Source organism: Cololabis saira, chromosome 9, assembly GCF_033807715.1.
Source record: "Cololabis saira isolate AMF1-May2022 chromosome 9, fColSai1.1, whole genome shotgun sequence".
Taxonomy (NCBI): Eukaryota; Metazoa; Chordata; class Actinopteri; order Beloniformes; family Belonidae; genus Cololabis; species Cololabis saira.
The window spans coordinates 28,474,269-28,596,164 of NC_084595.1; the positions used below are offsets into that span (position 1 = coordinate 28,474,269).

The 121,896-nt window shown below is 40.1% G+C and overlaps 4 protein-coding genes across 6 annotated transcripts; 1 reads left to right on the forward strand and 3 right to left on the reverse strand.

Moving 5' to 3' along the window:
- The first annotated feature begins 32,231 nt into the window (after positions 1-32,231).
- slc14a2 (solute carrier family 14 member 2) lies at positions 32,232-37,352 on the forward strand. The gene is made up of 10 exons (XM_061729068.1): positions 32,232-32,321; positions 33,394-33,459; positions 33,550-33,724; positions 34,073-34,262; positions 34,528-34,656; positions 34,908-35,100; positions 35,489-35,636; positions 35,957-36,091; positions 36,259-36,308; positions 36,406-37,352. Exons 1-10 carry the CDS (start codon positions 32,271-32,273, stop codon positions 36,832-36,834), a joined length of 1,566 nt encoding a protein of 521 aa, XP_061585052.1. The 5' UTR covers positions 32,232-32,270; the 3' UTR covers positions 36,835-37,352.
- An 18,551-nt stretch (positions 37,353-55,903) lies between these two features.
- lnpep (leucyl/cystinyl aminopeptidase) lies at positions 55,904-77,785 on the reverse strand. Its single transcript, XM_061729062.1, has 22 exons — positions 77,376-77,785; positions 74,348-74,442; positions 73,200-73,402; positions 70,155-70,266; positions 69,785-70,042; positions 69,491-69,681; positions 69,142-69,280; positions 67,594-67,728; positions 67,319-67,439; positions 67,044-67,195; positions 66,841-66,954; positions 66,623-66,754; positions 66,383-66,517; positions 65,554-65,714; positions 65,395-65,483; positions 65,121-65,304; positions 64,841-64,997; positions 62,190-62,374; positions 60,012-60,173; positions 58,975-59,115; positions 58,767-58,848; positions 55,904-58,656 (listed from the first exon to the last, which is right to left on the reverse strand). Exons 1-22 carry the CDS (start codon positions 77,401-77,403, stop codon positions 58,525-58,527), a joined length of 3,108 nt encoding a protein of 1,035 aa, XP_061585046.1. The 5' UTR covers positions 77,404-77,785; the 3' UTR covers positions 55,904-58,524.
- A 1,471-nt stretch (positions 77,786-79,256) lies between these two features.
- erap2 (endoplasmic reticulum aminopeptidase 2) lies at positions 79,257-87,756 on the reverse strand. 3 transcript variants are annotated; one of them, XM_061729066.1, is made up of 21 exons: positions 87,036-87,152; positions 85,688-86,040; positions 85,391-85,577; positions 85,133-85,302; positions 84,892-85,030; positions 84,668-84,802; positions 84,435-84,555; positions 84,193-84,347; positions 83,952-84,065; positions 83,740-83,871; positions 83,304-83,435; positions 82,442-82,510; positions 82,174-82,349; positions 81,983-82,062; positions 81,694-81,877; positions 81,394-81,550; positions 81,110-81,294; positions 80,793-80,954; positions 80,448-80,588; positions 80,073-80,154; positions 79,257-79,785 (listed from the first exon to the last, which is right to left on the reverse strand). In XM_061729066.1, the coding sequence occupies exons 2-21, from the start codon at positions 85,861-85,863 to the stop codon at positions 79,639-79,641; spliced, it is 2,844 nt and encodes a 947-aa protein (XP_061585050.1). In that variant the 5' UTR covers positions 85,864-86,040; positions 87,036-87,152; the 3' UTR covers positions 79,257-79,638. The 3 variants fall into 3 exon arrangements, with proteins under 3 accessions (XP_061585050.1, XP_061585049.1, XP_061585047.1); XM_061729065.1 differs by lacking the exon at positions 87,036-87,152 and adding an exon at positions 87,558-87,756 and having other exon boundaries at positions 84,193-84,555; XM_061729063.1 differs by having other exon boundaries at positions 84,193-84,555; positions 87,036-87,153.
- Positions 87,757-90,131: 2,375 nt separating this feature from the next.
- Positions 90,132-98,822, reverse strand: rgmb (repulsive guidance molecule BMP co-receptor b). Its single transcript, XM_061729067.1, has 3 exons — positions 98,344-98,822; positions 93,793-94,340; positions 90,132-92,437 (listed from the first exon to the last, which is right to left on the reverse strand). The coding sequence occupies exons 1-3, from the start codon at positions 98,459-98,461 to the stop codon at positions 91,688-91,690; spliced, it is 1,416 nt and encodes a 471-aa protein (XP_061585051.1). The 5' UTR covers positions 98,462-98,822; the 3' UTR covers positions 90,132-91,687.
- Positions 98,823-121,896: the final 23,074 nt, after the last annotated feature.

The following is a 121,896-nucleotide window of genomic DNA, read 5'->3' on the forward strand; positions in this document are numbered from 1 at the left end:
GCAAAATACTGGATACCTTCCCCTGCCTCATCATCATCTGGGCTTGCTTCGACGCGGGGCCCCACGGCTGCTTGAGACCCGGTTGGATCGGTGATTTTTGTAACAAATTTATCAAACGAGCCTTTCAGAGAGGCATTAAACTCTTCCATTATCTTTAGTTTTTTTTCTTTTTTCCTCCCCTGATGGAAATTTCCTGAATCTGTCTCGTTCTCTCGACATTGTGTGACAGTTTGTTCCAACTCCACCCGTCTGGATCAGAGCACCTTGTGTCTGCGCTTGGTCTGACGCAGTTGTATTGAACAACAGACATCAATCAGCAAGCACATCATTGCACATATATTTATTGATATGCACAGACTAATACACATTTAGGTCTGTAATGGAACGTGACTGTTGATATTTATAAGGGAAAAAAGGAAAAAAAAAAAAAAAGAATTCAATTTTTTTTTCTTTTTTTTTTTTTTAAACGGCCCATAGCGCGAGGCCCCGTGCGGTCGCACGGTTCGCACACCCCTTGCGGCGGCCCTGAGTCCATATATGTGTATAGCAGCATCACTATATCAATAACATCAACAATATGAGTGTCCCCACACTGCTGGTTGACAATACTTTGAGGCAAAAAGCAGACTCTGCCTCCAGCTAGATCTAGGCTCCAGAATTGACACTGATGTCCTGCTATCACCGTCGTACACTGCACATACAAAGAAAATAACCAAAAGTGGATGAGTTCACGAACAAGAAAAGTTAGGAAAATCTGCTCCTCTGTTACAAGAGCTGTCATCTTTGAAGATAAATTCTTTTATATTTTCGCGTCAATCAATATGAGTTTGACGATATTGTTTAAGAGGACAGTAGATAGCAAGCAAACTGTAGAGAGTCAGCACTTGGCAGCATATCTGAAGGAAGTAACTGCTATTTTAAGTATGCTTTTTTTCTTAGCTAAGTTTTGCTTGGGTGTGTATGTCTAACAGTTTATAAAATCACTCTGAAATAAATCCCAGTTGTGTTATTTGTGTTTAGCGTTATTGCTTTGGTTTGTACTCTGCCATTTGCTTAAATTCAAACGATATTTACAGCTGTCTATTTATTGTTGTAGTTTTCAGCTATAATGACACTTCAGATAATGCTGGTTGTTTCAGTGAGTGGCAGTAATGGTTATAAGATTTTAATGTTTTCCTCTTTAATAAGAATATCAGAACTTAACTTCCAGATTGACAGCCTCAGTAACAAACCCTATGGTTACATATTCAATACAATAACATTTAGAGCTGTGTCCTTGTCAGGGTTTTGTACACCCTGAAGAAGACAGCTCAGCAGTTAACAAGCATGAGGAAGATGGCTCGTCTACCATCATCATGGCAGCTTTACAATCAGCTTTCAGCCTCACACGTTTCTGGCTTCTACGTCCCATCTGCGACTTCATCAAATAAACCCCTGGGTATATTCACTGGACGGCTGCTTTACTAAGTACACCTGGTATACCTAATAAAGTGGTGAGCGCATGTATATGCAAACACTCACCGCCATATCAAGTATCCCAGATGTACTTAATCAAGTGGCGAGTGAGTGTACATTTTACTGTCTAAACACATGGTCTCCTTTATTCATACCAAAGTGTCAGTGAACCTAAACAAGGTGCAGACCATTTACAATAATTCACCGGGATGAATATTAGAGCAGTAAGATGAAATAACATGATCAAGTCAACAAAATGTCAATATAATTTACTCTATACTGTACAGAGCATTGAGGCACTACCACTCGCCCATGAAGGCAATGTGCCACTTTCCACACTTATTATGTGGCTTTGTAGTCGTTATTTTAGAAAAATACTTGTTAATAGTGTTTGTAACGTGTGTATCTGCCAGTGTGATGGGCTGTTATTCTCCCCAGAATTATACATTATATTTCCACCATTTAAAGTTCATGACAGCTCTCCTAATGATTGTGCGGCTGTTATATCCTGTGCGACACAAACACGAAGTGTGTGTGTGTTTATGAGCAATATGTTTGAGTGACAGTCCTTTCTCGTAGGCACTCACGCTAATTTATTGTCTTTCAAGCAGATGTTGCCTTTTGCCTCAAACATTCACAAACTTACATCACATCAAAGTCTGTTCACATCTACCCGTATGTGCAGCTATTAAGGAATCTTTGTTACTGGCAGCTGAAATCTCCAGCTGATATGAAGCTGTAGACTGGGAACTCAAGAAGAACTCATCAAGACTTAATCCCATTAAGACGTACAGTATAGATAACATTTTCCTGTCTATATATCAAGGGTCATGAGGGATGAAGGCAACCCCTGCTCATTTGGGCTGAGAGGTGGTAATGCGCCTCAGCAGGTGACAGACAGACAAATCTTTGGAGCTCTTTGTCCATCTCTTTGGACTGTGAGGAAAGAAACCAGAGCTTCAGGAGAAAACTCATGCGAGCACAAGATGAGCACCAGGAAAGTACTAAACCCAAGATCACGGTGGCCTATGATTCATTTTGTAATAAAGTGCTTTCCTTTGGTACGCTCCCAAGCCTTACACACCCCCGTGGTAGAGGAAAAAAAGTTATTTTCGCTTCTAAATGGTGCAAACAGCATCAACAAATATTTATATTTGTGTCATGCATTTGTATTTTTAGTCTCCGAAAAGCAAGAATAAATATACGTACAGTATTTCAATGAATAGTTTAAGTCCGTCATTTCAATGAAACTGATTTTTTCACATTTAGCAACCAAGCATGTCACATTTGTTCACAATTGCAAAGGTCTTGTGTGTGTGTGTGTGTGTGTGTGTGTGTGTGTGTGTGTGTGTGTGTGTGTGTGTGTGTGTGTGTGTGTGTGTGTGTGTGTGTGTGTGTGTGTGTGTGTAAGAAAACTTGGTTTGGCCATGTGCCACACAGCTGGAAATCATCATAGAACCAATTATGTTCTGTCTTCTGCTCTCCTTTGCTTTTTTTCCTTCTCTCACTTTGTTGTTCACTCCATCTTTCTTCCCTCTGCTCTCATTTACTCTGTTTGCCTGAAATTAATTCTTTAGTCTTTTGTCTTTGAGAATCAGGAGTTTGTTCATCACTTGGACCATCATTTAAACCTCCCTCATATAGGAATCACCCCCATCAAACCCAGGCCACACATCCAACTCCAACATCATCTTCACCTTCTTCCTCCTGTAAAATATTGTGTTTTTAAGCATTCATCTCTCCTCGTCTTACATTATCAAAGCCTCCTTTGCTGATTCATGTGAAATGTTTTACAAAAATTTCACATGAATCATTGTCACCATCACAGGCAAATTCACGGTAATGCATTAGAGCCGCAAATCATGAAATGAAAGAAAGGCGGAAAGAGTGAAAACACTGATTACAGATTGTGTACTCAATGAATGTGTCACCACAGTGACGGATGGAGGAAGTGAGAGAGTTAACAGTGTAAACAAATGAGGAGCATAATGAGGATGAAGTGCTGCTGTGAACAAGTGAGCCTTTGTTGTTCCCTCTACCTGGTGTTCCCATGCTCCCATACATGCAGACACACATGCTTGTGCATACAAGTTTCTTGAAAGTTCTGTTTAATAATAAAAATGTAGAACAGGATCTTGTCAACATTTTTTTTCTTTAAATAGCACTATCACAACACATTTGTGTAAACAGCATCATAAACCTCTCAGTTAGAATTAGTCTTATTTTTTCACATCACATGTCAAACAGCCTCAAAATGATTAGTTTTGTAGATATGAGTGCAGACACTACAAGAATAGAAATGCCTCAGAAATGTCAGCGTTGCATATTTATGTTTGGATTGAAAATCGGTTGCAGATTCAGATATTCCAAAACAATCATCTAGAATTTTAACATTCTCAGAGAATGTTATGCTCATTATTTCCTCAAGCAGCTCGATGCCAAATGACTGCCAAATGTTTAACCCTCTGTTATTGTTTTTCCCCCTCCTTTCATAATCAGAACAAGCCATATCAAATGGCTGTGTGGATGGTGAGTGAGCCACTAACTAGGAAAACTATGACCTCGTACTGTAGCTCAGTCTTTTTGGGGGCATGTAATGCCATTGCCAGTGATGTGTGTCACAAAAAGAGACATTTCTGGCCCTAAAATATGATATGAGAGCTTGTATTTTATTTTCCTGCACAGAACCACAGACCACCAGTTTAGCCAAATGGCAAATCAAACCATTTATTTAAAATTGACATTTTTGTACATGATTGAACTGAGCTGAGCTGAGTTGAGTTAAATGGAAATTGAACTGAGTTAAATCAAATTGAATTGAGCAATACTTTAGTAATCCAAGAAATTAAATTGTTGCAGTACAAACAAAATAAAAAATATGAGAAAAAAATTTAAATCAATTTTGTGAAAAACTATCAGATAACAGATAAAGAGAGACATATTTGAAATCACAAGACCTCCATCAGTGCGTTAAAGTGTTTGTAGCTTGTTAGCAGCTGAGCTGATGATATCACATGCAGCCCTGGAAAGTAAAACAAGAAGGAAGCGCTTGTATGACTTGCATGTAGATTCTTCAGGCCTGGACATTTAGCGGATGATACCAGCCACGACTCTCTATATCAAACCATTCAAAAGTTATAGCAGAAAGTAGGAACTATCAAATATCGACCAATCAGATGAAGGGGCGGGGCTAATTTGCACCAATTATGTTCAAGGACTCAAAACCATGTCCGATGACACCACCCACGAGTTTTTATGTCAAACCATTCAAAAGTTCCATCCATCCATCGTCCGCCGCTTTATCCGTTCCCGGGTCGCGGGGGCAGCAGCCTCAGCAGAGATGCCCAGACTTCCTTCACCCCAGACACTTCCTCCAGCTCCTCCGGGGGGAGTCCGAGGCGTTCCCAGGCCAGCCGAGAGACATAGTCTCTCCAGAGTGTTCTGGGTCTTCCCCGGGGTCTCCTCCCGGTGGGACATGCCTGGAACACCTCCCTAGGGAGGCGTCCAGGAGGCATCCGGTACAGATGCCCAAGCCACCTCAGCTGACTCCTCTCAATGTGAAGGAGTAGCGGCTCGACTCCGAGCTCCTCCCAGGTGACCGAACTCCTCACCCTATCTCTAAGGGAAGGTCCAGCCACCCTGCGGAGGAAACTCATCTCGGCCGCTTGTATCCGCGATCTTGTCCTTTCGGTCACTACCCAAAGTTAATGACGATAGGTGAGGGTAGGGGCGTAGATTGACCGGTAAATCGAGAGCTTCGCCTTTCGACTCAGCTCCCTCTTCACCACGACGGTCCGGTACACCGACCGCATAACTGCGGACGCTGCACCGATCCGTCTGTCAATCTCCCGCTCCATCGTTCCCCCACTCGTGAACAAGATCCCGAGATACTTGAACTCCTCCACCTGAGGCAGGACTTCTCCACCCACCCGGAGAAGGCACGCCACCCTTTCCCGATGGAGAACCATGGCCTCGGTCTTGGAGGTGCTGATTCTCATCCCTGCCGCGTCGCACTCGGCCGCAAAGCGCCCCAGCGCATGCTGAAGGTCCCGGTCCGATGAAGCCAACAGGACAACATCAGGTTCCCAAACCGGATCCCCTCCGGCCCCTGGCTGCGCCTAGAAATCCTGTCCATAAAAATTATGAACAGGACCGGTGACAAAGGGCAGCCCTGCCGGAGTCCAACATGCACCGGGAACAAGTCTGACTTACTCACGACTCTTTATGTCAAACCATTCAAAAGTTATGGCAGAGAAAAGTATTCTAGGGGGCGCTGTTGAGCCGTTAGGCCACGCCCATTAATGCAAGCCATGAAATATCAAATTTATCACCAGGCCTGGCTTACATGCAAAATTTGGTGACTTTTGGGGAACTATCAAATATGGACCAATCAGATGAAGGGGGGGTGTGCGTTTTGGCGTCTAGCGTCGCCACGGCAACACTTTTGAAAGAGAAAAGTAATGCACGTAGTAACAGGATGGAGACGCATATTTTGATGTATAACACACCTGGGTGCACGTTACGGTTCGGGCCGTATTAACTGTCGAAGGTATGGCATAAATTGCTCCAAAATTACGTGATTAATTCAGAATGTTCAAAATGGCCGACTTCCTGTTCGGTTTCGGCCATGGCGCCAAGAGACTTTACTTTAAGTTGCGACATGATACAGGTGTGTACTGATTTTCGTTCATGTACGTCAAGCCGTATTGTGCGGCTTGAGGCACAAAGTTTTTTCTGTCTGAACCAATCAGATGAAGGGTGGGCGCGCTTTTTGGCGTCTAGCGTCGCCATGGTAACGCTTTTGAAAGAGAAAAGTAATGCGTGGTGTCGCAGGATGGAGACGCACATTTTGATGTATAACACACCTGGGTGCACGTTACAGTTCGGGCCGTATTAATTGCCGAAGTAATGGCATAAATTGCGCCAAAATTACACAATTAATTCAAAATAGCTGACTTCCTGTTCGGTTTCGGCCATGGCGTCAAGAGACTTTTCTTTAAGTTGTGCCATGATACAGGTGTGTACCGATTTTCGTGCATGTATGTCAAACCGTATTGTGGGGCTTAAGGCACAAAGTTTTCCGGGGGGCGCTGTTGAGCCATTTTGCCACTCCCATTAATGCAAACCATTAAATATAAAAATTTTCGCCAGGCCTGGCTTGCATGCAAAATTTGGTGACTTTTTGGGCGCGTTTAGGGGGTCAAAACGGCCCTCCTTTCGTCAGAAGAAAAAGAAAGAAAGAAAGAAAGAAAGAAACATTCCTACAGATACAATAGGGCCTGCGCACTGTAAGTGCTCGGGCCCTAATAAAAACTTTTAATCTATAATGAATAAGGTTTTTGAATTACAAAATGAACAACTGGTTCATCCTTGTCACAGCACAGGATATCAGTCTGAATTAAAAAAAATGCCAGCTTAACAGATTTTTATACTGACACTGCTGAAGAATTAAAAGGTCCCACATATTTGACCATTTTTGTCCATTTGTGTCTATTTAACAAAGTGAAAATATGTAAAGAATGCAGAGTGTGCTTGGAAAAGGTGCTCTCTCTCTATCACACGCGCACACACAAAGCAGAACTACTCTATCATGGAGTTTCACATATTTGCATCAGTATGACTTAGAATCCACTTTTGCACGTTTAAGTTTGTAAATGCATGTTAAGCCTCATCTGCATTGTTGTTTTGTTTTTTTACACTAGATAGAGTGTAATCAATTTGAAACTTGATTTCATCCAACAGTTTGTGAACCATTATTTTGAAGCCTCATGTTTGGCATTTGTCAGTGGCCCTCTTTGTTTTTAGGAGCCAGATGCGAACACATCTGGATGAGAGAGAGGAGGGCTAAGATATCAGGTAATGCTACAATCAACTAGTCAGCTTCAATGGCAATTCACTTTATTGTGATAATAACTTAGACGATAATTGTCTCCCCTTCCTGTCAAACTATGCCCCAGAAATAGAGGTGTACAGGTTACATTCCCTTGAAGTTTTAATTGTTCATGTAAGTGCATTAAAATAGATGTTAATAACAAAATTAAGTGGCAGTTTGGTGTCCTGGTGTTATCACTGTTGCCTTAAGTTTATGGGCCGAATCGCAGTTGAGAGACTTTTTGATGTGACGTTTAAATGTTCTCCTTTGTGGGATTGCTGCACGTACGCTGACTTTGTTCAGTGATCCAAACACAAGCATTTAAGCTGCCTCCACCAAATTACAAGAAAAAGAGCTGAAATTCCTTGTTTGTCTCTCACTAAAAGCAAACAATCTTAATATTTACAAGCACACTGATCTGAAAAAATTAAAGCAGCTAATGACATAATAATAATTTGAATATTTAAAAAAATATACTGTAGTTTATTTGAAAAAAAAAAACAAACAAACAAAACTTTTAAATAGGAAAAGCAGGAAAAGACATTTTGGAGCCATCTGGCCATGAATGGTATCGTAATTGAAGACACTGCCAAACTGGCCTCACTTCAGTTCCAGTGAGAATAACCAGTTTTTTTTTAATAATGCATTGTTGACAAACAATACAGAGTATAAACACACAATACACTGACTTGTTAAAAAAGTCTAAGTGAAACTGATTTCAGAGATGATAGGTGACCATTTCTGCTGCAGGTATGATAGAGCAAATCATGTAAAAACATTACACACATGGTTTCTTGTGGACAGAAAATGACTATATAATTAGAACATGAATCAGATAAATGCCCTTTACATATTCTGGATTTTGGGGATGTGTTTAATCTAAGCAAAGGATGAATTAACAATCTCGACCAGATGTGGTCAGATGAGTTATCTGTTGCATTTACACACTGGCAGAGATGTGCATGTGTACCTGAGGATACACTTTTGTCACTCATGGAAACCACTGAAGATCAGTGAAGGCTTCATTTTCAGCTTTGCTTTGCTACTGCGCCGTGTATTTAGAAATCTTATAAATGTGTTTGTTTGTGCAGAAAGTGACAGCATGTTAGCAAATGATCAGACAAACATCATGCAAAGACTGTGTCTCTGTCCTGAAAGAGGCCACTCATGAAAAGGGGGCAAATTGTAACACTCTCAAACTCTCATACACACACAAACACACACAGATGGAGATGTGGCCGGGCATCTGGCCAGATGCACCAAGAGAAGGAAACTCACATTCTTGTGATGGGGAGTCATCAAGTATCAGGTTCCATAGACTCTGGCAGGAGCTGGAGCCCCTCACCACACACACACACACACACACACACACACACACACACACACACACACACACACACACACGCACTCACACGGCCATAGTTTGCAATTAGTTCCTTTTTTCACGAAACAAGAAACAATTGTGAACTTCTGTTCTCAAGACATTTTCTGCGGTGAATTAAGACCAGAATCATCCGATCAGGAGTGCAGTTATCAACCACAGGTTTTTATTTTGGAATTGTGCAATATAGAAAATGAAATATAGAAAAAAAAACATTAGATAAATAATTTTGAAACATTACTTAATATAAAAAAGGGTTTACCGATGAACGGAGCCAAAGCAACATGTTAGTTTGTTTTAGTATGAACACGACTGAAGACAGAAATGATATGTAATTTCATCTTTGTTCACTAGATGTCAGCTTCTACCTACCTTTCCTCAGCTGACTAACCGCCCCCCTCTCCAACCCCCCCCCCCGCCATGTTGTTGTTGCGTCTTTTACATTATAAGCATTCATGTTCCATCGTTTCAGAACCAAATGCTTCTCCTTTTTCAAAACATTTCCATGACTCCCTTTGCCAACCTCTTCATCAAAGTCACTTATGCCTAATCACATGTTTGTGACTGACTGTTATTATGATTTGTACTGAAGATAATTGGACTGAGGCTGACTAAAAATCATGTTCCATAGTCTCTACAAATTATTTCCACACCTGAGTTTTTGCATTTGCAACTGCCTGGACAGCAATTGCTTGTCAGCTGCCGCAGGCCACCCTTCACATCAGGAGTCTGCCACTGGGCTCAGAGGTTGTAGCCGCGCCTCACACCAACTACCTTATCTAGCGCTGCTTATCAGTTTCATATTATTCCTGGTCTCATCTTTGTCCTTGATCCAGACAGTTCTCAAACCAGCAGAGCATCACCTGGACATGGATGGCTTGAAGTTGGGAGAAATAAAGGATGTACCATGAAGCAAAGAATCGCTTGTATTGATAATTACAGATTACAGATTTTACTCCTTCAATTAAGTGCAAAGAGTCTCCTTGCAAAAGAGTGATCATTGAATTAACCGCGGAGAAGAAAAGACACATATTGTATGTGTTCAAGAGTCTTCGGTAAAGCATAGCTGTTATTGTTTAAATTTGTATTTCTTTTGGCTGGATATGTGTTTATCAGATGGGCTCAAAAAGATTGTGGAAGTGCTGGATGTGCCACTCTTGCGAGGGAAGTGAATGATTACAGGGTAGTGGGCAGAGGGAAAGAACAGAAAATCTGACACGAGAAGTGTGGAAAGAAAGGGGGAGGGGTTGACCATAAATTGTCATAATTCCCATAAAAATGTAGACATTGTGGGAGGATATTGTGTGTGGGGATTTCAATGCACATGACACTGGGAGCGTGAGAGTAGACTACAGTGGTCGAGTAATGGAAGAGAATTTGAATGGGAAATATTTGGCCTGTTTAAACCATGCATGGAAAAAAGGAAAGACGTTAACAGATCACAAAATGTGGAGTAATTGGGGAGAAAGGTGAGCACAGGTGACGAGGAAAATGTTTCTTTGTGAGGGAGAGCTGAGCAGGACGCTCACTAAAACTGGAGAACCAGGAGAGGACGAAAAATGGTGTGTCATGCAGAGACATTTAAGTCTAGAGGAACTGAAGAAATTACTACTTTCACATAATAAAGTATGGAAAGATGGGAGAATCCCACTGAGCTGGAAAGAAGCAGTAATAGTTCCAATAAGGATGCCAGAAGACTAACAAATCACAGACCTATTGCTCTGACATCCCATATTTATAAACTGATGTAAAGGATGGTTAATGGGAGCCTTATGTATTTGTTAGAGTAAAAGTGACTGGTAGCTTACTCATCAAAGCATTTTATGGAAATAAAGGGGTGGAGTGGATCCAGTGTTGTGCTGGGAAGGTCAGAAAAGTTTAACTAAACAGTCAGTCAGTGGTAGCAGCACTTCTTGATTGATGAAAGTATAGGACATGTTGTATAAATAGGGATTAAGGATAAAACTGTACACTAGTCATGGGACTTAACTTATTTCCTTAGTGGGAGAGGTCTTCAGGTGTAAAATAGAATCGGTCATGTTAAGAAAACATTTTGTTAACAACGAAGCACCTCAAGTTGGAGTTGAGTCCATTGTTTTTCTCGGTAATGATCAATATTGACATATTTGAAAATATATTGGCAGACAATGGAAGATCTGTTTGCACTTGATTGAGGTATTAGGAAGAGGGAGAAACATAGATTATATGGCTAAGCAAATACAAAGTGGCATTCAATAGGTTGAATTTGGGGAAACAAAACAGGGATAAACTGTGGAGAAGAAAACATGTTTTATTACAACAATGAAAATTGAAGATGGACTCATTGAAATCATTTGGAAAACGTTTGGAAAATTTGGATAGCTTTAGATGTAAAGTGTTAAGTATAGAAAAGTAATACAAACTATAGTGCCCTACAGGACTGAAAGCGGGACAGACACTGCATATATGGGCCTGATAGGATCCAGATTAAAATCTGGAGGTGTATGGATCAGCAGCTGGATACAGTATAAACTCAATCTTTAATAGTATGGATATCCAGGAACGAGTAAGACATCCTCAATGAGTACACTTCAAGTAGAGGCAGGAGAAATGCCACTATGGCCCTTGATAGAGGTATTTCATAGTGAACTATTTAATACATTTGAGAGGGCAACAAGACAACCAAGATGCAATAGTATGAGAAATGGGAGTATATTAAATAGATTCTTTATTATTATTATTAGTTGATAAACCCGCCAAGCTTGCCAAGCAAGCAGAAAAACACAAAAATGCTTACACTTGATATGCAAATTCAGAAGAATATATGTTTAAATGGAGGAAAATTATGCAAGAGTGGAAGCAGCATTTGGAGCAGGAGACATCAGAGAGAGACTTCCATTCAGTTCAAAAAAGAATAGGGGATACAAGGAGAAGAAAACGAAAGACCAGGCTAAGACCAGTAATCTCAATGTGCACTATATATCATATGGTATTGTGAATACTGTCAGGTGGCAGAAATGGGGGTGCATATTATTATTTACAGCTAAATACATGAGAGAGAGAAGTCAAAATTGATGAAAGAAATTAAAAAGCGAGGTCTGAACGGTGGAGAGTTGGCTTAACTGTGGTTGGAGTGGACTAGGCAGAAAGTATTGTAGGATATAAATACCTCCAAAAGATGGCGGCAATGCACCTGTTTGGAACACAAGCTCTTGTTGAAATCAGCAGCCAATAATTGGAGTGGCAAGGCCTCCTTCTCAGACTGCTGTCCAGTCCACATGGTACTGGACAATTGGCGTGCGTCGAGCAGATGGGGTTCTGACAGGTGGACGGTCAGATGGAGCTCATTCATATGCAGGGTGGTTAAAAAATCGAAACATTGTTTGCAGCTCAAAGTTTCCATTTATCATTTCTAGAAAGAAACCTCGAAAGTGAAAAAAAATAAAGATAATTAGAAAAAAATGAAAGTGATAAAAATGCTTGTGTATTAGGAAATAAGAGATGGAAATACAAATGAACTGAAAACTAGATGGATAAGCTGTTGACTTACAATTAGTTCACTGACGTTTCAGTTGCAAGTGTCCTATTATGATAATTATCTCCCATTCATCGTTTACAACATCTACTGCTCACTTTATTTCATCTTTCACAAAATTCACAGTTTATCTCATATCTTTACAGCAAGTGATTTTTATTTCTCCCAGCTAAACCCACAAAGCTTAAAAAACTCAGCAACTTCCCAAAACATCTCCCAAAACTCTGGGGTTGTTGTTCATGGCTATGTCCACTGTGCAGCCAAACACATGCACAAGAGAGATCATGCCACTCTGTAGACAGAAACAGAATGGTGGGCCATGTCAATGCGCATATCCTTGGGAGGTAGTACCAGAGATGAAACGGAGGGAAAATAACTGTGTGTCAGTGCGAGTTGGCATCGTCCAACACACCATTCTGTGTGTAATTAAGGGGAAGCACGGTGGCTTAGTGGTTAGCACTGTTGTCGCACAGCAAGAAAGTTCCTGGTTGAATTCCTTGGTCCGGCAGGAGTCTTTCTGTGCGGAGTTCACATGTCCTCCCCATGCGTCTATGGGTTTCCTTCTACAGTCCAAAAAGCATGTGTGTGTGTGTGTGTGTGTGTGTGTGTCTCCCCAGCACACACACACTGTGTAAACTCTGTGTGAAAAGGGGCATGGCTTCACTGAGTGGACAAGCTTTTTGTTTCTTTTTTTTCATGCTAGATGTAACAAAAAGTTTGTGTTGTAAATGATCATATGAAAACAATCAGTGATTATCAAAACAGTACTGTTTCCAATAAAAGAAAATGTCAGTGAAGTTCACCTTTTCAAATCGTCATGTTATCATTGTAGAGGGGTTTGTGGGCCCACATTAACCTAGCAGCTATGTTGTCTGGGGAAATTCAATTCACTTGCATGGGCGGAGGAGCATTGTTGGGCCACAGTCCTGTGTCGAACATGGAAAGACTTGAATTAAATTTTGATGCCTAGTTCTGAGGCCTAACTCTGAGGCTAGCCTTGATTTCTTACAGCCGACCGCATGATTCGAAACAAAGGAACCTCCATAATGACTCAAAGCCCCGGCAGGTTTTGCATTTACGGCCTTTCGGTGTTAAGGAATAGCCCCCTCATTGGGCATGGACCCCAAATCGCAGGAGGGGCCGCAGTCGATTTATGGCAGCCTGGGCCATCTGGCGCCCCGGCTGGCCAGAGGGGGCATCACAGTGCGACATATTTTGATGAAATCACTTCACAATAATCAAATCTCTTGACAGTTTTTCAGTTCTGGGGCGTCATGGAACACATGACTATAAACTCCATTTTATATGCTCTATTTTTCACTTCACATGCAACTTATCACCTCTAACTTTATCATTTAATCTTTGTCACTTCCAACCCTCATACATTCAGGCTTTGGCCCAACATAGGGAAAAATTGTATTTTATCTCAGGGCTGAAAACTTTGTAATATAACAATATTAAACTTCTTAATGTAAACAATTAACCAGAGAATCCAGCTCTACTGGACAGAGAGCACAACAGCTATCAGCAAAAAGGCCCAGCAAAGATTACATTTCCTGAGGGTCCTCAGGAAGTATAACCTGGACACCAGCCTGCTGTTAATATTCTACCTTGCATCCATTGAGTGCCTGCTGACATACTGTATCACAGTATGGTACGGTAGCTGCACCAAATCAGACAGGGAAAGACTCCAGAGGGTGGTCAAGACGGCACAGAAGATCATTGGCTCCCCTCTTCCTTCCCTGATGGACATCTACATATCCCACTGCATCAGCAGAGCCAAGAGTATCACCAAGGACAGCTCCTAGCCTGGATTGGAACTGTTTGACCACTCAGGGAGACGCTACATGTGTGCCAGGACCAGGACAAATAGATTCAGAAACAGTTTCTTCCCGAAAGCCATCACCATCCTAAACTCTAACATGCCGTAATTACAGTCCGACCTCAACCACCCTCCAACTGGACAACTCCTGCTGTTGTACATCATCTACATACCCATTACTCATATTTGTGCACATTTAGTATTTATTATTTATACTTTTTTGTACTCAAATGTACATATTCACTGACATATTATGTGTTGCACTGACAAGTGAGATGCTCCAGTTTCATTCTATGTACGGTAGGTATAGTACACTGTACATGTGTAAATGACAATGAAAGGCATTCTATTCCATTTTTTTTTTCTATGTGTAAAACTAATGAATGATAAATAATAACCTACTGCTTACCAGGAACAACTTTCTAACAATCAACACTTAAACCACAAGTTTATCCTGTAGCACAGCTATGATGTAATAATACCACATTCTTACTCACTCTGCCTCTCTCTCTCTCTCTCTCTCTGCAGATGATCCAGAATGCAGCACCATGTCTGGTCTTCAACCAACCCTAGAGAGCTCATGTCACTCCGCTGCTAATCTCTCTGCACTGGCTTCCAGTTGCAGCGTGCATCAAGTTCAAAGCTCTGCTTTTGGCTTACCAAACCCACATCACCCAATCACCCAAACGGCTCCTGCCTACCTTCACTCCTTCATCCAGAGCTACACTCCATCTCGACAGCTCCGCTCAGCAAGTGAAAGACGCCTGGTGCTTCCACCCCAATGTGGTGTTGGACCACCGCCCATGTGATTATGAATTCATGTGTGATTATGGACTCATGGGGTGATTATGAACTCATACAAAAATGTGAACAAGTCAGGCTTTGACCAGGCTACCAGGCCGGATTTCGACCGAAGCCAGCCCAAAAGTTTTATGACACCTCCAGCGTGGTCTGGGGACAAAGGGAGCAATGGAAATTTCCACAGCCCAACTGTGGTCTGTGGTCCCCTGAGTGGCGGACTGTAATTTGACAGTAGAGCCGCCTACGAGGACTGTGGGACGTCAGAGAACCCTTAAATACTGTTGGCTTCCCAAAAGAACCCTTTTTGCCCTCCGTGCAACGAGCCGTATTGAGTGGTCTCCAGTCCCGACTTTGGCCCGTCACAATTCCGCTCAGTGACTCTTTTGCCTCCAATCAGCGCCGCATCTGCCCCGGAGCGCCTTGTCCAGCTTGATCCGGCCCGTGCCCTCATCGCGGTAAAGGATTCCCCCGGAGCATGCCGACGAAGGGGTTCGGCCACCGGCCGCAAAGAGGAGCCGTTAGGGTTCACCAGCACTGGTAAACAGGTTCGCCCCGGTCCTGCAACGCCGCTTGTGTTCCTTTTTCCAGAGTCGGACGGAGTGAACCAGGAGCAGCCCGGTCCGCTCAGGAAATCAGACCGCGCTACAGATTGACGTGCCTGAGAGCTTTAAAACCCCCTTCCGACGACGCTGCCACTTCCACCGGTCCTATTCCAAGTAAGAGGCAATTAGCGTCTGGGCAGACTTAGTTTAAGGTATTTTGCGTTGTTTTTCTTTCTGTTTATTGGGTTTCATAAATTGTGTGACGCGTTGATTGTACTGTTTACGCCAGTCACGTGAGCCCTCACCGCCGAGTGATCGGGCCGCGGCTCCCGGTTGAATCTCAGGGCGGGCAGGTGATCTCAACCACCTGACCCGACTCCCGAGTGGGACCCGTGGAACGATCCATCTAATCGGCCGTTAGAGCCCACACCCGTTAGATTTCCACGGCCGCGGATGTGATCATCTGCAGCTGCGCATTTGTGTGACGCGTCGAGGATCTCGCAGGCAGGCCGGCGGTCGCCAGAGCGAGATCCGCTGATCCGCTGATCCGCTCCTCCTTCTCTCCTCTGATTAACACAGTAACGCATCAGGCTCACGTGGCGGTTCGCCATTTTTACTTGTGGTCTGAGTTGCGTTGTCCGCCACTTTCCTTTCAGGCAGTAACGTGGTGTGGCTCGCCCTCTGGCGTGTTCGCGTGGCGTGACGTGGCCCGCCCCGTTGGCTACGTGCTCACGTAACGCAGCGTGACCTGCCCCCAGATTGCGTGCCCGCGCGACGTAACGCTGCTCTGACACACACACACACACACACACACACACACACACACACACACACACACACACACACACCTTCTTCTTATGGCAGTCCATCGTTGTCGATGATGACTTCATATCTCCCAGGAGGGGGGGGGGGGGGGGGGGGGGATTCAGCGCTTGGTGCGCTCATGCCACCTCTTGTGGCTGTGAAGACCAATTGCTGATCCGCACACTTTTCCACACAAGGGGCAGGTGTGTGTTGAACCCGGTTGAGCAGTCCTTGCAGCGCGCTCATGCCGCTGCCTGCGTTTTTCCGCACGTGTTCGGGATGACTTCTCCTCCAGGTGGGAGACACCTGAGAGGCAGGAGGATCGCCAGATGTCTCGGTCTGCTGCTGTCTTTTCCAGGTTGGTTGGTGCTATGTTGCAGTTCTTGAGCAGTGCCTTCATGTGGTCCTTGTAGCGCTTTTGTTGCCCTCCTGCAGACCTCAGGCCGGATTGAAGTTGACCATAGAGGACCTGTCGAGGTAGGCGGGCTGCAGGCATGCGGATCACATGACCTAGCCAGCGTAGCTGTCTGCGAGCCAGAATTACCTCTATGCTGGATGAGTTGGTGCGCTCGTAAATCTCTGCAAAGGTCATGTGATGTTCCCATGTGATGCCCAGGATCCTTCGCAGACAACGGATGTGAAAGGCCTCCATAGACCTTATGTGTCGTCTGTATGGTGTCCAAGCTTCAGAGCCATACAGTAGTGTGGACACACATACTGCCTGGTACACTGCTGCCTTGGTTGATGCCTTCAGGTTCTTGTTGGTGAAGACCCGTGATCGTAGGCGACCAAACGCGGCAGAGGCAAGGTTGATGCGAGCTTGGATGTCGGCATCAACATTACAACTGTCTGAGAGGATGCTGCCGAGATACTTGAAGTGTGGTACCTTTTCCAGAGGGGTGTTGTCAATGTAGAAGACCGGTGTGGGAGTGTGGGTGGAACTTGGTTGGTGGACTATTTGCGTCTTCTTGATGTTGACCTGAAGACCAACAGCTCTGTAGGTGGCAGCTACCACATTGAGGGCATGCTGAAGGGACTCGGGGGAGTGAGCAACCAGTGTGCAGTCATCAGCATACTGGAGTTCACAGACTTGGAGGGCAGTAGTCCTGGTGGATGCCTGGAGGCGCCGGATATTAAATAGGTTTCCATCCAGGCGGTAACTAATGCTGACTCCATCCGTGTTCCTCAGATGTTTATGTGAGATGAGTGTGACTGCTGTGAGGAATATATTGAAGATAACGGGGGCTAAGACCTGCCCCCAGATTGCGTGCCCGCGCGACGTAACGCTGCTCTGACACACACACACACACACACACACACACACACACACACACACACACACACACACACACACACACACACACACACACACACACACACACACACACACACACACACACACACACACACACACACACACACACACACACACACACACACACACACACACAGATGATCGGAAGACCTGCATTATCTCATTTTCTGTCTCTGTTACGTAATGTAGTGAACCATCAGAGTTTACCCGGAATGCTGTTTTACCATCTGCTTGACACTGATGTGAATAAATTTCTGATTGAAAGAAGTCGTCTTTGTTTATTATATGCGCATTTGCCACGGATGTTGGGTGCCGAAGCCAGAGTTCGGATTTCATCCTTCAATTGTACTCTGTATAATAATTAATCTTGAGACTGATTTTGTTGTTAAGTTATCATTTTCCTAGTTGAATCCAAGGTGGTGCCCCGGAAATAATTAAGTCATTTTGAATAATTCAATTTGATAAGTAATCTACTTTATTACTGTAATTATTACAGTTTTTGCCCGTTGCTTGAACACTATAGACCCATGCTTAAACTAAAGTAACACAACTAGAAATGGGTGCCATTTGGAAAACACATGTTTCCATTCAAATACACACCTGAAGGCACCTGCTTGCTAAACGTAACACCAATCAGCCAGCTACAAAAAGGCCTCAGTTTAGCCATTTCAAGAACTTTGCAAGCATGGATGGAGGGAGAGCAAGAGGCAGAGGGAAAGCAAGAGCACGAGGAAGAGGACGACAAGGAGGGCAAGGACAAGGTCGAAGAGGCAATGCACGGACCTCCATATCTGATGATAAGGGCAACTTTGGTGGATCATGTTATAAATCATGGCCTGACAATGAGGGAAGCTGGGCAGAGAGTCCACCCGCACCTCAGCCGCTTCACAGTGGCATCTATAATAAGAACATTCAGACTGGAAAACAGGTATGTCTTCCCCTCTCTACCTTCTACTCAGATGGTATTTACGGCACTCTACAGTATATCACATTACCACATCACATGTACAGGGTATTGCAGGGTTCAGTACAGGGGATGATACAGTATATACAGTGAAGTACTGTAAGAAAAAGAATAAAACTGATGACAATTTGTGTTTGTATTTCTCTAGAATGACTAGAAAACCTTCTGGGGGAGGATGCCAACGCCTGTTCACACAACAGCAGGAACTTGCCGTTGTGGACCTAGTGAAGGCAGACAATGCCATCCGTCTCCACCAGCTACGACAGAAAATACTTGCTTTTTTTTTTTTTTTTAGTTCACGTTACAGTACTATGTACAACATTGAGTAGGCCTATTTGGTTTGGTTTTTTTGGTTGCTTGAAAATGTGCCTGCTGAATAAACAAAAATGAAAAACCAAAATCAAAGACTGCAGTGTTTTATATAAAGTAGACTAGTGTGTTCTCCCTGATCTGAAAGTGTATGCATATGATACAAGTGTGTGTCATTTTGTCATCAGAGTTACATTTTGACCAAGTATTTTTAGGTTTTGATAGCAGAGTTTAGGCAGTGATAGTAGAGTTTCAATTTGACACAGATGTGAATGGTATATTTCCCAGTGTTGTGTCATGCTTACTTGTGTGTAGAGTTTTGGCACATTGAGCGAAATTTTGCAAAATGTGTTCAAGCAACGGGCAAAAACTGTGATAGATAGATAGATAGATAGATAGATAGATAGATAGATAGATAGATAGATAGATAGATAGATAGATAGATAGATAGATAGATAGATAGATAGATCTTTATTCATCCCCGAAGGGAAATTCAACTGTCCAGCAGCTCATAAAAATCAACCACACTTCCACTCAGACAATAAAAGCACATTAATTAATATTAAAATAAACATGAAATATAAGGTTTGAAAAATATCATGTAAAGTGCAAACTAAAAATATAGTCCAGTTGTGGCAGAAGTGAGTGTGTGAGACTGAGTTCAGGAGGCGTTAAACAGTCTTATGGCTGTGGGGACGAAGGATCTCCTGAATCGCTCCGTTCTGCAGCGCAGTAAGAGGAGCCGACCGCTGCAGCTGCTCCTGCTCCTCTAAATTATTAATAACTTTTGATAACTGAACATCACTACTTGTTGCACAACAGTGGCGTGAAAGCAGTAACTAGACTCTTCTCCTCCATTGTTCCCCGATGGTGGAACGAGTTACCAAAATCTGTCCGATCTGCAGGGTCTGTACCTACTTTTAAGAGCAAGATAAAGACTCCGCTTTTTAAGGAGCACTTCGGCATCTAGTGAACTTCTCTGCTCATCAGAATTAGTTAGAAAATTCATCCAGCTCTTTGCAGGACTCAGCACTGAGTAAGCTGCATGCACTTATGACAAGATGATCGCATGATGGTGTTTTTTTAGACGTAGCTTTCTTGTATAAAGGGACTGTTGGGTTGGGTGAAAAAAAAAAAAACTGGCACTGGCATGGCAGCACCTCACAGCAGTCTCACCAGCACGTATCCAGCTGTACCCTGCTAAATGATTTCTTGTTTGTGTTGTTCTCTCAGATGTAAGTTGCTTTGGATAAAAGTGTCCGCTAAATGGTAGTAGTATTGTGGTTCGGTTTGCTAGGACCCAAAAGCAGGAGAGAGAGGGAGGCCAGAGGCAGGAGTTCTCAAAAAACAAAGGATTTATTCCAACAAAAGGTAAAAACAAGGCACTGCAGAGCAGGATCAAAAACACAAGGAACAGGGATCAAAAACTTGGAGCACATGGAGGAGGGAACAGTACGGACCGACCGGGAACCAAGGAATGACAAGACAAGATATACTGAAGGGATAACGAGACATGACGAGACACAGGTGCGGACACAATCAGGGTAGATGGGACACAGGCGGGGCAAAACAGAAACTGAAAGTCACAAACTGGGGGGAAGTGTCAAACCCTGACAAGTAGTAGTAGTAGTAGTAGTAGTAGTAGTAGTAGTAGTAGTAGTAGTAGTAGTAGTAGTGCTTCATCGCAGGTCCTTATATAAGGTGCAAGATAAGAAAATAGAAGAAAAAAAATATATTTAAAGTGTGATATAAGTAAAAAAAAAAAAAAAAAAGAAGTATTTAATGCCCAGAAGATTTCTGTATGATGGTGATGACTTGGGGGAAGAAACTATTTTTGAGTCTATTTGACTGGTGCACGTACCGTCTGCCAGAGGGGAACAGGTCGAACAGGATGGGTGTTGTCTCTGGTGATGGATTGCGCTCTCCTGAGGCAGTGGGAAGGTGAATGTGTGGGCTCTCTCTACCGACACTGCATTGATGTAGAGAGGAGAAGGCACAGCCTTCATTGATGACACTCTGGAGCTTGGTCTTCCTGAGAAACCTCAGGAAATCGAGTTTCTGCGGTGCCTTCTTCAGGATCTCTTGAATCAGAGGTTCAAGTGCAGCATGTTTGTCTTAATGCAACATTGCATCTTTAAATGACTCTTCTTCCCAACTTTCTTCTTCTCACACACACACACACACACACACACACACACACACACACACACACACACACACACACACACACACACACACACACACACACACACACACACACACACACGTAAGACAAAAAAAAGGACCAGAACAGATGGTCCCTAACAAAAGTTAATGCTCCTTATCATCTAATAATAGACCTGGGGTTGCTTTAATTACAGGATGTTCTTTTGATTTGCATTGAAGCAAAGAATTACCTTGGATTTAACCCAACCACTACTGAAAGCAGCACAAGCACATGTCTTTAACCTCCAGCTCCTTGTGACCAGAGAGACTTAAATGTACAAATCTTTAAAACATTTGGTGCATCAGTTAATCCTGTGCAGCTCTTGTTTTTAAGAGAATGATCAGCTGGTTCATTGTCAGTATAGGTTGCACTCTTTTTTTACTTTTTTATTTTTACTGTGATAATGAACGACACAGTTAAAATTTGTACAATGATATGAAGCCATATAGTGATAATTATCAAAATCTCCCATATTATATCTTTCTAACAATTCATTTAGTAACTTACAGCTACTTGAGGTCATAGTTTGAATACAGCAGCAGCAGCATAGAAAAATGCCAAATCAAACAGCAGCTGACTCAAACGTGAACCTCTAAGCTCTCAAATATCTGGAGGGCCATCAGGAGATTTTCATGTCCACATTATCAGCATAAAATTTACATTTAACAAATTATCATTATAAATCCCCTATTCATTTTATGTTTATATATAAAATTAATCAACAAAAACTCCAGAGTAAAGTTTATTCATTTGAGACTTTATATTTAAAATGATGGTTTTACAATGAAATGTAGTTTCACTGATAAATTTGATTACGTGCTTCAGATTAAAATACAAAAAATATTTTGATAACACAAGAGCTTTGAAAGTTAGTGACATTAATTAGTAGTCAAAGAAGAGATGATATACTGGGGTTATGTGGCACTTTGTTCCAGTTAGGAGCTTCGCTGCAGTGATATGTACAAACTCAAGATGATTTATTAACGTCAAGCAATGAAAGGCAACGCAATTAACAAATTTCACGTCGCCTGATAAAAAAGACCCACATCTAGAAAGATGTTAGGGTCAGAAAATGATCCAACAGTTGCTGATCAAACTGCCTTTGCATGCAGTTGGTTAGTGCCATGACCAATCAGAGCAACGAACAAGATGATGTATTCAGAGCAAGGAAAAATAGTCAACGGGACAGTAAATTGTGCAGAAGAGTAAATTAAACATTTGCCGAATCCAGTTGGCAAAACAGCAAATACATTCACCTTGCAAATGAATAATTTGATTGCCGTCTTCTGTTCAATTTTTGAAGAAAAAGTTAAAATCTTTAACTGTCGATGGCAAATTGCTGGATTGAAGAATGGATACAGAATGTATGGATATACTGGAGCATGGATGATTATACAAACTTAGATGCAGATTTAGAGAGTAAAATATATGATGTAGATAAGGGTACAAACAAAAACATATTAATTCCTGTTCACAACAAATGTGAGTATTACACAGAGGAGCAATTTAATGATAAAATAGTCATGAATGAAACACTGTCTATCATCCATTTCAACAGTAGAAGTATAAATTGTAACTTATCAAAAATAAAAGATTACTTAAAGCAGTTCAGAAATAGTTTTAGTATAATTGCAGTATCAGAAACATGGTTGAAGGATGGGGATATGGATGAATTTCAGATAGATGGATATGAGTTATATTATGTAAATAGAATGATTAAAAAAGGTGGAGGAGTAGCTTTGTACATCAACACTAGTTTGAAATGTAATGTCATTAGCAATATGACAACTGTTGTTGACAGTATTATGGAAATTATCACAGTGGAAATTATCAATGAAAAAGCTAAAAATGCTATAATCAGTTGTGTCTATAGATCACCAGGTTCCTGCGTAGAGACATTTACAGACAAAATAATGGAGCTGTTTGACAGAAGCCAAAATAAGATTGTGTTTTTATGTGGAGACTTTAATATTGATCTTGAAAATCCAAATTCAATGAACACAACAAGTGAATTTATAAATTCAATGTATACCTTGAGTCTGTTTCCAGTGATAACTAAACCAACGAGAATTACATCACAGAGTGCAACTGTTATTGACAATATTTTTACAAACGCAGTTGATGGAAAAGTAGAGAGTGGGATCTTGATAACTGATGTAAGTGATCATTTACCTGTTTTTACAGTTTATAAAAATTATCAATGTAATACAACGGGAATCACCTCAGAAAAATTAATAAGAAACAGATCTAACGAAGCATTGGAGGCGCTGAAAGAAGACCTAAAAAAACAGAATTGGGATGGAGTGTATGTAAATGATGTAAATATAGCTTATGATTCATTCATGACGCTATTGATAGACTTGTATGAAAAACACTGTAGACTCAGGAGTATTACCAAGAAAAATGCTATTGACAAACCATGGATGACCAAAGGACTACGAAATGCCTGCAAGAAGAAAAACTATTTATATAGATGTTTCTTAAAACTAAGGTCAAAAGAAGCAGAAGAAAGGTATAAGAAATATAAAAATAAATTAGTATGGATAATAAGAAGACATAAAAAGGAATACTATGGTGATTTACTAAATAAAAATAGAAACAATATAAAGGCTACATGGGGAATAATAAATGGTGTAATAAAAAATGATCAAATAAAATCAGCTCTTCCAAATTATTTTGTGAAAGATAACTATGACATTAATGACAAAACTGAAATAGTAAGCGAGTTTAATGATTTTTTTGTAAACATAGGCCCTAGTCTTGCAGCAAACATACCAACAATAAAAGACAATACAAATGAAAACACAATAATGGATAATGTGAATAGCATTTTTCTTGGGAAGGTAGAAAAAGAAGAAATACTGAATATTGTAAAAAGTTGTGCAAGTAAAGGATCTACTGACTGTGCAGATATGGACATGATATTAGTAAAGAATATAATTGAATTGGTTATTGAACCATTTACATATATATGCAATCTATCATTTTCAACGGGGATATTTCCTGATAATATGAAAACAGCAAAAGTAATTCCACTCTATAAAAATGGAGATAAACATGTTTTTTCCAACTACAGACCAGTATCCTTGCTTCCACAATTTTCAAAAATATTAGAGAAATTATTTGTAGTTAGGTTAGATACATTTATAGACAGATACAATATTTTAAACAATGGTCAGTATGGATTTAGAACCAATCACTCCACATCAATGGCACTTATGGAATTAACTGAAGAAATTTGCACTGCAATTGATAAGAGACATTTTTTTGTAAGTATTTTTGTTGACCTCAAAAAAGCCTTTGATACCATAAATCATACCATACTTCTAAAAAAATTGAGCAAATACGGTATCAGAGGGGTGGCACATCAATGGGTCTCAAGCTACTTAGAGAATAGAAAGCAGTATGTGCAGATAAATAATGTCAAATCTGAATCACAATTTATTAAGTGTGGCGTACCTCAGGGGTCGGTTCTTGGGCCAAAACTGTTTATTTTGTATATTAATGATTTTGTTTATGTTTCTAAACTGCTCAAATGTATTTTGTTTGCAGACGACACTACTTTATGTTATTCTGGGGAAGATTTAACATATGTGTTGAATGTGGTTAAAAAGGAATTTAAAAAAATAAAAACATGGTTTGAGGTAAATAAATTATCAGTGAATCTTGAAAAAACAAACTTCATGATATTTAGTAACAGAAAGAGAGAAACGGACTCTTCAATTAATATAGATGGTATTGAAATTAATAGAGTAAGAGAAACCAAGTTTTTGGGTGTCATGCTGGATGAGAATTTGAATTGGAAATCACACATCAATTATACAAAGATAAAAATATCAAAAACAATTGCTCTGTTACACAAAGTTAAGGATTTATTGGACAACAAAGCAATGTACATTTTATATAACACTCTGATTGTTCCATATCTGACCTACTGTGTTGAAGTTTGGGGAAATGCCTGTAAAACATATATTCAATCAATTTTCATTCTGCAAAAAAGAGCCATAAGGATAATTAGTAGAAAACGATATAGAGATCCAACAAATCCATTATTCCTTCAGTTAAATTTGTTGAAATTTCATGAATTAGTAGACTATAGTATTCTGCAAATTATGTTTAAAGCTCATAAAAAAACTTTACCAATCAACATTCAGAAAAGATTTGAAAAAAGAAAAAGCAAGTATAACTTAAAAGGAACAGAGATTTTTATAAAACCAAGATGCAGGACAAAATTGATGGAACGTTGTGTTTCTGTGAAAGGAATCAATTTATGGAACAATCTGAATAAAGAAAATAAAGAAAACAAAGAATCCAAATCAAACATTACATTTAAAAGAACAATTAAAACCTGTATGTTAAGGAAATATAACGAAAAATGTTGAGTTTGATTGACATACCCGTAGGCGGTGGTAATTTTATTTTAATGTTATTTTAATTTTGTTTTAGTTGTTTTTATTCACTTAGTTTTTTGTTTTTTTTAATTATTGTTAATTTATGTTATTTGTGAAAGGGGCAGATCAGATAAGATTCTTCTTCTTTCTGCTCCTTTTCATTCATAAGTTAGGAACATTTGTATTTGTGTTTGTATTAAATTGTATTGTTTTTTTTGAATGAAATAAAGAATAAAATGAAAATGAAATGAAAGTCGATTCAAATGGCCATTAATCCTCATCTGCAGTCATCTACACTGTTTGCATCCAGGTTTCGTCGATGCTCTGTTGTCATTGGCAGGGACTCTCTTTACAAGGATAGACTGAATTGATTGGCTTCCCAAGACTTTTGGGCATATTTAATGAGCAGCTGGTAACTAGCGGATGGTAACTAGATGTACTTGCAAAGACTATTTTAAATTTGCTAATGGTATGTCCAAATTCCTTTTCGCTGCATTACACCACCAAATACCTCCTTCAAGCAACTTTACTTGAAGGCATCAAGAGAATATCCTGTGCTGATCTCACAAAAGTGCCTCAAGGAAACACCTAGTAAATGCCCTCCATGAGTCCTGAACATATCTCTCAAAATAACCTTGACAGGCTGCACGTAAAATGTTGCATGGTTTAAATTCCTGGACTGTTTTATGTAACACTTCATAGATTTGATCACTTCCCTATTCATGCAGACAGACTCACACCCATTGGAAAATGTCTCTTAAAATTGTGATCTTTGAAGAAATTAGGCTTTCTGGCATTTAAATACAATAAACCAACACATGGGACAAAGTATTTACACCGAGTCAACATTTCTCATAGCATTCATCGTAAGTCTGGATCTGCCATTCCTCCTGGTAACCTTACAAAGCTGTCTGATCTATCGCAATGAGGAACATATCTGAGGCAATGTGGGATTTATCATCTCACTGAAGTGCGTTGTGACACAGAGTGGAGCTGATACTCAACTCATGCGGATACTCATCTCGGTTCAATGACCTGCCACCTCATGTAGCCGTTTTTGGTAAACGCACTAGTTTGACTAATCATCAGATCTCCCATTGTTCTGGTTTCAGTTATTATGAAAGCCAAATGTCTGTCTTACATAACAGCTTTTGACAAGGAAGCTGGGTAAAACTCCCTCAGGATTTGATGACCTTTGTTTTAAGGATACAAATACTGCACAGTTTATGTAAGGACACAAAGCTGTTGTTCTGTTCTGCACCAAGGTTCAGGCTAACTAGTGAGGTCCTTGTTGCATGTTGGACTTATAAACCATTGCACAAAATGGATTACTGTGGGTATGGGCCCTGATTTGAAAATTCCCAAGCATGTCTTATAGGAACGCTGAAAAAAATAATTAAACTTTGATATTGTTTGGTAGAACAGGCATTTAAGAAGTAGCCACGTACTGGCAGGCCTGACTGTCTCAGTACAAATTGTGGATCAATTTTTAGTCATACTTTAATCCAACTGTCCATTCATTCACCACTTACAATGCAATAAAATACCCCGAGATAACCTTCAGAAGCATGAGAATAACATTCAAACTCTAACAGAAAGGCCCCACCTAACTTTTGACCCAGAAAATTCAATGTTGTGACGCAGCAGAGCTAAGCAGTGTACCTAAGTTATCTAATCTCTAAAACTCATCTACCTTTTGAATCTCATGTGACTTCATGAGGGAAACGCAAGAAGCGTCCAGAAAAAGTTGTCGTACATACCATGGTTTACATACTCAAGATAAAGAAAAACCTCCAAGCTGTTCATTTTGCATTCATGGTAGGAGCCCCGACGGACTGATACCACTGTGACGCAGCTCTCCCGCAAGACGGTGCATGAGTCAACATGGCAGCCTCCCGCTGCTAGAAAGCAACAAACTTTTTCCCCTTTTTTCATATTCTCTTTTGTTTATTCCATTTGCATTTTCTTTCCTTTCCAGTCAATGAAATTGGATTACAATGGATCACCTGGAGGATTTCATATACAACAAACTTAGCACCATGGGTCCTGTTCAGAGGTTAACAACACACTTCTTTCCATAGATCAAAAACTCAGCTCACTAGATGCCAGAGTGGCACTCATTGAAGTTTTAACAAAGAGTTTCAACAACTTCGCCACAGTCTGGAATACAGCCAACAACAAATAGATGCTCTTTCTAAGAAAAACAAATCTCATCAACTTTCAGTAAATGACCTAACCACCCAGCTCTCCGTTAACAATCAGCTAGTCTCCGTTACTGCTGAAAACAAAATCATAAAAGAAACAATTCTGGATTTCCAGTCGTTCAATATGAGCGATAGTGTGATTTTCTCTGGATTTAAAGAAGCATCCACAGAAGATCCCAAAAAAACAAAAAGGATTTTATTACAAATCACCTCGAACTCCCTGCTGAAACTGTCAACAACATCACTTTCCACTGTGTTCACCATTTGGGACTTCCTGTGCCAGTTAAAGGTAATGTGGAGCCCTAGGCAAACCTCAACTGTGGCGGCTCAAAAACAAAATATGTAAAAAATACATATATATTTCCCACCTTAAAGGATTTTTAATAATCAGATTGCACTGAATTGCAGCAGGAAAACATATCATATGTCAAGTGTTAACAGATGGCAATTAGTAACACTGAAGAGAACATCAAATTATAAATAATTATATACATCTTGGGTACATACAAAATCAGTGAATAAACAGGAAGCATTTCTCAAGTCACAGTTTCACTTTCCAGGCCTTTAGTGCTGCAAAGTCTTCAATGACATCGTCATATGAATTATGACTGCCCACCTCCTGATAAATGCTGATTACAGCCAGACCACTGAGACGTTCCTGAGACATAGTTGACCTGAGATAGGTTTTGATTAACTTGAGTTTGGAAAAGCTGCCTTCTGCTGAAGAAACTGTGACTGGTAAAGTCACAGTAATACGAGGAGAAACCCATAAATGTGGGTACATTTATGAGAGCTGCTTTTCCTGTATGAATGTCAGCAACTCTAGGACAGTCAACCTGGTTGATGGCCTGTCTGGCAGGGTTGTCAGCTCTCGAGCAAGTTCTTTCCCATTAAAATCCGGCTGTCCATCACAAGTTAAGGTGTGCTCAAGAACCCCTGCTTTGACTATAATATCTTGATGAGAAACAGTTTGGATATCGGTCAGAAAACTAAACTTGTTTTCCACACCCCCCAAGGCTCTGGAATCTCTCTTTCTATCCACTATCACATTAAAAAAAGTCACCTACAACTAATTAACAACAGTCCAGTAATAACTTTCAATATTTACAGTCCCAACATAGATGATCCGTTGTTTTTTCACAATTTCTTTTAAGCCATTTTAGATATTTCCAACTGTCCAGTGATAATAGTAGGTGGTTTTAATACAGTACTCAACTTATCAATGGACCGGTCCAGTAAAGGAGCAATAAACGTAATTGGCAATGAGTTTGATCCTGCCGATTGTTGGCGTTTACAACATCCAACAGCCAGAGAGTATACATTTTTCTCATGAATCCATCGCACCCATTCACACATGGATCCTTTTCTTATTAGTATCTCGAGTATGTCAGCGATGTCTGATACAAAAATTCTTTCCATCATAATAAGTGATCATGTGCAAGTTATTTTCAATTGGAGCCAAACAGGTTTATAATCATACCACTAGATGCCCCTTTATATAGCTATTCTTAAATATCTTGAGTTAAACAATTATTTTAAAAATGAGTGGGTATCCATCCTATAATTCCCCAGTCATTATTCACACTACAATGGTAAACAGGTAAGGGAGTACTACACTCACGTCATACACTGTTCATAAGAAGAAAAAAGAAAAAGAAGAGGAACTTAGACCCCGTCCACACGTAGCCGGATATCTGCGGATATCTGCTAAACCGGAGATATTTTCCTCCGTTTTGACCTGTCATCCACACGAAAACGCAAATAAACGAAGGTTTAAAAAAACTCCGGGCAAAGTGAAGATTTTTGAAAACTCCGTTTATGTAGATGCGTGTGGACACACATAACCGGAGATTTGCGTTTTCGAACGTCACATTATGCGCCAAAACAACAACAAATCTGCTCTGACGTGCGCCTTTTGTTTACTACAGATGATCCAGCATCTGTTCTCCAAGCTATTTATTAAATAAATGGTCTCTGCTCTTGACCACCACTTACTGCGTTACACCGACACAGAGGCTCCGCCGTACCCTACACCGTAGGGTACGCGGCGACGCGCACCCTAGGTGTAGGGCCCGCGGCTCCGCAGAGCCCGCAGAGCCCGCAGAGCCGCGGAGGTGCAGCTTCCCCGGGAGCTGCAGATGATCTACAGGTTAGAATGCTTATGAAGTGGTCGAAAACGCAGATCTTCGGTTACGTGTGGATGCAAATTTTTTTATAAACGGAGGAGGGAAATATTCGTTTTTAAAAATACCCGGCTACGTGTGGACGGGGTCTTAAACTCAAACAAAAGATTAAGACACTTGAAACATTGAACGCAAATAAACAGAACAAATCCAGAAAGAATTAAGAAAACATCAAGTTAACTCAGTGCAGTTCCTAACTCAGTTCCTAAATCAGAGACTCCGATAAGAAACATTTCAACATGCCAATAAATCAGGCAAATATTTGACTATTCAAATTAAACAAAATAAAGAAAAAAGAAAAGGTCTCCACCATTGAGGACTCAGCAGGAAATCTTACCAACACATTGCAAGGAATTGATAAAACATACAGTGATGCTATGCTAAATTATACTCATCTGAGAATGACCCAGGACAGAAATCAATCGCCTTATTTTTCAAAAGTATTGAGCTCCCTCAACTTGACAAAGAACAACTTGGATGCACCTTTAACAGAAAATGAACTGGTAGCTGCTCTTGGTTGTATGTTCGCCAAGGATCTCCTCTCTCACCTTCTTTGTTTATTGAACCCTTAGCATCCGTCAAAACCTCCACATCACATGAACCCAGACTTCTCAAGCACACTATAAGATCATCTTATATGCTGATGATAGTTTACTCTTTTGACCAAACCCTCAATCACCCTCACTACAAGTAGTTAAACTCATTCATTTTTACTCTACAATTGTTGATTAGTCAATAAGTTGGAATAAGTCATCCATTCTTCTATTGCACAAAACTGATAGGAATGAGGCACCCCACACATAAGCCATCCCTTTTTGCAAAAATCACATCACGTATTTAGGCATCAAAGTTTCCTCCAGGCTGCCAGAGCTGATTGGATTCAACTTGTGGTGATCTTCAGTGCTGGAGTAAATATACCTCTGTCTATCGTGTGTAGAATATTAACAATTAAAATGGAAATTCTCCCTTGTATTTATTCTCAATGACCCCAATGCAGCCTTGTTGCACCTGGTTTAAATCTTTACATTAAATTATTACAATAGTCTACTGGAAGAATAGAATGCCAAGGATTAAACTAGCTACTTTACAAAAACCTAAATCTCAGGGAGGCTAAGAACCTCCAAATTCCTACTATTATTCTGTCACTAACCAACTTCAATATATATGTACAAATGGACTCACTCCGGTCAGTCAGATGATACCTTGCTGGACATCGAATAAGTGTGCAAAGAATTCCAGATTGCAAATAGTCCATTATTCAGTCAATGCATCAAGCATTACCCATGTTTTAAACCAATAACAATAGCTTTTACTCTGAATGCGTGGTGGAAATTTTATAAAACCATATTCACCTATTGCAATTTCTAATTTCACTCTAATCTGGAATAACCCTGAGTTATAAGCAACAAAAACCAATCAACCTTTGCACATGGGTTGGTAAGGGTATCACTCATCTTAAACACATCTTTCACTCCAATAGTCTGGCATAGTTTTCTTATCTGGTCCAGGAATATGGGATCAGGAAAAATCAGTTTCTGGAATATCTACAACTGAAATAATCGGTTGAAGCTAAAATCGCCATTAGATGGACAAACCTAGATGCCTTCAGCAACAGATCTAATAAATATCTTCATTAAAGAAAATCCTCTTAAGAAGGATGAATGAAGGAAAGATAACATTAACCAACTAGCAAACTGACAGAAAACCTATAACCTGAAGAAAATAAGTATTGGTAGCTCATATGAAATAGGAGGTACAGTGAAGATGTTTTGCCAAGATATTTTTTCATTCAAAAAACAAACAACAAACAAAACAGTTTCTCAAAGCTCATTATAACATGCTGAACAATGCGACTTCCTGATGGCTTTTCCAGAAAGAAGCGCTCTCTGCCAGAACTTTTCAGCTTGAAAAAAGTACTAAATGCACATCCAATCCACATGTATTCCTCAGCGCTGTAGATCTTTGATTTGTTCTGAATCTCAGAAATGTAATTCTTAAGATTGTTCCTTTGTGATTAATCTAGCCAATGCTTTACTTCATTCATTTTTATTTTATTGCATTTTTTATTGCATATAAAGTCTAGAATGCAGATAGAGGACGATTGGATAATGTATTGAATGAAACTGGTTAGATACGTGGCCAAGACATGTATGGATTGGTAAGACAGACACCTTGAGAAAGATCTTCAGAGAGTTGGCAAGGTTAAAGAAGCTGTTTCAACTCCTTGAATCAGGGCCATACACTCCCCTGAAACCTTTTCCTAAAAGGCATGCCCAAATTCAACCAGAAAGTCACTGTCAATGAAAAAAAAAAAGAGAAAGGGAAGTTATGTGTGTTCAGAATGATTTACGTGTGACTGAGCATATCTTTGCTGAGTGCTTATGATATGACTTATGATTCCTTTCATGGAGGGGTGTGAGGAGAGGTGGAGTTTTCTTTGTCCTCTGTTACTATAAAAGCCTTCTTTGAAAGTATCAGTTATGCAGCTCCGGAGAGGCTGAAAGCTCATGCAGCGTGTGTTCATTCAGGGACATATGACTGAATCACACAGCGCAAAGGTAAGGTCCAAGTTCCTTAATTCCAGCAGAATGGTAAAACATGATTAAGTCTAAGGTAATGCATTACATCGAATGAGAAAATATTTAAAGATGATTAGAGGAGTAATGATAAGGTTATTAGTCCTTTCATAAGAGCTCTTATGTTCATGTATGATTGATTAAAATGTAAAAGTTGAACAAAAGTAGTGAAAATATAAAAGTAGATCGTAAGGAAGTTTGTGTAGTGCACAATGTGGACACAATCTGGAAAGCTTCAGAGTTCACAAGCATCCAGGCTTTTCTCTCCTCCCTTTAAGGATATTTTTCATGCCAAAGAGCATTGTTTTAATTCTTACCGAGTACATAGATCCTCAAGTTAACCACAGAAAAGATGTAATATATACAGTACAGACCAAAAGTTTGGACACACCTTCTCATTCCAACAAACGGGGAATTGTGTCCAAACTTTTGGTCTGTACTGCAGATATCTTCATATGCATTTCTGTGCAGCTTGTGTCATAGTTTTGGTATTTAGTTCATGTTTTATTTTGAAACCCTGTCGTTGTATTTAAATTGTGTCTTGATCTCCCTGGTTCCCATCTGCCCTGATAGCGTGCACCTGTGTCTCGTCAAGATTTCTGTGTTTATCTGGGTCTTATGTTTCCCTTGCTCCCTGGTCGATCTGTTTTCGCCCTCCTTGTGTCATGTCAGGTTTTTGGTACACGCTAGTGGTTTTTTGGGTTAATCCTGCTCTGTAGCGCTTTTGGTTTGTTTTTGCCCTAATAAATCACCTTTTTTGGAACTCCTGCCTCCTTGGATTCCTGCATAAACCATTCCGTGACAACCTGAAAGTCTTTAATGCAAAATTGCACAACTTTAAGAAGTGCATAATTTGTTAAATTTCCCTTTGAGTCCTATTATGACTTCTTGAAGCAGTAAATAAAACTTCGATAAACAAAACATTTTTATGGAGAGTATCTTTTTTTTTTGACTGATCATAAGTGTAAATATGTACATATTTAAGCATTTCTTGCAGGCAATGGGAAAGATTAAATGTGTTGCTAAAAGAGACTATTTTTTTTCTGTTTCTCAGGATATTCCCAAGAATATCAGATACTACACTGCTCTGTCCAGCGGCTCCCCTGCCACCACACTTACTGTACGATGCTGTTCACTATCACACATAATATAGATTATCCTAGCTAGCTGTTCTTTTAATTATGAAAATAATTTTCAATTATGATTTCAGGATCTCAAACCCCTGATGGACATCCCATCTGAGTATGACCACTCCAGTGATGGCAAGAAGGAAGGTCAAAAACAACATGCAAAATCCGCTGCCCTGCGGACAGCTAGGGCCCGCCTCCTCAAGGGAGTTTCCTACTTCTCAGGAGACATGGAAGTGTTTGGGAAATGGATGGAAAGTAAGTAAACATTAACACATGCAGACATTACATTAGTGCTCCACTGGAAATCACATAAACAGACTTCATTCTGTATGTAAGTTAAATGACTTATTCATTAATTATTGTTTTAAAGAAAGACTCAAGAAGACATTTGAATGACACACAAGTATTGCAACACAATCTGAAACATGATATCTGTTTATATTCTGCATTTTAATTTTTCAATTGAGGCATCTATAACCCACATGTATAAGCATTGTGGGTCATTTAAGGAAACCTTTGCAATTGATTACTGTTGTATTTGTCTCACTGTGTCTTTTTAGAGCTTTTACTTGCAGTCCAATAACTTTCTGCTCCGTCTTTCAGAACAGTTCCTGCCTCTGCAGCTGCTAGACTGGGTTCTGCGTGGAGCAGCCCAGGTGATGTTCGTCAACAACCCTCTGAGTGGCCTTATCATTTTTGCAGGCCTCATCCTGCAAAATTACTGGTGGGCCCTCAATGGATTTGTGGGCACCCTTTTTGCAACAATCTCTGCTCTCATTCTGCAGCAAAGCAGGTACACAGACAGTGCTTAACTAAATTATTTTCTAATATAATAGCTTAAAATCTCAATGCAGTGAGCGAGCATTACTTTGACAGAGGTGATAAAACAAAAACTGGATTTTTGGATGATCATTTCCTCACAATACACGGAATAAGCTGAAAGCACCCATGTCTTGATTCAAGCCTTCGATATTTTTCTCATTACCAGAAGATTAAATACGTGCGTTGTTGTAATCCAGAAAGATATGAATTGATAAATGTAACTGCTTTTTCTTCAGGGGTGCAATAGCTGCTGGGCTCTACGGTTACAACGGCATCCTGGTCGGTCTGCTGATGGCTGTGTTCTCTAATGCCGGGGACTGGTACTGGTGGCTCCTACTGCCCAACATCTTCATGTCTATGATGTGGTATGCAACTGTTAAACATGATATCAATATACATGAGAATCAGACAAAGCAAGATGATAAACAACAGCACTTTGTCACCAGATTGGTTTCTGTGATATGATCACATTCATTTTCTTTTTGTCTGATTTAATCACTGCTGATCCAGTCAAAATCAATAATAAAAGAGGAACATGCATGAGCTACTGCGACAGATGCATGGACAACGTGGGATAAATTTAACTCAAATATTGTACTGCATCACTGTGTTTCAGCCCGATTGTTTCCAGTGCCCTGGCCTCTATCAACAGTCGCTGGGATCTGCCAGTGTTCACCCTCCCCTTCAACATCCTCGTCTGTCTCCACATGGTTGCCACTGGCCATTTCAACCATCACTTCCCTCAAGTTCGGATTCAGCCACGTTCTGAATTCCCCAACATCACCTGGGCGGAAATAGATGTAGCCAAGGTCAGTGACAGGCCACTGCCTGTGCATGTAATCTCACTTCACATATCTCACAGCTTGTTAAATATGCCTTAATCTCGCTCCACACAAATGTTTTCATGTTTTCTAATCCCGAGCACCGTCATAAGAGTACTTAAAACCAAACCCTAACCAGTTTCGCATGCTGTAGCTGCTAAGCAGCTGTGATGTTGTGTCAGATTCTACTTTGTTCTTGCATGTTGAAGTGTTGTATTAGGGTTTAAAGGGACATTATTGCCAGTTCTATTGTTAATACCCACTCTCTTAACTCTTAGTTTTCCAAAAGATGTAATTTGGCAAGTTAACACTTGTGTGTGTCAATTATTGTTTGCATCTTCATTTATGTTTGACCTTTTTGTTTGTACCTTTTCAGCTATTCATGTCAGTTCCTGTTGGAGTAGGGCAGGTGTATGGCTGCGATAACCCTTGGACGGGAGGAATCTTCATCATCTCCCTGTTCATCTCTTCCCCCATCACCTGCGCCCATGCTGTCATGGGATCTGCAGTGGGCATGGTTTCAGGTGAGACAGCTACACATTGCCTCGGCATGCAGCTGATACAGGGTAGGAGTGAAATGATCAACATCAGATGTACAATTTTGTCTTTAACCGGTTAACTGCACCTTATTTTCTGATTTGTGACATGATTATATAGTAGATTGAATTCACGATAGATATGTTCCAACTCAAAACTAAATACACCCACTAAAGATTCAAAATAACGAGTAGGTTTATGATTCATTAAGGTAATCCAACCTAAAATACAGTAGAAGATGATACTAGTCTGTTTACTATGATTCACAATTCCAGGGTCTTGTGTCATTTGACATTTTTCTTTGCAGGTTTGGCTCTATCAGCTCCTTTTGGAGACATTTACTTTGGCCTCTGGGGATACAACTGCGTGCTAGCCTGCATTGCAATAGGAGGAATGTTTTACGCTCTTACCTGGCAGGTGCACCTGCTTGCCATCACATGTGGTGAGTTGACACAAGGGGTGTTAAAAAAGTATCTGAAATGCATCTATTCTGTACAAGATTGTTGTATGGCTTGTGACTTTATGCACTTTGGAAAACACTAAGAAAGTACTTGTACTCTGTGATCATACTTTCCACCTGAAGACAATTCCCTCTCCTCTCGTCTGCAGCTTTTTTCTGCGCATACCTCGGCTCAGCCATAGCCGGTGTCATGTCCACGGTACATGCACATATTTCTTTACTCCACTTCACAAATGTTTATACACATCACCCCATAGAAATGATTTACTAACTGCAGCATTTTTTTTCTTTTACAGTTTGGTCTGCCAGCCTGCACCTGGCCTTTCTGCCTCTCAGCTCTCACCTTCCTCCTTTTAACCACTGGGACCAAAAGGATATTCAAGTTGCCGCTGGCCAAAGTCACGTACCCTGAGAAAAATCTGGCCTTCTACTGGAAGCTGAAGAAGCAGGAGAAAGCAGAGAAGGCTGACAAAGAGAGGAAAGAGAAAGAAGAACAGCAGAAAGCTATTCGAGAGGAAGTGATCTTAAATGAAAAGGAGCAGATGAGACTGGAGTTTGAAAGAATGGAGGAAGGAAGAGTTGAAAGTAGGACATCAGAAGAGGAATTTGTAAAAACATATGTTGGAGACCAAGACTATGAGGTGGATGAGGTATATGAAGAGAAAAAGGAAGATAATGCCACTGAAATTGTTGTTTCTGGTGTAGATTACATCTACACCCTGTGAATGCAAATAAAGACAAACTTAACACTACTGGGACTAAAATGCATGAAGCTGAAAAAATGCACTGCGGTTTAAATTTTATACTGTCAAGAAGGAGAATAACCAGAAGGGAAGTGTGTTTAAATTTAGTATATTTTGTCTTGTTGTTTTGTTTTGTTTTTTCTTTCAAAGTGCAGCTCATTTTGTACTACTGTGTAAAAAGGAATTTGTTAATTGTTTTTGTAATAAATTAATGTACATATTTAAGAAATGTAAAGCAATTATAAACCACACAAGCTCTGTCAAAAAAGAAATGCAAAGAAGTATATAGTTCTGCCAGATCTTTGTAAAAGGTGTTCTGTGAAGACGTTCTTTAGAAAGACTTTCCAGTTATACAAACAATTATGTCATACTATGTACAGCAGTGCAATGTGTCCTTTAAGAATGGAATACCTCCTTAAAGGACCTTGCTCTGTGTAATGAGTTTTGTAAAACCTCTCTTTTTTGACATTGAGATTTAATAAATACCTCATGCTACACAACCAAGTATCCTGAGTCTTTGTCTATATAAATTAACTTTCTTACCAGAGTTCCATTAAAATACATCTAAATCCAGTTTGAGCTCTAATAAGTTGCTTTGGCAAACATATTATCACATCTGTCTTGTCTTGAACACTATGTTTCCCTTTTCCTTCCTGTCATTGTTACAACTGTTTAATATTTACTCAAAACTAATGTTTCTATTTATTTATCAGCCTAGTTATTAAGGCAATGACAATGTTTCATAATCACAGTTAGTAGCGCTGTATATTCTGGTAGGCGAATCAGTAACCTACAAGGTTATTGTTAAAACAGTAACAATATTTTGGTCATGCTCTAAACAATAACCTTCAGCGAACCTTCATGACAGATTCCTGAGGGTTACAGGGTATTCATGTGCGCACGAGGTAAAATAAGAAGCAGTCCATGGACCGTAAAACAGGTCTGTGAGCACACCTTTTTGGAACTTCTTTGGAAACCATCACAGCAAGGGGATGTGGATGCATGAACACAAAGTGATTGAATCAAAGTTTGAACTATTGTGGTAAGACAAAAACAAAAATATCTAACATTCTATACTGACAATGAATACATTGATTCATTCACTTTGTTAAATGGACTGCGTTATTGAATGTGACCCTCAACAAGTGCATTTACAGTAATACACGATAAGACTAAGTGTTTGGGAGATTCGTGCTTCTCCTAGAGCTTAAAGATGTGTGCTCGCTGCTTTAGTTGGTTGTACATATATATTATACATAGGCTGCTATCTATTAGATATGAAATAACCATTATTAACTTTTTGAGAGCGAGGAAGTGCATGGTTGGACAATAGAAATAAAGAATTCATAAAAGGGGTGAGGGGTGGTTTTTGGTGTGTGTGTGTGTGTGTGTGTGTGTGTGTGTGTGTGTGTGTGTGTGTGTGCGTGTGTGCGTGTGTGTGCGTGCGTGTGTGTGTGTGTGTGCGTGTGTGTGTGTGTGTGTGTGCGTGGATGTGCGTGTGTGTGTGCGTGGATGTGCGTGTGTGTGTGCGTGGATGTGCGTGTGTGTGTGCGTGGATGTGTGTGTGGGTGCTAGCGAACTTGTACCCTGATGATGTTGTACTGAGAGAGAGCTGCATGCCGGCTAATGCTTTTTTCTATTGAAAGTAAGTAACACTAACCTTTTCAGAAACTTTTTGTGTCATCTTCATAAAGCTACGTGAGATACAGTTAAAAGATAAGCTTCAGAGAAGATTACATAACAGCATGACAAACGGAGGGGTCCATCAACACTCCAGAGTAACCAACTGTGAAAATGCAGTTTTTCAAGACTCATCAAACCAGAGTTTATGAAGAAAGTACGATCTTTACATGGTGATTGACTATTGTCTGAAGAGTTTTCTGTTGAATACGTATGATTTTGATCTGACTTGATCAAATGCAGCACTGAACTGAATTAAAATGGAATTTAATAATACTTAATTAAACCCTAAAAAGAAATTGCACATATGAATGGTGGGCAGAGACTTTGGAGTAGAAAATAGGTTCCTATAGCCATGGCTTAAGAAAGCACGTTATATCTCATTCCCAGTGGTCCTACTTTGTCTTCATCTGTGCTCCAAATTCTTCCATTTTATGTGCTGGTGCTCTCACTGTCCATGATGGCTAAGAGAAGAAACTATGTACTTTCTTGCTCTTGATCTCTGTCTTATCCCTTATCTACTTTCTCGGAATTTCCTCTTTAAACCATCTGGGATATAACTTTTTATTTTATTTTATTTTATTTTATTTTATTTTATTTTATTTTATTTTATTTTATTTTATCCTTTAAGCAACACAGCATTGGAGTCAGCATTAGAAACATGTTTCAAAAATTGGTGTTAAGTTGGAAAAGTTCCACCAGATAAAATCAAGAAAAAACAAAGAAAGTCAGTATGTGACCAGTGATACCAGCATCAGACCAGCATCACACATCAGTGCACCACTATTAAACTGATGCCAAGACATTTGCTGGTGTGTCCTTACATAATCCAAGAATTGTCACAGAATAATTCAGTTTTTATTAGTTGTCAAAAAAGATTAAATACATGAATTGAGACACACTGACTGGCAAAAATAAAACTGCGTCAGCATTGCTTATTTGAGGGACATTCCTTTGGTGCACTGTTTAACTCTGTTGCTTCCCAACATGAAAGATTCTACGTCTGAAACCCCTGGTCAGCTGTGCTTTTCCTGTTTGGAGTTGGAAATAAGTGGGTGGATTAAAGTGTGATTTTATACGGATGGTCTGTTCATTAAATGTCTGCCAAGATCTACAGAATACTATTAAAATTCAATGCTCCCTCTGTCCCAGTATATCTCTCTCTCTCAATCTGTCCCTCATACCTTACTAGACTGGAAAGTTCGGTTGAACTTTGGTGCAGAACAAAACAGCAGCTTTGTGATGTTACATAAAGTGTGCCAAATTTTATCCTAACATCTCTGTAAAACAAAGGTTATCAACATCTGAGAGAATTTTGTCCAACTTCCTGATGAAAGGCCATTATGTAAGACTAAGATTTGTCTTTCATCATGACTAAAAGCACAAAGCTGGGAGATCTGATTTGTCAAATGTGTTTATCAAAACAGATCCATGGGTTGGCGGTGAATCAGCGGGTTCAATAATTGTCATCGAACAGCTGTCCATGTCACAGTACCCTTCACTTAGATGATAAACCCCACACTATCTCAGGCATGCTCATCTGAGTGATAGATCAAACTAAAATACTTTAAATATAAGAAAGGTTGACTCAGCATATATACATTTTTTGAAGTCATTTTTAAGTTAAATACTGTATGTCATGATAAATGAACTGAAGTTGGGTTTAATATGGAACTTGTAATATCTGTCAGAAATATCCCAATTAGATATTTTTAGATACTTTCCCCAAATTGTTTAATTCTAGTCCCACCTCACTTATGGAATGGTTTTCCTATGTTGTCACGCTGCATTCATTATTGATTGAAAGTGCTTTCAAGAATTTTTTTTTTTTAATTTAGCATTTTGGCCAAAATTCAGCCATTAAACCATGCAACTGGCCCCTACTAGGGCTGCACGATTAATCGTTAAAAAATCCCGATCTCGATTCATGCTTGAACGCGATCTCATTTCCAAATGACGACGATTTAAAAAAAAAAAAAAAAAAAAAATTTTTTTTTTTTTTTTTTAAAGATGGCTACATAAAAAAAGGACTAGGCCTATGTTCTAGGTTGTTGTAGTCCTGTCATGGTCAACTATCATGTTGTCATGTTTGTTATATTTTGTTAATGATTGTGGATTACATTTGGAGAAACATCTACCTTTCTCATCACCTGACACATATTGCACATAAATATTGTTAAAATTGTTATTGTTAAAATTATTTAAACACAAGAGAGATGTTTATTGTTTTTATGTTCAATGTCAGCTGTTACAGCAAAAAGCAGCCAGAGGAATAATTTGTTGCCTCAGAACTACAGGATCTGTTACAAGTCCCCTTTCTGAAAGGGTGTTCAACTCAGGGAGGAACAAATATTGTTCAAAATTGTTATTATTGTTTAAATTATTCAAAGGTTTGTGTAAAGAAGACAAGAGATGTTTATTGTTATTATATTTTTGTTCAGCTGTTGCAAAGTTAAAGTAATAAGTGCAATAAATTTTATATTGGAAAAAAATCGTGAGAGAATCGTGATCTCAATTCTAAGCAAAAAAATCGTGATTCTCATTTTGTCCAGAATCGTGCAGCCCTAGCCCCTACCATTATTTTATCTTTTTTTTAATTAAAAAACAAAACAAACAAACACAAAAAATGTCTGCAAATATATATCAATGGTTAGTACTAAGATTTAGTAAAACATATATTGATTAGATATATATGTATTTTGGTCATGCAGCAAATGTTTTCTTATGAGTGGGTGTGTGAAGTGTGTTTTTCACCAGCCCTCTTTGACAGGTCTTTGAGCTCATTGGCAAGATGGAGAAGACCTTGGAGAAGTTGGAAGCTCGGCTTGGCGGGAATTGATCACAAATTTGTCTGTTTGGAGTCGCCATTGATGAACCAGAGACTAAAGGCAGACGGAAAATTACTGAGTCTGTCTGTTCTTTGCAATATAATTGTCGATTCTATAATCTGGCCTTGACAGAGCGGTTTGGCCGATCGCTCCAGTCACAATCTCCCTGTTGGAATGTAAACAAGGCACTCTGCCCCCACTAACCCTCCCCTCTCCCAGGAACATCTGTGGACCTGTTTCAGAACTGTACCGAGCCGCCTGACAACATCAAGGACATTGGCTGAGGAGCAGCTCTGAGCGAAGTTCACGGACTTACCGCTCACACACACACTTGCTGATAACCACACCTACCTCATCTCAACGCCTTCCAGCCCCCCCCCCCAACGCAGTCTCCGGATTTCGAGCGCCACAAAGCCGCGGCGATCACTTGGATGTATTGTGCTGGGAACCTTGACACTGCGTATTATACTCAGTGTGAAGATGTGTCCCCCCCCTCCATCGTTTTCTAAACTGCCAATAATAAACCTGATTCTGATCATTAAATGGCAGTTTGTCAACCTATCCTGTGACCACCACAGAGTAGGTTGTGATAGATACATACTGTTGTGTAGTGGAATTTTACTGCCAGGGATGCAACTGAACAGATGGATAACCAACAAGAAGGGCTTCAGCTGCTGTTTCAATTAGTAATTCTGACTCAAAATGTTTGGTTTCATTAAATTGCCCACCTTCACCCGTCTCTCCTCCACAGGTCCAGCCTTCAGCTATTACCTACTTGGCTGGTGAATCATACGTACTTAATATTGATCATTCTCTGATGAGCTGGAAATGTTTTTTAGTTTCCTTTAGAAGTGATCGTTATTATTTTTTCAAAAGTAATGCATCTGATGAATCTAAGATTGATGCTGTGATGAGATTTTTTCAGGAAGCAGGCCTACTGAGCACACACTGCCATCGACTTCCAAGCTTTGTCTACTTTTGAGCGGTCTTCTTTTCTAAATTAGTTTAAGAAACCGGTAAGTAACTGTTCAGATTTAAGTAGTATTAAAGAAACTCTTAGATCTATGCAATAGTCTTGTATCCATGTAATATTGTCAATTTTTCTTTCAAGTTTTGTATTCCGACTGCTGAAGAAAGTTGGGAAGACAAGGCCCTCCAAGTAGTGTTTCTATAATGGACAAACTGAGTCATTTAAAGATGCAATGTTGCATTAAGACAAACATGCCGCACTTGAACCTCTGATTCAAGAGATCCTGAAGAAGGCACCGTAGAAACTCGACTTCCTGAGGTTTCTCAGGAAGACCAAGCTCCAGAGTGTCATCAATGAAGGCTGTGCCTTCTCCTCTCTACATCAATGTCTCGGTAGAGAGAGCCCACACATTCACCTTCCTGGGTACCACCATCTCTTGTCCTGGTCTGCAAACACCAAAGCCAGTCAAACAGACTGAAAAACAGTTTCTTCCCCCAAGCCATCACCATCACACAGAAATCTTCTGGGCATTAAATACTTCTTTTTTTTTATTGCACTTTATATATATTTTTTTTTCTATTTACTTATCTTGCACTTCATATAAGGACCAGCACCTGCGATGAAGCACTACTACTACTGCTACTACTACTACTGTCATTCGGACGTTTTTGTCCAAAGCAACTTAAATTTGAGAGAACAACACAAACAAGAAATTATATAGGAGGGTACAGCTGGGTAAGTGCTGGTCAGACTGCTGTGAGTCCAGGTGGACACAGGTGCTCCATGCCAGTGCTAACAATTATCTGTCCCCTATACTGTGGGGTGAGCATGTGAGTGAGTTGTATGTGTGTGTGTGTGTGTGTGTGTGTGTGTGTGTGTGTGTGTGTGTGTGTGTGTGTAAGGTGAAAACAAGGCTTTACCTGAACTGTAACAAGAATGGAGGAGGTAGGGCACAACCACACCACCCAAGAGACCAGACGTTGACAAGGAAGAGACCCGAGCCCAGGCCACCAGCAGCCCCACGGAGGACCAGCAGAGGGACAGGAGGAACCCCCTCACCCAGCAGGCGACAGGGGGAAGCCCCGGGCAGAACCCCTATGACCACGGGAGAAGGCAGCTAGGAAACCCACGGCGACGGACCAGGACCCGGCTGAGCACCAGCCACCCAGCTCCAGGCCCATAACTCAGCCCTCACCCAAATAGTCTGGCTAAATAGTCGAGGCAAGTGGACCACCATAGACCACCAGAGTCCCTACCAGGCCAGATACTTCGGCATGCAATTATGCACTTAATTGCTCTAAAAAGCATGCTGAAGGTGGTTAAACTTACTATAGGAGAAGTCTGAAACTTACTGAGAAGTTTGACCATGCAGAGCCTTGAAAGTTAGAACGATTTTTTTAAAGAGGAATTCTAAAATGAAGTGTCTAAAAATCAGTAAAGAGACAATAAAAGAAAACAGCCTTCAGGAAACATTTAGGCAATGTTATCAAATGGAGTCTACAAATATCAAAAAATAAGGCCAAAAACCGAGGCTAAAAGGTTAAAGTATGTGCAGCCTGATCTGACGATTGACATTAAAAAATACAGTGGGGCAAAAGTATTTACTCAATCACTGATTGTGCAAGTTCTCCTACTTAGAAATATGAGAGATCTTCATCATAGGTACACTTCAACTAAGACAAAATGAGATGGGTTTAATGCTGGCATGCAAGTTTAATGCTCAATGTTGTAGCAACTATTAAAGACTTTAGAGACACTCAAATCATAGATAGTGATAACATCTCCAAGTGTCTATTTAGAAACAAGAGGCAAAAGAAGTCTCTTCTTGATTTAGTAGTTCACTGAGCCTCTACTGACCTGCTTTGATGAAAACATATTAGGACAAATCCAATTCCAGTAATTACTCCACTGTTAGCTGTTGTTTCACTTGGAGGATTATACGTTTTTGGTAGGATTTCTAAAATCACATGGTTTTCAAATTGTGGCGCTAGTCTCTAATTCTGTAAAAAGAGCAGCATGAAGGTGCAGGCTTTTCTTCAATGAAAGTATGTAAACCTAACCTTTCTAGAAGCTTCTTATGTCTCTTTCATCAAGTCACGTGAGATACAGAAATAAGATAAGTTTTAGAGAAGATTAGATAGCTCACAAAATATCATCATCACAAAAGTGTCTATTAATAGTTTTCTGTTGAAAGTGTATGATTTTGGAGCCATGTTGGACCAAATGCAACATCTGGGTATTTCCTGGTTTCCTCAGAGAAACCAGGACCTGTCAAAGTATAAATCAGTTTCAAGACAATTTGGTATTTATTAAAATACATCTTTTATTGCTTTTATCACTCTTAAAAAAAAGGGTTTATTGCATTCACAGATACTGGCAGGATTAACATGTAACAAAACAGCTCATTTAGAGGGGCAGCACTTTGATAAACTGATTAGCTCAATTGTCTAACATCATAAAGCCTCTGAGTTTGAAACAGCAAGTTTCTTCTAGCTAAGGTGTTTCTGTTTGGAGTTTTAATGTTATCCTTTTACCTGTCCAGGTACTCCCTTCAGTTTCTTTACGTGGTGCTATATTGATGCGCCCTTTGAGCTGAGACAGCCCTCAGATCTGTTGTCAGCTTTTTAAATCCCTGTTCTGATCTATTGATTCATTATCTAGACCCAATTCAGGGTCACAAGGGTCTGCTGGTGTCTATCTCAGCAGTGTTGAGGCAAAACAAAAGGTCCACACTTGTTGATTTAGGACCTATAACAACTAGTAATCCAGATTACTGAGTTGTTTGTAAATCCAGAATGCATCAAGGACTTTTCTCGACAGTGAAGTAAGGCTGAATCTCAGTGCAGAAAAGCTCAGCAGTTTTGTGTCGTTTTTGTCCCCTAAAAATATATTTAAAAGACAGGTTATCAAAATCTGAGGCAGTTGTATCTAACTTACTATTGAAAACTGTTATGTAGTTATGACATTTGTCAATCTAAAACCATATAGAACGTTTATTCAAATGTGCAGCAGAACAGCGGTTTGATCCCCAGCTGCCTCCAATATCAAAGCACCCTTCAGTGAGAAGCTGAACCCCGTCTCTGATATACTCATGTATGTGTGATTGCACATGTAGATCAGACAAAAAAAAGCCTTAGTGTCTCTGCCCGTGTCAGCTTGGTAAGGTCAGCGGACATGATAAAACATACGAACTAGAATCAAGGCTTCATGCTTCAATTAAAAGAATGATTGACTAAATGTGGTCATTTAAAAACCAGTTGGCATCTCAATATTTGTCCACAGTGTCCATGTCAAAGCTAGCATGTTTAAACTGCTTAAAAGTATCATTATTTTCATGGTATGCGCCATCAAGGGAACATCCATGTGTGAATCGGGAAATGTTGTAAAACGTGTTCTGTAAAACTGCTAAACACTCCATGAATGCAGACTACCGGTATGCAGCATGATATTTGCAAACTCTAAAGGTTACTTTTGAGATATGTTGACAATTGTTTGAAAACAGTCAGTAAATGTTCCCTGGAGGTTTCTCTGTGAGACTTTCAGAGCTTGTTTTCACACAGAGTTGTGTAATGTCCCCTCTGGGACTCAAATTGCCCCGAATTGAATGAGGCATTTGGTGCTGAAAGGTGATAATTGGGTTGCCGCTCCTTGTTTCATGTTAATAGATTAATTGATAAGAACAGAATTAGATGAACAGGAGATTTGTAATGGGCTTCATCTATAGATCCATCTACTCAACCACCTTTGATCATTTTCACTCCTATTTACCCTGACGAGGTTCTGCTGGAACCGATCATAGCTTTTTGCTTGTTTGTGTTTTAATTATTATTAATTAAAACACAAACTAAAAAAAATAATTATTATTAAATATTAAATGAATTAAGTTTGGAGCTGTGTGTAAGGGGATTTATCTTAAATGCCCTCTGATGTGGGAGACTGAGTTGATTTTCATTTTTTTTAGAAGAGGCATGATGGTTGCATAATTTTTATAACTACTGGACTGTCTTCCAGTTCATCTTTATTACTACTGGACTGTACTCCCTCTGACCAGCAAGGATAAAAAGTCACAATCACATATTTTACAGCAAAACCAGATTAACACCCTGATTAACTGTGTCACCCTTGGCGACTCCTGCTCCTCTCTCGTGTGGGGTTCCGCAAGGCTCAGTCCTGGGCCCCTCTCTTATTCTCTCTGTATTTGCTCTCGCTTAGCTCCATACTTAGAAAGCATCTGATTTTTTAAAAACCATTTCTATGCAGATGACAGTCACATTTATATACCTCTTAAAAAGAAAAACGCTTATTTACGTACTTGACGACATAAAGGCCTGGATGTCTCTGAACTTTTTAAACCTCAATAGAAAAAAGCCTGAAGTGATGGTTTTTGGTGGCACCACCGGAACAGATCTGGGCTCTTTGTCCCAGCATATCAAACCAACCATCACTAAACTGGGGATAAAAGTGGATGCAGATCTCAAGTTTGACATCAAGATCAGTGCAGTTGTGAAATCCAGTTTTTATCATTTGAGGCAGCTAGCCAAAATAAAACTAATTATTTCAAGGCTGTACTGTTTGAAACAGTAATCCACACCTTTGTCACCACTCGGCTGGATTATTGCGATGCCCTGTATCTGGGGGTTAGTGCCTCCTCCATCTCCTGTCTCCAGATGGTTCAGAAAGCTTCAGCACGGCTTTTAATCGGCACACGCAAACATGGGCACATTTCCTCCCATTTTAGCCTCATTCCACTGGCCGCCCACATATTTCAGGATTCATTTTTAAATGATTTTATTTGCTTTTAATCCCTGAATTATCTTGCCCTGCCGAACGTCTCTGAGCTTCTACACCAATATACACCTACTCGCTGTCTCAGGTCAGCTGGTCAGCTGCTCCTGAGCGAGCCTAAAGCTAAGTGGAAGCTCAGAGGGGAGTTGCAGGTCCCAAGTTCTGGAGCGACCTGCCTCAGCACATCAGACAGGCCTCCTCTAAATCCCTTGTCAAAACCCACCTATTCTCTTTTCCTTTTGACACCTAGCAAGACAGTGGGGTTTACTTTATTGTGTCTTTTTTATTCTCTATTTTATTATTTTATCTTTCATGCTATTTTGTTGCTTTGATTGTATGAATGTTACTTTTACCTACTGTATGTTTTACGTGTTTTAACTTATTTTATTTAACATTTTATGTTTTTATTTATTCTTCTGTACAGCACTTTGGTCAGCTGGGGTTGTTTTATAAGTGCTTAACAAATAAAATTGGATTGGATTGGATAAACCGAAAAAGTTCTTTCATCATTATTTAATGTGGCTTAATAAAATGCTCTTTACTGGCACTATTTCTGTGTTGGACAGGGACAGATGTGGACAATGTACCGGTTTGTGGATAGATTGGTATAGCAAAGCAGCCCAAGTATTAAAATATCAACCTGTCAGTTTAACACATATTATATTGAGTCCATCCTCACATCTTCCATCACCATCTGGTAAGTTGCTGCTGAGAAGGTGATCGGCTGCAATCTGCCGTCGCTCCAGGACATGTACGAATCCAGGACTTTGAAGTGTGCAGGAAAGATTCTGTCCGACCCCTCCCACCCCAGTCACAAACTCTTTGAGACTCTTCCCTTTGGCATGAGACTGCAGTCCACCAGGACCAAAACCTCACGCCACAAGAACATTTTTTTCCCCATCTGCCACTAGCCTTATTAACCAGGCCCAGAACCCAACCTGACACTCTTCCTGTCCCCCACACCCACCTCTGACATGACACTTCACCTGCACTCTATGCGTTACATCAACGCTCAGCTCACACTTTGGAATACTTGCACTGTGATCAGCTGCACATTGTTGGACCGCTCTTTCATGCTACTTACTGAATCAATTACCGTGTATATATATTTATAGTAACTAATATACTGCTAATCCCATTACTTGTTTTTATATATTGTATATACTGCTAAATATATTACTGTTTCATATCTCCATATTTAGAAAAATCTGTTGCACCAGCTACGCCAAAACAAATTCCTTGTACAGTATGTCCAGTAACGTACTTGGCTATAAACCTTTTTCTAATTCTATTAACTAAATATTTAATTTCACCCAGGTTATACCAGGAAGCCCCAAATATGACCTACTGTATATCATTCATTGGAATATTCAATTAACAATATAGCAACCACTGCAACATTTAAACTATAATTAAGTTTTGACAGGTGTTAGTACAAAGGACATTATTAGAGAATTACATAAAAAGGCTCATAGAGACTCTCAACAGTGATCATCATATTGTCTTCAAATAAAGGTTTACAGCTTGTAACACACACTGTCACACCTGTCTCCCCTGTATCTGCCATTTATTAAAAATTAACTTACGTGATGTCGCAGTTGACTGAACGCACGCTGCTGGTGGAGGCTTTTAAAATGTTTGGCATTTTCCAGCCTCCTCTTCTACTGCCTTCATTTTCTCCCTCGGGCCCACTTCCTCTTTTTTTCAACACCATTACGACCAATGCCACCACATTCCTCTGTCTTTCTGTCTTGCCTCGGTGCTCTTTCATGTTGGTCGTTTTGAAAATAAAACTTGACTTTGCCTTGACTTTCTGATTGGTCCCTGACTGACCAATCAGAAAAATCATTCTCCGTTGCTACATCTGGGTCAGAATATCCGGTTGGACAAAATAGCCGTCTCTCTCACATCATTAGAAAAAGCGTAGTTTTGATTTGCCTTGTATCAAAATTTAAAGCTTTTGTATTAGTAAAAAGGAACACTTGGGAACACACTGCACACACTGCATGTGCAGTGTATTTTTTTATCAAAAACCGGCAGAAATCCAATCCGTACTATCAAAACAAAGTCGGCTCAGCAGCTACAACCAGCCCCCCAGTCTCGCACTCAGAAGGCACGCCGATTTTTTCCAGTGGCCAGCCGCGGTACTGCAACAAAAAATCCCATGGGGCCCAGAAAGCTTTTTTTCCATAGACCGCAATAGTAAAAGAGAAGCCTCTAAAACTGTTCACAGGACACCTCCAGCTGTAATCACCGGCAATTACTAATCTTTGTATTCTATATTTTTAAGTCATGGACTTTATATCCGTCAAAAATGTTTTATAACGGCCAGAAAAGTCAAAGAAAAGTCTCTTTCTGGGCGTGACGTCACGGCTGTGTCCGTGCACTCCATGGATGTATTATATTAATATATATTATATAATTATATTATATTAATACATTAATAATATATGTAATACTATACATGTAATAATATACATTAATTAATATATTATATTAATACATATTATATTAATACTCGCGTCATTGCCCCGGGGCATGATGGGAGACCCCAGAGCATCATGGGAGGTGACTCAACTGCGCATGCTCTAAGGCCGCGTTCAGACTGCAGGCAAATATCCGATTTTTAGCCCATCCAGATTGAAACTGGATGACTCTTTTGAAGTCTGAACAGTCCCAAACCGCATGATATCCGATTTTTGCAAACCAGATCGAAACCACCTCCAGGAGGTAGTTTCATATCCGATCCATATCTCATTTGGGCAGATGTGTGTCAGTCTGAACAGTCCAAACACTCATATCGGATATGACTGTCCCAGACGCTCCAAACCACCCGCCCATTTCCAGTTGTGGAGCTACTCATCCTTTCACAGAGAGCATGTACAATCTCTGATGCCACGTCAAAAACTATTATTTGTAGTTTGAGTGTTGCAAATTCACATTACAAATCATGTTTTAATAGCAGAAAAAAAGACAGCATTTCCACGTAGGTGCGGGTCGCCGCGTACCCTACGCCGTAGGCGCTGCGTCGGTGTAACGCGGATAAATCAGCCTTCAGTCGCGCTGTGACTGAGCCTGAACCTGCAGCTCGTCTCGTCAGCCCCTCTCCTCCTAGGAGGACAGGTTATGGAGCGGGGCTGCCAGTTATTAATTGCTGGTTCGTTTTGTTAACTCTGAGCTTTGTTGGTTGGTTTGTTAGTTTGCTGGTGGTTTTGTTCTGAACACTTTTCTCTGTTTCTCATTTTGCTGGGACGCCGGGTCCCTCCACCGATCACACAACTTTTGCTGTATGCGTTCATTTTTATGTCTAAAAATGATGCGCAGTGCCGACCCAATCAGAAACGGTAGGCTACAGATATTTTGGGATTTTTTATATATATAAAAGAAATACATGACTTCACACAATACACGCGCTGGGTGACACCTCCGCTCCGACGTCGTTGCTACGGCAACCCGTCAGATCAGTCAATGATGTGGCGCAGTCTGAACAGAGCCATATCCGATATGGACACTTGCTAAAAACAGTGTGGACAGTCAGCCCTGAAAATCGGATATGAGAAGGAATCAGATATATATCAGATTTGCCTGCAGTCTGAACGCGGCCTAAGGGCCCCTTAACGCGGAAGTAAACCCGGAAGTCAGGACATTTTTCGGCGTATGCGCTAGGTGAGCAATTTACATTGAAATGAATGGGCGGCCATTTTCCTACCTCCTATCCAGTTATTTAATACATCCATGGCTACAACCCATAGCTACAACCACGAAAGTGTTTTATTTATTTATCTTAAAATGATTAAGCGGTGTGCTTGAGGCACTTGTAAAAGTGACACCCACTACCCAGAGAGAATCACAGGAATACATTGCCTCCCTTTATCAAAACCAACGGTAAATTACGAAAAATGTCTGCTTTGGATAAAGCTATGTGGACGGACATCAGATTTTTAAACTCACTACGGTACCCGAAGTGTTCCTTTTTATTTATATCTAGTTGCTGTTGATTTTCTTTGGTACATTAATTGGAAATTAAGTGATGTAAAACCCAGTTTTTACAATGGGAGTGGACAGGAGACATGGCAGTTTTGTCCGACCTAACAAGAGGGGCGGGGCTTGACAAAGGGTCAATTACTGACATCTAACAAACACAAATGACTTTATTTGTTGGCGGTGCAAGTGTCTGCAGGCCAATCAGCTGCAGTAATGTATTTCGCTGTGTGTGTGTGTTTTGTTTTTCGTTTTGACAAGCGTGCCCTCAAGAGCCCAGGCCACCAGGAATTGTCCCTCTGCCCCTCATGGCCAGTGCAGACCTGATTGAAAACATGTTTACCTAACCTTTCTAGAAACTTTTTGTACTTCTTTCTCTCATCAAGTCACATGAAATACTGAATGAAGATAAGCAGGGCTCTCAAGTTTGAAGTTTGAGGTCTCCCTCCCAGTGTCCCATTCACCCAACTTTTTTATAAGGAACAAATTTGACTATATGAAATACATTTTATTTATTCTATAATAAAGGAAAACACTGTAGTGGGCATTTGTCTCTTCACAATATTCATGCTATAATAAATAATTTTTCTTAGTGGTGTTTAATAATAATAATTGAACAGCAGTGGTCTCGCAGGTGTTTGACTTTTAATTACTATTAATGTACAGTTCAAGGAGATGCAATACAAGTGAAGGAAGCCATCATTAGACAACCATCACATGGTGATGCAACAGTGTGAATTAAGTGTTTTCTAATGATAATATACATTTTGAAGTCATGCTTGACCTAATGCAGCATCAGGGACTTCCACGTGTCCTCAGATCAGATCAGCTACTGAACCCACACAATGTCTCAGATGTGATCATTGGAGAGCTTTTGTTGTGAAAGACACTGCTACTGTGTATTTAGTGAATGTATACGTTTTGCACACAGCCTGAACAATCAGCAGCATTGTTTTGATTTCTAACCAGTTTTAAAACTAGGCCAAGTTGCTCACGTCAGTAGGTGTATTCAGCACAAGTGAAGAGGTTGATGATTATTATCTGCAGGATATATGGTGCACAAAAGCTCCTGTAAAGCTACGCTTGAGCTATAAGCATGTGAAGCATTTGCCATTTTGTTTCATGTGCTACTGTGTTCCCCAGACATCAATAATATCCATCACTGTATCCGTTAAGAAATTAAATATGACGGACAACCAAATATGTGATGTCCACATATGTGTACGCCAGGTCTTAGGAGGTTAATGCTGAGCTCAGAGCTAAACTTAAGGGATCCTCAATGCTCTCTGACGTGAGAGACTGAGTTGATTTTCACTTTTTAGAAGAGGCATGATGCGTGCGTCATTACCGGTAAGGTCGTAAAATGTAAGACTACTTTGATATTTGAAAGGATACATCCATAATGCTCAGCCTGTTCTTCCAGACCTGCATGTCTCCAGAACATGTGAATGCTCACCACCTGTTCAGAAGTGTCAAGTATTTCGCTCAAAGCTACACAAACAGTTCAACTTAAATCAGAGGTGGGGAAGTTGTCATTTGCAACATTTCCAGTAAAAAGATGAAAGGGCAAGTGATGCTGCTCCTTCATTTTGCATTTCATGCTTACTTGTATTAATTAAAATGTATTTAATTACCACTATAACTTAACTGTGGGCTGCGCTTTTAGCTCAGCTTGGAGACTTACATGCATTTTCACTAAGATTTCTAAAATCACCTGGCTGTTAAACACAGTAGCTCACCTCCATAGTTACAGAAAGTCAACAGCTTAGAGGTGCACGCTTCTCCCCATTGAAAGTACGAGTTACTAACCTTTTTAGAAGCTTCTTGCAGTTCTTTCGTCAAGTTACATGAAATACTGAATAAAGACACGCTTTAGAGAAGATTAGATAAACGTCGGTATGGCAGACAGAAACTTCTATCAACTTCTCAAACTTCTGTTAAACACAGACAGTGCATTGCAAAACTGCAGTGTCCCGAGTGTCATGGATGATGCTCGAGTTTGTGAAGAAAGTACAACCATAAATGATCATTTAAGAGGAAATTACAACCATCACATGGTGATGCAACAGTGTGAATTAAGTGTTTTCTAATGAAAATATACATTTTGAAGTCATGCTTGACCTAAAACAACATCAGGGACTTCCACGTGTCCTCAGATCAGATCAGCTACTGAACCCACACAATGTCTCAGATGTGATCATTGGAGAGCTTTTGTTGTGAAAGACACTGCTACTGTGTATTTAGTTTAGTGAATGAATATGTTTTGCACACAGCCTGAACAATCAGCAGCAGTGTTTTGATTTCTAACCAGTGTTAAAACTAGGCCAAGTTGCTCACGTCAGTAGGTGTATTCAGCACAAGTGAAGAGTTTGGTGATTATTATCTGCAGGATATATGGTGCACAAAAGCTTTATTTTCAGAATGGAAAACCTATGAAAAATGCTTCTTGACCTGAATACTTACTCAACCTGGAAACAAATGACACATGTTTTTAAACAAAGACGCCTTTCTCCTAAAATAAACATCTAGATTGTTAAACCTTTCACCTCCTTTAAGGACGTTTGTAAGAAGCTTCATGACAATTTTGACAGAGAGTAAGTACATGATCCATGTCAGAAGTGTCAAGTATTTTGCTCAAAGCTACACAACTGTTCAACTTAAGTTCAGCTCTGAGCTCAGCATTAACCTTCTAAGACCTGGTGTACACATATTTGGACATCACATATTTGGTTGTCCGTCATATTTAATTTCTTAACGGATACAGGGATGGATATTATTGATGTCTGGGGAACACAGTAGCATGTGAAACAAGATGGCAAATGCTTCACATGCTTATAGCTCAAGCGTAGCTTTGCAGGAGCTTTTGTGCACCATATATCCTGCAGATAATAATCATCAACCTCTTCACTGTGCTGAATACACCTACTGACGTGAGCAACTTGGCCTAGTTTTAAAACTGGTTAGAAATCAAAACACTGCTGCTGATTGTTCAGGCTGTGTGCAAAACGTATACATTCACTAAATACACAGTAGCAGTGTCTTTCACAACAAAAGCTCTCCAATGATCACATCTGAGACATTGTGTGGGTTCAGTAGCTGATCTGATCTGAGGACACGTGGAAGTCCCTGATGCTGTTTTAGGTCAAGCATGACTTCAAAATGTATATTTTCATTACAAAAAACACTTCATTCACACTGTTGCATCACCATGTGATGGTTGTAATTTCCTATTAAATGATCATTTATGGTTGTACTTTCTTCACAAACTCGAGCATCATCCATGACACTCGGGAGACTGCAGTTTTGCAATGCATTGTCTGTGTTTAACAGGCAGAGTTGATAGAAGTTTCTGTCTGCCATACCAACGTTTATCTAATCTTCTCTAAAGCTTGTCTTTATTCAGTATTTCATGTAACTTGACGAAAGAACTGCAAGAAGCTTCTAAAAAGGTTAGTAACTCGTACTTTCAATGGGGAGAAGCGTGCACCTCTAAGCTGTTGACTTTCTGTAACTATGGAGGCGAGCTACTGTGTTTGACAGCCAGGTGATTTTAGAAATCTTAGTGAAAATGCATGTAAGTCTCCAAGCTGAGCTAAAAGCACAGCCCACAGTTAAGTTATAGTGGTAATTAAATACATTTTAATTAATGCAAGTAAGCATGAAATGCAAAATGAAGGAGCAGCATCACTTGCCCTTTCATCTTTTTACTGGAGATGTTGCAAATGACAACTTCCCCACCTCTGATTTAAGTTGAACAGTTGTGTAGCTTTGAGCAAAATACTTGACACTTCCGACATGGATCATGTACTTACTCTCTGTCAAAATTGTCATGAAGCTTCTTACAAATCTCCTTAAAGGAGGTGAAAGGTTTAACAATCTCTAGATGTTTATTTTAGGAGAAAGGCGTCTTTGTTAAAAAACATGTGTCATTTGTTTCCAGGTTGAGTAAGTATTCAGGTCAAGAAGCATTTTTCATAAGTTTTCCCTTCTGAAAATAAATAATTAAGTGCTCTTATATTAGATATTAATATGAGAAACATTTGTATTCAGTGGAGGCTGGGATGCTACATAAAAAGAAAAAGAAATACTCTTGGAGAACTGTTGCTTTTTCTGTCAGTCAAAATGACTTTCTGCATCTTTTGCTGGAGATGCTGCAAATGACAACTTTACCACCTCTGATTTAAGGGATCCTCATGCTCTCTGATGTGAGAGACTGAGTTGACTTTCATTATTTAGAAGACGCATGATGCGTGCATCATTACCGGTAAGGTCATAAAATGTACAACTACTTTGATATTGAAGAATGAATGTGTGAGATTATATATATATATATATATATATATATATATATATATATATATATATATATATATATATATATATATATATATATATATAAAAAACTGTTTGGTACTTTCTTAAAAGGTACCAAACTGTGCCAAACATCAAAATGTAAAGAAGACCACTGAAAATAGCTGCAGTGGGCGATAAAAGAATAATTTCCTCGGTAAAGAAAACCCCCGTATCAGCATCAACTGAAGTTGATCATACTCTGAAAAAATAGCATTGTATCGTTGTCTTAAGCTACAGTACCATCAAGAGTAGATTGATGGCTTACAAGGTGCAATGGTGAATGGGACTATACTTTATTCATATTCATCCTAATACTAATGCAGGAGCATGATTCCTTTATTTCAAATCAATTGTAATTAATATAAAAGGAAAATAATAAAAACTCTGCCCAAATACATTTGGATCTAAATGTATGTCAACAAGCTGTGGCTGATTTCAACAGACAGTCAATCGGTAATGATGAGTTGCTTCATTTATTTAGTACAATAGACACAGAAGAGCATGACCTGAAAACATCAAGAACATAAATGAAAGGTCACAAGTTTCCAGAGGAGCAAGAATGCCCTCTGCTGGGAGAGGGCAGCTGAGAAGCAGAGAGGAACTGCAGTTGCTGTGTTCACACAGCGTCCTCTCAGTTATTGTTTGGTATTGAGTCTGGGCACATGCAGTTCAAGTGATCTCTTTAACCCTCCACGGATAAAACTGTTTACAAATGAAATTACTGAAAAGCAGCAATGCAGTTGAAATATAAAAGTTGTGCCTTCTGATACAAAAGTCTCTCCTAGGTGCTCTTTTTAAAATGACATTCTTTCTTACTTCTGACACAACATTGTGTCTTTTACATTATAAATAAATTACATTTAACTTAGTTTTGACAGTCTTCAAAGATACATAAAAAGCAAAAGTCAACCATTTTAAAGCCAATGCCACTGTGAACAGTTTGGATGCAGCTTAACTTTATTTGGAGTGTAAATATCTGAAGTCTCAACAGTTTTGTTTCAGCAAACTAAGCTGGTAAAGCTCTTCCGTCTATAAGTGATAGAAAACCAAACAAACTTTAAAGTAAATGGTTAATGTAAGAAAATCTGATCAGAGGTTCTATCACGATGAAATTAAAAAAAAAATTCCTGAAAAAAAAGCTTATTTATGTTTTGTTCACATGAAAATCATTAGAATTTTAGAAGAATCTACAGCATTTCCTCCAAGTGCAAACATGAGTTTACAAATGCTCTACTAGAGTCCTGTCATGAGACGAGTTGGTTACAGGAGGAAAAGAATCTAGACAGACAACAGTCCCCAAAGATGAAACTACATTAACAAAGATTGACTGTAAGAACCACAGTCTGTAACACAACTATGACTGAGTGAGAGACAACATTGTTGATAATCTGTTAATAGAAAGTAGTTATGGTTTGCGTGTTACTACCAAGTACACTAACCCGCTGTACTGTGGTTAGTCTGTCCCTGACCAACACAGCCATCACAAGCAACCACTAGAGGTCACACATGCTCAGATCAAACATGAATCGTATTCTCTGAGGTACCTGTTACAGACATTTGACATTGATTTCATGAGCCACCTGTGAAAGAATTGGTGTAACAATGAATAGCTTTTACATACACAAGAAAAAATAACAACCAAGGAAAATGCAAGCTTGAAGAACGTAATGGCGAAGTCGAACTACATTAGTACCAATTTGGGTATGCATCTGTTTATAAACATCTCAAAAGGAGGAAAAAAAATAAAATTGGTAAAACATGAAGAATCAGATAAAAACATAAGAGTTGTCATGGCTGGTTTACACTGCAGTAACTTCTGCCTTTTTGTTTCAAATTATAATCACATATACAGAATATCTTCAATATGTATTCTAGCCCTTATAAAACAACACTGCTCTGCAAAGGACCCACTTTGTGGCTGTCTAAATCAAGAAATACCGAGAAAAAAAACAAAACATTCTTACTTCGACTCTTGATCACTTTCTCTCACACACACACACACACACACACACACACACACACACACACACACACACACACACACACACACACACACACACACACACACACACACACACACACACACACACACACACACACACACACACACACACACACACACACCAGTAAATCCAAAAGCGCAGGGTTGACTCTATTTACATTATAATTACAAGTTTACAACCATGTGGAGTAAATTCCGAGTTTGTACAGTTGCTGCACTGCAGGCAAAAAATAAAATAAAAAACATGTAGCAAGTTGATCAGAACTAAAATAGCTTTATGGCTGAAGGAGGAAAAAAAGGAAATGATCATTTGGCTCCAGTGTGCACTGCCTGCTCTCACCTAAGACACAATGGTTGTTGATTTAAACCTGCACTGGTTTTCAGCTCATACTTTACTGTACACAGTGGGAAGGTTTTTTTTTTTTTTAGTACATTCAATTGATGCAAACACAAGTTTGGCATTTTAAGAAATCAATCAATTTACTGATATAGCCCAACCATGACTACCGTAATATGGCAAAAGCTTCAGCTTGCATAAATCATTTAAGAGTACAAGCAGTTATTTTACCTGCACAATTAGTTAAACACAAGTGATGGCTGAATGTCTCAAGTAGCAGTAATTTCACTTTAATCATTGCTGACACTTGCATCTTTATAAATGACTGAAAGTGCACAAATACACAGTAACGTTGACACTGTACTATAGTAGTCTGAAGTGGCCATTTTACAGCTCAGAAGGTCAGGTGCCTGTGATCAGGCTGAGCTAAAGGAGTTCATTTGAAGCATGATTGTCTGCTCAGGCATGGGGATTGGATGAGAACTGCAGAGGAGGTTTGGTCAACAGGATAAAGCATGAGGAGCGTGTGTACCATCTGACAACACACTGTCAGAAACACAATCAGATCCACCCTGAGCTATCAAGTACAACTGAAACGGCCAATCTCACAAACTCTAACACCATGTCCACGCAGCTAGTGGGAGTTACGAGACAGAGTCCTACAATAGTGCAAACACTGTTGCTGTCTTGAAGACACCCAAGTTGCTTGTTATTGGGACAGAAACTGGATGCTCTCTTACAGCCATTTTTGAAGTGTAGAAAGGTTGTCGTGCATCCAGCGTTGGTTCAGTCTGATGGTTTCCAAAGCCTCCTGCACACTTCTCATCTGAGAACCACGCTCCTTCAGACCGGAGAAGAAAGCCTGCACCTGCAAAACAGAAAAGCAAATGGCAAATATTAATGCGTCCACCAAAAACAAACATCCAATAAGTAAAATAAAACATAAACTAAAGGTTTTAAGGCATAAACGAACTGTACCTGATCAAGGTGTGCTTGTGTGGAGAACTGGGAGGTAGCAGATTTGATGATTGCCTGGATAGCAAAGGAGCCCACAGGGAACCTACAGCCAAAAGAGCACAAACTGATGTTTCATACCTTAACTAAAAAAACAAAACAAAATTATAACGACAAACATAAAAAAAATACAAACTACCATGATAATGTATTTTTGAAGGCTGGCACTTACTTCTCTATAAGAAGGTCCCAGTTAACCTGTATGAAGTCCCAGGCAAACAAATAGCCCGCAAAGCCGGTAGACACGGTGCTGATGACCACAGGCAGCTCCTGGGTCTGAATGAGATCCCCTTTCAGACCTGCCCTAAGAATCCTGGAAAAGCCATACGTGTTAAAATGCTGCTCTCTCAGTGTGTCAACAGAACACTGAATCATGACAACAATACAGCCAGCTCACTAGTTCATACATTGACTTTTTTTTTTTCATTGCAATTTAAGTATAATTTACCGATAAGTTTCACACAAAAAAGACAATACACCGATCAGCCATTGTATTATGACCACCTGCTTAATCATGCGCCCAACTTAAGATCTGACCAGTCACCACTGATGCTGTGGACTGGGATTGCTCCACAGTTCCCATCAGACTGGTATCTGGGGAGGTCGGAGACCTAATTAACACCACCGCTGCTACTATAGGGGAAATTATGTTTCCAATTTCTATTGGCGTGATTCATCTCCAAAACGATTTTGTGGTGATGCATTCATGTTAATGGCAGAAAAACACTGAATGCTAAATAACCTGGATTTCTGTAAGTAACTTTTCTAGTCTTGTTTACTTCTTAAAGTTGGATTCATCCATACAATCATAAAGCTCTCTTTTAGTCTACGTGTACAGATCGACAGTTTCATTTAATGAGCCTAGGCAGTGCTTTCTCACGCACTGACGTACAGTTCAGAGTTTACGTGGGGTTCAGTGTCCTTGCCCAAGGACACTTGAACATATTGTCAACGAGGCCAGGACTCGAACCACCGACCCTATTCATTGTAACAGATAAGCAATGATGTAATGTTATGGCTGATCGATGCATGTGTCAACATAAATCCTCTGCCATTAAAAAAAGAAAAAGAAAATCACAAACTCAAAGTTAGTATGATTTTCCTTCTTTTATCAAATAGAGAATTGTATATCAGTAAAACAATTGCACGCAATTAAAACCAAAATGTTATGCAATGTGGAAGACGTGAAGTGGAAACACAAACTCTTACCAAGATAAACGCCGTGTGTCCTGAGTCGATGCGAGGCCCTGCAGCATTTTTCGCTTCTCATTAGCATAGGTGGCATTTGTGTATTTACTGAACAAAGTCGACCAGTCTTCATCTGACTGAGCAGCCACTGTGAATACAACTTTCTGCAGATCGCCTGGAATCCTACAGAGGTAAATACAAGAAAGGGGAAAATACTAACAAAATATAGACATTTCAGTGGTTCTAGCCTCCTTCCTTAAACTCAACATAAAATCTTATCAAAGCCTTCCTGAAGTTAGTCTATGCTTGTACAACTGTGTGCAACCATCCTGCTACCAGCATGACCCTGACCCTGTAGCGGAGCAGGCGGGGGGGCAGGGGGGGCGGCCGCCCCGGGCCCACTGCTCCGGGGGGGCCCACTCCGAAGAGGAAAAAAAAAAAAAAAAAAAAAACTCCGAAGAGGAAAAAAAAAAGGGTTCTGAATAAAATAAAGACAGTTGGACTGTATAAAACTTGTGTTCATAAGGATAAAGTTGTTTAAAAAATAAAAATGAAACAAATAGTCCCTTCTCCCCGTGTGTGTCTGCCTGTCATGCACGGGTTCGCACGCGCATCTGTTTAAGGCTGATTTATGGTTCCGCGTTACACCAACACAGAACCTACGGCGTAGGATGCGCGTCGCCGCGTAGGCTACGCCGTAGCAATGCGTCGAGCCAGTTGTCGCATCAGAGCCTTAAACTCATGCTGAGTTTCAGCTGCTGAAGTTGATTAAAAACTCTCTCCGGGCTGCATGGATGAGGCCAGACTACCAAACCTCACCTTCCTCTCAATCCAGAGGGACATCGCCATTGATGAGAGCAAGTTTATTGTGACCAAAAAGACGAGTCATTAAGAAATCCACTGCTGCGGTTGAGGTTGCCAGATCTGACAGGTTCCAGCCCAAATGCAACGTAAAACCCACCGAAATAATGAAAAACCAGCCCGAATCTTACTTTCTCTGTTAAAACCATAAATTATTAAATGCGTAATACATTTCATCTTCACATTACTAAATAACCTAAAAAAAAGTTCAGGCTCCAAACAAAAACTACAATAAAATGGAGTAGATTAAAGCAAATATATTATCAGTGAGTTTATTGTGTAAATTTCTACTTTTCTCTGCCATAATGGAAACTTTTTTTTGTTAATAATTTCTCCTAAATATTTAGTAAAACCAGGAAAAGCAGCCCAAATATATATATTTTTAGCCCAATTGGGCTGAAACCTGCCCAACCTGGCAACCTCACCTTGCTCTCAATCCAGAGGGATTTCTCCGTTGATAAGAGCAAAGTGATTGAAAGGTGAAGAACCGGCTGATGGTTCGGAAATAGTTCGGATTTGAAAAAGTTTTAAAATAAAAGTTTTTGCATTTTGGGTCGTTCAATACCCCCACCCCAGATGGAAATATTTTTTGTTGTGGTTCTCCGCCCACCGCTGGATGAAACCATCATTGGTAAGCTGTCATAATATTAATTATTTCTGATAACATTGTCATAATGCTGAATATATGGCCTTTCATATATTGTTTGTTGCTGTTTGACCGCCTAGTCTGATTGTGTTAAATACATGTCGTCGTCGTGTAGGTTGAACACGTGTGTCTGAATTGTGCTACTTGATATCAGACATCTATGGCTAAGATGAAAACTTAGCCTTAAAAATAAATATATCCCCACGATAAGTCATAATTATGAGATAAAAAAGTCGAAATGATGAGATAGAAAGTCGAGATGATGACTTTTTATGTCATAATTATGACTTACCGTGGGGATATTTTTATTTTTAAGGCTAAGATTTCATCTTATTTTTTTCTTTTACTGGCGGAAATGAGCTTCCATAGACATCACTGGATGTCATTAGATTTTTATCTCCAGTTTGATACTTATATCTTAAAGTCTGCATTAGGGTTATAGTTAGGTTTGACATAATGACTGGTAAATCCCTGGTGCTGAAACCTCATGTGAATGGTTCTGACCGTGTCGCTGCTGCTGTTGGAATTGTGGTTGGTTGGGCCTGATCTGTGGCATTTTTAGCGATTATGTTCTAACGGGGATGTTTAGGCCACAAGGGCCCATCTAGAATGCTTCGCCCCCCCTAGGCTGGGACCCCTGCTCCGCCCCTGCCCTGACCAGAATACACAACCCCCTTGAGTCCTTTTCTTACCTGAAGGTCCCATTCGAGTCAACATACTGTTTGAACAAGGATTTGGCTTGTTTAACACAGTTTTCTTTTGCTAAATTGCAGGCTGTCTCGAGGAGGGCTGAGCGCAATTCCTGTTTAGACACACGCTCTTCCTCCTCCCATGTTTGGTTGTCCATCAGAGATCCAAATTTGTCTAGGATGTAAACCTGTAACAACAAAGAAAATTATCATGATTACATGAAAATACTGAAATCATGATCTCAGTTCAAAGCTTAATTAATAAGATTTAACCTTCCAGTTTAGCAGAAATTTTTTTCACATGTCCAATACAAGAACATCCCAAAAATATATTTTTCAACAAATTAACCATCTCTTTACCCTCAAATAAATACATATAACAGTACTAACACTGCTCACTTGAACAGTAGTTCAGTAGTATTTCAAGAATGATAATTCAAAAAGAAAAAACAAATATAAGTGAGGTAAATCTGTGTTTTATTCATTCTTTTGTTTGTTTTAGTGCCAAATGACAAAAAAAACTATTCATCAATGAAATAAGTAGAACATAAGAAATGGCTTCAATTTCTTCTTCAAGGCAACTGGACTGCGTAACTGTTTTTTTGAAGACCGTTTACTTTTCATCTGAGTAGCTTCATCAGTCCTGACTGTTGGGGGTGAATACAGGTTAGATGCTGTTGACTTCTTCAGGTGAATTACTTAAAAACTCACTTCTCAACGAACCAGCACTCGGCTGATGACCTGAAACAGGCACAAGCTGGCTGTGTGGTGACTGGTGATGGTGGCCATTAGTGGCTCATTGTTCCTGTGTGGCTTGCGTGAATGTTGTGTAAGCTTCCTAGGCAGCAAGGCCAAGACCAAGATGTCAAATCTATGTCAATCTATCTAATCTTTGCCATCTATGAAACCATTTATGTTTGGCGGGATACTAGAACGACTTGACGGAGACATCTGCCATCTGTGCTCCATAGTTAAAAAATGTTCAACTTGTCTGTGAGGACACCCTGATGTATACAATTACAGATAATCTGACAGCAAAAAGACAATGAAGGGGAAGATGTTTTTGGTGATGTCACACTTCTCTGAACCTTACAGCAAGATTCTGAAGACATAAAGAGAAAAGCTTTTGTGTGGCAAGAAATCTCAAAGAACTTGGGCTTAAAATGTGTATATAAAACCAATATAATAATATTTTCTATATTTTCATCATAAATATTCTTTTGAAGTGACCACTTGCCTTCGCAGGTCAATTTTGCACCAATTGTGAGTCTTGGTGCTTCTCTCTACAGCAGGCTGTCAAACTTCTCTCAACTCAGCTCTTAAATATTCAACATCTGCACTTAAATCGTGTGCCTGCCCACTTGTCACAGCATTTCATCAATCACAAGCCCCTTTTACATTGGCAAATACCCTGCGATTAACGCGTGGATCTAGCGTGTCGTGTGCCCCTTTTACATTGACCGACGCGGGTTGGCGTGTCGATCTGCCCCGCAAATAACTCCCCTCCGAGGGTCAGGTCTAATGTAAACAGAACTAACGCGGGGTGCCGGGTCGTGCAAGGATTTTTTGATCACGTAACATGAGTACAACCCACCAGGGAAGTTTTTATTTAGCTATTATTATTTCATAAAATAAGGAAACAGCTGATGAGAGTAACAACAGCAGCAGGAAGTCACCGGTAGGATCTATATTTGAAAGATGAGTAACTGGAAAGACGAAGAGATCTACGAGCTGCTCATCCTCGGAGACACGGAAGCTATAAACCGGCATGTGTCCAGAACCACAAAGGATGGTCCATTGTTTGAAAAACTGGTCACAAAAATGACAAAACGGGGCTTTGAAAGAAGCAAAACTCGGCCAAAAGAAACACTAATCCCGATGTTCATCCATCCTCGTTTTGAAAATGACACCTGTCTGACGGCGATAAATCTTGCTGCTGTAGGGATAATACGTCATTCTACACGCCCATACAGGTTACGTTTTGTTTCCTGATAAACGCCTCCCGACTCGTCTTCCCTCTCCTCTACTCGCTTTCAGGCCCGAGGTGAAAAATAACACGCCTTGCGTTTATATTGCCAGCACGCATGCATTCATCATCCAGCGATATTAGCGGGATCCAATCTAAAAACCCATAGTCATATACAGTATAAAAAAAACAAATTAATAACTTTAGTTGTTTCCCCTCTCCCATTTTCTTTTTAAATCAGAAAAAAAGCCCTTCCTTTCTTTTGTTATTTGTTTTCTAACAGAGAAAAAAAAGTTTTGAAAAGAAAAAAAGAACAATATACTGATTTTTTGGTTTTCACTTTCTTTCGGTGTCATTTTTTTTAAGTGAAAAAAAAAAAGAAGAAAAACCGGTGAATTGACATTTTTCTATTTTGGCCCTGAAGAACAAATGATACATGGATTACAGAAGATGCCAATGATCAATTATAGGAAAGCTAACAGTTTAAATTAAAGAACTTCAGTTTTGTATTTCTAATCAAAGTATGATCTAGAAATTAAATCTTTAGACTTAAATTTTAAATGTATTATGATGAAAAAATGTTATATCAAATTATACCGCACATGTTTATTCTTAGTAACGTATGTTGGATGTATGTGATGGTGTCAGTCTTCTTCCGTACAGGTGAGTGTGTATATATGTACCGTACCTTCATGCGAGCCACAAGAGCAGACTCCTGTCTTTTATCGAGCAGCATGTAGATATTATTTAGCTGCAACAGAGCTTCAGTCACAGGAGCAGTCTCAGTTTCATTGGACATGTAGTTTAACAGGTTAAGGACTTGATTGAAGGGCACACGTCCTAGTCTGTTGACCAGGACAAGAAATTGAGGAAAGTGGAAGATAAAAAGGAAGTTAATAGAAGAAACCCCATTTGCTTTTATCACTGAATGAAATGATCAAAATACTTTTTTACGTTGTTTTTTATACCTGGAGAGAGCAAATATGTTATGTATGAGAGAGGCACGGTCTTCATGTGTAAGAATAGAGACATTATGGGACAAAGCATCAAATAGAGCAGCCCAACCCTCATCTCCGTAGTGAACAATGTAGAAGCCTGTACTTCTGTAGTTCAGTTTCAGCCACAATACACTTTCTGGGACCTTAAAACTGGCTGAAAAGACAAAACAATACTGCCATTTGACACAGTATGTAAAATACATAGATTACGGTAAGTGCGAATGGTTCATGTTTTTTATTTTACCTGACTTAGTCTTCAGAGTAAACACTTGTCTGCACTCATTGGCCAAACTGCAGCTGTTGTTTACATACGTTACTGGAATATTCCACAAGCTAAACAAAACAAACCATCTGTTAGATAAATGTTGTTTGTCTAAGATCTGTGTGTGGTGATAAAACGCACCTGGAAGTACGGGTGGCATTGTCAGATGTGAGCAAGAAGTGCTCCTGTGTGAGGGTCACCTGGTCTCCCTTGCGACTCACAGTGACCAGTGGGAACCCTTTCTGTGTCGTCCATGAGCTCATCATCTCTGAAACGTTCTGGCGCTGAGTGGAAATCTCAACCTGTGGACAGAAAGAGAAATACTGCATTACTGTTCCATCTATTTACGTGTTCATTTCTTCTTAAATAAATAAAGCCAACTAAAGGAGTCATGTAAAATGCTGAAACTTTGTTATAGAAATTGGTAGTAAAAATACTTCTTTATGCTAACCCGAAATGGTACATAAACAGGAATATCAAACAAACCGTCAATTTTGACTGGTAGTATATAAAAGTAAAAGGTATATATAAAAGGTAAAATGTATATAAAAGTATAATTCAAATTCTCAGCAATACATTGCCAATTATCTTTCAGTTGTTCACATGTAACAATCAAGTGCCGGTCACCTGCATATGTGCTACAGACCTGCGGGTAAGCTTTGTAAACCGTGAAGTCCGAAAGCAAAGCATCCTTAACAGTTTTACACACACTCAGACAATTTGTTTGTGACAGTGACAAGAGGCAGCAGGAAGAAGATGCAAAGTTCCAACTCTACTCTTCAACTAAGCGCCTTGGATGAAAAACCTCTTATCAGAAAGTATTTGCAAAGTTAGTAAGCTCAATTTTTATAATATTCTGGCTTTTATGTTGCCAATAGAACCGACGAATAATAATAATAATAATAATAATAATAAAGCGTCCATTATCAAGGAAAACAACACACACACAGACACACAAACACCCACACACCTGTGTGAAGCTGTTCCAGAGGTCATTAGTTTCTGTATTTGATCCACTGAACTGATTTAGGTACTGAATCAAGCCCTTTCTGAACTGCTGATCCCCCGGCAGTGAAGCATTCAGCATCAGAAGAATAGACGCACCCTGAAGACACAAGCATAAAACCATTCATTGGACCTAAAACAGAGTTATATAAGTGAAAGAGTACAGCATATATTTATTTTTGAAATACTGCATGTGAAAGTGTACCTTTTCATAAGACACAGAGTCGAACATTTCTTCAACTTGTTCTGGCGTATTAACCTCTGTTGACACGGCATGAGAGGAATTTAGTGCATCTTTGTCCATGGCTCTGAACCTGACTGCCAGGAATAAATTACCCTACAAACATTAAAATTAAACTTAGTGCAAAAAGACACAAAATGATCAGCATGAAAACAATAGGTGAGTCAAATGCTTGAACTTACAGCCTCCAGCTTCGGTAAAACAGTTTGCAATGACATATACTGCATGTAAGTGGCAAAGCCTTCGTTGAGCCAAAGGTCATTCCACCACCTCAAAGTTACCAGGTTTCCAAACCACTGCAACACAGCACCAGAGAAGGATAAGCACCCTGAATGTATTCATTAAACTCTGGTCCCTTCAGATACACAAAGTGAAAAAAAAATACCTGATGTGCAAGCTCATGTGCTATGACAGAGGCAACTACTTGTTTTTCCAAAGTGGAGGAATCATTGCCCACCAACAAAGTGGTTTCCCGAAAAGTGATGAGTCCCCAGTTCTCCATAGCTCCTGCCAGGAAGTCCGGAATGGCTACTAGGTCTGACAACAGAGAAAGTTGGAATATAAAAGGTGTGTAAAGGGCAGACAAGGACAGGGATAACACAAGTATAAAACACATTTCTACACATTATGTAAAATGTGCAAGTTCATCTGTGTGTTCACCTAGTTTTTTGAGCGGGTAGTTAATTTCAAAGAAGTTGTTGTAAAACTCCAGCAGCTTGGAAGCCGTCTCCAGAGCGTAGCCAGTGTGCTCTTTTTTCTCTGGCATAGAATAGACTGATACCTGAAAGAAATGTTTTTATATAATGTATAGCACATTTTCATATACATTTACTGTTCACCTGCAGCATAGATATCACTCAAATATATATTTAATACATACAAGCACTTAAATATACACCCTAGACTGACAGCAAAAAGAAATCAATCAAACTCACCACAGTGTCTGAAACATTTTTTCCGATAGAGGTGAAGTTTGCAACAATGAATGCCACCACATATGTGCTCATGTTGACAGTGGTTTTTTCAAACTCATCCTGAACAAGGCCTTTGGAAAGAAATGTGGATTTAGCCTGAAACAAACAACATAAAAATCAGACCAGTGCCAGTTGATGCCACAAGAACACCAAGATTCTTGTAGGAAACATCAATACTGTCTCTGTTAGCTTAACTGCACACATGTTAACGGCTGAGAAGTCTCAGTGAGAGCATTAATGACTTGTCATCAAGACAAGATCCTAAAATTATATAATTAGTCATGCTGCCAATTGTGGATGAATATTAACATTGCTATGTGCACTGATAATAGCATCTGTCAACCTGCCAAAAATATGTTAAAGTACAGATATGGAATCCATTTCATTTTGTAATTCCAGTAGATATTAAATATTATGCACAGACCCTGCTTCTTCCTTACTAGGCAAGTACACACTGTGTATATGTGTATACTGTGTATGTGGTATATTGAAAAAGATACCTGCGGAAACCTGTTAAATAACAAAACTGGCCTTGAATATTTTTGACAGTGACTTAGTTTTGATTTGGATCAAAATAATTAATCTGTCATCAGCTGCCAAATTAACACCTTATGGTGTTTTCAATTAAACTTTAAGGTACCCCCCCCCCCCCCCAAAAAAAAAAATCCTATACAGTCATACAACTCTGTATTGCAAACTATTTCAGTCAAATGTAATGTGTGACGAACAAAGCTTGACAGAAACTGGCTTATGCAACAGGAAAATGCAGCTTTTAGCAGAAAAGACAAGAATTAAGGTGCGACAAAAGTGTAGTCAAAACCCATATAGAAATTTGAAATGTGATAACTGAAACCCTCTGGTGGGACTTTTATAGAGTTGTGCAGGATCTGATGAAAATGTTGCGAAGAAGAAAGAAAGAAATTCCTTAACAACCATGTGAAAAACCAATAACATCATACAGGAAACAATTCCTTAAAGTCATCATTAGCCCCTTTCACACAGAGATTCCGCAATATTGGTGTAAAGAAGTCCTGCCAATACGCCGCCTTTGTTGGTTCACACAGAACCATACAACGCCGGCATAACGCCGCTCCCGTCTGTAAATTCACACAGCATGCCGGCGTTCCGCAATCAGAGGCGTGACGACAGCGTCAGCGTCTAGTGGCATGCCGGCATGCCGGCTGTGTCATTCACACAGACCCCGTTTCGGCTCTGTGACTACCTCCGCTGCCGGCTTATTGGTGGGGCCACTTGGCCCCCCCATTCCGCCTCCGTGACTTTCACACAGAACAGCGAGGCGGCTTAAAGGCGCAACGTTCCCGCCTCGAACTGGCTGTGTGAAAGGGCCTATAGTTACAAGTGACCCTGCATGCTGTTGAATCATACTGTGCACTTTTAAAACACTGCGTCTGCATTTGGGCTTATTTATTTTTTTATCACAGCAGATTGATAAGGGTACTAACTAAGGCAAGTAGGTTATTTAAACAATTGCAACAAATTGTCCAGTACCTTGGGCATGTTTGAAAGGGCCATGTAGTTTTCTTTTCTGTTGATTTTCATCAAGAAAGTGGCTTTAAAAGCTGGTTCATCAAAACAAGGGAAGGCCTTCCTGGCTGACAATGGCTCAAACTGTGTTGCTGCTAGGACCCTGCGGGGAAAAAAAGAAAGAAAAAAAAGTTATCAATTTTACTGAAGCAGATAAATACTGTAAAAATCCATTGAAGTCACTTGTATTATTTTCTTAGTCATTTTTACAACACTGTTTTCTTCATGCTGTCATCATGAGTTCAGACAAGTTCATGATTTACACCTTTACATCTTCCAACTGCAATTATGTCACGACCATTAGCAAGGGTACCTTTTAATTCCATCTTTATCAGTGTATGAGCTATTGTAGAAACCATCATAGGTGTGTGAGAGGTTGGCAGAATAATCCAGTGTCAAAACACAGGACTGGTCTGCTTTGAGCTCCTCTGTGAACTTGATAGCTATCTGCTGGCTGGGTTTATACTCCAGCACTGTCACATTATGAGCTGGCCCACCACCCAGCTGGAAGAGAGAAAATATTTGTGAGCAATTGGTGAGCATCAGAACAAAAGGCAAAATGGTAAATTAATGGATTCATAAGTAGACAAACGCCTTGGAATCCCACCTTGAAGGTAGCTTTGGTGATATCGTGATTGCTGCTATGCAGGACAAGAAACTTTGTTTTATGACGGACAGACATGTTGATAACAGCACTACCAGTAAAGGTCATGTCATCGAGATTCGGGCTCAAGGTGAGTTCATAGCTGAGGGGACTGATGCTGCGAGGCAGTCGGATCTGTGCCCATGGAAACAATTCACCATTTGTGGACACTGGGTAGATTGGCTCAAGTGGAGTGGTTCTATTGGGCTTCGGACATCCCGCCTGCAGAAAGATGGAGGGTTGAGTGACTCAAAAGAAAGAGTGTTTGATTAAGAATTAAGGTGAGACAAAAAAGGAAACTGTCTTAATAACTTGAAGTTGACCTTTTTCTTACCTTGGTAAAGGTGCAGCCAGGCAGGAAGTAAAGTACCATAGTCATAGAGGCTATAATCACCAGGAATAACACACATACAACCAAGGTGCGAGCTGAGGGTCGTGAACATGACCTGAGACCAAAAACAGTTCAACATCAATTCAATACCATATCTAAAAATATATGGATGTAACCCGTGGTGGTGAAGGTATCAGGGGGTGGGGGAAATTAAACTTTAACATGGTCTATGTTTGCTCAGTTGGCAACTTAGCCTATATTCTCTGTATCTGGATTACAAAGATTGTCTGAGGAAGTAGTAAACCATCATGAAAATAGTAAAATAACGTAGCTGCAGTCAAATTTTAATACTTGATGTTTAGACATCTGTTGTGAAAGGCGCATTATCTTTTTAAAAAATGTATACAAACGAGGAACTGTGATTTTGCTCTCTGTAGGGAAGTATTTCTCACTCCTGGTCCTCTTCTACCACTGCCTTGCATGTCTTACGACATTTCCCTGCTCTAACAAATCTGGTTCAAATCAATGGGTCTCCTCATCAGCTTGTCAGCATGTCTGCATAAGTGTTTTAATGACCCATTCATTTGAAGTATATGTGCTGGAGTAAAGACACATCTTTAACATGCAGAACAGTGGTATCAAAGGGCCAGTGTTGAAAAATACTAGTGGACCATTCTTTAAAAAAAAATAAAAAATACTGCCTTGTTTGATTAAACTACTCTAGGTGCAAGATCCAATTGTAAAAGCTTTGATTTTATAATCAATACAGCCTGCAATACTTGTGCATTCAGTTCCAGTCATATGAAGTAAAAGATGCACGTTTTTCTTTGTTGCTGTTTATGGCTACTGAAAGTAATGTGGGACTGAGCTTAAATGGTACCATCACATTATGTCATAACTGGATGAGAAATAAATATTATATTATTATTATGTTCATTATTATTAGTAGTAGTAATAATAATAATCTGTATTGTCAGCACTGCCTTATGCTGAAGACTTTTTCATAATTGAAACTGCAACTACAGCTAATATTAAAAAATGAATACAGTCAGTCCGGCAAGTATTCAGAACGCTTCACTTTTCCCACATTCTTTTATGTTACAGCCCTATTGATAATAGGAATAAATTCATTTTTTTTCTCAGAATTCTACACAAAATACCCCATAATGACAACATGAAAGAATTTTTGTTATGATTTTTGTAAATTTATAAAAAATAAAAAACTATAAATATCACCTGTGCATAAGTATTCAGAACGTTTGCCATGAAGCTCAAAATTGAGCTCTGGTTCATTCAGTTTCCACTGATCTCTCTCAAGTTGTTTCTACAGCTTAATCGGAGTCCACCTGTGGTGAATTCAGTTGATTGGACTTGATTTGGAAAGACACACACCTGTATATATAAGCTCTCACAGTTGGCAGTGCATGTTGCAACACAAACCAAACATGAAGTCAAAAGAATTGTCTTCAGACCTCCGAAACAGGATTTTTTCGAGGCACAAATCTGGGGAAGGGTACAGAAACATTTCTGCTACTTTGAAGGTGCCAGTGAGCACTGTGGCCTGCATTATCCTTAAATGGAAGAAGTTTGGAACCACCAGGAATCTCCCTAGAGCTGGCCGCCCGCCTAAGCTGAGCAATCGGGGGAGAAGGGCCTTAGTCAGAGAGGTGACCAAGGACCCGACGGTCACTCTGTCAGAACTCCAGCGTTCCTCTGTGGAGAGAGGAGAAACTTCAAGAAGGACAACCATCTCTGCAGCAATCCACCAATCAGGCTTGTATGGTAGAGTGGCCAGGCGCAAGCCCCTCCTTAGTAAAAGGCACATGGCAGCCCGACTGGAGTTTGCCAAAAGGCACCTGGAGGACTCAGACCATGAGAAAAAAAATCCTCTGGTCTGATGAGACAAAGATTGAACTATTTGGCATGAATTCCACGCGTCGTGTTTGGAGGAGACCAGGCACCGCTCATCACCTGGAGAACACCATCCCTACAGTGAAGCATGGTGGTGGCCGCATCATGCTGTGGGGGTGTTTTTCATCAGCAGGACCTGGGCGACTAGTCAGGATTGAGGGAAAGATGAATGCAGCCATGTACAGAGACATCTTGGATGAAAACCTGATCCAGAGTGCTGTTGACCTCAGACTAGGACCACGCTTCATCTTTCAGCAGGACAACGACCCAAAGCACACAGCCAAAATATCAAAGGAGTGGCTTCAGAACAACCATGTCAATGTCCTTGAGTGGCCCAGCCAGAGCCCAGACCTGAATCCCATCGAACATCTCTGGAGAGATCTGAAAATGGCTGTACACCGACGCTCCCCATCCAACCTGATGGAGCTTGAGAGGGTCTGTAAGGAAGAATGGGCAAAACTGCCCAAGAATAGGTGTGCCAAACTTGTAGCAACCTATTCAAAAAGACTTGAGGCTGTAACTGCTGCCAGAGGAGCTTCTACAAAGTATTAAGCAAATGTTATGAATACTTATGCTCATATGATTTCTTGTTACTTTTATTTTTAATAAATTTACAAAAGTCGCATCAAAACTTCTTTCATGTTGTCATTATCGGGTGTTTTGTGTAGAATTCTGAGAAAAAAAATGAATTTATTCCTATTATCAATAGGGCTGTAACATAAAAGAATGTGGGAATGTTTTAAATCTAAGTTCAAATTGTTAGACAATATCACCTCAGATTATGGCATAATGCCATGTAAATCTGCAAAATCTGAGACTATGGTTTTCTTGAGGCCAAGACCACGCACAATGTTGTTCTTGCAACTGCATTGTTTGTTGCTTCCAGCTCCAGTTTCTGGTTCATTAATCCATAAGTCAATTTCACTTTAGAATATTTAGCCAAGTGTTTGGACGATTATAAAATAATTCACCCAATTTCAACCTTTGTGTTTCCCAAACCATGAAAAAATACCAATCCCATTAGATAATTGCACAGAACATAGCACACAAAACATAGCACAGTGGAACCACTTTTTTTTTTCTTTTATGAAAATAAAATATGCACCAAAACAAGTGATTATCCTCCCAGTGTCTTACCTTGGTGGAGACTGCCTTGCATAAGGAGAAGAGCTGGATCTGTGAGCAGAGCTACGATTCATGAAGGACATGCCCAAGAGCCGAGCTGAAGACTCATAGTCTTCCTCATCTTCGTCCATGTCATTTTCTCCCAGGCCTCGTACGAGTAACCGTGAGCTACGAGGCTCATACGCCACTTCATCTGGGTCAAGAGCAGGAAATGCCTACGGAGACCATATCCAATACACTGTTACTATTCAGTTAAACTCAGCTGTGTTTACCGTACAATGAATTTCATTCCCAGGTCAACTAATCAGCACAGGGTAAGAGAGAGGAGAGTAGGGGCAAAGGCACGAATAAAGTAAAATAACAAGCAGGACACAGATGAAAAGAAGATGAAAAGGATTATGTTATTTTTGATTGCTGATTTTCTTTTTTAAAAGTTCCTTAACATAAATGACAAAAAGGGGAACGAAACACAAGACAAGATGTAGGATGTTTGACACTAATTCCTCAATCTGCTTTACTTCTTGCTTAGACAATTATGACATAATTTTGTGTAGTAGCAGACATTTCATAAATTGCATTTTAAATAGAGGGACATTCAAATTATTAAGGCAATGGCATGACTAAAAATTATATGGTATCATACTAAAATGTTCACTTTTTTGCATTTCATTTGCTCAGCTATATTGACATAACCTCTATTTAAAACATTTACAGACATACTAATTTAAAAGGGTGTAAATAAGCATCCCATGTCACCTTATACTGGGAACTTGAAGGTTCAGAGAACTAATGTTTCATTTGTTGTTGCAGAATGCATCTGCCTCCCTCCTGTCTTAGAGCTTTCACCTGGCTTAGCTAAAGCTGAGGCAGTTACAAAGTTTAATCAGGATAAGACTATCATTTAGAGCCACTGGGGCACATCTTTCAGTGCTAGAGCAAATGCTTAATTGCTCTAATCGGATGCATGTTTGTTTCCGAATCACTGTGGTCTGAGCCCACCTTTAGCACACCATGAAAATCAAAACCGGTAATTTCCAGACTAATATATATATATACACATTTGTCTGATCACCCATAAGTGTCAGCCATTCTTAAAACAAATGGATGTTACTAATTTTACTGCAATCTGTTGACATCATTAGCATTTGAAACTGAAATACCGGAAAAGCAGTGGAATCTTTGGCTAAATCCACAACATCAGGCTCCTCTTCAAACATGCTGTTCTCTATCATGTTCCTTGGAAGATTTGCATGCTCTGCAACACAAAGAAAAGGAGAACTTAGACGGATGAGTCTTAAAAGGGGAAATGAGTTATGTGAAAGAGATATGCAAAGGATTGTGAATAGTTATATAACCATAAAAACAGATAGTGAGTAATGAAAGTTATTTATCTTAAAACAGATTGTCAACAGGACAGAGGCTTGATGTTACCATTACTAAAACTGCAGGCAACATGATGCCACTTAACGAAACACTGACTTGACTTTCTGCAATTTCCTGTTAGTACACCTCCCCCATTTAAGTTAGCACAATGACCTAAATAAAAGAGGTTCCTTGGGCTGTTGAGATCCTGCTAAGTACTCATACAAATAGATATATCATCAGTAATGATCTTCTCCCTCTCCCTCTCTCTCTACAAGTTCAGTTTGATTAATCAGTCTGTGTAGCTGCAGGAAGTGCTGTCAATTTTAAAAAAGATTTAAAAATACTCCTTATCCGGCCTCCTCATGTAATACTGCAGTATGCACAAACCTGAACTTCCTCAAACTTGCATGCATGTTTAGCAGTAGGACAAGAACAAAGGCTTGTTTTACTACATTCATGTCATTTTTTAGCAGCTGAATTCTTTCCTCAGTAATTACTGAGACAATCAGCAGCATGTTCAGCTTCCTAATTCAATAACTTAACCAGATGAACACTGTGCACTGCAAGTCTCCTGTACTGCTTCATATTCCATCCAAGCTTTTACTGGTAATGGGAACTGCCTTATCAGTCTATGACTTTAAGTGGAAAGCAAGAAGAGACGGTAAATGTCTAGTAAACACACATGTTCACCAAGCAGCAGTGACAACAAACAAAGACGAGCCTGTGCAACAAAAAATATTTACACCCCAGAAACCAGACAGTTTAACTATTTACGGTAAATCCTTGTCTACTCTGTGCAGTATTTCAAATGTGACTGCAATAGTCACTTGGTCTGGACTACACTGTTGTGGTATGAATGTCTATTAATAGGCTTGGAGCTAAGTAGTTAGGTACTGGGTTATGTCAAGAGGAGTTTATGATAAAAACAAGACTCATAAGAACACATCACATTTTAATTACTGTTGTTCTGCTTATAGCAGCTGTGGATGTTGTTATGGTGATAGATATTTTATATATCCTAGATTACATTTTCAAATCAGATGACATGTTGGTTATCATCAAGCAGGCAAAAATAAAATGTGTATTCATGTAAATGCAGCAGTAAAACTGCTGTAAAGCACATTATATGCTGACTGCTCTCTCCCCGTTTCCTCAAAACATTTATCAACCCCATCTCAAATGTACAGACACATAGTTAAATGTGTGAACTTGGCAGGTGCTTCCTATTTATTCAGCCCAAGAAGGCAGGACAGAAGATACACTACTTTTTTGTTTGGCTGACTGCTGAGAGTGAAAAAAGGAGCATGAGGCTTTCACATCATTAACTGATTAAAATCTGATTGTGAAATGTCATGATGCGTCTATACTGAATGTGAGTCACAAGAGAACACATAAAAAAGAGGAAGTTCAACTGCTGTGATTTGATTTCTGCCATTTTAACAACACTCTTCTAGTACAAATGCCGACAAAGACGTTTACAGTAGTCTTTTTGTTTATGAATGAATATTAAGAAGTTATCAAACAAAAGAAATGGCTGAAAGAAATGTGGCTACTATCAAACAACCGAATATTATTTAAGTTTCAAAGTGACTGTTGTAATAAACGCAGTTCTGCGTTTCTCACAAATAGTCTCAAGACCAGGGGCGTCAATTGGGTATGGCAAGGTATGGCAGCCGCCACACCTCGGCTTCAAGGGAAAATGTAAATGTTTGTTTTTTTAATACATTTATGGAATTACTCTGTGTCTATTTGTATTGATTATTCTATTACTTAATACATATAGAATAACTACAAATGCAAATCAGAACAACATGATCGATTTCACTAGTTATTATACACTGCAAAAACTGAAAATCTTAACAAGAATATTTATCTTATTTCTAGTTAAAATGTCTAATTTTTAGTCAAAAAAAATCTCATTTCATTTAAGACAAGACTCAAAAACAACCATTTTCACCTGTTTCAAGTAGATTTTCACTTAAAATAAGTGGAAAAATCTGCCAGTGGAACAAGATTTTTTTGCTTGTAATGAGAAGATAAATCTTGTTCCACTGGCAGATTTTTCTACTTATTTCAGGTGAAAATTTACTTGAAACAGGTGAAAATGGTAAAATAACAAGTTATTTTTCTGATGATGACTCTTGTTTTAAGTGTAATGAGATTTTTTGACCAAAAATTAGACATTTTAACTAGAAATAAGACAAATATTCCTTTTTTTGAGTTTTTGCAGTGAGCGAGACTGCATTTGAAAAAGTTCAAATTTTCTTGACCACACAGATAAGCTCCATAGCAGACTTCTGTGATGAGTATTTGCTGGACGTGTTGATTGATACTCTAGTTAAGTTCTGTGACTCGTAACCTTGCCATACCTTAGCTTCGACTGAATTGACGCCACTGCTCAAGACGTGCGGTTATCAATTATGTTTGGCTGCGAATGTTAAACGACAAAACTGCAGATAAAAGATGCCAGTGAGCTTAAAGGGCGAGATAAACGCCTGTTATCGTGTGACTGCAGGGCTGTCGAGTGACACCAACACTTATACAGCTTCGTATGCTCGTATGTTAAAAGAAAATGACTCAAACTCCTCACTGCTCTGCATTAGAGAAAGGTCGGGGTAACATTTGTCCACACGTGTCCTCGGGTGAATGTCAGTCCCTGGAGCTGCTGCTGGCCTGTTAGCTCCTATAGCCTGATTTATGCTTCTGCGTTACACCAGCGCAGAGCCTACGCCGTAGGGTACGCGGCAACACGCGCACCGTGCCCTGCGTTGGTGTAACGCGGAACCATAAATCAGCCTTATCCCTGTACCTGTCCACGCTTACCTGTGCTGTTGCTGTCAAACAGGTCCATGTTTGCTCCTCAGAGAGACACCTCCTCCCGGCACAAGTAGAGGAACCTCTACGGGCAGGCGACGGACGTGATTCTATTACTGCTGGCCACAAAACCACCGCAGGCTATGTAGACACTCGCAATAAACACTTATCTGCTCTTTACCAGCGCTGCTAACCCTAGCAGCTAGCAGCAATAGCCAACTTCTGACAACTGAAACTGGATAAACTACATTAACCGCTTTACATAACTTCATCACCCGTAGCTGTTCATCTGAATAAAGTGTAAAACGTGGCGTTCTTGTCTAAAAATAATTATCTTTCACCTAAAAACGCGAGAGTAAATCACCACTCTGTATTGCTGGGTGAACTGAAAACAAATGCCACTTTTCCACCTCTACTAATGCTGCGTTCCATTTACCTCGGAAGTCGGAACTCGGAACTGGGAATGACGTCACAGCCGAGTTATCAGCGTTCCAGTTACAAAGTAGGTAAACAAGTTTGTAGTTCGCATATACCACATGAAAAAATTTAAATTACACTATAGCAGCATATATATGCCGAACAATACTTGTATACGACTGATTTAGTGTGACCAAAACTAGAATGAAGTGCTACGAATTTTTACAGAGCTCTCTTGTAGCCTACTGTATTATAGATCCATGCCTACTGTTTACAACCGGGGCAGCCATCTTGGAATGTGAACTCGGGGGTGGTGAAGACTCTCCCACTTTCCCAGTGGGAAATCCCATTTCGAGGGGCGTTCCAGTTGAAAATTCCGACTGGGAACTAGGAAATCCCCACTTCCGAGGACAAATGGAACGCGGCAGCGGTTGTTGACAACCGCCCATCAAATTACATACTTAAATCTGATTGGCTGTGGCTGTCAGGGGGAGGTGCCACTTAAACCCTTCTACACTATCACACGCTGTTTCTTTACAGTACTTTTGAGGACGTTTTAGTGGTCACATAAACATAACCCTAATCTTCAGGTATCCTAAAGTCTTCACTTATTCCTAAATCTGACCCCATGAGCAGAGCTGTCAAAGGTGTTCACATTCATTACTCAGGTAGAAGTATAGATACTAGAGTTTAAAAATACTCCTGTAGAAGTTGAAGTATCAGCTCAAGTTTTTTACTCAAGTAAAAGTATAAAAGTACTGGTTTCAAAACTACTTAAAGTATAAAAGTAATGTAAGGGGGGGAAAAGCCATTAAGGACAAAAGCCATTGAAAATGAATGCATCTTAGTATAATGCAAATATATTAAAGAACCCTGTATGTGTACTATTGAGCATTAACATGTGTTTCAGAGAGCAGAAGATATGATGACTAGTTGCCTATAAGTATTGTAATGGTGTTATCATTTATCCTAACCTTTATTGGAATGTACATCCAAGTTTAGTTGCAGGAATCTGAGGCAACGGATGTAAGAACAAAACTGGACAAGAACATCTGAAACAACCACAACCAAATTCGTTCTATCCGGATGGAGCAATTTAACTGGATAGTTTTTTTTTAAAGGCCGAAATGAAATAAAGTAACGAGGCTGTTTTTAAAATGTAAGGAGTTAAAAGTACAGATAATTGTGTGAAAATGTAAGGAGTAAAAGTAAAAAGTCGTCTGAAAAATAATTACTCCAGTGAAGTATAGATAACCAAAATTTCTACTTAAGTAAGGTAACAAAGTATTTGTACTTCGTTACTTGACACCTCTGCCCATGAGTAGATAGTAGCATGATGAGTACCAAATCAACTGGTAAAAAAAAAAAAAAAACTAACAGGGCTAAGGCCAAGCACACATCCACAGATCAGATGTGTGTACAATATAATGCACATATGTTTCACTAAACACAACTCACAAAAACGCCAGGAGGTAAAATAAAATCGTTTTATTGTCAATTTGGTGAAGAGTTCATAGACGCTGCTATTGTGTGTCAATTTGGAATGAATATCTCTCTTTCTGAGACACACGTGCACACATTCAAAGATAACGCAATGTTCCTGGTACACACAACAGCCTGTCACACGTACTGCTACAGCTCAGCTGTCATTTCTACACATTGTATTTTTTTTCCCTGCCTCTAACCAATAAATCTCCAGAAATTTACTTTTCTTTTATGTACAAAACTGTTAATTCATTAGGGATGCCAAGCATGATCATTTTCAAAACAGCATATTATGTACAGTTGCAAAAAGTATATATGTTCATTTCTTCTTGTGCTCTGTGTTGGCCACCACCCCTCCTTCTGCTGTTTTTCACTTCATCTGATCATTCAGCCAGTTCCTCAGAGGCTGTAAGTTCCTCTGAACCCAGCGAATGTTTTTCTGCACATTGTCCAGGGCAAGCTGTGTAGCTCTCAGCTGAGAGGCCTGTTCTTTGATGGACTCAAAAAACAATTGCATCTGAGGGTTAAAAACAAAAAACATATAATTGCAATAAATTCATAAACATACCATAAATCATTCTATTGCAATTACAAATGTTATTTTTGTGTCTAAGGCTCTCTTAAGGTGAAAAACAGATAAAAAACTCTCATATTTGACATTTAATTGGGTTCTTAGGAATTAAGAAAAAAACTGCTAATCAACTTTTTGTTAATCCTTTCAAAGAAAAAAATAATTCTAACATTGCAGATGACAATGGAAAGTATTGTAAATGTCAAAATATTACTGGAAGAGAGTAAATTTACTTCAGGGAGATCATCTGGAGAAGAAAATTGGCCTGTGGTCCCTATGATGATGTTTCTGATACAAAATGAGCCCAACTGGAACCTAAAGATGAGAGGAACAAAAAAAAAGGACAGTCTAGACATCTGGATACTCAAAGAGCTGCTTGTTGCACAGGGACCTTAAAAATCCAAGTAAAAAAAAGAACAACAAAAGCTTCCCCACTCAATACTGGACACCACCGAGCCCTTAAAAATGTCATTATGGAAAAGCACTTAAAAATCAAAGTCAAAATATCTATGCATTTAAAAAAAAAATTGGAAAGCCCCACGTTTAAAATGTCACATGTTTTAATTGACAGCACAGTATATTTACAGTGTCTTGTATATCATACTGACTTTTGGACCAGTGTGTCCCAGTTCTTTTTGACAAAGTTCCAGGCAATGTAATGTCCCCTTGGGTTCCTGGCCACCATCAAGATGAGGCTGGACAGGTCCTGCGATCGGATCACCTTCCCTTCCAGACCAAGCTCCAACAGTCTACAGCACACATAAGCACACAGAGATAACGGATTTAAGCTTCCAATATGGTACCTTCACATATTTCACAAGCTTTTAATTTGACAATACTAAGCAGTTGAGTAACAAAATCAATACAGCTGTGTGGTCATCCAATGATCCGTGTTTGCCACCAGGTGGCAGCATGAACTGTTTATGAAAAAACAGAAAGAAGGCATACGGCACCTTTGGAGTTTTTCTGTATCTCTGCTGCTGGTCAAAGCAAACAGGATCTTGTGTTTTTGTGCTTCAGAGAGGGACATCTTGTATGTATGTAAGAGGGAGTCCCAGCCATGGTCATTTCGAGCTCCTACTGAGTATACTGTTCCCGCCACATCAGTAGGTAAACTGGAGTAAACACAAGCACAGACGTGCATATTAGGGAATCAATGACAATATAAATATATGTAATCTATCTTGACACATGAGAGCACTTTTGTTTGTATGAGTCATATATGTTGTTGCAGGCTGATAATGACATGTATAACAATATTTGGACGGACTTGAGTGTTCCGTTGGACTGCAGCCAGTCTTTGAAGTGCTGATTTGCCTGCGCCAGACAGGGAGGGTAATCCAGGTGACAAGCCAGGGACAAGACCTCTGACCTCAGGCGTCGCTCTGACACAGAGCCACTGTCACGCCATGTCTGGTGGTCAATGACAGCACGGAAAAACTTCAGGATGTATTTCTGTATAGAAACACAGAAAAACAGCATTTCGCTTAAAGACACACTCATAGAGACATAAAAAAAAAAAAACATGCTAACCATCCTGCCTTATCCTCTTACCCCCAGGGTATTTGTTAAAAGCGGCTCATCTCGTTTCTCGATTAAGTGGTAAAAGGCTTCCAGATACCCCAATCCTTGGAGGAGGGGCACCGTGTGGTTCTCCAGCTGAAGATAACCAATTAGGTCCATGGCTTTATTGAGAGGCAGATGGCCTGCCCTTTAGAGAGATACAAAAATAATTTGAGGATATTTGCGTTACTATTTCATGAGACACAAATCAGTCTTGCCCTTCTATGCAGACATACAGAAAAATACAGAAAATGCTTTCGCTCTCCCACACTTGCCCACATTAGTACTTACGTGACCAGTTGAAATGCGTTGTGTATTAGGTGAGTCCTGTCTTTGTAGCTCAAAGCTGTGTGATTTTTCCTCATGAGTTGAATCAACACATCCCAACCACCATCCTCATAATGAACCACATAATAACCTGTCATATCAGAGTTTATCTTCACCCAGCTGGCTTCTTCTCCTATATGTATACTGTCTAAATGAAACATGATAGCAAACATTTTAGAATATATTAAGGAGGGAAAAGTTAATATTATGATAAATATATACAGTAAGTATAATATTTATCTCTCTCTTTTACCTGTGGATGAGGTCATCAAGTGTCTGTGGATGGTGGTGGAAGCATCCGTCTTGTATGTCAGAGGGATATGCCAAAGGAAACTAAACAAGGGAGAATTCAGTTACATATAAAGGGGCTGGAGATTGTTTATATTGTTTGAAACTGTTAACACAAAGTTTGAAAGCTGTTTAATATTATACTTGTATACATACCCCTGTTGCAAACTGGGCCACAGAGGGTCGGTAGGAAGCACAGTCCTCAAGAATCTGTCCTGTCTAAGCAGCAGGCGAGGCCCCCTCCTGGTGACAGTCACCAGAGGAATACCTTTCTGCAGAGTCCAAGTGTTCATCATGGCAGTCAGATCCAAGTGTTCCCCCGCAAACAGGTACTGCAGGAAAAGGTATACTTGAAAAACAATACTTGCGATCAACATAGTGTGTAATGGGAGCCCAGTGGGTGGGTCTTCAGATGTTTACTCACTGCATTTTTGGAGCCCTGGCTTCCACTGTAACAATGTTCTCCAGAAATGAATTCCTCTTCGGAGCATGTCTGAAAAACAGAGCAAAACCAAACTGTTAATTTTTTCCATTAAAGCATAATATTTGAGTCACATGCACATTGCAATAAAAGTCTGATAAATACAACGTTTAGGCCATAATAAAATGGAAAACAATCAATGAGATGTCATCATTTGAACTCTAACATGTCAGAAGTTGAAAATAGTTGAAAAAAAGTATGTTTTTTCTTCTTTTTTTCCAACCAAGTTGGGAGAAGGATGTCTTTAACTCTGTACTGCATCAGCTTATATATGAAAAAAAGAAGGTGCTTGGGGACTCAAGGGAAGGCTTTTCCCATTCTTGTGAGATAAAGGATATCTGTGTAGTCCAATTTAACACCCAGAGTCCTTCAGTACAGATCCATGGTGTGATATTTCATGCAGAGTTTGAATTGGCATTGTCCAACTGGAATAATCAAACCATTCCCAAAAAATGATGACAGATGGATGGGAGCACGTGTTTCTCTAAAATATATTGTTGAGCATTTTTTATGTCACAGATGTGTAAGTTAGCCTTGTGGTGTGTTCTCTTGCATGCCCATGCGATCACTGATGCTGACTCCTGAACTGATAACAAGCGGGAGGACGACTCCCCTGTCCAGCTCAGGGGATGCAGCATTCAGACTTGATCTCAATTCTGTTTTCTCGTCTTATTTTCTGACAGACACAGTGCCTGTACAGTTCAGTCATCTTCAGTCTGCTCATTTACTACGGTGCTTCTTTTGAATTGCAGATATTTTAATAAATGAATAAGTGCAAACAGAAAATAACTACATGGTGTCTTACATTGACTAAGCTGTCCCACAGGTCCTGATTTTGAGCATTCCTGTAGCTGTACTTGCGGAGGTATCGCACTATCCCGCTCTGAAACACCTCATCATTCAGAAAGTGTCGCAACATGTGCAGGACACACGCTCCCTGTAAGGAGAGAGAGAGAGAGACAGAGAGTGAGAGAGAGAGAGAGAGAGAGAGAGAGGGTTTACCATATTTTACAACTAAAACCCTTTGATGCCAAAAAGGCTGGAAAGTGTATTTGTAGACATTTTGTTGGCTTACAGTTACAACAAAAATACATAATTCACATGCATATTTACTATTTTTCAAATTGACTTAAGTAACCCGATGTGAGGAAATTTGATCCTTTTTTGAAATGATGAATAATATTTTACTTCTTCACTATGAATTTTCATGATCAGTTATGATGAAAAGACTGAAATCACACCTTATCATAGGAGACTGTGTCAAACATCTCTTTGATCTGCGTGGGGTTCTCTGCAGGGCTGGATATTGGCCGAGATGAATTCAACGAATCGAGACCAACTGCTGCAAAACAAGTGTGCAATAGATACTCCTCCTGTAAAAATGGTGGAGAACAGGTAAATCAGTCCTCTCTTTTGGGCCTAATTTTATTTAGTTAGTGATTAAAGCACATACCACTTTGAGTTTGGGGTAGGTGGCTTCCACTGAAATGTACTCCATGTATCTGGCAAATCCTTCATTCAGCCAGATATCGTTCCACCACTCCATCGTCACCAAGTTACCAAACCACTACAGGCAGAGAACACATTTTATTACTCTGCATTGTCTGATCTAATGAAATGATTCAGTGGTATCTGTAATACTGCAGACAAACAATGCAAATTATTAGGGAACAAGTGCATTTTTATACTCTCACCTGATGAGCAAGCTCATGGCCAATCACCATAGTAACCCAGAGTTTATCCGAAACAGAGGATGTGAGAGGGTCAAAGAGAAGGCTGGTCTCTCTGTAGGTGGTCAGGCCCCAGTTCTCCATCGCACCAGACTGAAAGTCTGGGATAGCAATCAAATCTGACAGAAGAAGAACATGGGTTAAAAAAACAAAAAAGAGGAAAGTCAGAACATACGAAAAAACAAAAAGACTGAAAAATGTCAAACCTTGTTTGGGTAGGGGATATCGGATGTTGAAGTATTCCTCGTAGAAGTCTAACATTTTGACAGCAACTTTCAACGCGTAGTGGGTTTGCTTCCTCTTCTCAGGGGCAGCATAGATGGACACCTACAGTACATTTAAAAAGTAAACTGATAATTAAAGCAGCGGTCATTGCGGAGAAAACAAAAACATTCAGAAAAATAAGTGACACTGTAACATAACGTCTCGGAGACCACACCTTCACTCCAGATGATGTTGTTGCAGTGACAGACTTGAAGTCACATATGACAAATGCAACAAGGTACGTGCTCATCTTTACACTGGGAGCAAACTGATCCTCAAGCAGGCCATCATTTATGTCAACTGTATTGACCTGAAACGTACAAACACTTATTAGTTTGTTCAAGCCCATCTGCACACATGTAAAAGTGAAAATGTGCCACATTATGGCGCAATACTCACTATAGGCATATTGGAAAGCGAAATGTAGTCTGGACTTCTTCTGATTCGCACTGAGAAATTTGCTTTGAAACTTGGCTCATCAAAACACGGGAATGCCATTCGAGCACTTGTGGGCTCAAAGTGAGTTGAAGCTAAGCTTCTGAAAAAGAGATGAGCGATAAAACACCCCTGGACTGCACGGCACAACAAATGTGATGGATAAATTGCCATGCAAGGTGTGAAACGGTGAACATTTTCTCACCTGGTTTCGCCTTTGCTGTTTCTGTATGTGCTTATATAGAAGCCGTAGAATCCCTCTGCAAGCTCTGCTTCAAACTCAATATACAGGAAATACTTCTGCCCTCTGCTAAGCACTCTGGGAGAAAAAATGCCTATCTGTTCATGGGAAGGGTTATGAAGAACTGGAAGTACCTAAAAGAGGAGGAAATTGTTTGGTTGATTACACCAAAAGAAAACTAAAATATAAAACCAAAAGCTGATCCATAGCATTCACAGCTACCTTTTCAGAAAGATGAGCAAGGTTCTGGTCTAAAATGGTGGCTTTGGAAATCTCTAGACCTTTGCTGTGCAATACAATCCAGTTTGTATTGTTCTGGACATCAATCTGGATCTGTACTGAGCCACTGAAGTGGAGAGTTGTGAGGTTGGGGTTCAAGACAAGGTGGTAATGAAGAGGAATGATGTACCTGATAAAATGAAACATGACCTTTTGTTAGTCAAAATATGGATTTTCTGCATTTGTCCTCCATACATTTAAATAATGTAGCTATAGAGAGTACTTGTGAGGCCTACATACCTTGGGAGGCGAAGACGGCTCCAGGGGAAGGACAGGCTGTCCTCACTTACAGGAGATGGTTCTCCTGTAGGATGAGGAGGGCTTGACACCTGTTGTGAACTCTGTTCAGACTCAGGCTCAGACCCAGCGGGAGATACGCTGAGTAGCAACAGCACTAACAGCGTCACTGAGACCATTGTGACGGAAGTTTTTCAGCTAGTGATTTAAAAAATGTCAACCTCTGGGATAGGCTGACAGCAAGCACTGAAATCATTTGGTCATAGCCCAAACTGAGGGAACGACTAAAGTAGGCACCGCCCGATGGCAGCAGCGAGGGATGATGAAACAACAAGTTCTCAGGACTTCTTCTAGACCTAAGAGACATGAGTGAGGAATTAAAAATACATAATCTCTCAAAGTTAGCACAGTTAGTTAAAATAACCTAAACCTGTGCAATTTTGTAAAATGTTTAGCACAGTGATAAGCTACCTTTGGAAGAAAATAACTGCTTTTCACAACTTTTCTGAAAGTAAGTATCCTAACTGATAGACATTTTTCTATATAAGTAATATAGTTTGAATGCATATGAAAAAACTTTCACTGACTTGCATTAGTGTCTACAGAATCAAACAATATAACATGATCCCATTAATTTGATCTAAGGGGTGTTTTTTATCCAACAGCCATGTTTGTCTCATCACCTTTCACTTTTCATTGTAACTCTTGAATTTTTGCCTTTTAGTGGGGTAAAGTGTATTTTATGTTCAGCACTTTGGTCAGTATTGCTGTTGTAAAATTGCTTTATAAATTAAGTTGGCTTGGCTTGGCTCTTGGACCGATCAATGAATGGAATTATTGGTTAAAGCTCAGGAAATTCCAAAAAACAGTCCAAACGATGTTTAATGTAACAAAGTACACAAAATCTAAAATGTTTCTTTTTCCACATATAACATTGGAAGGATGATGAAAAAGTGTTAACAATATGTGGACTGTACTTATCACATGTTCAGTCATTTCGGCTGACAGTTGAATATTAGGCTACACATTCCAGCATGCAAACATGTGACCCCCACCTCGCAAAGAAATCACATGATTTGCCATGTGGACAGAACAAGAAGAGGACAGAGCTATAACTGTGAGGTGACAACAGCTGCAGCCTAGCTGCAGTTCAAATGAGGCTTATAGGCAGGTTCAAATCTTGTTTTCAACTGAGCACTGTACTGACAAGATAAGAGGTTAGTCACAACCTCGGACTTCACAAAGACACAGAAAAGGTTTAAGATCAGGGCTAGAAATGAGCATTTAGAGTAGCTATGTTCATTGGATGGTTTAGGAAGTCGTGTTACAAAGAAATGGGAAAAAGCTTTACCTCAGTCATTTTAGCTTCATCATGCTTCTCGTGTCCCTGTTTTTAAGTTTCACTTTCTCTTCCAAGCTTCCTCTCCCTGCTGTGTGTGTGTGTGTGTGTGTGTGTGTGTGTGTGTGTGTGTGTGTGTGTGTGTGTGTGTGTGTGTGTGCGTGCGTGCGTGCGTGCGTGCGTGTGTGCGTGCGTGCGTGTGTGTGTGTGTGTGTGTGTGTGTGTGTGTGGTTAGAAGTAGGTTTGAGGTCAATGTTTGAATATGGGGCTAGAAAATACATTGTGTCAATGTTGTGCTCCCATTGGGGCATAGAAACGAAGGTACGTGTGTGTGTGTGTGTGTGTGTGTGTGTGTGTGTGTGTGTGTGTGTGTGTGTGTGTGTGTGTGTGTGTGTGTGTGTGTGTGTGTGTGTGTGTGTGTGTGTGTGTGTGTGTGTGTGTGTGTGTGTGTGTGTGGTGTGTGTACAGGGTATGTGTGTATTTTTGTATGTGCAGGTGTTGTCTAATATTCAGGCCGTGTTGATATCATCTCACCTCAGATCTAACAGCCGCGGGCAGGTGTGTTCCTGGTTGTTAAAGTCATTCTTCATCGACTCTCTGCTGTCCGCAATAAAGTCGTGTCCTCACCTCACTGCAGTCTTGATAAATGTCGATAGAGTTTCACACATGTAAGAGCCAACTCTGTCCTTCTCTACCTCTCCCTCTCCCTGCGCCGGTGTCTCTCTCTGTGTTGGGGTTTGCGTGTATGTGTTGGGAAGGGGGTGAGAGGGATCCATTGTTAGTATAAAAGGTCACAACAAAGAGACATGTCAATCTCCCATAATGCAATGCTCCTGGCAAAGCCAAATGGCATGCTCTCTTTTTATACTCATGCACACAGCATGCAAACGCGCACACACTCGCAGTGCAGGCAGTGAACAGGGATCATAATAGTTGTGGGCTGCAGTAAGGTAGATATGACTGAGACATCTAGGGGTCTCTTTTACCTCCCTATCATCTGCTTATGGACAGGTAAGAGCTCTAAAGTAATTATTCTTTTTAAGAAATGAAAAAAAAAAATCTAAATTTATAAGAATATTTAAGCATTTGCATGGTGACTTGCTGATTTTTGCTTCACGAGATAAGTTCATAGAGCTACCTGAGTGACTCTATGTCACTATAATTTATGGCATCCCAAATAAGAATTAATATATGATTGCAAGGATCAGTAGTCTTTACATAGTATATCAATAATCGAAAAGGTTTTCATATAGCTACGGGTAATCCAAGTGAGGGGAGATTTAATGTCAAACTTGTGAATACAGACAGAGCCTTGTGCATCCTTTCTGCCATGTCTAAACTTTGTTCTATCATTGTTTACTTATATCCCCCCTCGATATATAATCTTCTCTGCTCAACGTGGGTCAGGAGGAGTGGAGGGTAATGTGCTGGCATCTCTGGCCCCTCCAGTCCACCTCTCAGGGGAAAGGCTTGGCTGGACTCTGCTGGTTTGTGTGGTGAACGACTTCAGGAGAACACGGCTGGATATCAGCTGGAGATCAGCGTCAGAGAGCCGCGTCCATATCACACCAGACAGCACTGCTGTAGCCAGGAAGCATCGTGGCTACAACGCTGTGGCAATCATCACCGTCGCGACCGGTAACTGGCCATCATATAGTTGCTCTGCAAGTCACAGACATCACTCCAAAGTTATGAGGAGACACCACACCGCCTCTAAAGGTACTGATGATCAACGTGCACATAGCACCTTATTGTTAAACCACAACTTGAATTACATGAAGTTTTTAACACGTTTTATAGTTTCAGAGGATGAACGCAAGACTTGTTATGAAAATGAAGACACTGAAGGTAAAATGTTTGTTTAACACAAACTTTGAAAAATAATTTTCCTATGGGTCAAGCCACTAACTTCTGTTGTTCTGCTGTGTGGTGTGATCTCCAGATTTGGCCGAGTGGACGAACACAGTGGTTGTGCTGGTTATGAGGCTGATTTTTATGAAGATCCTCGTCTTTAACACTTTGATGACCATCTGTGTTGTTATTAAGTGGTAAGAGTCTGTCTTTACAATGATAGCCCAGTAAGCAGGAATTTGTTGTGTCATTCTTAATTAGAAGTACATAAGGTTTATGCAGGAAAACGGTGGAGGATGTAATTTTTCAAGTTTCCTAGGATGGGATATTCATACTGAGTATTATGACACATAATTATAACATTTGTTTTGGAACAAATTCAAATTTTAAGACAAGTTTATAACATCATCATTATTAAATAACTGTAAAAAGGCTAGGTATTTCTTTCTAATTCTTTAAATCTTCCTATAATTTAAAGGACAGCAGTTTTTGACAGAATTTTGGGGCTGTGCTGGTGAGGAAAATTAGACTTATTGTGTTTCGTAATTTTTATCAGTGTTCAGTAAATACAAGTCAAGGTTTTCAGTTTGACTGATGGCGCTGTTAATTATTGAATATGATGATGTTTTTCAAGACAAAGATCATAAAAAAGGCCATAAAGCTTAACAGGTTAAGTTTTAACAAACTATTTGACTTTCAGATTGCTGGGAATGAAAAGACTTCTGATGCTGCGTTGAAAAGAAAAGCCTGGCAAGGAGGGCCCCTTTCAAAACTCTGCTCATCAAGGGAATTTCCTCACCAAAGATGACAAGTGTGCCCCTCCTTCATGGAGATGTTTTTACAGTGCACTTTCATGAAAGATACAAGAACTAAAAGGAAAATAATACACTTTCAGGATCATAGGAGTCGGCTGCTTCTAATCAGCAGTCGCGCCTTTTTTGGTCTTTTCACACTGGCATCCCAGGTGTTGCAGATGTGTTGCTCTGTTGCGAGTGTGGCAGTTAAAAACTGACAGCGTTTGTGGGGCCAAACCTGGTATCAGATCGAAACGTAACCTCAGACAGGTGGTTTAATGCTCCTACTTTGTGTGTGTGTGTGTGCGTGCGTGTATGTTTGTGCTTTTGTAAAAAGATGTGCGTACAGCTGCACTCATTAAAATATATATTTTTTTCAATTTCAAAAGAAGGAAAACAACTTTTTTTTGACATTTTGTTTTTTATGTTTTTATACTTGTAAACTCATCAAACAACAAGAAAACATGGTCTGTTTTGACTTTATTGTCTTAAAATAAAACAATGGCACAGTTTGTTTTATGGGTTGTTTTTTTAGCGCCTTTAACACACTGACATAGCAAGAGAGCACCACTAGGTGGCAGTACAATCACATCAGATTTTTTTATTTTCTATTTCTTAAATTATGAACAACAAGAATATGGGGCTTACCTTCCTCTACAGGACACTACGTTCATAAATAAGTTAAGTATGTCAACACTGACCAGTCACTCTTCACCAAACCAACACTCACACAAGCTGTAAAAGATGCAATCCAAAAAAACTGAGATCAAGCTGATCTATCACACTTGGGTGTAACTATACAGAGTTGTATGTTGAAAAGGTCTTAAATATCAAATGCACATCAAATTCCTATGACGCAGCACTCAAGCACACACGGTAATTAAGTTTCCTCAGTAATTCTTTGTGTTTTTTTCTCCAGCATCTTATTTGTGTCCAAATAGGAAGCATTTTTACAATTCTGGCTGAAGGAGAAAAGCAGTCAACAGTTGCAAGTTTAAAAAAAACAGGAGGGAAGAGTGCTGGTTTGGTGCTCAGTTATGATTTTCTTTGTACAGAAAAGCCATACAATATGTCTTTGGCCCAAATTATAAAAACAAAACTATGGTTAGTTTAAAAAAAAAAAGAAGAAAAAAAAAATAAACGTAATAGTCACAGCATTTTGGCAATAAAGGTGGGAACACTCTTTCATATGAAATTGAAACCACACTCAACAACTTGCTAAAACAAGAGACACATTCAATAACTCACACATACACACATAGCTGAAATCATATAGCAACAAAGTAGTACCGATGGCATTTGCTGCAACAATATACTTGATACATTCAAATTCAACAGAAAAGCTCACGTTGACTGACTTAAAACAAAACGTAAAGTCAGATCAGATAACGGAAGAATTATGCATTGAAAGAATACGCTACCTCCTAATATTCAAAGGACTTTTACTGTGAAAGGAACAAAAGCCAAACCACATATTGACAAAAAAGAGCAGTTGTGGGTTTTAGTGGAGAACAGCAAGTGAAAAGAAGAAACACTGACTGGCATTTTGTGGAAAAAAAAGAAGTAGTAATGATAATAATAATAAATAAAGTGCTTTTGTTAAAACAAACATCCTCTGTCTGAGGTATCTTTTTAAAAAAATCACATCGAATGGCATAAAAAAAAAAAAACTACACCATTACACTGTGCACACAAGACAAAATGATCTATTTACAGCTGATTCACCCACACAGAAACATTTGTGTCATTGTCGGTTGCATTCTATGATTCACTCTACCGGGTAAAATGCAGTTAGTGTTGCCACTCTGCCCTGCGTCCACTAGGGGGGTATTCATCTATTCTAAAACATTTCCAGTTCTCAGTAACTGTCCAGCCTGCTGTTTCCTCTCTGCATGAGGGATGCATCAGTGCTCAGTATCAGTGCTCTGCAAACAACTCCTTTACATCTCTTTCTAGTGCACACATAAAAAAAAAAGCCCACATACATGTAGGCACAGATAAAGACTGCCATTATTATATCTAAATAGCCATCAGTGCACACAGCAGGAGTAGAGCAAGCTGTCTGGTAGGCTGAGAATCGGAGTGCAAGCTAAAGGTGGCAGAGCTGCTAGGATAGATCCTCCATCTCTCCTGATTAGGATGGAGACTCTCCATGTCTTTCTGGGCGCTGTACGCCGCCACTGTGAAATTAGCATCCCCCGTGGTCAGGAGATCAAACACACATGAGTGGAAGTAAATGTCCAGCACCTCCAACTGCTCCTTGCAACGCTCCTTCGCAACCTCCACGCCAAAAACGTGTGATGAACCAAGGGGATAGGCCTGTGTCTGTGAGGAGTAGCTGGGCCGACGCAGCTGCTGCTGCAGGCCGAGCGCGGGAGGAGAGCGCGGCAGGGGAAGGTGTCCAGCCTGGTCAATGCGTTCACTACTGGGACAGCCATTTAGACAGAGTTGCAGGTCCTGGGTGTCATCATAGGCCTGAGCCAGCTCCTCTGGGATTCGCACTGCCAGCGTCAGGTAGCGCCCCAGCTGGCGAACAATTACAGTTACACCAATATAGCCGGCGTGCAGCTCCACGTGGCGTCCAGGGCTGCGCTCAGAGATCCACAGAGCACGGACCTTCCCGGATGCAGCGTCTGCACTAACAGAGGTGTGGATGGGGTCTCCGCTGCTCACCGTTCCATCATCAAAGGCAGCAGGGAGGTTATCTGTGACCGCCTGGTACACCCTCTGATCTGTGCAACCCTCATAAGGCTTGAAGATTATGGTAATCTGGAAAGCAGAAGAAACGTGGCATATTTCTTGGTTAGAATCATTCACATTTTAGACTTTTTTAATGATCATTATATTAATTCTTTTTTAAATTAGATTTTTAAGTGGGATATGGTAAAAAGACACACAAATACTACAATTCAAACATTACACAGATTATTGACACATCACATAATGTTTGAGAAAGGACTTAATGAGTTTTTAACAAGTTGTAATTTGACACAGCTATGCAAACATGCTGACACATGCAAGTGCACAAACATACCCACTCCAGTGGTGTGTGGAAGCAGTGGTGGATGCAGGGTGTGGTGTGAGCATTACAGTTAGCACTCGCATCATAGTTCCGGTGAATGGCTTCTTTGTTCACATGACAGCTGTGAGGAATGAGGCCTGGCAGCCCATTAAACCTGGAGGGCTGTTAATATGGGTGTATATATATATGTGTGTGTGTGTCCCCCTAATAGTCGTGACTAATAACTTGCCCCACCTCTGACACAAGGTCAAAACTTCCGCTCCAAAGTGTAGAAAATCTACTATTTGCTCATTTTGTGTGTGTGTGTGTGTGTGTGTATCCGTGTGTGTGTGTGCGTGTGTGTGTGTGTGTGTGTGTGTGTGTGTGTGCGTGTGCCAGTATCTGCATGACTAAGTGTATACACGGGTGTGTATGTGCTTTAATAATTAAAGTTATCGACTAAGCTAAAGAGGGCTGATCATTGGGGGAAGCATCAACATTGCTTCTTTAACACCACAAACATCACTCTATGTGGCTCGTCATCCATTTAGCGTTGCGCATATATATGTATATATATACGGTATGTGTGTGTATCTTTCCTGTTGCACAAGGACCTTTTAACACACATCGTGCTTTAAGCTGAGTGCAAGGAGTGCCACTTATGAACTTATGAGAAGCACATACACACACAAACGCTTGCATACACACTCATAAGTAAACAGTGGGTCCTTTCACACGTCCCATTCCACATTATTAGCGGTCAGACTATATGCACCCATTAACAAAGTTATGTTAGCAACGCTGCCGCAGTCACAAGAGACAGTCACAAGATCGAGGCCGCTCGCCTCACACCTGTGAATCTGTGGGAGCAACGCACACGGGATAATGCAGAAAGAGAGTTAAGTAAAGCAAGGGGACCAAAGGGTGATTTCCAGTTTCACAGTGATAAGAATGTTAAAGTAACAAAGGGCTCATTAAGGAAACACACACACACACACACACAAATAAACCAGATTACATCAGCTGACATGACTTAGAAAGTTCTTTCAGTCTTAATAACAGTAAACAAGGCTTAAAAAAAAACAAAACCCAACAAAAACATTTTCTCAGTGGCAGTTCTCACCTTATTGGTTGCAGTGGCACTGGAGCCTGGAACCATAGGTACGTTAGTGACCTGCACTGATAGATAGGCATTATCAATGAGAGGCCACGCCCCCTCCACTTTACAAGTCTGGAAGCTATCTTTAAATGTCCTCAGGTGGGGATCCCCAAACAGCCCACAGAACAGGTACGCGGGCCGATGGTGGCTGTGGTCACGGCTCTGAGAGTGAGCGTGTGTGTGAGCGTGGGAGTGCGTGTGGGCGTGCTGGGTACGGCTGTGGTAGTTGCAGGGCTCGGGGTGGATCTCGGGGTTGGTAGAAGAAGTGGGCCCATCCCTGGAGCAGTTCCTCTGGCTCATGAGGTCCGAGATGCCCAGCACGGCCGAGTGGAAGACCAGGTTTCCTCGGCAGGACTTGGCTGTCCTCTGGGTGCAGGCCGAGTACGCTCGTAAAGCCTTGCAAAATTCAGTGTGAAAGGCATCCACGGCAGGTGTCAGGTGGGAGGTCAGGGCGACGAAATCGGTGGTGCACTTCTGGATGCGACACTGAGTGGTGACCACCTGGCACTGACCTGACGGAGAAACACAGGTGGAGTCAGTGACCAGCAAAAGATTAGTTGAGGTAGCAACAGACAGGATGAAATGTAATCTGTGAAGTAAATCAAGATCTTAATCTCACTAAAAATAGAAAGTTTGTGCACACATGACACAGCTAAGGTTAGTTTCTGAGGAACGCTTTGATCTCAGACGCACAACGATACCACAATTTATAGTCTGACCTAATGAACTGGAAAAAGAAGCAGTTGCTGATTGAAAGTCTTGATCAATCAGCAGCACCGGTTTGTAATAAACCTTGAGTGTAATAAACCAAAGAGCAGCCAGGTAGAAATGACAAAGGAGCGTTTCTCACAAAAAGGGTGAGGTAATCCTGCTTGTACGGCCAAGGAGCACATAAAACATGCTACACTGATAGGGAACAAGAGTATGCAAGCGTGCATGGAATCCAAATCTATTCCCATGATTTTGTGACGCTTATCATGTCTGATGTGTAAGGTCACAAGTGCACCAATTTCTGATACTTTGCCTTAGCAGAAGAAACACACGATCAAAAAATTCTCCATTACACCCGCCAGGAACAGATTTCTTGGTCTGAAATTGTCCGTGATCTTTTATCTGTTTCTACATTTCTGAATGGAATGAGGGTCAAATGGGCCTTTTGTATCACTGATCATCAGGGGGAAAGAGGGAGTTAGAGCCATAGAGAGATTAGAGACCAGACCTAATGCATCAGTCACAGCGTGCTCCTATTAGATTAGGCCGGAGAGAGGCTCTGCAGTGTGTGGGCAGCTGCAACCCACCCCACACACACACACACACACACACACACACACACACACACACACACACACACACACACAAAGAGAAATCTAAAAAAGAATACTTGCTGTGCTTCCATTCAATTTACACTAATTTACACAGATGATGGTATGACTTCCCAGTAGGGCTGGGCGATTTTGGACAAAAATAAAATCCCGATTTTTTTCTCTGAAAACCCGATTTTCGATTTCGATTTCGATTTTTTTGGTAAAACTACAAAAGACAATGGAATAAATTGTTTAAAATATTTTATCTTTATTTTTAAAGAAAAATAGCAAACAAATTTCCCTATTGGGAATGAAGTGCAATTGAAAGATACTGTTAATCCTCCTTGAGTTTAGTAAAGTGACAACATTTACAATTTTCTTGACCAAACAAAGATGACTAGACGAGCTCTGTCTGCAACCAGCTGCAAAAGAGAGAAAATCGATTTTCCGATTTTCCTTTTTTAACATCGATTTTGATTAATAAATCCGATTTAGATTTAAAATCGATTAATCGCACAGCCCTACTTCCCAGTGAGAGCACAAGCAAAAAATAAGTGTTTTTTTTTTACTTTATAGGTGAATTCCACAGATTTCCTTCAATGTCACACTGCTACTTAATTTATCTATAGCACATGAACAAAAAACTAAATGTTGTGTCCTAACTCTTCTAACCGGGTTCACAGAAGTGTTGAGGTCTGCCATGTGGGGGCAGTACTGCTCTGAGTGAGAAATCAGGGGGTGGGTACAGACCCCCACTCACACCACGCTTCAAAATCTCTCTCCTGCCTGTAAAATACTGACACTAGCCCATAGATACACACACACATGCATACACAGGCTGCCTGCCACGGCAACCACCACTGTACACACTGTCTGAGCACTGAGAACACATTGTGTCTGTACACTGGCACACCAGCAGCCTTCCTCTTGCCCTCCTATCTGGCCTGCAGCACCCAAATACGGCTCCTAATCTAATCAGATGGAGTTTATTCTCTTGCAGAAGGTATCAGGATCATGAGCTGCTCTAAAAACACACAAAAGCGCTTATTCAGTCACATTTTCCCAGCAGGCTGACATAACGAGAAGGGAACTGACCCTGTAACTGAAGCACTTGGGCTCAAAGCTCTGACTTGTAAAGGTTAAAACTTTGCTGACGACGAGCAGCTGCTGAAGTTTACCCCAGCTCCCACTGTGGCTGCATAGCTGCATAGCTGACCCTGCGTTCTAGCCTTCCTGTGAGAGTATCGGGCAAAAAGAGAATTTTCTTACGATGAACAACTATATAGAGCTCAACGCGAAAGCAGAATTGTCTTTCTTCTTGCTCTTCAAGGATTGCCATGAAGTATCCAAGAATCCATATAGCTGTACTTTCAAAGGAAAATCCAATCCATGCATATGAATAAGGAATGTATGGTGAGAAAGGCTGAGAAGATGAATACTGAATGAATTTGAGAAGATTAAGAGAATAAAAACTCCTCATATGAGGAACTACTGTGCTCAGTGCCCTCAGAGCCTTGTTTCAATCACTGGCTGCAGTAAGTCTGCAATGAGGCAAATAGGAGCCAGCTTTGCCTTCATCAGTTTTTCCATGTCCTGTATCAACCTTTCTTTTTCACTACATTCTCCCTCTTTATCGTATCTTCTTTTCTCCCTACCTCAGCGGCCAGATTTTGTTTTTCGGCTGAAATCACTTGTCTCCATCCTGTTTTTTACCATGACTCCCTGGAAAGCCTCCTCGCCCTCTCCCTGCTCACTTGGCCCCCCTCTCCTCCTGCATCCCAAGGCACCCTCTCTGCCATTAAACAGAGGTCAAAAGATCCCACAGCCAAATCTCCAGGGTTGGTTGTTAGGGAGTCTTTGTCTCCCAATCTGGCTGCCTCCCACCTCTCTGATCTACGGAGATCAGAAAGGGATCTACTGGGATCATCTCTCAGCTGGGAGAATGGCTTGTGAAGTGCTTATTGATCAAATTGTTGTGTGCACTCTCCCACGTTTTCTGAACTCAAATCACACAAACAAGCTTAGAGATGCAATGTTTCTCAGGGGCTCGCTGCAGCATGCAGTCTGCTAAACGATGCAAACAATAGACATTTTAATTCCAACACTCCTGTCTTGTTGTTTTAACAGATTCATAGAGCTGTCAGCTGATGACATATGTTTAAAAACCTTAAACATGCACAAGATTTAGCAAATAAAACATTATGTTTGCCTCAACAGACTAAATAATACACATTCTTTCCAGGTGACGCACATGTGGCAGTAGGTACTGAGAGGGTCCTAATGTTAAGCGGGTATGTCTGCTCCAGCAGGCTGAGTGCAGAGGTGGCTTAGTCCTGCTGCCTGAGCTTCGTTAAACTAATTACTGGAGGTGTGACTGCCAAACAGACAGCCGCCACCACAGCCGACCCCTTGCACACACAGAAACGGCCCCCAAAAAATGAAACATGAAAACAGCAGCAAATCAAAAACCTCTGAGATAGATGGACATAGAAGGAAATTAAGTCACATTTTATAGCCAGTATTCTCACCAAGGTCTGTCTCTCATTCAATCAAGTTTTTGTCAATGATCACCACAAGATAGACTGATAAAAGTATTTCGGAAACACTTTTGAATCCTAAGTGGCCACCTTATAGGGTTTAATAGCACATCTGCTGAATTTCATCACCTCTAATCCACTTTAGGTTTATCTAAATTCACTTTTTGTTGTCTGAAACATAGGAATAGACAATGATTTCACTTTATTTGGAATAGAGATGTTATATATGTGCAGGAGGAGAGGTAGTCGGCCTCTCTTCCCTTCTCTCCCCCTCCTCTATGAGCCATTAAGGGGCAGACAGGAGAATGACGGCCCAGGAGAGAGGAGGAGAAACTCGATCCGTGCTCAGACTGCTGCACTGCCGCTTTGGAGAGAGCCATTGTCAGGCAGCACTGGGCCCAACACAAAGATTGGCCACATAATGCTTACAAACGCTTAAGTACTAATGAAGTATCTTTACTCACTACAAACTGCAACAGACTGAACAGAAGTGGCGTTAACTGAGGTTACAGCTGGTGCAACACATTATAATTTATAAAATGATAATAATAATAATAATAATAATAATAATAATTATAATAATTTAAATCCGTAAAAAAAGGTAAGTACAATACAGCTTGGTTGTAACTATGACACAGTAGTTGTAGCAGTGATGAAGTGTGCTGGTTAGTTACCTATGTGAGCACCGCAGCAGAGAGCGATGACCAGCAGCAGCAACGGCCGGAAGCGGCGCACCATAGACGGGGAAGCGAGGCGCTCAGCCCCGCGGCCACGGCATCCGGCTCTCCCCATCCCCGTCCATGCAGGGCCAGGGGGGGAGAGGGGACCGACTTCCACAGAGCAAGGACGGTCGGCGTCCAGGCCTTCCCACTTCTTCTTCTCCCTCTTCTTCCTCACTCTTCTCTCCTTCCTCTCCTCCTCGGGTGCGCAGGAGCATTAAAACACAGCGGCTCCGCGGAATGCATGGCGGAGGGGAGGAAAAGCAAAAGTACGGCCACAACTCACTTCGACGACACTTGGTACTTTTTTCTACCGTGCAAACCCACGCCCCACGTGATTTAAGTGCGCTCCCTAGCTCGGCGGCCGGACTTTTGCTTTGATTAGGCGATGATCACTTTCCTCTCTCGTCTTACACGCACAAATCACATCTCTCCCTCCCTCACCCAGCCGGGATTTCTCCTCCACTCCTCCCCTTTCACTTTCTCCTCCTCCTCCTCCCCTTCTCCTCCAACAAATCAATAGAGAATCAACCAACCCCGGCGGACTAAAAACCCGCCTACCAAAAGACAGGGAAACAAGTCTACAAAAGTCACAAAAGAAAAAAGTTATGATATGTAAATGATCACTGTGTGTTTTTATATGACCTCTAATGAAGCTTAAACCTGTAACTACAGACTGTACAAATGCAGAAGTTTGTGTGTTTGTGTGTGTGTATCCTACACAGACAAAAGAAACTCAAAATTCTCATTTGATTTTTTATTGTGCAATTGCTTTTCAGATTCCACATTTTCAGCTAAAAATAATAAATCATCATAGAAAAATAAAAAGTACTTCATTTTGTTGACTGGGGATTCTTCACACTCCTCATAACTTTTAATGTAGGTCCTGGTGTTTTTCTCACTGTTGTGATATTAATCAACTCCATAAACACTTTGATGCATTTTTATTTGATCTCTGGGCCAAATGAGTGATCTATCATGTAGGAGATGTCATTCATTGGTGTATAGTAACTATCAAGTGGTTAAATCTGTGTGAGCTTTTCTCGTGTTTGTTAAGGAAAACCTCAAAAAAGGAACATAACCCTTCTTCCTATAGTCCAAACAATTGGAAATCAAAAATCTTGCAAACCACCCATCATCTCGTGATAAGTTTGTTTTTTCTATTTACTGAACATGGTGATCAGGGGCAGAGACAAATGCACTATTGCACAGACACAACTACACTGTGAATACTGAAACCATCGTAAATTTTTACAGCCAAATGTGCCGAAAGCACAAGGTGAGCAGACATTGTAAAAGCACCCAAAGATAATTACAGACACCGAATATATGCAAAACAGTCTTTACTTTGCTATCGTTCCATGCCACAATAAAGCATAAATGAATAACTTTACAGCATGTTTTGAATGCATTTTCAAACTTTTATTGCAAAAGTTTGAACCTGAGCCAAACTCCCATACTCTAATAAAGGTTATGAAATTGGAAAGGTTTCAAAGCAAGCACCGAAGTTCTGGGTAATTTTTTACTCACTGCAGTTTCTACATCTACACTGTGTTTGCTCTGTGTTTATGTGAATGCTCAGAGATGTTTGCGATAATCTACTGCTCCCTAGTCCATCTTGCCGAACTGTGTTATCCCGCCAAACTTGTTTATGTGTGTGTGAGTGAGAGTATATATAAGCATTCATGTGTGTCTACAAGTGAGAACGCATCTCCATAACAGCTGTGCAGCTTCTCTGTGGCTGACAGTTTATGTGCTTTTAATGTGAGTAGTTTCACTCTAACATGACTCATTTGAAGTATGTATACTCAAAGCATTGCATAAGCATAAGTTTGGTCATGGACACCCGCTTCTTCCTGACTGTGTCAGTAAAATAAACACACAGAGTCACTATAAAGCCTAAGAAGATTCCATAGCAAGTGTGGTCAGAGGAGATGATGTGTGCAACCGGTGGCAGTGACTCAGGAAGCAGAGCATGCTTGTGCATGTTCAACCCTTTGGTTTCCTATTGCTCATGTTGATGTGTCCTTGCATATGATACTGAATCCCACAGTCCAATGTGTGACAGAGAAAAGGCACCATTAAGAAGTTGTTATGAATGTGGCTTGTACTGTAAAAGTGTTGTGAGTGGTCAATGAGACCAGAAACGCACTATATACTGTAACTGCTGTCCATTTGCTATTTTGCTGAAGCAGTCTGTAATATAAGATTATTTTAACCTCCTGTTTGTGTCCAGATGTCTCTGATGTTGTCAGAGAAGGAGCCTGCACATGTGTGTCCACTGGTCTAGGAGATCTCGTCTAATATGGTATTACAGTTTATTCATACCGTGAAGCAAGTCTAGACTAAGTGAAGAGTGCTCATGAAAAAAATGTTTTATTTTCAACAACACCTCACAAAGTAACTATGCTATTCAAATTTATTTTGCCATCCAGCTGTGCATCTTGGACATAGACTATTGGGAAAGGAATTAAGCAAGCTGTCTTCTGAACATTAGACTTCATCCAGCTTGTCAGTCTGCAGTGGACTGTTCTGCAGGATGAAGCAAACAGGTGAACATTTCGCTCATGCTAATACACTGAACACACACTAACTAATTCAATTACATGTGTGTGCGTGCATGGTGCTATTCATCAGAACTAATTTCATAATTCATTTTAATCATTCATCTGCCTACACACACAGAAGCAACTTGATATCACATGACCCTGTTCATGGAGACTAATTCTATATTTCATACTAATTCATTTAATCAATTACATCACAGCTGAGACCGGGGAGCAGGGGAAAATAACACACCATCTCCACACACACACACACACACACACACACACACACACACACACACACACACACACACACACACACACACACACACACACACACACAACTCCCCATGAAGCTGCTTTGCCTGGTTACACATGCATTCACACACTGGCCTCAGGCACAAAGACAGTCTGTTCTGAATGTCTAGCTTGTCTTCACCTCCACACCTCTGCCTCCCTTCTCCACTTCTGCCTCTCTCCACCTCAACCCACCCCAACTCCAAACAGGCCATCATTCAACAGCTCACACAACTCAATAATACACTTGTGAGCGCATGTATGAGTGTGTGCATGTTTCAGAGTGTGAAAGCATCGACAGTTTGCATTATTGCAAACACATCGAAGGCTGTGTTTGGACAAGATGAGGTAAATAATTCTTTCAATGTCACGATGCAAACACAAGCAATAAAAGTTCAGAAAACTAATTAACAAGAGGTTCATTAATATTAATGACGTGTTAAAGTTAGGAATTGTTATACATGTTGCACACATTATTTAGCAGGCACACAGACACAAATCCCACACAACTAATTCCAAGCTCGTAGATTTGTGGCAAAGGTAACGGGGCCCTGCAGGTGTGTGCATTTGTATTCTAGACACGAGATGATAACACAACAGATAAAAATCCAGGTATCAAAGCCTCTTGTAATGCGAGTGGAAACTATATCCTTTAATAGCCCGTTTGAGAGCGGCTTCTCTCCGCAGCCAAACTCGTGCAGTTTTACCTGACTTGGCCTTATCAGACCATCCTCTGTCTCTACATTCAGCCCACTGTTACAACAGGAGACTGAGAATGACGCTTGTTTCAGGTCCCAGAGAGGGTAAAGGAAAAGTTATCTTAAAATACAGAGGACAAGTAAAGAATCCTCAGAGAACTCAGATCAACGAGCGATAATACCTTTAATGCAAACCAGGAGGGAGATTTTCACATTGATGCTTCACTGCATCTCTGAACTCAAGCGTTTTTATTTCTGTGACCTGTCCACTGATGTGTATTGATTGATGGTACTGACCTAAAACCAAAATGTTATATCGACACCACCTTTCTAAATACCTTCTTCTGTCTTATTCAAGAAGTTTAGCTTCAGTGTTTCTATCTGAGCCTTTTTCATACTGGTACTTTGGTACATTTCACAGTGAGATGACACAAAATACCCTCAATTCTATTATTATCTATAAATATAATGTCTTTACCGATCATGGCTTTACACAAATAAGTCTTGCACTGAATAATATTGATCACCTTGTTAAAATGCAGTATGCTGCAGGGAAACTTTGCTCCTTGACATTTATGTTGAGAGGAAATGTTGTCTCCATGCAGACTTTGTTGCAGAGAAAGCATCCATTATTGGCTTTCCTGATGACAAAGGTCTCCCTGCCACCAAAAAGAAGGAAAAATCAGCCTGCAAAAAACAAGCATGAACTATGACTGTTCTACATGAACCGTATGCCGTCTTCTCTGTTGCTGAACTTCACCGGACATGAAGGGGTCCCATGTCCCCGCTTTGTAAGAGAGTTTTATTAGCATGAAGGGGATCAATTTGATAGGTGGTTTGGATGATTTAGTCCATGTCGGTAGTTTTCTGAATATCTTCTTGTTGATTCACCTATTAAAAATGTAGGTCTGTAGGTAAAGTACCTTCACAACAAGAAAGTACAACATTAAAATCCCGTTTACATGCCAATGCATCAGCGATATCTAACCCTACACTATACATACCCCAAACTGGATACAAATTCTAATAAGTCCAAGGTAGACATAAAATGCAAAATAATATTTCTACATTGTTTTGTTTTTTACTTCAGGATCTCAATGTTTCTTCTGCTTTGTTACGCACAGAAAACGTTTATATTTAGTTTGTATTCATTAAAACACACACCAGCATGTACGTTTTTAAAATCAAAATTACATTTAGGCCAAACCCAAGCCTGACAGGAAGTGTTTAAACTCCAAAGTAAATAAAACACCTTCACCACAGCGCCACTGACTGTATTGTTCCTTGACATAAATGATTTCACTTTGTAAAGTTAGATCTTTGCCACAAATGGCATCAAATGTTACCACTTCAGGTTAAGAACCCCCCCCCCCCTTTTTTTTAATTCACACTAGTTGTTTTCTTTACCCCTGCTACTTTATCTTGGTCATTACGCTGTTCATTTAACTCATCTCTCACTACGTTCTTTGTGTAAAAACATCTGAAGAGCACACAGCTGCATCTGACAGTCCAGTCACAATGAAGGCCCTGTTTTCTTTTTCTAAGGCCCTGTTTTCTCGGCAAGAACGCGCGCACATTTGTGCACACTGAGAAGAAAGAAGAGAAACAGCTGAAGGATGTAATAGGGCAGATGAGGATCATGGGGTTGCAGTTTGGTTTGGGTCAGGGTGAATGTTTGGCAGCTGTGAGACAAAGACACGCTATTAAAACTGCTCCCCTCTTGCCTCTAGCCCGCTCTGCAAAGAAGCTTGTTTTGTCAGTCACTCACTGCCCGCCAACACTAACTGAAATAAGGAGCAATCTTGTGATTTTCTTAGTATTCGTTCAGTGATCGAGGACAGGTTGTTTTTGTGGTTACCAGCCCCGGGACGTCAAAAAGAAAAGTTTGAGACTGATAATTGTTAACTAACTTTTTTTTACATTTTTTTATTGGTGCCTTCTACTTTTGAATACGTTACTCTCAAAACTATCTCATTTGTCTTTCAGCCTGGCTCACACACATGCGCACACACGCCTGCCCCTCAGCTGTTGTGCTGTTTTCTACACAAGCATACACAGGTACACACACTTAGGCCTCACAGGTATTTTCAGTCTTGAGGCTACAGATGGTCAGCTTTCATCTCCTGCTGTGTCTTCCACATCCTCCTGTAGTAAACACAAACTGCTGTCAACACACACATGTCCGTGCACACGTATGAACAGAAGAGTTCTCTATAAATCACTCACACTTCAGAGCCATATGCTCATACCTGTCTGTAAGGAGGAAGCCCGACCACAGGTGAGCCCCTCACATTCCATCAGCCTGACAGGTATACAGATGGGGAGACAGAGGAAGAGAGGAAGAGGGGGAGAAAGCTAACCTCCTCTCTGTCTTTTCTAAATCCAGCTGTGAGTGCCTCCCTCTCTTCTCCTCCCCCTTTTCCTCCCATCTCTCCCCCTTGGGATAGAGTGCTCACAGAGTGGCAGATGGGTGGAATGCATAATACATAGACTATTTGGGGAGGGGCCGGTTGGGCTCGGTGAGTGTGTGTGCATGCGTGTGTGCAGTCAGTCCACGGGGATTTGGCTGCGGAGTCATTATAGATCTAATGGTTGTGTTTTAGACGCTGCACTGTGCCAATCTCATTTGAAGTGCGAAAGCCAAATGAGTGTGAATCGTTTCATTACTGTGTATGTGCACGCTCCCTCAGTTCATGTGAGGCAACAGATCTGTGTTGGAGTCACAACTTTGAAACCTGCATGCTAATATATGCAGCATGTGTGACTGTCTGTGTCTGTGTTTGTGCATGTGAGAAAACATTCATGTGTATATCTTAAAGGGTGTCTATAGATGATGTGTCTGGATTTGACTCTTTTGTTCTCCTCGGTTGCGGTTCTTCTGTTTCCTCTGCCTATGTAGACTTCATGTAGACATCATTTCCCTAATTACTGTGATTACAGCAAGATGAAGCCAATTTATCATAAGGTTGTGTAATTAGTAATCAATTGTAACCTAACAAGACCTACTCAGGCATAAGTAATGGATTTTTAAAAGACAAGCTGAGATGAAGCATTACTAATACAGCATGGATAGGTATAATTGAGGCTTTCTTTATTGAACGAGATGCCGTCTTGGACCAGCTGAGCAGCCACATGAAAATAATTACATTTTATATGTCATGCATTCTACAGATGCATATGATCTCAGTTTACTCTGAATTAAAAAAAAGCTCAGTCTCGCTCTCAGTTTATTGCATTTTTAGAGCAAACCTTGTATGCGGATAAATAAAATTGTCAGTTGCAGCAGGGGTGCCTCCTGTGTGCTGGTACCTGTCACATATTCTGGAGACTGCTCCTATCTACAACCCTGTAAAAATCTACAGCATGAAGGGATAGTCTTCAACTTTCCTACAGCTTGTGGTGGACAGTGTCTCATGCTGCACAATCAGCAAAAAAAGAGGGGGTACACCCATGTGTCATATTTCCATCTACACGTTTCGGAAGGGGAGCCAAGCAATATGTAGTCATTTCACAAGAGAACCTTTTCCCATTAAAGCCAAATGTTCATGGGAGTTAGTAAAACTTGATTTGGTCAAGTTGGACTAGTTTTAGGTGCATTATAAGCCAAACCTTAATCCAACTGAATAGTTTTGGTGCCTAAGCAAACCAAACCAAACAGTTATTAAGTACCAATCTTCATCAGAGTTGTAATAATTAACCAAAACTAAGACTAAAAATGAAACTAACAGTGAAAAAATAATCAATGAAATAAAAATATAATTATTTTTAAACAAAAATAAAATAAAAAAAATAAAATTATTACTGCAAAACTAGCTGAAACAAAAAAAATGTACAGGTAAAATTGACCTCATTTTCATTTTTGTTTGATGCCTTATTTTGATTATGTTTGGCACTTCATTTTTCTAATTACCAATTCTTTTCTTTCCAATTTCATTTCATTCAATTACATTTCATTTTTCAAACTCAAACTGAAACTACTTATGTGTTTGTTAAACTAACTAAAACGAATCATACGTAATCCAACAAACTGAAAAAAGAAATAAAAACTATTAAAAAATGTAAAAACTATTATACGGTAACTGTGCTCTTCATGATAACCTTCTACGTGGGACTTTCTCATTTACATGGTTGATAAAACCCACAGTCATGAACCATATTTGAGTGTTTGCTACCTGAATCAAGACACTGATGCCAATTGTTTGTAATTAAAAAAAATGTATTTCAGAGATTCCGAAACATTGAAATATTACGAAATGAAATATTAAGTTTTTTCGATAATCTTTGATATATGAGAGCCTTTATGTATAACTACATTCAAGGTTTCTTTTACATCATTTACTTTTAGAAGAGTTTATGTACAGCATCAGAAGTTTAACCAGAACAGACAAAACAAGTCTGGTTGCCAGTGAAGGTAAAACCATGCAACAGGGGTGGTAGCATCAGTTTTGGCAGGCAAATAGAGAGAGGAGGGGGACAAAAACAAGAAGGTACAAAACACAGAGAAAACAATGAAGACAAGACAGAACAGGGGAGGGCTGGCAGGTAGCCGCTCTCTGGAGATTCATTAGGCTTGTCAGAATTGCTGGCTGTGAATATGCTTGCACAGCAAGCTCCAGTTTGTGCACACACAAGCATACACAAAAATACACACAGCAGCCTGGATTGCCGCAGGTGTATGGAGTCGTTCTCTGCTGACAGGTAGGGATGAAAGCGCGATGGGCACGGTGGGATTTGGAGTCACACTGAGAAGACAGCAGGCTGTATGTCTCCCAATGGTTGCTAAGGGAATTAACATATTCTGTCAGACATTAAATTGTGTGCTTTGTGGAATACGGGATATCAAATGTTTTTTCATTTATTTTTTTTCTTCTTAGACTATGAATAAAACATCAACATTTGTAGTTTGTCAGAAATTAAGTGTCATTTAGGGAAGTTGAAGTGTCATGTGCTTTGGTGTTCTGGAACTTCTCCAATTCCTACCGGTGCTGGACACTGGTTGAACTGGGAAGAATAAGACATCCGTTGTATGTTCTTCCTGCTTATTAGGGAGAGAAACCATGCTGGCTTTGTCACTTTTTCTGTTCAAATAGGGTTGAAAATGCAACTGAAAGACTGTTCAATGAGCTACGGGCACAAGTAAGCTGCTTGAAAAGGAACCAATTTGCACACAAGAGGCCCTTTTCCTTTACTTCTCTTTCTTTTCTGAATAAGTCAGGGAACATATTGTATTTGTTTGTTTAAGGTGAAAAGCTCAGGATAAAGAATGACTAACAGATGATGAAACAATCTGAAATCTATGAGGCAAGCTGTGCAAGTGGGAGAGCCCTTTGTGTGAATGTGTGCACATGATTGCATGCATATGCATGTTCTTCTTGGCACAACAGTCCTGTGTGTCTGGGCTTTGAGCAGAGTGTAAATCCCAGCGTTTAGGAGGAAGACAGAATCACAGTCTGATTCCACAGCTGTTCTCACAGCCGTTTCCTTGCATCCTCACTCACAAAGAAATGTTTACTGTGCACACACAAAGACTTAGGCATGAAGACACATGCGCATGAAGAGCTTACTGACAATGAATGGGAGTTTTTCTTTGCAGATACGTGTCCAGCGAAGGGCTGGCCCCCAGGTCCGGCTTGTCATAACACAGAGGGTCTCAGAGGGAGATGGAGAGAAGCTCCACAACAGCAGCTGGAAGCTAAATGGCTATTCCATGTGTTCAAGTCTCACCGGAGATCCATAAAGTTTGACCATCAGAGCCCGGGGCCCATGATACGTGTGTCTGTGTGCATGTTTGTATGTGTGTCTGTGTATGAGCTTGTAGATATGCTCTGACACAGAGAAACAGCAAAGGGGAGAGTTATGCATGCATGAATTCATCACTTTCAGGCAAGTATAGTATTTCCACTACACCTTATTTGCAGTTTTCTCCACATGGCGTTCATATCTTCTTTTTTTTTTGTGGATATAATTTCTCACTGTCAATGGGCACAAAAGTAATCTTTCTCACAAGGAAAGTTTTTTTTCCTTCACACATATTAATATGTAGGGATGGTTTATTTTCCCACCTCATTTTCTGTTGAAATAATCAGTCTGGCACAGGGCTTTCCCCTCTCCTGTCTTTCAGAGGGAGCTCAGCTGTGGACTCAGGATCATGGGACCATGTTTCCGTGACAACCAGACATCATCCCTGAATGCCAACGCTAAAATAACAGACTGAATAATTTAGATGGATCCATTTTTAAGCAGCCTGTCAATTCACATCACTGACCACAGACACCACCTTTGGCACCCTGCAGACAAGCCCACTCGGACTGGGTGCAGGGTGGGCAGCAGTGTCCGCACAACTGTGTTTCTGTTAGAGGCAATGAGATCCTAATGCAACTGAGTGAGAAGTAATAAGGCTTGTATTTGGGTCATTGTGCTGATTGATACTTTACAGCGCCCCCAAAGTTTAGAAGAACATTGAAGAACAAGAGTGAAATCTGCACAGCAAAGATAGTGTGGGACTCAAACGGCACTGTACCATTTGCTTTGTATTTATGTGAAGACAAATGGAAGCATGTCAGTTTATTGGAAGTAGCACATGGCCCCACGATCAAAGTTCAAATGACACCATCCATCAGGGATAATATTCATGTCTGATTTCCTCATTTAACTCCTTTTTTAAAAAGACCACAGAAATTATCATTGATGACTGACCATTTATCACAATGATGCATTGGAGCAATATTATAGTAAGTGGTTCTAATTAATTAGGACAGATTTTTCATGCATTTTACATAAAGAACTAAAATCTGGACCAAATGAAAGTTTAATGTCTGATTTAGTATTGACACTGTAGTTCATGCATTTTTTTATGACATTCTTTTGAATAGTTCTCTCGCTTATTATTTTTGCAAAAATAGAATAGGCTATCCACAAGATCAAACCAACTTTAATGTTTTATAACAACACGCTGGAACAGCATTTGCTTGAGTGTGCTATGCGCGAGCACAGAATATATGAACACACAGCCAAAAAAAAAAAGAAAAGCAGACACATACATGATCACATATCACACGCAGACAGTGCCTGCTGATGGCTTATTCATATGGAACCTTGGGCTGTGAACCAAATATTTGCACACATGATTCATCCTGCTTTTTTCATGGCTCTAGTGTTGAGAAATACTCAGACACCATTGTGTCTGCTCGAGTCTGCGTGTGGAGCTGCGTGTGTGTGCGCACACACACTTGTGTATGTGTGCGCTACCTCATTATTTTACAAACTAATGTTCACAGCCACACGCCCAGTCACCAGAGAGCTAAACTGAATAAAACAGGAGAGTAGGTGAATAACCCCACAGGTGTCGCTTTATTCACACAATTTGTTTAATTTGAAGGTTATTATTTTCATTTTATCCTCTCACTCTTTAGTTCAGCTTTTATCCAAGTGTCCATTACATTGTAAGTACTGTTTTTCAGCATAGTAGACAAAATATAAAACAGCTAAAGTATCAATGTCTTTAAAACAAAGGAATATTCTCTTAGCTCAAAACTGTATGCATAGGCTTAGCAAGGGTGAAATCCACAGAGGGAAAATAAAATAGTAGGAGTAGTCACATTTGGGAATATTCAATCCATTAGGACCTGATACCCAAAGAGTGCAGCATTTCTGTCTATAGTCTTGAATATTGTGTTAATCTTCAATTTTGCGCTTAAAAAAGAAAAATCCCATTAATTGTTCCATGTGTGATATGCAGGTATAAATAAAACACCAGCCAAAATCGAAGCTTTCCCAAAAATAATCAATTTACAATGTTTTCCTGAGGAAGAAGAATAGATTTTTGTTTAATTTTCATGGTTAATTTTGACTTTTCGCATTCAGTGGGTGATTGTCATTTACATAAAAATACCCTCAAGCTTCCTTATGTTTTCCCCTCCTCTGTTTCTGACACTGTATTTTGGATTTTGACCTTATTTCTCGTCCTGCTGTTTTAGGAAAGAGAATCCTCCTGATACATCATGTCATCCCTCAACACACAAATCCTGCTCCACCCCCCCATCCCAACCTCCAGGCTGTGCACCTGGGTACAACTCCTAGACATGCAAAGACACAGATACAGAAACACACATACACCCACACACATTCCCACGCACATATAAACGGACAACTAAAACGCACACTTGTATACCCCAACACACACAAACCGTGTCAGCCAAGTCTCCGACAGCCAATCAGAGGGTGTTAAACCCAGTGTTTGTGCAGCATGTGGTTCCCAACATCCATCGCCAGGTGGGCTCCCATTAGGTCTCATAACAGCAACAACACCATGACCACCGGGGAAATGACACACGCACATACACACAATTTGAACACCTCTGGGACACACACAGCAGGATTGATCTCCCTCAGTGGTATTGATTAGCCAACCCCCAACTCAGACCAGAAGATACCAGCTGTGTCAAACCTTTTAGTTCCTGAAGCGTCCATCTCCTGTGAGGAAGATGAAAATAATGATGCTGCAAGCTTCTTTTCTCAGAGAAATTTTTCTGGCTGCCAAAGGGCAGGAAGTCCACGGGGACACAGTTACTTCAAATGAAGGCTGCTCCAAGCCATTTCTTAACCCCTGCCCTGGTCCTGCTAAATGTGTTTGTGTTTTTATAATACAGTGTATCACTCTGGCTGTGAGCACATATTACACAAAAGCATATAAAGTGTCTTTTGTGTGTTAGGCTTTCTGCAACTTTACAATTTGTTAGTGACAATAAGATGAAGGGCTTTCCATTTGTCTTAGCCTCCGAGTATCTTATTTTGGTCATAACAAAGGAGTTTGTTTGTTTCTTTTCTAAAGCTACTAACTGAAGCCTACGCGATAAAACCATCATGCAAAGCTTATTAATATTTATTAATAAAAAAAGGATGTATAATAACCAGTAAATAATCTGTTACTTTATCTCAAACATTTGCTGGCTGTTATTTTGTAATTATTTTTCAATATTTATATGTGTTAAATACTGTAGCTATTGATAAGTAATTTTTCAGTTTAGAATATGTAAACTACCATTTTTCCACTCATACAGTCTACACAAAATTACATTTTCTAGCAGATATCTTGCAGGAGAGGAAGAACTCCTCCAAAGGTCCTCCACCCGTGGACCAGCTTCAATTTGAGAGAACATCTACATTTACGTGAACATAGACGCAGGGAAAATCTACAGGAAAAAACATGCAGTCACTGTAGCATTGCAAGAATCTATACATATCGAATAAACATGGCAAGAAACCTTTTTAGAGTGTGAACTGCAGCTAACATTGAAGTTGAACTTAATTCAAGTGTCTTAACAAGGACAAGTTTTATTTCCAGTTCAACCAGCTAGAGGCCAGAAGTATCCCGCGATGCAAATTTTAACCCTACACAGCCACTACAGCTTACATGAAATCAAATATTTTATCTTCAAAACTGATATCATACAAAAATAAATACATAAATGATCATTATAATTATCACTGAAGTATTTAAATTTGACCTGATGATTTTATCTCAACCTAAAAAACAACACACATCATATCCATACCCAACCAGTGGCTCAAACACCAGACAATCCACCATCTGGAATAGTTCGAGTCTGTGTTGTATGTAAAACTATTTTTAAATTGTAGATTTAGTTATATTGTTCATCTTCCTAACATTGATCTTGAATGCTCAGCATACACTGAGCTCAATATACTGTACAAAAGCAACCTTAGTGCACCCAAGCGCCCCTTCTCCAACCGTGTCAGAGCAGAAATCATCCCCTAGCAGTGCTAAGACTTTACGGGTCAAACATGCTCGAAGAGGATAACACTTGGCTAGTGGGTGTAACCCCAAGCAATCACATGCATGTCCCATGTCACATTGAGCTTTACCTGGTTAAACTCTTAACCTCAGCTAAGCTACTGACAGTGCAGTAGTCAATATAGGATAAAAAGAGGGAGCTTTAATTTAACAACTGAGCAGCAGAAAAGTAACCGACAAAACAGGAGCCTTCAACAAAGATGTGGCACTGAACAAAGAAACTCGGGTTGTACGCTTACTGAGGTAACACATGTAGAAGCATGTGGTGTGGAAAAACCAGAAAACTGGAACCAGCTGCAGAATAAGTGCAGGACACAAAACTCAACACACTAGACAGAAGAAAATGCTACGAAATAAAACAGGAAGTCAAGCTAAACATGAAATCACAAACACTAGGCAACAAAATAAAAAATAAACAAAGAAAAAAATAGAACCACAAAAAATAACTTTAGACACAATGAGGTGTGATTCTTAACATGTAAAATTACATTGTCATTCCTTGTGGTAGCAGCGTCCTCTTTCACCTCAGCTCTTCAAACGTGTCTCTGATCTGTCAAGACTGCTGTTTGAGTTTGAGATAGCTGTCCATCTTACTGCTCTCCGTCACATCACATCTCTCTGCTGCTATGCAATGGCTTTCTACACTCTGACAAGGGCATTGTCAAAACGTCGTTCTTCATAAAATATGGAAACAGAAATAGATGTGGAGGGGCCAAGGAAAGAGAGAAAGAAGATGAATAGCAAGGATGTGGGAGAAGTGTGAAAAAAATAGGACGACAGATTGAAAGAGAGGAAAAAGAGATATGAGCTCTCTGTGGTAAAAGACAATAAAGTGTGAACGGCTCTGCCTTTGCTGGATGCCCTCCCCTCAGGGGCTCTGTGACAGAGAGGATGGCTGGGTCCCAGTTAAAAGAGGAAAAATGACAGGAGCCATTTCTCTTTTTTCTCTCTGTGGCCCTTCACGATGAGGGTTGTTTGAGTAATTGTGTGTGTGTGTGTGTGTGTGTGTGTGTGTGTGTGTGTGTGTGTGTGTGTGTGTGTGTGTGTGTGTGTGTGTGTGTGTGTGTGTGTGTGTGTGTGTGTGTGTGTGTGTGTGTGTGTGTGTGTGTGTGTGTGTGTGTACGGGACACAAAAAGAGAGAGAGGGAGGAAGCCCTGGGGTTCTTGTAAATCTGACCTGCATTGAATAGGAGGGTCTTGAGTGAGAAGACAGGTGTCCACAGTACTCTCTGGACCGGGGTTATGGTCAGATATATCCCTCATTTCATGCAGCACACACATTCACACAGTCAGGAATTAAATTACCCAGAAACAAACCCAATTTTCACCTCTTGTGTATCATTACCATTTCACAGCTTTGCACTTCATATTTGGTTTTGTTAAAATGCTAAATATTGCTGATCAAATGATGAGAACAAACTGCAACGCTAGCTGCTTTTGTAAACAGTTTATCAAAGATTATTCTGATGCTTATTGAGTTTCATTGTGTTTTCCTTTCAGTTCATAAAGAAGCGGAGCTGGCACCTCAGCGCACAGTAGCTCCCTGAGAACATTAGCATAATAATAATTCACAGGCAAGAGTTATGGAAATGAAATAAAATATTGTTCTTTAATTTTTCAGCACACAGCAGAATTCCACTGAGGGATCCCGTTGCTATATATGACAAATATGAATTAAATACTAGACTTTCAGGCGGAAAGACGGTATACCGCACCTGTGACATTGTCTCTCTGCAATCTGCATGTGGAAAACTAAATGTTTGTACTAAGTATGTTTGTGTACAACCTCAGTTCATGAAAAAGATGGAACACTGTGTAAAATGTACATTTAAAAAAAAGAATACAATTATTTGTAGTTCTCATAAACCCATATCTCATTTAAAAAAGTATAAAATACTGAAAATAACATATTTTACGATTCTATGAAAATCATTACTTCATTTTGACAATCATGGCAGAAACAGGTATACACTGTAAAAGAAGCTGGGACATGAGCAACAAAAGGTTGGAAACATCAATGGTACTAAAGAGAAACATCTGTAAGAACATCTTAAAAACTATTTAGGATAGCTGGAACAGGGTGTCAATAGTATTGGTTAAAACAACAAGAGAAGCAGAGTTTCTCAGCAGTAAAGATGAAAAAACGCTCAGCATCATGCAAAAAATAAAAAATGAGATGAAATATGTATACAAATAATGAAACAATTTCAGAATCATGCTACTCAGTGTAATATTGCAAAGATGCTGAATATCTCATCACCTGCAGTACTTGATGTATCACCGAAAGTTTTAGAGAATAGAAAGAAATCTCTTAGCCAGGGACAATAGAAAACCCGTATTGGATACCCATGAAGTCCCCAGGTGGCACTACATTAAAAACCGGTATGATTCATTAATGGAAATCAGTGCATTGGCTCAGGAGCACTTCCAAAAATCACTTAGAACTTCTTAGACAGTCGCCCTTCACAAAATGTAGGTTAAAGCTCCATCACACAAACAAGTGATATATGAATACGATTCAGAGACACCACCAGGGCTGAAGCTCATGCACAATCAACTGAGCCAAAGTAAAAAAAGTGCCAGTTTTGAATCGAAGTTCCTTTTGGATACCATGAGTGCTGCATCCTCTGGATCAAATAGGAGCACCATCCGGCTTATTGTAAACATTTAACTCTAAAGCTTGCATCTCTGATGGCATTATCAGCTTGCATATTTGGAGAGGAAACATCAATGCAGCCTAATCACAAATTTGGTTATAAATTGTTATTTTATCTTCAACTGTGCTTGGATGTAATGTGGATCTGATGTCCATGCAGTAGTTGTTCCAGTCTACAGTACAATGACTATCAAAGTCATTTTAAATATTGTCTTGCATGTATACCTGTAAATCAGAGCAGTAGGGTTCTTTGTTCAGAAGAATATAACCCACTGTAGCGCTTGTTTTTATTGGGAATGACATCAGCCTTTTCAAGGCAAATAACTTGATTTACAAATAATTAATAACTTTGACGGTAAACTTTAAAAATGCTCCACTAAGAACTGGACCTCCTTATAATCTGCCTCTGGCAATACACTGTGTATGAATACACGTTACATGTTCCTCCACATCTAAATAAACAGTAAAAACAAACAAACACACAAACTCAAACAGACACATGCAAACACAAACAATAATTCTAGTGTTATTCCATCATTATTTTATCAATAAAATAGGTTCAAGTTGAGCAGTGGAATAAAAATGTTAGTAAATGGCCTGTAAGGATAGTTAATGTTGTTTCCGATGCAGAAGGCAGGTGTATATTTTAAACACCCGATCTCAGTCTGCTAATTGGGCTGCATGGAATGAAGCCAGTCGACCACCTGGACACGGCCTCTCGGCCATTGCCTCAAAGGTTAGGATAAACTGCTTCAAGCTGCTGACTGTCTGATTGATTCCAATAAGACAGAAGTCTTTTGAAGTTTAAACTCTCAAGTAATTGTAGGATTTCTCTTTTTGACTACAAGATAAAGCTCAAGTGAGGGAGGATCGGATCATGTCTCTGCAACCACAGGCTCTATCTACTGATTTAACGAGAGTTGTACCATAGCCAGAAAAGAACCATACTTCATGGTTTATTTGGCCTGCATTGAAGAGCAAAGGTAGTCAATATTTCCATATGATGGTCAGGTGAAAAAACAAACAAACATTGTCATTGTTTATCATTCAAATTATCATCATGAATATGTGACTCTTCACACTCTTCACACTCTCTTGTGACCCATTTTTTTATTTTTTTTATTTAATTTTTTTTTGTTACTTTGTAATGCCAAATTGGTAAAAACCTAATGCATATATGCATTTTTAATATATAATATATATATTTTAATATATATATATATATATATATATATATATATATATATATATATATATATATATATATATATATATATATATATATATATATATATATATATATATATATATATATATATATAAATGTGAAGGTGAGGGGGGGTCGGGGTGTGGGGTGGTGGTGAGGGGTGACATCCGCTGCTAGTCTGAAACGAGAAAAACACAGGGAAATGTACAACAGGCACACAAGCCTTTGAGATCTGTAAGAGAAAAAACAAACACGAGACACGAGAACAGGCAGAGACATAAGCAGTAACCACTTCAGGTCCCTGAGACTGAATCAAAGCTAGGTTACTGCGATTATCTGTCCCCCAAAACTGCAGATTGAGTATGTAAGTGAGTGAGCAGGTGTGTATGTCTGTGTAACTGTGTGTGTGTAAAGTCAAAACGATGCTCTACCTGAACTGCAACTATAGTGGAGGAGGGAGGGCGCAACCCCGCCACCCGAGAGACCAGAAGCCGACAAGGAGAAACCCGAACCCAGGCCACCAGCCACCCATGGAGGACCAAAAGAGGGCGGGATGAAACCCCCCTCCCAGCAGCGACAGAGGGAAGCCCCGCGCGGAGCCCCCTTGACCACGGGAGGAGGCAATTAGGGAACCCACGGTGATGGACCAGGACCCAGCCGAGCACCAGCCCCCCGGCATTATTATTATTATTATTATTATTATTATTAATAATAATAATAATAATAATAATAATAATAATAATAATAATAATATTTATTTTTTTAATTTAATAAAAAATTTAAAAAAATTGTCCTGCTGACGGAGGCCCAAAATGTTGTGCATCTTCCATCGCAGGACCCTTACATACCCACACTCAGCGAGCCCACGCCAGAACCCGGGCGTGGTCTGACCCATTTTAAAAGGCATTAGGCCTCATGCACAGCAGCCACCTTGACTAAAGAGTAGACTAGTCTAAAGGAGTCAACATATATACTGGGAGCCATACTGATAAATGATGGGACTATTTTATACCACTTTATTAACTGCAGCAGTCTGATTCACAGAAGACTTCTAGTTGAGATGGCTGCTATACATGGCATATAGATAAGACATCGGGTAAGTTAACATGCAGGTGAGACATCTATGAGAATTTTGACCCATAGTTTATATTGGCCAGCTTTGTTCTGCCAGCTATATCAATTTATTTATCTTTTTCTGTTTTTTGATGAGGCAGCAGGTGACCCACATGATCATCTAACTGTGTTATACCCAAAAACCTCCAGGGTGCTGTGTGTGGAACACATAAAGAGGAAATGTCCACACATTGTATGCTGCTGTCCTGTGCTTTATTTTTCCCTAAAACACACCTGAAGATATGAGGCACAACCAGCACTTCTCCAAGGCTCCCTGGACTTAGAGATGAAGTAGTATGTCATCCAAACCAACAGGAGGAGGAGATTATAGACGTTGCCTTTCCATGGGGAATGTCTCTGGGCTGACAGAAGGGTACAAACAGTGGCAAATCCATCATCCATCGCTTGTTCTTGTTTTTATTGGTTTGAAAACTAAACCAGACCGTTTTTTCTTCATTGTATTTTTCTGATTTGAGTTTAGGATGTAAAAATGTTAGGATGTTTTTTTTTTCATTTTTCTAATGTATTTTCAAAATAGAACGAGCAATATACAGAATGTCAGAGTTTTTTTTTGTTAGTTAAATCTGTGATTTAACTGAGTAGATTATCATCAGCTCACGTATGAGGTATGCAGTGACATGGGATGGCATGCTCTCCAGCCTCCTCTTGGCAGTTTAGTGCCACTCTTCCCTAGGATTTACTGCTGCCCCATCTGCTCCCATGGCTACTGTCTTCTGCAGCCAGTCCTGGCATTACTGTGTAAGCCCAGTAAATACTGACATTGTGGCTGTATACAGTCCTAAAATAATGTATACATGTTAAATAATGTTGGTGTAACAGAATTAATAATATACTGTGTAAATATATCGTGCAAAATATGTCTCAATAATAACATCCTTTGTAACAACATTCAACATCTGCTATAATGCCAGTGATGCTGGCACATGACTTGCCACATTTACATTAATCATGTTGCTGTCAAAACTGTTCTTTCTGATTAGCTGCAATATGGGTTTAAAGTTCATGAAGGCAAGGTATTCCTTGTTAAATGTGTTGGTGATGTTGAACATTCACGTTCAGTTCTGCCATGCGCTGATCTGCCCGCGCTGCCAACATCCTGATGAACAAAAGCATCAATGCCTGGTCCACGGGCTTTGCAATGAATGCAGAATGATCAGCTATTTTCATAATGGAGCCACTTGAACTCCATCAGACAAAAAACTATAGGACTTCTTTGCAGCTGGTACTGCCCATATCCTCTGCATTACCATCAACTTCACCAACACAACAATGTTCTGTACTTTGGCTGTTGCATTTTAACATTGCTTTTAGCTGGACAGAGAAAAAAAAAAAATAGATTGGTTATCATTCGCTGCAACATGGCTTCTTGCTGTCCATATCATAGTTGGAAGAATATAAGGCTGATATTGACTAAAATCAATGTTGAAGTTTAGAATGTCAAGCTGACATGTGATTGGTTAAAATGACCATTATCACCTTAGTCAGATGGATACCGTGTTCATACGGTAGACACCACAGGAAAACAAATGCATCAAAATATGTTTTGATGTCATGTCACACGGGGACAGCTAAGAATCACCAATCAACGTAATATGCACGTTTATGGGCTGTGAGGGGAAGCTGAAGTCCCTGGATAAAACCCATACAATCACGGGGAGAATGTGATCCACTGAGACCTGTGAGGCAACAAATAGTACAAACACAATAATTGACTTTCTTCACAAATGTTTGGGTATTGAAACTTTTTTTCAGCTACGCTAGCCTCTAAATAGGAACGCTAGTAGGAGTTCAGGGTAAATCTGCCAGACAGGAACATCTAACAAGGCAACCATCTCCTTGGCCCCTTCAGTCGGCGTGTTTCCATTACACTGTAGCGCCATACAAGACATACAACCTTTGACTGAAAAAAATAACACAGCCGACCAAAAGGTGGCAGTAATTTGCATTTTTTGCTGGTCACAAACAGCCAGCAAAAGAAGAATGCAGCAGAAGAATAAAAAGAAGAAGAAACAACGGATGCTATTTATTATTATTTTTGTTTGTTTGTTTTTTGTTAATTTTTTAAACATACACCGTGGTTATAGCGATTGATATTAGAAGAACCCCCTTGCTGGACCTTTATATTGGTCTGATATAGCAACAAGACCCGAACCAACTCATCGGCCCATCTTTCGTTTTTTCATGTAATCTCTAACTTTAGTACATTAAATGTACTATCTTAAATGATTGCTTAAATGATTTATTGGCACATGATTTATGTTCACGTCAGAGTGCTGACCTTAATTAGAAATGCAGATTAGCAGAGACCCCTACCAGGAGTCTCCTGTTGGCCAACCTGAGTACCTGTCCCACTACAGGGACGTTTTTTGCCCTTTAAATGTTCCTGAAGGCCACTTTTACTGGGCAGTTCCTGGTAATGGAGACATGAACAAATGCCCTGCTCTGAAAAATCTACCCAGAGCTCCCGCTAGTGGAAATGCGTCTAAGTTTATCATTACCGTCTATGATAATTTTGCACAAGTCTGCTAGAAGCTTCTGCAGTCTCTCCCGCTGCTGATGTACCTGAGAGTTTGCAGTAGTGCTTTTATAGATGGGTGATTTCTGCTCTTTCAAGACTCTTTTTCAAGATTCTTTTTCTATTTGTTCTGTTTTCCCTTTTCATACTTTTTTTGTGTTGCTGGTTGTGTGTTGCACCTTATTGCTGAAGGACCCAATACTTTCAACAAAACTTGAAGATGTTTTGCTGTAGGTTTTGTGTTGGTTTCATCATATGGGATACATCTAACAGCTCTACTTTTTCTCTTTACAGTTTTTGTGTTAGAAAGACTGGAAAGATTTTTATTTTTGTATTTTTGTCCATTTCATTTTCTTTGGCCTTTGCTTGTGGAAAGATTTGGTTCAGTGCAGCGAATATGTTTAGACGTGAAAACACTTCAAGTGAACTTAAAAGTCTTCAGATGTCTTGGATAGTGTTTTCTTGACAATTTATCAGTTATTGTGCCTTCTTTGTTGCACATTCTCCAGGTTACTGCACTTTTTTCTGTTTGTTTGTTTTTTATCTCTTTTGTTTGCTTTTTTTTCTGTTTTTAAGGATATGCTTTTATTTTAAATTGATACAACCTCCTGAAGTCTTAGTTAACCATTTGTGACATGCTTTGGTGAAAGAATTATAGCTAGAAAGTTCAAAAACTCATTTTTTCAGCCTCGTTTTTGCTGTTCTGTTTGTATTATCTGGTTTTAGGGGGTGAAATGTCCTGTTTATGTCAACACAAATGCGCACAAAAAAATCTGGATTTATAAAACTGTTTATAAAATGCACACTTGCACGCAATGTTCGCTTTATAAATCACAGTCAAGCTGGAAGGTTGCGCACGTGAATTCGCCTCATACCCCGCCCTCTACACGCCCACTTCATACCATGAATGGGCAATGCAAACTACATGAAGATCGTATTTGCATATAAATGAGCCTGCTGAGCATGCGCGGCGGCTTCCTGCAGCCTGTTTCTGCTGTGCGTCAGGATGAATGAGACGTGTCGAGCCAGGCAACCGTGCCACTAAATTTAACGGAGACTGAGATCGAGATGTTGTGGATGAGGTGGAGGCTAGGAAAACGACATTATTTGGTGGTCACAGTAAAAGTATAAATAGTATATAAATAGTATAAAATAAAGCGAGTGAGTGGCAGCACGTCATGCGCTAAACGCCATGAGTGCCACGGACAGATCTATTGCAGAAAAAAAAGAAGTGGTGTGATTTGAAGGTGGAGGCCAAGAGGTACGGAGCCCCTAAAGGGACACAGATTTTTTTTATATATATAATGAGTTTTACGTGCGCGCTTCAAACCTTTAAGGCTGATTTATGGTTCCGCATCACACCAACGCAGAGCCTACGGCGTAAGTGCGCATCGCCGCGTACCCTACGGCATAGGCTCTGCGTCGTTTTAACGCGGAACCATAATTTAGGCTTTACGCGCGCGCGTAAAACTCATTATATATATTTAAAAAATCTGTGTCCCTTTAGGGGCTCTGTAGAGTGGCCCGGCACTCATTTGTTATGGCCGGTGGGCGGCCGGTGGGTGACTAGGAGGTTCCCGGCACGGCGTGTCCTGCACCGCGGCTGCAGCACCAGAGCGTCCTGACTGACGCTGTGCTTCAAACACAGAGGGACACGATCAGCGCTATTATATTATAAGTCTGATATGTGATGACATTAACAGTATGACATGAATCTGGCTTCATTTCACCACCTCACCGCCCGAGTCGCCAGTTCCCCATATCTTCAAAATGTTCGTGCGCTAGGGTCAGGGTTGGCATAAAGATACACACATTTTCCAGTTTGTTTTTTTTTTAAAATCCCAACCCTTGTGTAAAAGGTGGCGTGCGCATCTTTCAAGCCCTGTTTTGTGCGCACGCAAGCTTTATAAATGAGGCCCCAGGACTGTAGCTCAGGTAGAGCACTGGGTAATTAAAATGGGGAAAAAAATCGGGGATAAAAATATTTTAAAAAATTTAAAATAAAAAAATAAAGACAACCAGGAGTTGTGCTTAAGATTAACGTGAGCCTCCAGGAAATGAAAGTAAGTCGAAGTAATGTCACCTGAAGATATAGATATCCAGTTTGTGTGTGTGTGTGTGTGTGTGTGTGTGTGTGTGTGTGTGTGTGTGTGTGTGTGTGTGTGTGTGTATGTGTGTGTGTGTGTGTGTGTGTACATGCAGAAGCATGCCTCAGGCCGGTGGGTAGGGGAATGCTGCATGTCTCTCTTCTCTGTCCTTTTTTTCACCCTCACGGATGCAGAAAAATGAAACTCCTACAAGCCACAATAAACACAAGCCTATACTGTACACACACTCAAATACACATTTGCAGACAGTCAAAGAGTGAAGGGTCCTACAGAGTTCAAAAGCTAGTGAATAATAAAAGCTTCTCCCTGGATTGGGCTGCCTGTCTGTTATAAGAATGCTGCTTGTGACATGAATATGATTTTTGCTGTCTGTGCGCATGTGTGTCCATGCGTACGTGCACATGTAGATGTGTTTGAGTGTGCTCTCATATGGCAACAGGATGAATTATTTACTGCTTACCGAAGAAGCAGTATTTAGACTCCCAAGAGTGTAGTGCTCAGAAGCCGTCCTGACCCGTATCCTCTGGCCCTCTC

Coding starts and splice junctions, on each gene's coding strand:
- erap2 (XM_061729065.1), bottom strand. CDS start 85,863: ATGGTCTCAGTGACGCTGTTAGTGCTGTTGCTACTCAGCGTATCTCCC. Junction 84,803..84,891: donor CGCTTTCCAATATGCCTATA/GTGAGTATTGCG, acceptor TGTACGTTTCAG/GTCAATACAGTTGACATAAA. Junction 81,878..81,982: donor CTTGATGACCTCATCCACAG/GTAAAAGAGAGA, acceptor TGTTTCATTTAG/ACAGTATACATATAGGAGAA.
- slc14a2 (XM_061729068.1), top strand. CDS start 32,271: ATGCAGCGTGTGTTCATTCAGGGACATATGACTGAATCACACAGCGCA. Junction 34,657..34,907: donor ATCTTCATGTCTATGATGTG/GTATGCAACTGT, acceptor ACTGTGTTTCAG/CCCGATTGTTTCCAGTGCCC. Junction 35,101..35,488: donor CGGAAATAGATGTAGCCAAG/GTCAGTGACAGG, acceptor GTACCTTTTCAG/CTATTCATGTCAGTTCCTGT.
- rgmb (XM_061729067.1), bottom strand. CDS start 98,461: ATGGGGAGAGCCGGATGCCGTGGCCGCGGGGCTGAGCGCCTCGCTTCC. Junction 94,341..98,343: donor CTGCTGCGGTGCTCACATAG/GTAACTAACCAG, acceptor TTTCTCCGTCAG/GTCAGTGCCAGGTGGTCACC. Junction 92,438..93,792: donor GTGCCACTGCAACCAATAAG/GTGAGAACTGCC, acceptor TCTGCTTTCCAG/ATTACCATAATCTTCAAGCC.
- lnpep (XM_061729062.1), bottom strand. CDS start 77,403: ATGGACCTGTTTGACAGCAACAGCACAG. Junction 74,443..77,375: donor GTTTGACAGCAACAGCACAG/GTAAGCGTGGAC, acceptor TTTGTGTTGCAG/AGCATGCAAATCTTCCAAGG. Junction 73,403..74,347: donor AAGATTCCACTGCTTTTCCG/GTATTTCAGTTT, acceptor TGGTCTCCGTAG/GCATTTCCTGCTCTTGACCC.